This window comes from Eretmochelys imbricata, chromosome 2, assembly GCF_965152235.1.
Source record: "Eretmochelys imbricata isolate rEreImb1 chromosome 2, rEreImb1.hap1, whole genome shotgun sequence".
Lineage (NCBI taxonomy): Eukaryota > Metazoa > Chordata > Testudines > Cheloniidae > Eretmochelys > Eretmochelys imbricata.
The window spans coordinates 268,074,641-268,218,819 of NC_135573.1; the positions used below are offsets into that span (position 1 = coordinate 268,074,641).

Below are 144,179 nucleotides of genomic sequence, written 5' to 3' on the forward strand. Positions count from 1 at the left end.
AATTAGTGGGGGAAGCAAAAGTGGATGGGAATCTGGGAGGCAGTGACCATGAGTTGTTTGAGTTCAGGATCCTGACGCAGGGAAGAAAGGTAAGCAGCAGGATACGGACCCTGGACTTCTGGAAAGCAGACTTCAACTCCCTCAGGGAACGGATGGGTAGGATCCTCTGGGGGACTAACATGAAGGGGAAAGGTGTCCAGGAGAGCTGGCTGTATTTCAAGGAATCCCTGTTGAGGTTACAGGGACAAACCATCCCGATGTGTCGAAAGAATAGTAAATATGGCAGGCGACCAGCTTGGCTTAACGGTGAAATCCTAGCGGATCTTAAGCATAAAAAAGAAGCTTACAAGAAGTGGAAGGTTGGACATATGACCAGGGAAGAGTATAAAAATATTGCTCGGGCATGTAGGAATGAAATTAGGAGGGCCAAATCGCACCTGCAGCTGCAGCTAGTGAGAGATGTTAAGAGTAACAAGAAGGGTTTCTTCAGGTATGTTGGCAACAAGAAGAAAGCCAAGGAAAGTGTGGGCCCTTTAATGAATGAGGGAGGCAACCTAGTGACAGAGGATGTGGAAAAAGCTAATGTACTCAATGCTTGTTTTGCCTCTGTCTTCACGAACAAGGTCAGCTCCCAGACTGCTGCGCTGGGCATCACAACATGGGGAACAGATGGCCAGCCCTCTGTGGAGAAAGAGGTGGTTAGGGACTATTTAGAAAAGCTGGACGTGCACAAGTCCATGGGGCCGGATGAGTTGCATCTGAGAGTGCTAAAGGAACTGGCGGCTGTGATTGCAGAGCCATTGGCCATTATCTTTGAAAACTTGTGGCGAACGGGGAAAGTCCCGGATGACTGGAAAAAGGCTAATGTAGTGCCCATCTTTAAAAAAGGGAAGAAGGAGGATCCTGGGAACTACAGGCCAGTGAGCCTCACTTCAGTCCCCCGAAAAATCATGGAGCAGGTCCTCAAAGAATCAATCCTGAAGCACTTAGAGAAGAGGAAAGTGATCAGGAACAGTCGGCATGGATTCACCAAGGGAAGTTCATGCCTGACTAATCTAATCACCTTCTATGATGAGATTACTGGTTCTGTGGATGAAGGGAAAGCAGTGGATGTATTGTATCTTGACTTTAGCAAAGCTTTTCACACAGTCTCCCACAGTATTCTTGTCAGCAAGTTAAAGAAGTATGGGCTGGATGAATGCACTATAAGGTGGGTAGAAAGTTGGCTAGATTGTCAGGCTCAACGGGTAGTGATCAATGGCTCCATGTCTAGTTGGCAGCCGGTGTCAGGTGGAGTGCCCCAGGGGTCGGTCCTGGGGCCGGTTTTGTTCAATATCTTCACAAATGATCTGGAGGATGGTGTGGATTGCACTCTCAGCAAATTTGCAGATGATACTAAACTGGGAGGAGTGGTAGATACACTGGAGGGCAGGGATAGGATACAAAGGGACCTAGACAAATTGGAGGATTGGGCCAAAAGAAATCTGATGAGGTTCAATAAGGATAAGTGCAGGGTCCTGCACTTAGGAACCCAATGCACAGCTACAGACTAGGGACCGAATGGCTAGGCAGCAGTTCTGTGGAAAAGGACCTAGGGGTGACAATGGACGAGAAGCTGGATATGAGTCAGTAGTGTGCCCTTGTTGCCAAGAAGGCCAGTGGCATTTTGGGATGTATAAGTAGGGGCATAGCGAGCAGATCGAGGGATGTGATCGTCCCCCTCTATTCGACATTGGTGAGGCCTCATCTGGAGTACTGTGTCCAGTTTTGGGCCCCACACTACAAGAAGGATGTGGATAAATTGGAGAGAGTCCAGCGAAGGGCAACAAAAATGATTAGGGGTCTGGAACACATGACTTATGAGGAGAGGCTGAGGGAACTGGGATTGTTTAGTGTGCGGAAGAGAAGAATGAGGGGGGATTCGATAGCTGCTTTCAACTACCTGAGAGGTAGTTCCAGAGAGGATGGTTCTAGACTATTCTCAGTGGTGGAAGAGGACAGGACAAGGAGTAATGGTCTCAAGTTGCAGTGGGGGAGGTTTAGGTTGGATATTAGGAAAAACTTTTTCACTAGGAGGGTGGTGAAACTCTAGAATGCGTTGCTTAGGGAGGTGGTGGAATCTTCTTCCTTAGAAGTTTTTAAGGTCAGGCTTGACAAAGCCCTGGCTGGGATGATTTAATTGGGGATGGGTCCTGCTTTTGAGCAGGGGTTGGACTAGATGACCTCCTGAGGTCCCTTCCAACCCTGATATTCTATGATTCTATGATTCTAAGGAAACTCTTTCTGGTGTACACCAGGAAGACTGGCATCCTCAGAGACAGTTGGTAGTTCCAACTAAATACTGGGCCAAGCTCTTGAGCTTAGCCCACTATCACCCTAGTGGCCATGCTGGGGTGAACAGGACTAAAGACCATTTGGGGGGGTCATTCCACTGGGAGGGAATGGGCAAGGATGTTTCTACCTATGTCCGGTCTTGTGAAGTATGCCAAAGAGTGGGAAAACCCCAAGACCAGGTCAAAGCCCCTCTCCAGCCACTCCCCATCATTGAAGTTCCATTTCAGCGAGTAGCTGTGAATATTCTGGTCCTTTTCCGAAAAAGACACCCAGAGGAGAGCAGTACATACTGACTTTCATGGATTTTGCCACCCGATGGCTGGAAGCAGTAGCTCTAAGCAACACCAGGGCTCAAAGTGTGTGCCAGGCACTAGCAGACATTTTTGCCAGGGTAGGTTGGCCCTCTGACATCCTCACAGATGCAGGGACTATTTTTCTGGCAGGAACTATGGAAAACCTTTGGGAAGCTCATGGGGTAAATCACTTGGTTGCCATTCCTTACCACCATCACACAAATGGCATGCTGGAAAAGTTTAATGGGACTTTGGGGGCCATGATACATAAATTTGTAAATGAGCACTCCAATAATTAGGACCTAGTGTTGCAGCAGTTGCTCTTTGTCTACAGAGCGGTACCACATCCCAGTTTAGGGTTTTCCCCATTTGAACTTGTATATGGCCATGAGGTTAAGGGGCCATTACAGTTGGTGAAGCAGCAATGGGAGGGATTTACACCTTCTCCAGGAACTAACATTCTGGACTTTGTAACCAACCTACAAAACACCCTCCGAACCTCTTTAGCCCTTGCTAAAGAAAACTTACAGGACGCTCAAAAAGAACAAAAAGCCTGGTATGATAAACAAGCCAGAGAGCGCTCCTTCAAAGTAGGGGACCAGGTCATGGTCTTAAAGGTGCTCCAGGCCCATAAAATAGAAGCATCATGGGAAGGGCAATTCATGGTCCAGGAGCGCCTGGGAGCTGTTAATTATCTCATAGCATTCCCCACCTTCAACTGAAAGCCTAAGGTGTACCATATTAATTCTCTAAAGCCCTTTTATTCCAGAGAATTAAAGGTTTGTCAGTTTACAGCCCAGCGAGGAGACGACGCTGATTGGCTTGAAGATGTCTACTACGAAGGGAAAAGTGCTGGTGGTGTGGAAGAGGTGAACCTCTCCATGACCCTTGGGCGTATGCAGTGACAGCAGATCAAGGAGCTGTGCACTAGCTACATGCCGACGTTCTCAGCCACCCCAGGACTGACTGAACGGGCATATCACTCCATTGACACAGGTAATGCTCACCCAATTAAAGTCCAACCTTACCGGGTGTCTCCTCAAGCTAAAACGGCTATAGACCGGGAGATCCAGGATATGTTACAGATGGGTGTAATCCGCCCCTCTGGAAGTGCATGGGCATCTCCAGTGGTTCTAGTTCCCAAACCAGATGGGGAGATACGTTTTTGCATGGACTACCATAAGCTAAATGCTGTAACTCGCCCAGACAACTATTCAATGCCCCGCACAGATGAACTATTAGAGAAACTGGGACGGGTCCAGTTCATCTCTACCTTGGACTTAACCAAGGGGTACTGGCAGGTACCGCTAGATGAATCCGCCAAGGAAAGGTCAGCGTTCACCACACATGTCAGGCTGTATGAATTTAATGTACTTCCTTTCGGGCTGCGAAATGCACCCGCCACCTTCCAAAGACTTGTAGATGGTCTCCTAGCGGGATTAGGAGACTATGCAGTCGCCTACCTTGACGATGTGTCCATATTTTCAGATTCCTGGGCAGAACACCTGGAACATCTACAAAAAGTCTTTGAGCGCATAAGGGAGGCAGGACTAACTGTTAAGGCTAAGAAGTGTCAAATAGGCCTAAACAGAGTGACTTCCCTTGGACACCAGGTGGGTCAAGGAACTATCAGCCCCCTACAGGCCAAAGTGGATGCTATCCAAAAGTGACCTGTCCCAAAGTCAAAGAAACAGGTTCAATCCTTCTTAGACTTGGCCGGTTATTACAGATGATTTGTACTGCAATACAGCCAAATCGCCGCCCCACTGACAGACCTAACCAAAAGGAAACAGCCAAATGCCGTTCAGTGGACTGAAGAGTTTCAGAAGGCCTTTAACCAGCTTAAAGCGACACTCATGTCTGACCCTGCACTAAGGGCCCCAGACTTTGACAAACTGTTCCTAATAACCACAGATGCGTCTGAGCGTGGTGTGGGAGCAGTTTTAATGCAGAAAGGACCTGATCAAGAATTCCACCCTGTAGTGTTTCTCAGCAAGAAGCTGTCTGAGAGGGAAAGCAACTGGTCAGTCAGTGAAAAAGAATGTTACGCCATTGTCTACGCTCGGGAAAAGCTATGCCCATATGTTTGGGGAGGACGTTTCCACCTGCAAACCGACCATGCTGCACTATAGTGGCTTCATACGGCCACGGGAAATAACAAAAAACTTATTCGGTGGAGTTTAGCTCTCCAAGATTTTGATTTTGACATCCAACACATCTCAGGAGCTTCTTACAAAGTGGCTGACGCACTCTCCCATGAAAGTTTCCCAGAATCAACTGGTTAAAATCATCCTTGAGATGTGGAAAATATTGTTAGTCTTTATGTAATTGGTAGTATATTTAGAGGTGCATGTGTCTTATTAACTCTGTTTTTTCCTAGAGCTCCAGGAAGAAATCCCAGCCAGGGTTTCACCCTAGCTGAGATTTGGGGGGCGTGTCATAAATATAAAGGGAAGGGTAAACCCCTTTAAAATCCCTCCTGGCCAGAGGAAAAATCCTCTTACCTGTAAAGTGTTAAGAAGCTAAAGGTAACCTCGCTGGCATCTGACCAAAATGACCAATGAGGAGACAAGATACTTTCAAAAGCTGGGAGGAGGGAGAAAAACAAAGGGTCTGTGTCTGTCTGTATGCTGCTTTTGCCAGGGACAGAACAGGAATGGAGTCTTAGAACTTAGTAAGTAATCTAGCTAGGTCTGTGTTAGATTATGATTTCTTTAAATGGCTGAGAAAATAGCTGTGCTGAATAGAATGAATATTCCTGTCTGTGTGTCCTTTTTATAGCTTAAGGTTTTGTCCAGAGGGATTCTCTATGTTTTGAATCTGATTACCCTGTAAGGTATCTACCATCCTGATTTTACAGAGGTGATTCCTTTTTACTTCTATTAAAAGTCTTCTTGTAAGAAAACTGAATGCTTTTTCATTGTTCTCAGATCCAAGGGTTTGGGTCTGTGGTCACCTATGCAAATTGGTGAGGATTTTTACCAAACCTTCCCCAGGAAATCACTGCTATAGACCACCGGACCAGGGGGATGAGGTAGATGAGGCTTTCTTCCGGCAGCTCACGGAAGCTACTAGATCGCATGCCCTGATTCTCATGGGTGACTTTAATTTTCCTGATATCTGCTGGGAGAGCAATACTGCGGTGCATAGACAATCCAGGAAGTTTTTGGAAAGCGTAGGGGACAATTTCCTGGCGCAAGTGCTAGAGGAGCCAACTAGGGGGGGTGCTTTTCTTGACCTGCTGCTCACAAACTGGGTAGAATTAGTGGGGAAAGCAAAAGTGGACGGGAATCTGGGAGGCAGTGACCATGAGTTGTTTGAGTTCAGGATCCTGACGCAGGGAAGAAAGGTAAGCAGCAGGATACGGACCCTGGACTTCAGGAAAGCAGACTTCGACTCCCTCAGGGAACGGATGGCCAGGATCCCCTGGGGGACTAACTTGAAGGGGAAAGGAGTCCAGGAGAGCTGGCTGTATTTCAAGGAATCCCTGTTGAGGTTACAGGGACAAACCATCCCAATGAGTCGAAAGAATAGTAAATATGGCAGGCGAGCAGCTTGGCTTAACGGTGAAATCCTAGCGGATGTTAAACATAAAAAAGAAGCTTACAAGAAGTGGAAGGTTGGACATATGACCAGGGAAGAGTATAAAAATATTGCTCGGGCATGTAGGAATGAAATCAGGAGGGCCAAATCGCACCTGGAGCTGCAGCTAGCGAGAGATGTCAAGAGTAACAAGAAGGGTTTTTTCAGGTATGTTGGCAACAAAAAGAAAGCCAAGGAAAGTGTGGGCCCCTTACTGAATGAGGGAGGCAACCTAGTGACAGAGGATGTGGAAAAAGCTAATGTACTCAATGCTTTTTTTGCCTCTGTTTTCACTAACAAGGTCAGCTCCCAGACTGCTGCGCTGGGCATCACAAAATGGGGAAGAGATGGCCAGCCCTCTGTGGAGATAGAGGTGGTTAGGGACTATTTAGAAAAGCTGGACGTGCACAAGTCCATGGGGCCGGATGAGTTGCATCCGAGAGTGCTGAAGGAATTGGCGGCTGTGATTGCAGAGCCATTGGCCATTATCTTTGAAAACTCGTGGCGAACCAGGGAAGTCCCGGATGACTGGAAAAAGGCTAATGTAGTGCCAATCTTTAAAAAAGGGAAGAAGGAGGATCCTGGGAACTACAGGCCAGTCAGCCTCACTTCAGTCCCTGGAAAAATCATGGAGCAGGTCCTCAAAGAATCAATCCTGATGCACTTGCATGAGAGGAAAGTGATCAGGAACAGCCAGCATGGATTCACCAAGGGAAGGTCATGCCTGACTAATCTAATCGCCTTTTATGATGAGATTACTGGTTCTGTGGATGAAGGGAAATCAGTGGATGTATTGTTTCTTGACTTTAGCAAAGCTTTTGACACGGTCTCCCACAGTATTCTTGTCAGCAAGTTAAGGAAGTATGGGCTGGATGAATGCACTATAAGGTGGGTAGAAAGCTGGCTAGATTGTCAGGCTCAACGGGTAGTGATCAATGGCTCCATGTCTAGTTGGCAGCCGGTATCAAGTGGAGTGCCCCAAGGGTCGGTCCTGGGGCCGGTTTTGTTCAATATCTTCATAAATGATCTGGAGGATGGTGTGGATTGCACTCTCAGCAAATTTGCGGATGATACTAAACTGGGAGGAGTGGTAGATACGCTGGAGGGGAGGGATAGGATACAGAAGGACCTAGACAAATTGGAGGATTGGGCCAAAAGAAATCTGATGAGGTTCAATAAGGATAAGTGCAGGGTCCTGCACTTAGGACGGAAGAATCCAATGCACCGCTACAGACTAGGGACCGAATGGCTAGGCAGCAGTTCTGCGGAAAAGGACCTAGGGGTGACAATGGACGAGAAGCTGGATATGAGTCAGCAGTGTGCCCTTGTTGCCAAGAAGGCCAATGGCATTTTGGGATGTATAAGTAGGGGCATAGCGAGCAGATCGAGGGACGTGATCGTTCCCCTCTATTCGACATTGGTGAGGCCTCATCTGGAGTACTGTGTCCAGTTTTGGGCCCCACACTACAAGAAGGATGGGGAAAAATTGGAAAGAGTCCAGCAGAGGGCAATGAAAACGATTAGGGGACTGGAACACATGACTTATGAGGAGAGGCTGAGGGAACTGGCGTTGTTTAGTCTGCGGAAGAGAAGAATGAGGGGGGATTTGATAGCTGCTTTCAACTACCTGAAAGGGGGTTCCAAAGAGGATGGCTCTAGACTGTTCTCAATGGTAGCAGATGACAGAACGAGGAGTAATGGTCTCAAGTTGCAGTGGGGGAGGTTTAGATTGGATATTAGGAAAAACTTTTTCACTAAGAGGGTGGTGAAACACTGGAATGCGTTACCTAGGGAGGTGGTAGAATCTCCTTCCTTAGAGGTTTTTAAGGTCAGGCTTGACAAAGCCCTGGCTGGGATGATTTAACTGGGAATTGGTCCTGCTTTGAGCAGGGGGTTGGACTAGATGACCTTCAGGGGTCCCTTCCAACCCTGATATTCTGTGATTCTGTGATTCTGTGAAGTGGGGTGCAAGGGTTGGGATGATTTTGGGGGGAAAGACGTGTCCAAACTACGTTTTCTCAGGAACCCAGATAAAGTTTGGTGGTGGCAGTGGAAATCCAAGGGCAAAGGGTAAAATAATTTGTACCTTGGGGAAGTTTTAACCTAAGCTGGTAAAAGTAAGCTTAGGAGGTTTTCATGCAGGTCCCCACATTTGTACCCTGGAGTTCAGAGTGGGGAAGGAACCTTGACAGCTGCAGACACTGGAGGAAGAGTAATCGAGTGTTCTGTAAGTGAGACCGAAGCCCACAGGTGATATATTTACGTTAAGTTTGCTTAGCATGTTTGAAATGACTTTGTGTAACTGGCAAGTGAAGTGCCAGTTAGAGAGAGAGAGAGGATTTTCGGAGACCTCCTTTTGATGTTAGAGGGGCCATGTTCTTCTCTCGGTACACAGCGGCAGAGGTTGTGCTATGGGCAACCTGGTTGTGATTCTATAGGTAAGACTGTGTTACAGATTTCAGTTGGCATGAGCACATAAACACACCTGGTCATTCTGGGGTGCTCAGGGAAAAATGAAAACCAGCAGGTTACAGTGGAAGAAGAGGTTGAATTTGCAGTTGCTCAGAATGGAGTTAGGAGGTTATTGTTTTTATAAGAAGGACTTACACCTACTCATTTGACAAATTGAGCAAGGCAGTGTCTCGCCTTGGCGTCAGTTTTCTCTGATACTAAAATTACTTTCTAAAAATGGATGGGATTTGGTTTACCAGTTAATGAAAAAACATATGGTTGGGAATCACTTGTGTTTTATCTGTGTCACTTCTTCTGTTTTTGAGGGGGGAAAATAAGGTTTCCTGATAGCTGCAAATAAGCGCACCAAGCTGAACCCACTGCATTTAACATTACAGATCCACGGGTGAGAAGAAACCTCACAAAGAGCGAGGGCATGGGAGGATATGTTGGGAATGTGCATTATTTTTTGTTATCTGTGGGACACTGAAGTGAAAGCTTTATAGGAGTGTTGGAACGTGTAATTAACAGTGCTGTAGGCAATATGAAGGTGGCAAAGAATACAGGAGACTTTTCCCTCAGCTTCCTTTCTCCATGCTTTCTAGGTGTTGTGTGTGCCAAGTGCATTGTGATGCAGCTTTAACTGTCACTAACTGTAGTTTTTGCTTGTAACTCCATTTATAGTGGAGTAACTGAGAGCAGAATTTGGCTATAGCTACATGGTTAACGTTTACATCTGTTTTCAGTGGGAAGATGTATGAGGAGACGTGTGTTTTAATAATCGCATGGGATTTGTCAATATTCACAATAAAGCTGTGGATGGGCCATTCAAAGTTCACTCATCCCTGCCTTTCTGTGACTAATTAGCTCTGTCCTGAAATCGGAAGAAATTGCAAGTATTAAGGAGGTTTAGAGAGCTGAAGAATCCCACCTCAATATCACAGTGAAAATGTAACTTGCACATGCTGACATGAAAACAGCTCACTGAAGACTAGCCCACATAAGTGCCAGCCAAAATTGCTGCCCCTGAGGTCAGGGGCCCACCCGGCTGCTGCTGTGATGCTCCCCTGCAGGGCCCTGGCACCCCAGAAGAGGAGGGGAAGGGAAAAGAGTAGACAGAGCTATTGCTCTGCCCCTGCTCCCCCACCTCCATGGCCTGTTCAGATCCACAGGGAAGAATATGTCAGACCCCAGGAAGGTGTATAGCAGCTTCCACACAGTGGACTGAAGGGTTCCATGTGTCCTCTGGCCTGTGAATCTCTTCAATACCCCAGTCCTGGGCTGTGCCACAATCCAGCTCTCAATCCATTTATATTATAAGACAAAAGTCTCATCAAGTTGGGCACTAGCTCACCTGTTTAATTACAAGAGTTCATCGCTGATATTCTGGCCCTCCCTGCTCTCTTGTCTATTGTTGGCTTAAACCCACTTGTCACATCTTGCCTCAAAATTATTCTGTGAGCTCTTCAGGGCAGGGATTGTATTTTACTATAGACGTATCCACAGCACTTAGCACAATGGGTCCCCTAGTTGCTACTCTAACTAGCACACAAAAATACTAGGTTTCAGAGTAGCAGCCGTGTTAGTCTGTATCCGCAAAAAGAAAAGGAGGACTTGTGGCACCTTAGAGACTAACAAATTTATTTCAGCATAAGCTTTCGTGAGCTACAGCTCACTTCATCAGATGCATTCTGTGGAAAATACAGTGGGGAGATTTATATACACAGAGAACATGAAACAATGGGTGTTACCATACACACTGTAACGAGAGTGATCAGGTAAGGTGAGCTATTAGCAGCAGGAGAGCGGGCATGGGTGGGGGAACCTTTTGTAGTGATAATCAAGGTGGGCCATTTCCAGCAGCTGACAAGAACGTCTGAGGAACAGCGGAGGGTGGGGGAGAATAAACATGGGGAAATAGTTTTACTTTGTGTAATGACCCATCCACTCCCAGTCTTTATTCAAGCCGAAGTTAATTATATCCAGTTTGCAAATTAATTCCAATTCAGCAGTCTCTCGTTGGAGTCTGTTTTTGAAGTTTTTTTGTTGAAGAATTGCCACTTCATCCTAGCCACTATGGATGTAGAAGCCCTCTACACCAACATTCCACACAAAGATGGACTACATGCCATCAGGAACAGTATTCCTGATAATGTCACTGCAAACCTGGTGGCTGAACTTTGTGACTTCATCCTCACCCATAACTATTTCACATTTGGGGACAATGTATACCTTCAAATCAGCGGCACTGCCATGGGTACCCGCATAGCCCCACAGTATGCCAACATTTTTACGACTGACTTAGAACAAGTCAGCTAATGCCCCTACTCTACTTGCGCTACATTGATGACATCTTCATCATCTGGACCCATGGAAAAGAAGCCCTGGAGGAATTCCACCATGATTTCAACAATTTCCATCCCACCATCAACCTCAGCCTGGACCAGTCCACACAAGAGATCCATTTCCTGGACACTACGGTGCTAATAAGCAATGGTCATATAAACACCACCCTATACTGGAAACCTACTGACCGCTATTCCTACCTACATGCCTCCAGCTTTCATCCAGACCACACAACACGATCCATTGTCTACAGCCAAGCTCTACGATACAACCACATTTGCTCCAACTCCTCAGATAGAGACAAACACCTACAAGATCTCTATCAAGCATTCTTACAACTACAATACCCACCTGCTGAAGTGAAGAAACAGGTTGACAGAGCCAGAAGAGTACCCAGAAGTTGCCTACTACAGGACAGGCCCAACAAAGAAAATAACAGAACGCCACTAGCCGTCACCTTCAGCCCCCAACGAAAACCTCTCCAATGCATCATCAAGGATCTACAACCTATCCTGAAGGACGACCCATCACACTCACAGACCATGGGAGACAAGCCAGTCCTTGCTTACAGACAGCCCCCCAGCCTGAAGAAAATATTTACCAACAACCACACACCACACAACAGAACCACTAACCCAGGAACCTATCCTTGCAACAAAGCCCATTGCCAACTGTGTCCACATATCTATTCAGGGGACACCATCACAGGGCCTAATCACATCAGCCACACTATCAGAGGCTCGTTCACCTGCACATCTACCAATGTGATATATGCCATCGTGTGCCAGCAATGCCCCTCTGCCATGTACATTGGACAAACTGGTCAGTCACTATGTAAAAGAATAAATGGACACAAATCAGACATCAAGAATTATAACATTGAAAAACCATTCAGAGAACACTTCAATCTCTTTGGTCACTCGATTACAGACCTAAAGGTGGCAATTCTTCAACAAAAAAACTTCAAAAACAGACTTCAATGAGAGACTGCTGCATTGGAATTAATTTGCTAACTGGATACAATTAACTTAGGCTTGAATAAAGACTGGGAGTGGATGGGTCATTACACAAAGTAAAACTATTTCCCCATGTTATTCCTCCCCCCGCCCCCGCTGTTCCTCAGACGTTCTTGTTAACTGCTGGAAATGGCCCACCTTGGTTATCACTACTAAAGGTTTTCTCCCCTCCTCCCCCCTCCCCCGGCTCTCCTGCTGTTAATAGCTCACCTTACCTGATCACTCTTGTTACAGTGTGTATGGAAACACCCATTGTTTCATGTTCTCTGTGTATATAATCTCCTCACTGTATTTTCCACTGAATGCATCCGATGAAGTGAGCTGTAGCTCACAAAAGCTTATGCTCAAATAAATTGGTTAGTCTTTAAGGTGCCACAAGTCCTCCTATTTGAAAATACTTGTCATTCTCTACACAACCAGGAGAGGCTAGTGGGCGTTTTGGAGGAGTAATTTTCGATTCTGTGCTTAGTGGTCAAGGCCCTTGAGGCATTGTCTGTTTGGTCTCTTTGTTGTTTGTTTGTGTCTTGGGGAGGGCTGTGTAGCTAGATCCCTGAGCTGTTTGATCAGCCCTGCTGTTTTAAGTCTGTAGAGAAGTAAATAGGCTTTCATTTGAACAATATTCCTTAATCCCTTTAGCTGTACAGAGTTTTTAACAGGGGAAACTCCTTGACATTCTTTTAGATGATATTACAGATGCTATTACCTGTCCTCTGGGGGAGAAAAGCGACCCCAGCATACAGCCTTGGTGTTTGGGATGCTAAGGAATGAGGGATCATCACCCTACTCACTACCTAGAAGCTGAATAGGAAGAAGTGGCAGATTTGGGTCCCAACTTCAGACCTAGAAGTTCTGGGGTAACGCTAGCACGAGAGGGCACATGGAAGCCTCTTATGCCTGCCTGTGAACATGCCCATCCAGTACGATCTAAAGGAAGGAGATATGTGATGGAGTTGGAGTTGCCTGTGACTGTGAATGCTAATGTTCCATTTGTCCTGTCATTGTAAGGGGATTTGCTGTATGAATATGTAGGGTTAATTCAAGAAGAGGCTGTCCTGCAGAGTAGCTTGCAAAGGGAAGGGCCCAACCCTATGAACACAGGAGAACAGAGAGCCTCACTAAATGTTAAAAGACACACACTCTCTCAAGCAGCAAGGGAGACAATTAAGGGGAACAGACTGACCTCCAGGCCCAGAGGTTAGGGGTGATGGGAAGCTGGGCCTGACAGGACTCTAAGTAGGATACACATGTGTAGACCTTTTGTTGTTTTAAAATCCTTTCTCTCTCTAAAGCTTTGCTCCTATGACCTAAGCAATACTTTTGCTTATTGTATCACTCTATGCTTGGGTAATGTTGACAGACCCTAGTCATCAGCGGGCGGGATTGAACCGGGGACCTCTGGAGCTTAGTGCATGAGCCTCTACCATATGAGCTAAAAGCTAGCTGACTGGTCGTTAAGGTTCCAGAGCAGACTCATTTAACTTTCTCTGTAAGCGATCTCGGTGCCACTAGATGGGACAAAACACCACACCCAGGAGGTGAGTGGGTTACATACATCCCCTAGCTGAGGAACCTCCTGAGCTTCAGAGTCTTCCCAGTTGAAATCCTGGACAAGCCCCCACTTGTAATGCCGACAGATACCGGGTGGTCAGCGGGGGGGATTGAACAAGGGACATCTGGAGCTTAGTGCATAAGCCTCTACCGCAGGAGCTAGAAGCCAACTGGTGGATAGCTAAGGCTGCCGAGCAGACTCATTTTCTCTCTCTCTCTCTAAGTGGTCTCGGTGCCACTAGATGGGACAGAACCCCACCCCCAAGAGGTGTGTGAGTTACGCTTTGTCACAGACTCCCGAAGAGGATCAAGTGCAGGGGCCCAAACTCAGTCAGGCCTTCAGGGTCAGAATGATTTTGCAGCCCAGGGCTCAGCCTGCGAGTGGCAGAACAATGGGCTTCCACCCTGGGAATGATGAAGACACCAGGCCTGAGACCTGACGGGTGCTCTCAGAAAGACCAGGAAAGGGACGGAGGTGCAGCTGGCCCTGAACCCTGACAGTGAGGACCTCACTCAAGGTGTCCCCAGACCTTGCTTCTTTCAGCTGCCCTGGTGACCAGGAGACTTGGGATTGGAAGGAGAGGGAGAGGGACATGGACAGTAATTTGCTTCCTCATGCACTGGTCCAAGCATATGGATCCCCCAGCCAGCAAAAGCCACTCCTTAGGGTTGGACCAAACCATAGCAGCTATATCATCAGATCAACCTGCTGAACCCTGTGAAACAGCCTTGCAAGATGCTCATTTGCTGGGGCTGTGAACAGGGAACAAGATGTGACCCATATCTGTACATGATCTTGCTGCATACAGTCTGGGACCTTGCTCATCTCATGTCCTACACAGACAGCAAGCACAGGAGCTGCTGCCTCTGTCTGAGTGCAAGTGTCCCTCGTGTACAAGCCTGTACTCCCCCTTGTTTCCTAGGCTGTTGGGGACATCCATTGGTGCCTCCTACATGGGGACATGGGTGAGAAAGAGACTGGTGCATATCTGTCACCGCTGTGCCAGGTTGCAGCCCCTCTTCTGCTTCTTTCTGAGCTTCTGACTGAACTTTTCTCCTCACATTTTTATCGTTGGACACCTTTTCCTGGGCCTCGTCAAATCCTGGGACCTTCTTGTGCATCTCCTCTTGACACTGGCCAAGCTGAACACCTAAGTCCAGGAGGAGGAAGCTTAGTCAAGGGGCGTCTTTCTGCACTTGTGAGGCCAGTTTCCTGAGGCTCGCACATTCTCATATCTGGGCAGAATTCCTCTGGTTGGTGTTCATTGATTCCCTTGCACCAGTGTTCATTAGCTGGGGTTGTCTGGTCATGTGCCCCCACAAACCTGTTTTAAACATGTGTCAAGGTTCCTCCCCCACTCTGAACTCTAGGGTACAGATGTGGGGACCTGCATGAAAACCTCCTAAGCTTACTTTTACCAGCTTAGGTTAAAACTTCCCCAAGGTACAAATTAATTTTACCCTTTGCCCTTGGAATTTCCACTGCCACCACCAAACTTTAACTGGGTTTACTAGGAAACGTAGTTTGGACACATCTTTCCCCCCCAAAATCCTCCCAACCCTTGCACCCCACTTCCTGGGGAAGGTTTGGTAAAAATCCTCACCAATTTGCATAGGTGACCACAGACCCAAACCCTTGGATCTTAGAACAATGAAAAAACATTCAGTTTCCATACAAGAAGACTTTTAATAGAAGTAAAGGAATCACCTCTGTAAAATCAGGATGGTAGATACCTTACAGGGTAATCCGATTCAAAACATAGAGAATCCCTGTAGGCAAAACCTTAAGTTACAAAAAAGACACACAGACAGGGATAGTCATTCTATTCAACACAGCTCTTTTCTCAGCCATTTAAAGAAATCATAATCTAACATATACCTAGCTAGATTACTTACTAAAAGTTCTAAGACTCCATTCCTGTTCTGTCCCCGGCAAAAGCAGCATACAGACAGCACCAGACCCTTTGTTTTTCTCCCTCCTCCCAGCTTTTGAAAGTATCTTGTCTCCTCATTGGTCATTTTGGTCAGGTGCCAATGAGGTTACCTTTAGCTTCTTAACCATTTATAGGTGAGAGGATTTTTCCTCTGGCCAGGAGGGATATAAAAGGGGTTTACCCTTCCCTTTATATTTATGACAACATGTAAACCCACATCCACCCCTACCCTTTTTTTCCCCTTTGCCCCATTTAGCAGACCCCTGTGTCTTTGTGTCTCCTCCCCTCTATGGAGAGGAGGTGTGACAAGGTGTGCCCTGTGGGAGCCAGCTGAGGTCACCCAATTAGGTTGAACTGTAAAGAGAACAGGGTGGACAAACTCCAAAATCTGGTGGATATTCCAATATTTAGATTTACCAAGCCAGCACAAAACAGCTTCTATATTACCTCATTAGTTACTCAGAAATTCAAACCATGCAGTTTCCTTCAAGTGCCCAGCCTGAGGCCTCCATCCAGGTACCCATGTCAAAATATGATGATGATTACTGAAAATCTTATTTCATCATATAAAATAAAAGGTTCTTCTGATCCCAAAGGACCAGGCACGTGCCCAGGTCAAATTATAACATAGATCTTACCCAAAATGTAGGCTTATAGCCAATTCTTATTAACTGAACTAAAATTTATTAAAAAAGAAAAGAGAGTGTATTGGTTAAAAGATCAATATACGTACAGACATGAGTTCAATTCTTAAGATTCAGATACATAGCAGAGATGAAGAAATTTATTTAAGGTTTCAGAGTAGCAGCCATGTTAGTCTGTATTCGCAAAAAGAAAAGGAGGACTTGTGACACCTTAGAGACTAACCAATTTATTTGAGCATAAGCTTTCGTGAGCTACAGCTCACTTCATTGGATGCATAAAAGTGGAAAATGCAATAAGGATGTTTTTATACACACAGACCATGAAAAAATGGGTGTTTATCACTTCAGAAGGTTTTCTTCCTCCACCCCACTCTCCTGCTGGTAATAGCTTATCTAAAGTGATCACTCTCCTTACAATGTGTATGATAATCAAGGTGGGCCATTTCCAGCACAAATCCAGGGTTTAGCAAGAACGTCTGAGGAATGGGGGGGGGCGGGGTAGGAAAAAACAAGGGGAAATAGGTTACCTTGCATAATGACTTAGCCACTCCCAGTCTCTATTCAAGCCTAAGTTAATTGTATCCAATTTGCAAATGAATTCCAATTCAGCAGTCTCTTGCTGGACTCTGGTTTTGAAGTTTTTCTGTTGTAATATTGCAACTTTCATGTCTGTAATCGCGTGACCAGCAGGAGAGTGGGGTGGGGGGAGAGAAAAGAGAGCAGGAGAGTGGGGTGGGGGGAGAGAAAACCTGGATTTGTGCTGGAAATGGCCCACCTTGATTATCATACACATTGTAAGGAGAGTGATCACTTTAGATAAGATATTACCAGCAGGAGAGTGGGGTGGAGGGAGAAAACCTTTTGAAGTGATAAACACCCATAAAAACATCCTCACTGCATTTTCCACTTTTATGCATCCGATGAAGTGAGCTGTAGCTCACAAAAGCTTATGCTCAAATAAATTGGTTAGTCTCTAAGGTGTCACAAGTACTCCTTTTCTTTTTGCGAATACAGACTAACACGGCTGCTACTCTGAAACCTGTCATTATGCAAGTTTTCTTTAGCAAGGGCTAAAGAGGTTCGGAGGGTGTTTTGTAGGTTGGTTACAAAGTCCAGAATGTTAGTTCCTGGAGAAGGTGTAATCCCTCCCATTGCTGCTTCACCAACTGCAATGGCCCCTTAACCTCACGGCCATATACAAGTTCAAGTGGGAAAAACCCTAAACTGGGATGTGGTACAGCTCTGTAGGCAAAGAGCAACTGCTGCAGCACTAGGTCCCAATCATTGGAGTGCTCATTTACAAATTTATGTATCATGGCCTCCAACGTTCCATTAAACTTCTCCACCATGCCATTTGTTTGATGATGGTAAGGAGTGGCAACCAAGTGATTTACCCCATGAGCTTCCCAAAGGTTTTCCATAGTTCCTGCCAGGAAATTAGTCCCTGCATCTGTGAGGATGTCGGAGGGCCAACCTACCCTGGCAAAAATGTCTGCTAGTGCCTGGCACACACTTTTAGCCCTGGTGTTGCTTAGAGCTACTGCTTCCAGCCATCGAGTGGCAAAATCCATGAAAGTCAGTATGTACTGCTCTCCTCTGGGTGTCTTTTTTGGAAAAGGACCCAGAATATCCACAGCTACTCACTGAAATGGAACTTCAATGATGGGAGTGGCTGGAGAGGGGCTTTGACCTGGTCTTGGGGTTTTCCCACTCTTTGGCATACTTCACAAGACCGGACATAGGTAGAAACATCCTTGCCCATCCCAGTGGAATGACCCCCCCCAAATGGTCTTTGGTCCTGTTCACCCCAGCATGGCCACTAGGGTGATTGTGGGCTAAGCTCAAGAGCCTGGCCCGGTATTTAGTTGGAACTACCAACTTTCTCTGAGGATGCCAGTCTTCCTGGTGTCCACCAGAAAGAGTTTCCTTGTATGAAAGTCCTCTTTCTACAACCAACCTGGACGGGTCACTGGGGCAAGGTGGGTTGCTGGAGAATGGAGTGGTGGGATGATAAGGGGTCTGGATGGTTCTTTGGGAGGTAGGTGGGGCTTTGGGCGGCCCCTGGTAATAGGGTGTGGTCTGGGGTTGTCCCTTCTGGTCTCCGCTCCAACTGCAACCAGTTTTCTTCTTCTCTGCCACCTCCACCCATCTGGCTCCAATCTCTCTTGCCTCGATTACTGTTTTGGGCTTCCCATCTAGGATGTATCTTTCTATTTCCTCAGGAACACCCTCTAAGAATTGTTCCATTTGCATTAGGAAGGGCAAATTTACTGGAGATTCAACACTTGCTCCTGATATCCAGGCATCCCAATGTTTCATAATGTGGTAGGCATGTTGGGTAAATGACACGTCTGGTTTCCACCTTAGGGCTCTGAACCTCCGACGAGAATGCTCGGGTGTTATCCCCATTCTGACTCTTGCCTTGGATTTAAACGGTTCATACTTGTTCATGTGTTCTTTAGGCATTTCAGCCGCCACCTCAGCTAAGGGTCCACTGAGCTGCGGCCTCAGCTCTACCATGTATTGGTCGGTAGAGATGCTGTACCCAAGGCAGGCCCTTTCAAAGTTTTCTATGAAGGCCTCCGTATCATCGCCTGCCTTGTAGGTGGGGAACTTTCTGGGATGGGAAGTGGTACCTGGAGAAGGATTGCTAGGCTTTGTTGGTATATTCTGCTGAGCCTTTACCTTCTCCATCTCCAGTGCATGCTTCCTCTCTTTTTCCCTCTCCTCCTCCACATGCTTCCTCTCTTTTTCCTTCTCCTCCTTCTCCAGCCGCATGAGTTCTATCTGTCTTTCATGTTCCTTTTGTTTTTCCTGAGCCTGAAATCTGGCTAATTCCAGCTTTTGTTGAGCCGTGGAGTCTGTCATCTTAACCTCTCTGTTTTTAACTAACTTTACACCCGAGGTTTAGAAATAAACAAACAAATCTTGGCTGTAAAATTTTGCTGTGCTGGAATAGGATACCTATTCTCTGATAATGATTGTCAGCCTACAGAAAAAGACAATTCCCTTGTCTCTGCTCTGGCCCCAAATTAAATCAAAAAACCTCCAACTACTTGGAAACCTGCTTACCAGCAGCCTAAAGGAAAAAAAATTCCCTTTCAAACTGGTGCTCCTTGTAAAAAAAGTCAAAATCCTAAAAAAAAAAAAAAAAAAAAAAAACACCCTGCCACCTTTGTCTCCAGGCAAATGGGTAGAACACCCCCCCCCACACACACACGTTTACTTTTAGGAAAAAAAAACAAAACTCTGGGTTGGAAGACTGTGAATTTCCCTGCAGGAGTTAAGTACCCTGCCTCCAGGGAAAGAAAACCTGCAATTCACAAAGATAATCCCCTTTTGTCTCTGCTCTGGCCCCAAAGCAGGGAAAAATCTAGCTGCTTTCCAGCAGCTCCAAAGGAAAAAAAATTCCTTTTTTAAAATCTGTATTTCTAGTTCAAAAAATCTCAAATTGATCTCAAAATTATTTCAGCTTAATCCCACCACTCTGCCACCATGTCAAGATTCCCCCCTCACTCTGAGCTCTAGGGTACAGATGTGGGGACCTGCATGAAAACCTCCTAGGCTTACTTTTACCAGCTTAGGTTAAAACTTCCCCACGGTACAAAATATTCCACCCCTTGTCCTTGGATTGGCCGCTACCACCACCAAACTAATACTGGTTACTGGGGAAGAGCTGTTTGGACACGTCTTTCCCCCCCAAATCCTCCCAACCCTTGCACCCCACTTCCTGGGAAAGGTTTGGTAAAAATCCTCACCAATTTGCATAGGTGACCACAGACCAAAACCCTTGGATCTGAGAACAATGAAAAAGCATTCAGTTTTCTTACAAGAAGACTTTTAATAGAAATAGAAGTAAATAGAAGTAAAGGAATCATCCCTGTAAAATCAGGATGGTAGATACCTTACAGGGTAATTAGATTCAAAACATAGAGAATCCCTCTAGGCAAAACCTTAAGTTACAAAAAAGACACACAGACAGAAATAGTCATTCTATTCAGCACAATTCTTTTCTCAGCCATTTAAAGAAATCATAATCTAACACATACCTAGCTAGATTACTTACTAAAAGTTCTAAGACTCCATTCCTGTTCTATCCCCGCCAAAAGCAGCATATAGACAGACACACAGACCCTTTGTTTCTCTCCCTCCTCCCAGCTTTTGAATGTATCTTGTCTCCTCATTGGTCATTTTGGTCAGGTGCCAGCGAGGTTACCTTTAGCTTCTTAACCCTTTACAGGTGAGAGGATTTTTCCTCTGGACAGGAGGGATTTTAAAGGGGTTTACCCTTCCCTTTATATTTATGACACTGGGTGTAAACTGATTAAGGTGGTGAGATATAATTGGTTACATAATCATGTTATAATATGTTAGGATTGGTTCGTTAAATTTCAGGAAAATGATTGGTTAAGGTATAGCTAAGCAGAACTCAAGTTTTACTATATAGTCTGCAGTCAATCAGGAAGTAAGGGGGGAGGAAATGGGAACCGGGAATGGGGGTGGGGAAATTGGAATCATGTTTTGCTAAGGGATGGGAACAGGGACACAGGTGTAAGGCTCTGTGATGTCAGAGCTGGGAAGGGGGACACTAAGTAAGGAAACTGGAATCATGCTTGCTGGAAGTTCATCCCAATAAACATCGAATTGTTTGCACCTTTGGACTTCGGGTATTGTTGCTCTCTGTTCATGCGAGAAGGACCAGGGAAGTAAGTGGGTGAAGGAATAAACCCCCTAACATGTTCAGGTTTCCCCTCTGTAAAAGGGGATTAATGATGCTTCCCTCTTTGTGATCTGATGAAAAGAGGTAGCTATTATCATTATTACCTGGCCACCACAGCATCTCAGCTGCACACCCACATGATAATTACAGCTGCCTCAATAACCACTGCCCCCTACCAACAATATTTCTCTGTTAACAAAAACACCCCAGGACATTCACTGACAAAAACCTTCATTCGTACAGTGAAAATTGACCAATGGTTTGATGTGACCTTCTAGAACACCGAGTTTAGCATAACTCAAGCTTATGAAATCCAGGAAACACAGAGTTACATGCCCATGCAGGATACCTGCTCGTGCAACCTTAACTCTCCCCTCTATGAGTGAGGCCCCAATACACACGTAACACATATTTGCACGCTGCTTTTGCCCTGTACTGAACGGGAGCAACATACACCTGCCCGGCCCTCACACACTTAGCGTACTCCACAGAAAGAACATCACAGCTGCTGAATTTTAAAACCCTTTCACCCTTGTGCACACAATGTCATCTCACACTGTACCGTCACTTACCCTTCACTGAACAGACAGACCACAATCTTCTCCCAGCTCACTGTGGCTAACCCCCATGAGCTTGTATATCTTACAAACTAAAAGGAGACATGTATGGCTCTAGGGGCAGGGACTGCCTTCTTACTGCATGTTTGCAGAGCATCCAGCACAATAAAGCCCCAATGCTTGACTGGATCCCTTAGATGCTAATAAAATACAAATAAATATACATAAAACAGTGTATTAGCATTAATTTGATTGTATTTTGGTGTTTCCAAACTGTAGCTACATACAACAAATAACTTTTTTTCGGGGGCAGAGGGCATGTGAGGGTGTAGTAGAGGCAAAAGGGGGAGGATGGGCATATGGGAACAAATTAGGGATGAAAACAAGGGAAAGTGGTAGGGAAGGAGGATAGAGGCAATGGTCGGGTACAGCGATATTGCAGGGCAGGTGGCATTATTGGCAGTGGGGTGGGTTGTTCATGCATAGTGATTGAAGTAGGTTTCAGAGTCCAAAATGGGAAATCCAAAAGGTTCGTTATCACATGGCAGGTTGGGAAGGTTCTGTTCCCTGGCTCCCTGCTATTGGCTGATGATGGCTACAGTTGCTTCCAGGGGGATAAGACTTTTACACCTTGTCCTGGAGGCTGCCCCAATGGTACAGGCCCCTTCCTCCATAGATCAGTGGAAGGTGGGAGCTGCTGGGCCTCGGTCATTACTCTTACAGCCAGGGTCTCCTCAACATGTTGTGTAGTCTAGTAGTCATAGCCTCTCTCTTGGGTGTCTTTCGTTTTGCCATCTGCTCTCTCAGTTTTTCTTCAAACTTCCTGTACTTTTCTTCAGTTCCTCCACCCCATACGCTCCACCTCAGAATACAGCTCACTAGTGTAGCATATGCCTCCATTCTCCTCCACCATTTTCTCAGTTATTTCCATCAGCTCATTAACCTGCTCGTCCCTCTCTGCTCCAGTTGCCTTGTTGTTGAAAGCGCAGTATCGGTTCTTACACTCTTGAATCAGCTCCTTAAGATTTTTGTTATCTGAGTTTGTCACATAGTCCCTCAGTGAGTCACCCCCTAAATCTTCTTTCCGGGTGAACAGGACAATCGTGTTCCTCTTAGCTTCGACTCCAAAAATCTCCCATACTCGCTTCACTGCTTCCTTGTCTTCTTCAGTGTAATGGCCCAGCTGAGTCACCAGCACCAGAGCATGGGGGCCTGGGGCAGAGAACATGTTACAACGACTGATCTCTCGATAGGTTTCTGTGTCACTGGCCTCTGGAGAAAATACATCAGGCATATCGATAACCACAACTTCCTTCCCGTTCCAGCTCATGCTCCCTGTACTGCAAGCCTCGGTTACTGGCTTTGCCCCCAGTTTGGACTCAAACACTTTGCTGCCAAGGATGGTGTTTCCCGTTGCACTTTTCCCAGCTCCTTCCTTACCAACAAGGATGAATTTTAATTTGATGTGGCTGCTTTCTTGTGCACCTGTTGGGAAGAATTTTGACAGATTTACTATGTTATTGCATGTATAATAAAGTAAAGATGGTGGGTTTAAGATTTCTCTTAATTAAAACAAATATTTATATAAACTTACATTAAAACTACAGGCTGCCTGAGTTTCAAGATTTGGGTCTGGATTTGAAACCTCCCTGTGTTTGAATTCAGATCAGAATTCAGGTCCAGGTCACTGGAGCATCCCAGTGCTTTGATACAAATGGATTTTAAGTCACATGTGAAAGGTGCTGCTCTCACCACTATGGTGTCAGAGCTGAGCAGCCAGTTGGCATTTGACATCATCACAGAACTGTAACACAAAAAATATGACAGCCTCTTCGGAATACGAGAGCAGAAACAACGGAGGATGTGGTGTGTTAGCATTGACCTGCATGGACTGAGATTTCTGAGGACTTACAAAAGGAATCAAAGGTTTCAGAGTAGCAGCCGTGTTAGTCTGTATTCACAAAAAGAAAAGGAGTACTTGTGGCACCTTAATAAATTTGTTAGTTTCTAAGGTGCCACAAGTACTCCTTTTCTACAAGGAATCAAAGGGGATTTAGTGTATCATTATTTCCATTAATAGTTGTGTGGGGTCCCAGGTGTACATGGCCAGAAGAGGTAATCTATGGTAATCTAGTGTGAACTCCTGCATAATGCAAGGCAGAGAATTTCAGCCAGTTACCTTTGTATTGAGCCCAGTAACTTGTGTTTACCTAAAGCACGTTCCAGAAAGGCAACCAGTCTCGATCTGAAAATATCAAGAAACAAGGAACTCCCCACTTCCATTGGGAGCTTGTTCCAATGGTTAATTACACTCACTGTCGAAAGTGTGCCTAATTTCTCAACTGAATTTATCTGGCTTTAACTTTCAGCAGTTGGTTCGTGTTCTGCAAGATTAAAGTGTTCTTTGGCACACAGTAATTTCTCCAAATGAATGTATTTATACCCTTGATACTGATTTTGATAAACTAAACAGATTGAGTCTTTAAATCTCTCACTGTAGGGCATTTTCTCCAGCCCTCAAATCCCTTTTGTAGCTCTTTGCTGCACCCTCACCCACTGTATAACATCCCTTTTCTAATGTGAACGCTAGAACTGGATGCATTTTTGATGAGATTACAAGTTGAGTTGATAAAAGAAACTGTATGATGTTTATCCTTAGGCTTCTCTAAGGCGTTGGACTTGGTATTGCATGACATTCTCATGAAAATACTAGAATTATACAACATCACAGCACATGTTAAATGGATTAAAATCTCGTTAATTGACGGATCTCAAAAAGGAGTTTTCAATGGTGAATCATCATCAGATGGGAGTGTTTCTGAGGGGTTTTGTGAGGACTGGGGGTAGGCCCAACATTATTTGATACTTGTATTCAATATCTGGAAGTAAATATAAAAGCACTGAGATAAAAATTTTGGTTGACACAAAGATTGATGGAGTCATAAAGAATGATGAGTACTGCAGAGCGATCTATTGCACTAGGAAAGCTGGGCCTATTCAGACAAAATGCATTATAATACAGTCAAGTGCAACAAACAATCTAGCAATAAGCACTCTAGGAACAATCTAGGGAAGCAGTGACTCTGAAAAAGATTATGGGGTCACAGTGGGCAACCAACTGAACACGAACTCCCAGTCCGACGCTGTGGCAAAAAGGGCTAATGTGATCCTTGGATGTATAAACAGGCATAAGGAGGTGATTTTATCCATGTTTATGGCATTTCTCAGACTGATCCTGGAATAGTGCGTCCAGTTCTGGTATCACCTTTTTTAAAAAAAAAGCTGAAAAATGTAGAGGGTACAAAGCACTACCAAAATGATTCAAGGGGTGGAGAAAATGGCAGATGTTAATGACTTAAAAACCTCTAAGGATGGAGATTCCACCGCCTCCCCAGGTAACCCATTGCAGTGCTTCACCACCCTCCTGGTGAAATAGTGTTTCCTAATATCCAACCTAGACCTCCCCAACTGAAACTTGAGACCATTACTCCTCGTTCTGTCTGCCACCACTGAGAACAGCCGAGCTCCACCCTCTTTGGAACCCCCTTTCAGGTAGTTGAAGGCTGCTATCAAATCCCCCCTCACTCTTCTCTTCTACAGACTAAACAATCCCAGTTCCCTCAGCCTCTCCTCGTAAGCCATGTGCCCCAGCCCCCTAATCATTTTCATTGCCCTCCTACACTTTAATCTCTCTCTAGTTGTCCCCATCCTTTCTGTAGTTGGGGGGTCCCCAAAACTGGACCAAATACTCCAGATGTGGCCTCACCAGTGCCGAATAGAGGAGAATAATCACGTCCCTCGATCTGCTGGCAATGCTCCTACTAATACAGCCCAATACACCATTGGCCTTCTTGGCAACAAGGGCACACGGCTGACTCCTATCCAGCTTCTCATCCACTGTAATCCCCAGGTCCTTTTCTGCAGAACTGCTGCACAGCCAGTCGGTCCCCAGTTTGTAGCGGTGCATGGGATTCTTCCTTCCGAAGTGCAGGACTCTGCACTTGTCTTTGTTGAACCTCATCAGATTTCTTTTGTCCCAATCCTCCAATTTGTCTAGGTCATTCTGAACTCTATCCCTACTCTTCAGCATATCTACCTCTCCCTCCAGCTTAGTGTCATCTGTGAACTTGCTGAATGTTCCATCCATCCCCTCATCCAGATCATCAATTAAGATGTTGAAGAAAACCAGCCCTTGGGGCACTCCACTTGATACCAGCTGCCAACTTGACATCGAGCTGTTTATCACTACCTGCTGAGCACCACAATCTAGCCAGCTTTCTATCCACCTTGTGGTCGATTTATCGAATCCATACTTTTTTAACTTGCTGGCAAGAATATTGTGGGAGACCGTATCAAAAGCTTTCCTAAAGTCAAGGTATATCACATCCACCGCTTTCCCCATATCCACAGAGCCAATTATCTCACCATAGAAGGCAGTCAGGATGGCCAGGCATGAGTTGGCCTTGACGAATCCATGTTGACTGTTCCTGATCACCTTCCTCTCCTCCAAGTGCTTCAAAATGGATTCCTTGAGGACCTGCTCCATGATTTTTCTGGGGACTGAGGTGAGACTGACCGGTCTGTAGTTCCCTGGGTTCTCCTTCATCCCTTTTTAAAAGATGGGCATTATATTTGCCTTTTTCCAGTCATCGAGGACCTCCCCCAATTGCCACAATTTTTCAAAGATAATGGCCAATGGCTCTGCAATCCCATCAGCTAATTCCCTGAGCACCTTCAAATGCATTAGATCCGGACCCATGGACTTGTGCATGTCCAGTTTTTCGAAATAGCCCTTAACCTGTTCTTTCACCACTGAGAGCTGCTCACCTCCTTCCCATACTGTGCTGTCCAGTGCAGCAGTCTGGGGGCTGACCTTGTCTGTGAAGACCGAGGGAAAAAAAGCATTGAGTACTTCAGCTTTTTCCACATCTGTCACTAGATTGCCTCCCCCATTCAGTAAGGGTCCCACACTTTCCCTGACCTTCTTGTTGCTAACATATCTGTAGAAACCCTTCTTGTTACCCTTCACATCCGTTGCTAGCTGCAACTCCAGTTGTGTTTTGGCCTTCCTGATTACACCCCTGCATGCTTGAGCAATATTTTTATACTCCTCTCTAGTCATCTGTCCAAGTTTCCACTTCTTGTAGCTTCCTTTTTGAGTTTAAGCTCACAGAAGATTTCTCTGTTAAGCCAAGCTGGTTGCCTGCCATATTTGCTATTCTTTCTGCACATCAGGATGGTTTGTTCCTGCACCCTCAATAACGATTCTTTAAAATACAGGCAGCTCTCCTGGACTCCTTTCCCCCTCATATTAGTCTCCGAAGGGATCCTGCCCATCAGTTCCCTGAGGGAGTCAAAGTATGCTTTGTTGAAATCCAGGGTCCGTATTCTGCTGCTCTCCTTTCTTCCTTTTGTCAGGATTCTGAACTTGACCATCTTATGGTCACTGCTGCCCAGGCTGCCACCCACTTCTACTTCCCCTACGAATTCTTCCCTATTTGTGAACAGTAGGTCAAGAGGAGCACGGCCCCTAGCTGGTTCCTCCAGCACTTGCACCAGGAAGTTGGCCCTAACACTCTCCTAAAACTTTGTGGATTTTCTATGCACTGCTGTATTGTTTTCCCAGCAGATGTCAGAGTGATTCAAGTCCCCCATTAGAACCAGGGCCTGTGATCTGGAAACTTCTGTTAGTTGCCCAAAGAAAGCCTTGTCTACCTTCTCCTGCTGGTCTGGTGGTCTGTAGCAGATACCTTCCACTTCCAGTGGAAGACTTATGAAACTCACTGTGTTGAGCTTACCAATAGAAGATTGAGAGGTGACTTGAGTACAAGTGCCTTCAGGCAGAGAAAACACCAGGTACTAAAGGGCTCTGTAATGTACCAAAGAGAAGCATATAAAGTGCGAATGGCTGGAAGCTAAAGCCAGAGATACTGAAATTAGAAATAAGGCACACATTTATCAGTCAGGATAATTAACCATTGGAACAAGCTACCAAGGGAAGTGGTGGATTCACCATCCCAGCTCTTAAAATATTCAGATCAAGATTCAATGTCTTTCTGGAAGAGATGCTTTAGGCAAACACAAGTTATTGATCTCATTACTGAAGTAACTGGATGGAATTCTTTTGTCTCTGCTATACAGGAGCACAGACTAGATGATCTAATGGGTCCTTCTGGGCTTAAAATCTGGGTCTGTGAGGTCCTATTCCCATGCCTAAAACTACACCTGTATGTAAGTCATTGAAGCATCGGTGCCTAAGTCAGTAGTGAGTGCGGAACAGATTTCTGAGTATCACTTACCTTCAGCAGTTTCTTCATTTTCTCTCCCTTTCCTTTCTGGCTGAAAGATTTGTAAAAATAAGCAGTTATTTGCAAACATGTTATCAGAGCAAAGAAAAATCATGAATAAGGCTGCAAAAATTCTCCTTGCCATCTCTAAGATTCTTTTTAATGTATTTGTTCAGCAGTGATCAGCCTCTCACTCAAATTGTAATTTTCTGCAATAATTACATGCATCTTCTCTTGAATCATGGTCTTACTGTTCCTTAGAAATGGCTACCCATGAAAAGGTCTTCTGACATATCTGTCAGATCCCAAAACTTGAGACTGGATCAGGATCAGCAGAAACTGCAAAAAATAATGAACAACAAGGGAGATGATCCAGGAAAAGAACAGAGTAAATGGCTTAGAGAAGGTAGGCCAGGCACTTACAGTTATACTAATAATTAAAACATAATCCAACTATTAATAATTAATTAATCCTTAATAAATACCTCACTCTCATATAGCCTTTTTCATGAGTAGATTTCAAATCACGTTCTAAAGTGTCATAATTACAGTCCAGGGATTACAATCTGCTGAAGGGCTGAGTGCCTTTGGCAAGGTGCCAGACCCCTCAGTACTCAGCCCCTCTCAAGTCCAGATTCCCCTAAATACCGCAGAACTTTGTTTAGGTCCCATTTGCACAGGAGTAAGTATACTTAAATATGCAAACACAGAGCTAATCTCATTACCATCATTGCTTCCTTTTTCCCTTGTTTTACCTTTTCCTTGTAGTACTTCTGTATTTCTTTCAGCAGGTTTTCTTCCTGTTCTGCCTCTCTGGCTCTTTGAGCTTCTGACAGCGTTTCTAAAGCTCGATATACAGTCTCGCCTAGTCTTAGATGTATTTCCTTTATTTCCTCTGGCCTTGACTTTAAGCCTTCCTTTATATTTTTATATTTCTCCTTGAAGTGATGTATCATATCTTTTACCTTTTCTTCCTCTTGTTCTCTGTATTTTTTCTCAAGTGCCCTCTCCTGTTGTTCAATCTTCTCTTTGGCATATTTGTACATCTCATTGCTGTAAGATCGGCCTCCATTCCCCTGCACCATTTCCTCAATCACTTTCCTCAGTTCATTAATCTGCTCATCCCTTTCTGTGCCAGTTGCTTTATTGTTGAAAGCGCAGCATCGGTTCCCACAAACTTTAATCAACTTCCGAAGATCTTGGTTATCCAAGTCTCTTATATAATCATTCAGTGAGTCACCTTCTAAGTCTTCTTTCCGGCTGAATAAGACAACCGTGTACCTCATCGCTTCAGCCCCAAAAATCTCTCGTATTCGCCTGACTGCTGCCGTATCGTCTTCAGTGTAACAGCCCAGCTGTGTAACCAGCACCAGAGCATGGGGGCCTGGGCAGGAGAGCATGGTACAGCGAGCGATCTCACAGGCAGATGCTTCAACAGGGGCCTTTGTATCAAAAATATCAGGAGTATCGATAACCACAACCTCCCTCCCATCCCATGTTACCCTCCCTTTAGCACAAGTCTCAGTTACTGACTTTACGCTGAGCTTGGACTCAAACTTTCTCTTGCCAAGGATGGTGTTTCCTGTCGCACTTTTCCCAGCTCCACTTTTACCAACGAGGACAATTCTCAGTTCACGTCCTCCAGGGTCTTGACCATCAGCATGAGAATCTGTGGGAAACAAATGAGATTCAGAACATCATTGCACAGGTAATAAGGTAGCGACAGACAGACTGGAGCTGTGAGGATAACTGTTAATGGATACTTCAGCTCAACTCTCTTGCCTCTGTTTTCTGTCAGTGAATTGTGTGCAAACAGACTGATTTTCTTTCATTTTTATTCAGAATTATTCACTGAATATTTCCTCCAAATAATATTTTATCTGTAGTTTCCTCTTTTTGTACAAGTAGCTCATTGAAACAATTCAATATTCAAAATTTCACTTTCACAGAACACATGAGTAACATGGTATTGTTACCCCTTTTTAGCCTGAGCCATTAGCCAATATGTGAGGCCATGCGGGTCCTTTCTAGTTGGAGGAGAAACTGCTAAGATTGTGGAACTGGATCCCCCCACTTAAACATCTCCCCACATGACCTTACATCACAGAGTTTTTGTCAGAGGCTGCTCTCACATTTTCTCTAGCAAAGTTATGAACTCTTTCTATTCTGGGTTGTAGGAGTAGGGTTTCTACATAGTCCAGATGGTTCAAATCCCTCTGTTCCTCTTCAAGGACTCCATTCTAGAGGTTTGCTGCTCAAACATGAGGAGTTCTGGGGTACACTTCAAACTCTCATAGCCTGCTGTTCTATCAGCCATCACAAGGAATGGGACATGCTGGTCTCCATCCATTTGGTGTGTTGTTCAACAGTAGCCAGCTGAGCCCACAGCATCCTATTGAACCTTCCCCACCCACCTCCAAAAGACTGTGTGTGTGCTGGGGTGGGGTGAATTGGGAATCCTTAGACTCTCACAAACCTGCTGAAACACTTTGGAGTCACAGTTTCTCCTTTGATCCATGCAGCGGCAGATTAGTCAGTGGGCCCCTGGGCCCCATCCAATTAGGGGACCCCGGAAAACTGGGCACCCCACCCCCAGCAGACAAGTGCTGGGGCAGGTCAGGGGAAGTCTTCGCACCCTGCCCCTACTCCCTGGAAGCAGTGCCAGACGGAGTGGGGGAAGCCCATGTGCCCCAACCCCGCTCTGCTCCCTGGCAGGAGCGCTGGGCAGCCAGGGTGGGGCAGGGGAAGCCCCTGCTCCCCGACTCCGCTATGCTCCCTGGCAGAAGCTCCAGGCAGCAGGGGATGCCCCAACACCGGGACCCCGGCTGCAGCCATAAGACCGGAGGAGCTCTAGCTCCCTGTTTTTGCCTCAGGGCTGGGGAAGCTGTCACTCTCTGCTGCGGCCCCAGGGAGCAAACGGGGGGCTGCAGTGTGGGGGTGCAGAATGGGGCGGGGCCATGGGTAGAACAAGGGTGGGGCCGTCGGGGAAGGGAGAGAACGGTGTGAGGCCCTGGGCAGGGCCACAGGCGGAAGGGGCGGAATCAGGGTGGGACTGTGGGCAGAAGTTGTGGGGAGGGGGCCCCCCGCTTACTCTGGCCAAGGGCCCCACGGAACCTTAATCTGCCTCTAGTTTCCTGTGCAACTCACTTGGGACCCCAGATCTGGTGAAGAATTCATTCACTAGAACCCCTGCTACTGTCACAGCAGGTCTGGATTGCATATCGGATAAGGCTCAGGCCATTTCGTGAAGTATCCATCGCTACCAGTAAATACTGATTGCCGGCGTCTGTGTCAGGCAGAGGCCCCAGCACACGGACAGCAATGCACTCCCTTGGTGCTCGAGATACTGCTGCAAAGGGCCCTCCCTGTGTTAGGGGCGGCTGCTGTAAGACTTGCGGACTGATAGACCCACCCCATTTGTGAGCCTAATGATGAGAAATTGGGGTGGCCAACCTGAGCCTGAGGAGGAGCCAGAATTTACCAATGTACTTTGCCAAAGAGCCACAGTAACACGTCAGCAGCCCCCCCATCCGCTCCCCCCCCAGCGCCTCCCACACACCAGCAGCCCCTTGGATCAGCGCCTCCCCCTCCCTCCCGATCAGCTGTTTCATGGCGTGCGGGAGGCTCTGGGAGGGAAGCGGGGAGCAGCGAGGGCACGGCAGGCTCAAGGGAGCGGGTGGGAAGGGGTCGAGTGGGGGCAGGGCCTGTGGCAGAGACGGGGTCGAGCAGTGAGCACCCCCCGGCACACTGGAAAGTTGGTGCCTGTCGCTCCAGCCCCAGAGTCGGTGCCTGTACAAGGAGCCGCATCTTGACTTCTGAAGAGCAGCACGTGGCTCCGGAGCCCCAGGTTGGCCACCCCGCTATACAATGTTCTAAACAGATGTAACAAGAAATGATGATGGGGAAAAGGTACGAAAAAGGGAGACAGAAAGACACATTAGCCCAAACGAAAAGGTCTCCTGCTAGAGATTCATAGATTCCAAGGCCAGAAGGGGCCATTGTGATCATCTAATCTGATCCCCTTCTGACAGGTAGAGGGCTGGGTTTACCGGTGATGTCCCCTAGTGGTTAGGTCACTGGGCCTCCACTCCCCACAAACCTCATCCTCAACAACAACTCTTGCTGACATACCCTCTCGTTGGGTCACCAATTCAGGCCCCTTTCTGGAGTTACAGATTTCAAAGAAATATACAGAGTCCCAAGGCCCTACTTGTGGTGAGGATGTAAGTCCACCTCCTGACCCCCTTTAGGTGGCTCATCCTTGCCTCGGGACTCTGAATGTCTCTACTCTCTCCTTACTTCTGGGAGGGCATAAACCTCCCTTCCCTGCGACAAGGACCTGGGCCCTCTCTCTCCAACGGGCTCCAACCCAGGGCCCTATGAGAGGCAACAGTATCAAGCACCCTGGAGCACCTCAAGGGTGCCTCCTTGGGCCACTTCCTACCATTCACCTCCCCCAAAAGACTCAAAGTTCAACATAGAGAGGAGAAATCCAGCTGGGCTCAGCTGGTAGCCTCTTCCTGAGAGCGAAGGCTTCTGCAATTCCCTCATTCAGGAGCTCTCAGGATAGGTCTGTCCACTTCTGAGCTGTCTGGCTCCCTTTTAAGCTCCTCCTCCAGCAGGAGCAGGCTGTACAGGTGGCGGGGGCAGAGTCACGTGCACCCAGAACTTCTCCTTAACTCCTTCAGTTCCAGAGTGGAACTATATACCCCATCACACCACTGTATAACACAGGCCATGGAATCCTCCCAAAATGATTCCTATCACAGATCTTTTAGAAAAACATCCAGCCTTGATTTAAAAATTACCAGTGATGGAGAATCCACCGTAACCCTTGGTAAATTGTTCCAATGGTTAATTACGCTCACCATTAAAAACTTATGCCTTATTTCCAGTCTGAATATGTCAAGCTTCAACTTCCAGCCATTGGATTGTGTTAGACCTTTCTCTGCTAGACTGAAGACCCCATAATTCAATATTGGTTCCCCATGTAGGTATTTATCGACTCTAATCAAGTCACCCCTTAACCTTCTCTTTGTTAAGCTAAATAGACAGAGCTCCGTGAGCTTACCACTATAAAGGCATGTTCTGTAATCCTTTAATTATTCTCATGGCTCTTCTCTGAACCCTTTTCCATTTATCAACATATGGGCATCAGAACTGGACACAGTATTTTTAGCAGTGATTGCACCAGAGCCAAATCCACAGGTAAAATAACCTCTCTGCTCCTACTCAAGATTCCCCTGTTTATGTATCCTAGGTTCTAATTAGAAAATTTGGCTATAGTGTCACACTGAGAATCAATCATGTTCAACTGATTATCCACCAGGACCCACAAATCTTTTTTTTTCCAAGAGAACACTGTTTCCAAGGATAGAGTCCCCCACCCTGTAACTACAGCTTACCTTCTTTGTTCCTAGAGGTATACATTTGTATGACAGGGTGCTGGCTAGGAAACTCTGAGCCAGCCTTCTGTCACGCCAGCTCCAACCAGGAAACGGGAATTGGAGCTGCCTGAGTAAGCCCAGCCCTAAATGGCAAATAGAGAACAGCTGTCAGCCTCATTAGCCAGGGGCTACATAAAGGCTGGCAGGAAGGAAGCCAAGGGGGAGGAAAGGGAGTAGCCAAGGAGTTAGAGGCCATGTGCCTCATGGCTGCAGAAGTTAGCAGTCCCTGAGGCTATGAGCCTGATGCTGTTGGTAGCTACAAGTCGGTGGGAAGTTGTACTGTAAATAAATAGCACAGGTGATTTCACCACAGCAGAGGTCTCTGGCTGGTTTGTGGGTGCAGAAGTGGCAGAAGACAAAGGGGCCTGCCTGTGGCCTGTTACATGTGGGGCCTTGTCCAGGATCCTGAGCCAATGGATGTGGTTGGCAGCCTGGAGATGGAGGAGGCCCTGCAGTGGCTCATCAAATAGCAGGAGCAGATGCACAAGGCACTGCAAGGCTTCCAGCAGTCCCCCAGGCAGAGCCAGGCCTTGCTAACCTGGCAGGCAGAACAACTAAAAAGCCTACAGGACTTTATAAGAGAGCAGGCCAGCGTAAAGCAGCATCTCCCAATTAATGGTGAGTCCTGTGGTAGGGGATGGCATTTGGCTGCTGGGCTTGGGACTCTGTAAAATGGGACCTGCAGTTGATCTGGATGCCTACCTTGGTATGTTTGAGTGGGTAGCCATGGGCACTGGATGGGATAGGGCAACCTGGGCCCCATGGCTGGCTCCCTACCTAGCAGGAGAAGCTCAAGCAGCCTATGTGGCCTTGAGTGGGGAACAGACCTGGCATTATGAGACAGTGAGGGTGGCCATCCTAGACCGGATGGGCCTGTTGGCAGAGAAATACAGCCAAAAATTCCCATCAGCCCAATGGACAGGGGCTATGCAGCCTGGTGCATTCTCCCAGAGACTGAGGGACTGGGCCACCCACAGGCTAAGGCACAAGATGCAAACAGTGGGGGTGATAATAGATGCCCTAGTCCTAGAACAATTCCTACAGGGCCTCCCCAAGAAGCCTTCTGTGGGGTTTCCCCCCCCACACCAAAGATAGTACTTTGTCCCATCTTGAGAGTACAAATCTAACCTCTCCCCTCTGGGCCACTGTGGGTTACAAATGATGTTATAGCTATCTAGTCTTAGCCAAAGTTCTCTGGCCAATTCTACTCCCAGGTGGCTGATTTCCTTAGTGTTCTGTGACTCTTTGATTTTCTTCTTTAAATGATTTTTCAGCTCCATAAGTCCTTGCGGCAGCTCATCTCCCTTACCAAGCAGGACAGGGCCTTCCTGGTCTTCCAATTTTTGTGGGAAACTTTCTTATTCATGACAGTCAGGTTGCAGGTCACCTCATCAATTTGCCTTGGCAACCCAGAGGTAGTTGTATAAAGGGGATTCACGTTCTTCCCGGAACGCTTTGTAACTGCTTTCCCAACCAAGATTCTCTCCATCCTTTCTGGGAAGCTTCAAGATGTAGCTCTATTTTTCTGTGAAGTCTGGCACATTTGTTTTTGGTCTTGTTTTAATTTATTTTATTAGGCCTACAGCTCTCCAGCTTTAGGTCTTTCTTTAAGTTTTATTTTAATTTCTTTTGCAAAGCTCTTGTTTTAAGTTCTTTTGGACATCTGTAACTTTTGTCAGCACGTCTCTTATTTGTTCCATCTTGATTCAACAGGAATACCAGCTCACAATTTCTCTCCTTGAAAACTGGCTCCCACTCATGACATCAATGTTACTCCTTTTTAGCCCAAGGTATAGCCAATATTCAAGACCTTGTGGGTTGTTTCCAGTAGAAGGAGAAATTGATGATAGATTCAAGTCTTTGGTTGAAGCAATCCTCTTTATTTACAAAGAAGGCACACAAAGTCTGATTCCGTGAACACAGTAGGAATTAAACAGGAGGCAGTTTCTTTGCTCTCAATTCCAAGCCACTTTCTAGCCAGCATGCTATCAAAAAACAAAAGAACAACAACAAAACCAACAACTACTCTCTCAAGACCATGTTACATGATGCCTGACTAGTTGTCTTCTAATTTTCTGCTTGTTTTTTTGCCTCCCTCTGGCTGCTTGAGACCCACACACATGTAAACAGAGCTGCAACCAATCAAACCCCTGAACTTGCATTCAGTCTAGTCTCTGGGCCATGTTTTCCGCTCCCTTGGCTTCCAGAGCAAGACAGGCCTTGTGGGTGGAGAGGGCAAATGTTTTTAGTGTGTAGTCCCCCTTTCTGAAATTAAATGCTACCATGTTGGGCTGCTGTGGTGTTTTCCCCACTGTAGGGCGGTTAAATTTAATTATATTATGGTCACTATTACCAAGCGGTCCAGCTGTATTCACCTCTTGGACCATGTCTCAGGCACATGAGTAACTTGACATTTGTGGTCATTCTCTAGTTTGCCTGTCAGGTGCCTGAGACCCAGATCTTTGGAGTCCTTCTCTCTGGAGCCTCCAAAGTAATAGGGGTTACACATCGAATTCAGAGTTCCTCATTCTTTATCAGAAATGGAAGCATCCAGAATGGGAGGCAGCTGCTGATAATATTAGGAAGGTGTCAAAGGTTTTTCTTTGTGAGGTAGGAGGAAATTTCCTTACACTTTTCAAAAGTAAAATCATTTATGTCTGTCCTTGGGGAAGTTGGGTGTGCTGCAAAGTGGGACACAGAGGAGGCAACAGACAGTAGAAGTTGCAGCTGTAACAGGTCAGCGGGAAGGCTGGGCAGTAGGACATGGTTGGGGGGAGGTATGCAGCTGAGAGGTGGAGAAACAGAGGAGTCATGTGGAAGTTATTCTAATGGTGGGAAAGCAGAGGAGAGTCACAGTTGGACAGTGGCTACATCTATTTTGCTATTTATTCCTATGCTAGCTAGCTGTCTGTGCGGTATCTGTACTCTACTTACCGTTGTAAATATAGACATCCAATGAGGCAAGTGGGAGAAGAGAGAAAATGTTTGTCTTGACCCTCCACATAAAACCTAGGTCACTGCAAGGTTTTAGAAACTTAAAATTTGACCCCTGATCACTTTTACAGGAGTCTCTCCCTGACTTGCCAGCACTCAGCCACCCTTGGAAATATGGAATCATGGATATTACATCTGTGAAAAGACGGAAATCTATTTCCATAACAAAACAAAACTAGCCAAACCCAAACAGCAGACAAGAGGAGTAAGGCAGACCCACAGCCATGGTTAATTGTCCAGCTTGTTGGGTGCTTAGAACTCGTAGTCACAACATGATCTCCACCGAACTACACTTCATTCATTAATCTGATTAGACACAGGTCCGGTTTACACAACAAAGTTCAGTTGACATAAAGCAGTTTGTCGACCTAATTATGTCAGTGTCTACACCAGGGATTGGCAACCTTTGGCATGTGGCCTGTCAGGGAAACCCGCTGGCGGGCCGGGATGGTTTGTTTACCTGCAGCGTCCAGAGGTTTGGCCACTCGCAGCTCCTACTGCCCTCGGTTCGCCGTTCCAGGCCAATAGGGGCTGCGGGAAGCGGCAGCCAGCACATCCCTAGGCCCGCGCTCCCTCCCTGACTCCTGCACCCACCACACATAACCAGCCGCCCACCACATCCCATGCCCTGATTCCTGCAACCCCCCCATATTCCCATCTGCACCCCTTGCACCAAACGGAAACTGCTCCAGGTAAGAGCTCCACAACCAACTCCCTGCCCGAGCCCTGAGCCCCTTCCTGCACCCTAACTCCTGGTCAGACCCTGCATACCAACCCCCAGCCCGCTCCTGCACCCCCAGCCCTGGGCACCCTCCCACACCATAAGTCCCTAACTCCCTCCCAGACCCCACATCCCAAGCCTGAGCCTCTTCCCGCATCCTAACTCCTGACCAGATCCCGCACCCCAATGTTTTTTTACATTTTTTTTATAAAGCGCTCTTATCCAAAGCGCTTTACAATAGTTAGCTAACGGTACAAACAATATTTGGAAAGATCATTAAGTGGTCCGCCGAGACCGTCAAAAATTTTCAAGTGGTCTGTAGAAAAATAAGTTAGACTACAAAAAGAATCAAGGTACCTCACTTTATTTTCATTTACTTCCTATTACTTATAGGAGGAGGATGAAGAAAAAAAGAATGAAAAATGGTGGTTGGGGGGAGGTAAGAGAGAATGTTCTTTTTCTTCGTGGGATCCCAAGGGGGGGGCGCCCAAAAATGAAGCTGAGCACAGGGTCCCACTAACTCTAAATCTGTCACTGGACTGGTAAAACAAATAATAGCTGCCCAATTTGAACCCATTACTCTTCAGCCCAGAGTGCCCCACTTTCTCGAGGGTATATCATTTCGAGTGTATTCCCCTTTCGTAAACTAAGTTACATGTTTAAAAACATGATAAATCAACTCCAAATAAACAACACCGTATGGACCTGCACTACGGTGAATCTATGGAAATTAAGACTGTCAGAGCCAGCTTTTCCCCTTTCTCTTATAGAGAGATCAGGAGTGCCTTTTTTCCCTTCAGACCTCCTAGCTTTGGGACTTACATAAGGGATATGGGGAATGGGACTGGTGGAGGGGGCAACCTTAACACCAGATTTGTTTGTTTTGCAAAATTGCAGTCGGGCCATTTAACTCTCCCAGTTAGGAAGGGTGCATTGATCATCAAGCCACAATTGTAACTCAATATTAAATATGTTTGTCTGGTGACTATCACTTACAGCGGACGTGTAGCCTGGAGCTGAGACCATCATGCACATTTCCTGCCAAGATCAGTTCAAGAAACTTTCAGTTACCCCCGCAAACAATATTATAAATCAGTCTCTGCTGTACCTTTTAATCATTACTGGATTAAGTTTAGAAGTGTGAGCAACAAGGGTGATGTCGTGGTGGGAGTCTGCTATAGACCACCGGACCAGGGGGATGAGGTGGACGAGGCTTTCTTCAGGCAACTAACAGAAGTTACTAGATCACAGGCCCTGGTTCTCATGGGGGACTTCAATCACCCTGATATCTGCTGGGAGAGCAATACAGCGGTGCACAGACAATCCAGGAAGTTTTTGGAAAGTGTAGGGGTCAATTTCCTGGTGCAAGTGCTGGAGGAACCAACTAGGGGCAGAGCTCTTCTTGACCTGCTGCTCACAAACAGGGAAGAATTAGTAGGGGAAGCAAAAGTGGATGGGAACCTGGGAGGCAGCGACCATGAGATGGTCGAGTCAGGATCCTGACACAGGGAAGAAAGGAGAGCAGCAGAATACAGACCCTGGACTTCAGAAAAGCAGACTTTGACTCCCTCAGGGAACTGATGGGCAGGATCCCCTGGGAGAATAACATGGAGGGGAAAGGAGTCCAGGAGAGCTGGTTGTATTTTAAAGAATCCTTACTGAGGTTACAGGGACAAACCATCCCGATATGTAGTAAGAATAGTAAATACGGCAGGCGACCAGCTTGGCTTCACAGTGAAATCCTTGCTGATCTTAAACACAAAAAAGAAGCTTACAAGAAGTGGAAGACTGGACAAATGACCAGGGAAGAGTATAAAAATATTGCTCGGGCATGCAGGAGTGAAATCAGGAAGGCCAAATCACATTTGGAATTGCAGCTAGCAAGAGATGTTAAGAATAACAAGAAGGGTTTCTACAGGTATGTTAGCAACAAGAAGAAGGTAAGGGAAAGTGTGGGCCCCTTACTGAATAGAGGAGGCAAACTAGTGACAAAGGATGTGGAAAAAGCTAATGTACTCAGTGCTTTTTTCGCCTCTGTCTTCACGGACAAGGTCAGCTCCCAGACTACTGCACTGGGCAGCACAGCATGGGGAGGAGATGACAAATCCTCTGTGGAGAAAGAAGTGGTTCAGGACTATTTAGAAAAGCTGGACGAGCATAAGTCCATGGGGCCGGATGCACTGCATCCGAGAGTGCTAAAGGAGTTGGCGGATGTGATTGCAGAGCCGTTGGCCATTATCTTTGAAAACTCATGGCGACTGGGGGAGGTCCCGGATGACTGGAAGAAGGCTAATGTAGTGCCCATCTTTTAAAAAGGGAAGAAGGAGGATCCGGGGAATTACAGGGCAGTCAGCCTCACACCAGTCCCTGGAAAAATCATGGAGCAGGTCCTCAAGGAATCAATTGTGAAGCACTTAGAGGAGAGGAAAGTGATCAGGAATAGTCAGCATGGATTCACCAAGGGCAAGTCATGCCTGACTAACCTAATTGCCTTCTATGACGAGATAACTGGCTCTGTGGATGAGGGGAAAGCAGTGGACATGTTTTTCCTTGACTTTAGCAAAGCTTTTGACACGGTCGCCCACAGTATTCTTGTCAGCAAGTTAAAGAAGTATGGGCTGGATGAATGGACTATAAGGTGGATAGAAAGCTGGCTAGATTGTCGGGCTCAATGGGTAGTGATCAATGGCTCCATGTCTAGTTGGCAGCCAGTATCAAGTGGAGTGCCCCAAAGGTCGGTCCTCAGGCTGGTTTTGTTCAATATCTTCATTAATGATCTGGAGGATGGTGTGGATTGCACCCTCAGCAAGTTTGCAGATGACACTAAAGTGGGAGGAGAGGTAGATACGCTGGAGGGTAGGGATAGGATACAGAGGGACGTAGGCAAATGAGTGGATTGGGCAAAAGAAACCTGATGAGGTTCAATAAGGACAAGCGCAGAGTCCTGCACTTAGGACAGAAGAATCCCATGCACCGCTACAGACTAGCTGAGCAGCAGTTCTTCAGAAAAGGACCTAGGGGTTACAGTGGACAAGAAGCTGGATGTGAGTCAACAGAGTGCCGTTGTTGCCAAGAAGGCCAATGGCATTTTGGGCTGTATAGGTAGGGGCATTGCCAGCAGATCGAGGGACGTGATCGTTCCCCTCTATTCGACATTGGTGAGGCCTCACCTGGTGGACTGTGTCCAGTTTTGGGTCCCACAGTACAAGAAGGATGTGGAAAAATTGGAAAACATCCAGCGGAGGGCAACAAAAATGATTAGGGGACTGGAACACATGACTTATGAGGAGAGGCTGAGAGAACTGGGATTGTTCAGTCTGTGGAAGAGAAGAATGAGGGGGGATTTGATAGCTGCTTTCAACTACCTGAAAGGGGGTTCCAAAGAGGATGGATCTTGACTGTTCTCAGTGGTAGCAGATGACAGAATGAGGAGTAATGGTCTCAAGTTGCAGTGGGGGAGGTTTAGGTTGGATGTTAGGAAAAACTTTTTCACTAGGAGGGTGGTGAAACACTGGAATGCGTTACCTAGGGAGGTAGGGAGGAAGGTGCTCCTTCCTTTGAGGTTTTTAAGGTCAGGCTTGACAAAGTCCTGGCTGGGATGATTTAGTTGGGGATTGGTCCAGCTTTGAGAAGGGGGTTGGACTAGATGACCTCCTGAGGTCCCTTCCAAACCTGATATTCTATGATTCACACTTCTGTAAGGCATGTGGTTTATTCCCCCATCACATTCTGATAAAAAAGAATTAATACAATATCAACGTAGCTCACACAAAATAAAACAAAAATGGTTAACCAATATAGCCCTAAAAGTAATTGTAAATAGGGGATCATTCTTGTGTGGGAGTGTTTCTCATGGGGTCCCACAGGGATCTATTCTTGGCCCAGTGCTGTTCAATATTTTTATCAATGATATGGAAAATATATAAAATCATTGCTGGTAAAGTTTGTAGATGACACAAACATTGGTGGAGTGGTAAATAACAATGGGGCTAGATCAGTTATAGAGCATTATAACAATATACTTTTTAACACAGCCAAATGCAAGGTCATACAGGTAGGAAGAAAGAATGTGTAGGTCACACTTACAAGACAGGGGAGTGCACCCTGGAATGCAGTGACACAGAAAAGGATTTAGGGATTACAATGTACAACCTGTTTCACATGAGCTCCCAGAGCAATGCTGTAGCTAAGAGGGTTAACACAACTCTTGGATGTACAAGCAGCAAAATATCAAGTAGGAGTAGGGAGGTGATATCACCTGTATACAACATTAGTGAGACCATTACTAGAACACTGCGTCCAGCTCCTATGTCCACACTTCAAACATTATGTTGACAAATTGGAGAGGGTTTGGAGAAGAATGAGGTCTGGGAAACCTGCCTTATAGTGAATAACTTAAGAAGCTCAGTCTATTTCTTTGATCCAAGAGAAAGCTGATCACAGTCTATAAGTACCTATATCTAGCAGATTAAAGCATAAAAAGATTCACTCGTTGGAAGCTGAAGCCAAAGTCAAACTCGAAATAAGGCACGTATTTTTTAACAGCGAGAGTAATTAACTGTTGGAGCAACTTCATGTGGGAGGGCTTTCCCTTTACCCTCCCCCCTGGTTCTTGTCACACAGACAGAAAGCAAAGACCAGAAGTCCGAAGTGCAGTGCTATGCAATGTTTATAGGGGGTTGCCATAAATATAAAGGGAGGGGTAAACACCTTTAAAATCCCTCCTGGACAGAGGAAAACCCTTTCACCTGTAAAGGGTTAAGAAGCTAGGATAACCTCACTGGCACCTGACCACAATGACCAATGAGGAGACAAGATACTTTCAAAGCTGGAGAGGGGGAGACAAAGCTGGGTCTGTCTGTGTGATGCTTTTGCTGGAGACAGAACAGAAATAGAGTCTTAGAACTTAGTAAGTAATCTAGCTAGATATGCGTTAGATTCTGTTTGTTTAAATGGCTGAGAAAATAAGCTGTGCTGAATGGAATGGATATTCCTGTCTTTGTGTCTTTTTGTAACTTAAGGTTTTGCCTAGAGGGATTCTCTATGTTTTTAATCTAATTACCCTGTAAGGTATTCACCATCCTGATTTTACAGAGGTGATTCTTTTTACTTTTTCTTCTATTAAAATTCTTCTTTTAAGAAACTGAATGCTTTTTCATGGTTCTTAAGATCCAAGGGGTTGGATCTCCGGTCCCCTATGCAAATTGGTGAGGATTTTTATCAAACCTTCCCCAGGAAAGGGGGGGTAATGTTTGGGAGGATATTTTGGGGGGAAAGACGTTTCCAAACGGACTCCTTCCTAATAAAATAAAGCCAGTTAGACATTTGGTGGTGGCAGCAAAAGTCCAAGGGCAAAAGGTAAAATAGTTTGTACCTTGTGTTAGAGAGCTTATTCCTTCACTCTCCCACTTCCCTGGTCCTTCTCGCATGAACAGAGAGCAACAATACCCGAAGTCCAAAGGTGCAAACAATTCGATGTTTATTGGGGTGAACTTCCAGCAAGCTTAAATACAAGTTCCTTTTTCCTTATTTTCGAATCCCAACTTACTTCCTGTTTGCCCCTAATTTATATAGTAATATTCTTAGCTATACCTTAACCAATCATTCTACTGAAATTTAACTAACCAATCCTAACATATTGTAACATGATTAGCTAACCAATTATATCCCACCACAATAATTAGATTACACCCAGCAAAATTAATTATACAGCAGACAGAAACAATCATAGAATATCAATCACAGAACCAGACAGAGATTATACAGACAAACAATAGCAAAGTGGGAACTATAATGACAAAACAATACAGAAGTGAGGATTTCCCATCCCAGCTATGGATAAGTGAGTTCTTGCCAGACAGGATGCTATCAAAGTAAGTTTCCTTTTACATCTTCTAGGCACTTCCCTTTCTCTGGAGGTGATAGGCACTATCAGGACAGGATTGTATCCTAACAGCCCAATAGCACCTTATTTCAATGTGACTAGTTTGGGATGTGAGGAGGTGACCGGTCGCTTCCCAGCTTATGGCTGCCTCTGCTGCTTAGCCAAAGGTCTTAGCCTAAGAACAGGGCCTCAGACTGTCACAGTAAGAGAAGGACCTTACACTGGCAGACAGTGATTTTGATTCTTTCTTTTATACCTCTAACTAGCCAAGTGATAAGAATACGCCTAATTCTTAAAGTACAGGCCTTTGCAGACAGGGCTGAATATCTATATCCTAACACTCCCTGTAAAACTCCACAACATTTTTGTCCTTTACATTTCTCCTTAAACCCACCTATGCCATGGTGCCTACAAAACACATGACAATGGTGAGGCAGCTGATGTGCTGTAGTCAGGGATAACAGTCTCACAATTATCTTGTGCTCCTTCCATCTGTTTCTTGTATTCATTTGTAGTCTCTGTTTTAAATTTAGAGTGTAAGCTCTTTGTGTCAAGAAGTGTCTTTTGGTCATGTTCTCCACCTCGTTGGTGAAGTGGTTCCTGGAGGTGGGGACCATCTGCTGTGACTTCTTCTCACCACTTCAGACTCTTGTATACCCCTCATACCCATAGTACCATTGGCCAGAATCTGTGGGCTGGAGGAAGAACGAACGGTTCTCTACCATATATTTTTACATTTCAGTGGGTGCGTTGAATTTTAAATGTTCATAAATATAAAGGGAAAAATCAGTCATGAGGCAAACTTCTGCAAACACACTCAGTCCTGACCTCCACCCCCACTCTCCACACACACAGATCTTAAGCCCTTCAAACACAACTTGAAACCTTCCTTCCTGCTATCCCAGGCTTGGTGTGTGCTTGAATGGAGAATGATAGATTTGCCAAATTGTGTTGTGGTTTAATGATGTGGCTGAATAACCATTAATAAGGATAAAACAAGAAAGTGGATTCCACTGATTCATCTAATCTGAATCAGTGTCCCCACTGGTCAAAGGCTCGTGTTCTGACCCATCCTGGGCCTCACAGCTATAGTTATAGGAGTAGAAGTACTACTCAGGGTCTTACTCTGTCAAACTTGTTCCCAGGAGACCCAGATATGCAATCAGAACTGAGACTCATCCTTGTTGGTAAAAGTGGAGCTGGGAGAAGTGCGACAGGAAACTCCATCCTTGGCGAAGAAAAGTTTGTGTCCAAGCTCTGGGCAAAGTCAGTAACTTTGACTTGTGAAAAAGGGCAAAGGAGCTGGAATGGGAGGGAGCTTGTGGTTATTGACACACCTGCCATTTTTGACAGAAAGGTTTGTGATCCAATAACCTCAAGAGAGATTGGTCGCTGTATCGCACTCTCTGCCCCTGGCCCCCACGCTCTGCTGCTGGTGACCCAGCTGGGCCATTACACTGAGGAAGACAAGGACGCAGTGAAGCGAATACAGGAGATTTTTGGAGTTGAAGCCGTGAGGCACACAACTGTCCTGTTCACTTTTAAAGAAGATTTAGGGGTTGACTCACTGCGTGACTACATGAGATACTTAGATAAGAAAGATCTTAAGGGGCTGATTCAGATGCATGGGGACCGATATTGTGCTTTCAATAACAAAACAACTGGAGCAGAACAGGCTGAACAGGTTTCTGAGCTGACTGAAGTGATCCAGGGAATGGTTCAGGAGAATGGGGGCAGGTATATCAGTGAGATCTATTTAACTGAACAAAACAGGAGACGCCCGATGGAAATAAATAAAACAGCCACAGTGAAGGCTGTGAAAGCAGGTGGTACAAAATATAGTGACGTTATTTTGGGCTTCGGGGTTGCTGCAGTTTGTATAGTTATTGTATTTTTCCTGATTTATCTCCCTCATTAACAGCCATTAATAAAGTTTCATTGCAACCTAACTCAACTGCTTCCCAAACCCTGCCTCTCAGCTTCTCCGGCACCTCACTCTTATGCTAGTGCAGCACGTTCATACAAAATACAAGTAATAATGTTAATATTTCTTCCTTATTAACATTACGTATTATAATAATATTGAGTTCTTATATAGAGATTTTCATATGTAGATCTCAAAGTGCTTCACAAAGGAGACTGGTGTCATTCTCCCCATTTTACAGATGGGGAAACTAAGGCTCAGAGAGGTGACGTGATTTGCTCATAGTCACTCCGCAGGTGCGTGGCAGAACTGGGAATAGTCCAGTGGTCCAGCCATGAGGCCTCAATATTAGGTTGCTTTAAAGAGTCTCGATCAAACTTTGCCCTCACTTACCCTGCATTTGCAATAGTTTGAGTCCATTAATTTCAGTGAAGTAATCAGGATTATGGCCATGTAACTGCTCCCAGGTACTCTGGAGTTGCAGTGGGGTAGCTCTATTAATTTCAGTGGAATATTGTGAATTTACAGTTATGCAACAGACTACAATGTAGCCCTCTGACCAGAGGTGTCAAATAACTTCAGTTGTTATGTAAATTTACAGTAGTTCAAACTCTGTGAAATTGAACATTGTAAAGTTCCCACTAAAAATTAAATCTTGAACATTTAGAGGGCCAAATTTAGACCTGTGAGTAGATGGAAACTCCATTGGCTTCAGTTACACAAGGAATTAATGTGGCCCATTCAGTGTACCCTCATTTGATATTTTGAAAGGAAAGAGTGTAAAATCACTAGAGATATGTGTATGAAATATGGTAATATATGGAATTGTTACTTTAAAAAAATAAACTTCAGTTTCTTTCTCAGTTAGAACTGCTACCAAATACAATGGCAATTTCCCCTGAATAGAGAGATCAGCATTTGTCCAGTACCTTGTGTGAACAAATCATGAGAACATTAAAAACTTTTCTAAAGATGAATCCATGTAATAGAACATCTGGCAGTGCTGATTCAGGGAATGCAATTCATTTTTGTGGAGATTTCTGTTTCCAGGCTCTCTGACCACAGTGATTTTTCAGGACTGCGGGGTACATAAATATGCAAACAAAAGGTGTCACTCTGGTTTTGATGCACAGTTCTGCTTCTTTAAGTGTAAAGGGGTCGCCATAGCCTGTCTGCAAGGGCAATGCTGTGAGGCAATTCAAGATGGAGGATGTTCCAGAGACTGAAGCTGGGCTGTTACTCATTCACTAAAGATGAAAGATAACAGAATTTGAGAATAGAAAAGTGAAAACACAAATTGCTAACAAAATGTAGAAGCAGGGAGAAGTCTTCTGTGTTTCATGTACTGCATTTTGGGTAATAACATGAGAGGAATCTGTGACAGGTTAGACCCCTTTGGGATGCCACCTGACGTACCATGGTTTCACTGAGCCTCTCCTGCCCAGCCAGCCTGGATTCCCTCTCTCTGTTTTGCTGAATTAGGCTCTCCGGCCTCTTGCAGCACACACACAGGTAGGGCTACACCCAGCTGCAGACAGACTGTAATCAGCTCTGTGTGAAAGGGCACCAGCAGCACTCACGTGCACACCCCTAATAACACTGTCTTGCCCTGTATAGGAAGATCTGCACAGTGCAAACTCATAAAAATTCACCCTCTCCATCAGTGTGAAGAGAGATATGCACAGCCTCTCCCACCCCCCAATTATAAATTACACAAACTGGGTTTAATAATAAACAAAACAAATTAACTATAAAATGCAGATTTTAAGTGATTATAAGAGACTGCCAACAAAATAAAGCAGATTACCTTAGTAAATAAACAGAAACCACAAACTGATCTTAACACACTAGATAGGTAGGATACAAATTAGCAAATTCTCACCCTGAGTAATTTTTAAGATTTTTAAGGCATAAGTTGCCTTGGCTTTCCCAGGTTTTCATACACAGGCTAAAAATCTTATCCTGGGACCATCACTTCCCCCAGTTCAGTCTTTGTTACCCAGGTGTTTCCAGGTGTGTTGTTGCAGGGAGAATGAGGTCTCCTCATGTTGTCATTGTCCCCCTTTTATATCTTTCCTCCACTTGCTGGAAAGCTCTTTTGCTGTGATCTGGGTCAAACAGTTCCCATTGTGTGGAGCTCTCTCCGAGAGGTTTCTATTCCACACAGTTCCTGGGGTAATCCTTATGTTTTTGCACATTTCCTCAATAAGCCGTAACGTAGCACATTTGAAATATGGAGACATGGTCAATATCCCCAGTTTTAGATACAAAAATAATACATGCATGCAAATTGGATAAACACATTCAGTGGGTCATAACCTTTTCAATGATACCTTACATGAGCCATTTTGCATAAAGTATATCTTAGTTATGCCATATTCATATCATAACCAAATTTCTATGAAAAATATGGGGTGTAACCTGTGTCAGACTCCATGCATGAAAACTGAAACTGGCTCTTTAGCAAAGCAATTATTTACAGGGCTGCTCCTACTGATACTTAGCATTCTAGCCATGTACACACAGACTGACTTCCTGGTGCCACCTCCAAATCCTTCCCTCCTGCAACCTGTACAACTCCATGCATGTTCCCACATCTTTCCTTTTAAAAATGAATTGTTTTTATTATGTCTTTGTGCAAACATTTCATTACTGGAAGGGTCAGAGGTTAATACTACATAGCCAATCCTGGGCAGATGGCCTTTATCACCAGCCCATTGTGGGTGGTTAGGCATTATAGTCCTTCAAGTGTGCCACTCTTCAAACCAGTCTCCCACTTCTTCTTTGTGTTATTGCTGTTGATGGGGGACTTGATTTCACCCTGTTGCCTCCTCCACTCTGTTGGGTGGCACCCTGATAATGCTCTGTATTGTTCATATTCCTGTTACTTGTTACAGTCAAGCTGATGGAGGAGACTCATTCTAACTAAGCAATAATTGGATAAGAGGGAAGGTCCTCTCATGGATCGTAATTGGTTAAAAGACAGGAAACAAAGGGTAGGAATAAATGATCAGTTTTCACAAGGGAGAGAGGTAAATAGCAAGGACCCCCAGGGATCTGAATTGGGACCTATGCTGTTCAACGTATCCATAAATGATCTGGAAAAGGTAGTGAACCGTGAGGTGGCAAAGTTTGCAGATGATACAAAATTACTCAAAATAGGTAAGTCCCAAGCTGACTGCAAAGAATTACAAAGGGATCTCAGAGAACTGGGTGACTGGGCAACAAAATGGCAGTTGAAATTCAGTTTTGCTAAGTGCAAAGTAATGCACATTGGAAAACATGATGGGGTCTAAATTGGCTATTACCACTCAAGAAAGGGATCTTGGAGTCTTCATGGATAGTTCTCTGAAAACATCTGCTCTATGTGCAGCGGCAGTCAAAAAAACTAACTGAACGTTAGGAACCATTTGGAAAGGGATAGATAATCAAACAGAAAATATCATAATGCCACTGTCCCGGAGTCCCCGGGAGATGCTCTGGAACTGCTCCCTATGAAGCCAGTCAGGACTCTGGGGCAGTCTCCTTTCTGGGAGCAGCCTGTCTGCAGGACACACAGCTCACCCGGCTTCCCCCTTCCTGGGTCTGACCTCGGAGCATTCAGCCTCCTCTGCCCCTCCCTGCGCTTCCCACAGCGAGTCCGCCCAGGCGGGGTCTTGGGGAAGCCAGAGGGTCCTGCCCCCCAACTCCGCCGTCAGACGTGACTCTCAGCCAGCCAGTAAAACAGAAGGTTTATTAGACGACAGGAACACGGTCCAACACAGAGCTTGTAGGTTCAGAGAACAGGACCCCTCAGCTGGGTCCATTTTGGGAGGCAGTGAGCCAGACAACCACGTCTGCACTTCACTCCATGTCCCCAGCCAGCCCCAAACTGAAACTCCCTCCAGCCCCTCCTCCTCTGGGCTTTGTCCCTTTCCCGGGCCAGGAGGTCACCTGATTCCTTTGTTCTCCAACCCTTTAGCTCTCACCTTGCAGGGGGGAAGGGCCCAGGCCATCAGTTGCCAGGAAACAGGGTGTTGGCCATTCTCTGTGTCCAGACCCCTGCAGACACCTGCCCTCTAGGGCTCTGCAACGATCACACACCCTTATCCCACCACCTAGATACTTAAGATCTGCATAGGGGAAACTGAGGCACCCCCACAATATTCAGAAGAAACATTAAGAATAGTCCCACTTCGTCACAGCCACTATATAAATGCATGGTTTGCCCACCTGGAGAATACTGTATGCAGTCTGGTCACCCCATCTCAAAAAAGATACGTTAGAATTAGAAAAGGTACAGAGAAGGGCAACAAAATTGATAAAGGATATGGAACAGCTTCTTTATGAGGAGGGATTAAAAAGACTGGGGGATTGCTCATCTTAGAAAAGAGAAGTCTAAGTGGGGAGACATGATAGAGGTCTATACAATCATGACTGGTGTAGAGAAAGGGAATAGGGAAGTGTTTACCCCTTCACATAATACAAGCACCAGATGTCATCCAATTAAATTAATGGACAACAGGTCTGAAACAAACAAAAGGAAGTACTTCTTCACACAATGCACGATCAACCTGTGGAACTCATTGCCATAGGAGGTTGTGAAGGCCAAAACTATAACAGGATTCAAAAAAGAATTAGATAAGTTCAAGGAGGGTAGACCCATCAATGGCTATTAGACAAGATGGTCAAGGACACAACCCTATGCTCCGGCCACTGTCAGAAGAGATGATACTGGACTAGATAGATCATTGGTCTGACCCAATATGGTCATTCTCATGTTCTTATTTTCTCCTTGTTCTGACCTTAGCATTGTCTGTCCGGATGTGCCAGCTGTCTGCTGATACACCACAGTTGTCTCCATCATTGTCCTGAGTCTGGAGTTGCCTCACATGACCTGTGACCAACTTCAGCTTGGACTCTTGCATTTGCCTTTGCTTTGTGTGGCTGTTCAGTGGTTGGACCAAGACCTGCTCACCTGTCCATAGTGTCTGCAGGTCCTTGGTTGCTCTGTTGTCTTCTTAGCTTGGTATCCTCTTAACTGCTTCTGTCTCCTGTCTGTTGGTCCTCTGCTGTGACTCACTCTACGCCTCATGGTAAGCAGAGTCACAGTTCTACAGCTCATCAGTCCCTGTGCTGGGCTACTATCTAGTTCACTGGAGGATGTTCACTGGTGGATAAATTGGAGAGAGTCCAGCGAAGGGCAACAAAAATGATTAGGGGTCTGGAACACATGACTTATGAGGAGAGGCTGAGGGAGCTGGGATTGTTTAGCCTGCAGAAGAGAAGAATGAGGGGGGATTTGATAGCTGCTTTCAACTACCTGAAAGGGGGTTCCAAAGAGGATGGCTCTAGACTGTTCTCAATGGTAGCAGATGACAGAACGAGGAGTAATGGTCTCAAGTTGCAGTGGGGGAGGTTTAGATTAGATATTAGGAAAAACTTTTTCACTAAGAGGGTGGTGAAACACTGGAATGCGTTGCCTAGGGAGGTGGTGGAATCTCCTTCCTTGGAAGTTTTTAAGGTCAGGCTTGACAAAGCCCTGGCTGGGATGATTTAACTGGGAATTGGTCCTGCTTCGAGCAGGGGGTTGGACTAGATGACCTTCAGGGGTCCCTTCCAACCCTGATATTCTATGATTCTATGATTCTATGTATTGCGATGGTTCAGCATTGCCAAATAGGGATCCCTTCCTTTCCGTTTTGCCTTTGCCATCAGTCTCTTTGCTGTTGTTGGTGCTGATTCTGCCTTCTTGTTTTGTGTGAATCCAGGGGAAGATGTCTTAAGATCAAATTCCCATTTGTTGCTGAATTGTTTGAATTCTGTTGCAGTGTACTGTGGCCCATAGTCTGAGACAGCATGTCAGTTATGCCAGGCCTTAATAGATTCATGGATTCCAAGGCCAGAAGGGACCATTGTGATCATCTTGTCACACCTCTAGTATAACACAGGCCAGAGAACTCCCCCAAAATAATTCCTAGAGCAGAACTTTTAGGAAGACACCCAACCTTCGTTTTAAAATTGCCAGTGATGGAGAATCCACCACAGTCCTTGGTAAATTGTTCCAATGGTTAATCAGATGCTCTATTAAAAACGTTTGCCTGATTTCCAGACTGAATTTGCTGAGCTTTAGCTTCTAGCCTGGTGTTACCCCTGGGTGCACTAGATTGAAGCGCCCATCTTAATAAGTATGGCCTACGCATTTGTGAGCTTATATTTGGCATTGAAATGCGTATTGCTTGCTTGTGGATAGTTTACCATGTGATCCAGATCACTCTGTATACGTGACCTGTCCTCTTCATATTTTTGCCACACCCCCAATCTTTGTGTCATCTGACAATTTTATCATTAATGATTTTACTTTTTCTCCCAGGTCATTGATAAAAATGGCAGTATAGGGCCAAGAACTGATCCTTGTGGGAGAAACACCCAATTAGTGATGATTCCCTGTTTACAATTATAATTCCCTGTTCCGAGACCTTTCAGTTAACCAGTTTTTAATCCATTTCATGTGTGCCACATTGGTTTTGTATTGTTCTAGTTTCTTAATCAAATTGTCAAGTGGTACCTGACAGAGGTCTAAGTATATTACATCAACACTATTATCTTTACCAGCTAAACTTGTAATCTCATCAAAAAAGCTACCAAGTTAGTTTGACAGGACCTATTTTCAATAAACGCATGTTGATTGGCATTAATTATATTACCCTCCTTTAATTCTTTATTAATCAAGTTCCAAATCAGATGTTCATTTAATTTCCCAGGATCGATGTCAGACTGACAGGTCTATAATTTACCAAGTCATCCCATTTGCCCTTTTAAAATATTGGCACAATATGAGCTTTCTTCCAGTCTTCTGAAACTTCCCCAGTGTTCCAATACTTATTGAAAATCAACATTAGTAATTTAGTGAGCTCCTCAGGCAGCAATAAAACTCTTGGATGCAAGTTATCCTGACCTGCACATTTAAAAATGTCTAACATTAGTTGAAACAATGAGGAGTCCGGTGGCACCTTAAAGACTAACAGATTTATTTGGGCATAAGCTTTCGTGGGTAAAAAACCCACTTCTTCAGATGCATGGAGTGAAAATTACAGTTGCAGGCATTATTATACTGACACATGAAGAGAAGGGAGTTACCTCACAAGTGGAGAACCAGTGCTGACAGGGCCAATTCAATCAGGGGGGATGTGCTCCACTCCCAATAATTGATGAGGAGTTGTCAATACCAGGAGAGGGAAAGCTGCTTTTGTCGTGAGCCAGCCACTCCCAGTCCCTATTCAAGCCCAAATTAATGGTGTTAAATTTGCAAATGAATTTTAGTTCTGCAGTTTCTCTTTGAAGTCTGTTTTTGAAGTTTTTTTGTTCAAGTATGGCTACTTTTAGATCTGTTATTGTTTTTGTGGATACAGACTAACACGTTTACCCCTGATACTTGACATTAGTTGCTGCTGTTTAACATCCGTGTGGTATGACTTTATCATCTGGCTTTTTCCCAAATAGAGAACAAACATATTTACTGAAAACTTCTGCCTTTTCTGCTTTAGTATTCTACCACATGTGTACACCAATTTACAGTCTATATCCACCTAGTAATGGGACAGTACCATTGTTAAGGCTTTTTTTGGTTCCTATATAATTTAAAAACTCCTTATTGTCTTTAACTCAGCTGGCCATAGATTTCTTCTTCTAACCTTTTGTTTCTTTTTCAAATTTTCTGCAGTTCCTAGCCTCTGACTTACGTTCATTATTATCAGGTTCCGCTTTCTTTCTTTCTTTCTTTCTTTCTTTCTTTCTTTCTTTCTTTCTTTCTTTCTTTCTTTCTTTCTTTCTTTCTTTCTTTCATATAATTTTTATAGCTGCCTTCACTTCCCCTCTAAGTCAGATTGTCTGGGTTTTTTCCATCAGTGTGGCCTTCTTTACTGATTGTGAGTTTGTGGCTTTTGAGACATCTATTAAAATGTTCTTAAACAGTTTCCAATTATAATTCATATTCTTCTGTTTAAATTATTTCTCCCAGCTGATTTGGCTCATAACTCTTTCCACTTTTGTGAAACTGGCCCAAATTTGCTAGGGCTGCTGACAGTCTCTGGGCCTCTGCACCTTCAGAAAGGCTCCAAGACACATCACAGAGCAGAAAATGTACATAAGTCATAGAAACATAGAAGATTAGGGTTGGAAGAGACCTCAGGAGGTCATCTAGTTCAATCCCCTCCTCAAAGCAGGACCAACGCCAAATAAATTATCCCAGCCAGGGCTTTCTCAAGCTGGGCCTTAAAAACCTGTAGGGATGGAGATTCGACCATTTCCTTAGGTAACCCATTCCAGTGCTTCACCACCCTCCTAGTGAAATAATGTTTCCTAATATCCAACCTAGACCTCCCCTACTACTATGTGAGACCATTGCTCCTTGTTCTGTCATCTGCCACCTCTGAGAACAGCTGAGCTCCATCCTCTTTGGAACCCCCCTTCAAGTAGTTGAAGGCTGATATCAAAACCCTCCTCATTCTTCTCTTCTGCAGACTAAACAAGCCCAGTTTCCTTAGCCTCTCCTCATAAGTCATGCGCCCCAGCCCACTAATCATTTTCGTTGCCCTCCGCTGGACTCTCTGCAATTTGTCCAGGGACCAAAACTGGACAAAATACTTAGATGTGGTCTCACCAGTGCTGAAGAGAGGGGAATAATCACTTCCCTCGATCTGCTGGCAATGCTCCTACTAATGCAACCCAATATGCCGTTGGCCTTCTTGGCAACAAGGGCACATGGCTGACTCGTATCCATCTTCTCGTCCACTGTAATCCCCACGTCCTTTTCTGCAGACCTGCTGCTCAGCCAGTCGGTCCCCAGCCTGTAGCAGTACATGGGATTCTTCCTTCCTAAGTGCAGGACTCTGCACTTGTCCTTGTTGAACCTCATCAGATTTCTTTTGTCTCAATCCTCCAATTTGTCTAGGTCACTCTGGACCCTATTCCTACCCTTCAGCTTATCTACCTCTCCCCCCAGCTTAAAGTCATTTGCGAACTTGCTGAGGGAGCAATTCATCCCATCATCCAGATCATTAATGAAGATGTTGAACAAAACCGGCCCCAGCACCAATCCCTGGGGCACTCCGCCTGATACCGGCTGCCAACTAGACATCGAGCCATTGATCACTACCCATTGAGTACGACAATCTAGCCAGCTTTCTATCCACCTTATAGTCCATTCATCCAATCCATACTTCTTTAGCTTGCTGGCAAGAATACTGTGGGAGACCATATCAAAGGCTTTTCTAAAGTCAAGATATATCAGATTCACCGCTTTCCCCATATCCACTGAGCCAGTTATCTCATCATAGAAGGCAATCAGGTTGGTCAGGCATGACTTGCCCTTGGTGAATCCATGTTGACTCTTCTTGATCACCTTCCACTCCTCCAAGTGCTTCAAAATGGATTTCTTGAGAATCTGCTCAATGATTTTTCAAGGAAAAGTAAGGAAATATTCCCCAATGCACCATATTCTGTCCTAGATCCCCTCCCCGAAGGTCTTGCAAAAAACATTTGGCACCACATTCATCTCCACACCAGAGCAGAACCTGGTATAGGGGTGTGGTGTTGGGATGGTTTCATGGGTCAGACAGGAATCAGTTTGATCCCCAGCACTATTTAGAGCAGTCCACTTGACCTTGGCTGCCCAAGGCCCATGTTGGCCATTCAGCAGCTGGGGACCTGCTGAGTTGTAGGTGCACCCAACCCCTCCCTGCTCCCACTTCCAGAATGCCTCCTACACTGGAATTTTTGGTGGAAGAGTGCTGGCTCTGGTCTGCTGGGGAGAGCCTCCTATAATGGGTAATGAGCCTGGAAGGGGCTCTCATGAACTCGGCCCTGGAGCGCAAAGCCCAAAGATTCTCCTGTGCACAGTTTATTGGTGTTAATCCATTCTTTTCCAGGCACAGTAGATTGTTGTCATTTTTCACAGTACAGCCCATGATGACGAGTACACCCCACACCGGCTCTGAAATGCTACAAGGGCTAATCGGACATGCTGTGCCTGGATGAGGTGTAGGCTGGAAGGACAGCCCTAACTGATGATGAATCCCAGCCAGGTAGGAAAGGGCTGGGCTGCAGGAAGGTGCTGAACTTGAATAAAACCTGGAAGAAGAGAGCAAAAGCGGGGTGCAGGGGGAGAGAGTCTGCAGTCACTCTCGGGGTTGAGAGAAAGGAGTAGGAAGAAGTCCACAGAAACAGCAGCAAGGGGTAAGACTGTACAGATCTTGGCCACTTGTTATAGGGTGTCTGGGCTGGAATCCAGAGTAGAGGGTGGGCATGGGTTCCCATCCCAGCCATTGAGGGAATGGCATAGGCAGGGCAGTGGGCTTTGAAGACTACCTGAGGCAGTTTGTCCAGTGATACTCTCATACCCTGAAAGGGATAAACTAAAGTAACCTGGCTGGAGGACCAAGCCAGGAACAAGAAGTGCTGCAGGTCCTGGATGAGAGAGGCAATGGCACGGGAGATTGCGAAAACAGGCTGAGACTGTTGAGAGGCAGACAGAGACTTAATCCCCAGAGTAACCATGAGGAGGCACCACCTGTGGTGAGTGGAACCCGTCCCAGGCTCCCTAGATCCTTCCCCATACTGGCTGTGCCTGATGGACTCATTTAATCAGTTCTTGGTCGCTGGCTCTGGCTGCTCCTCCTTCCCCACGAGGCAGCTGATGACTGCATCTCGCGCCCAGTGAGGACACTGAGCAGTGACTAAGCCCCAGCTCCAGAAGCTTCCTATTAATCCCAAATATAATGAGAGCTAGTTAGTTAATCATAAAATCCCAAACCATGTGCTGTGTGACCACTTTTTCCTACAGGAACCAATGGAAGTCTCTCAATCTCATAAGGAAATTTCCTCAAATGACCTGCAAAACCAAAAACTTCCAACAATTTCTGCTTCAGACGCCAGAGTCAACATGACTTTGTACACCACCCTAACCTCCCACCGCCATCAGCTGTGGAGACAAAAGAATCCTGAGTCCCATTCCTTTACCAATGCACTCTGCAGCTTTCTACCCAAATTCTCTCAGAGACCCTCCCTTGCACGTAGTAGGGCTCCTCCTTCTCACAACTTCCTGATCAGCGAACCAGGGCTGCTCCAGAGAGTGAGAGACCCCCCCAAGCTGAACTGAGGTAGGAAGCCTGCAGCCTGTCAGGACACTTATCCCTCACAATGTGTGGGGGGGATTGAGGGGGGAGGGAGAAGTAATGTTTGGGGGGTGGCAGCTGAGAGGGGACGGGGTGACTGTTCTAAGGGAGATGGTAGATTTGGCAGTGGTGAGGCTGCTTTTCACTGAGGGTGGGAAGGTTTCAGCAGCAGAGGGCGCTCAGTGTCCTGTCCAGTGCAGGCCTCAGGACCATTTGTCAGTGATCAGGTTGAGACTCCTGTTATGTGTGACTCCGAACTAACATTCTCACAGAACCAGGTTGGAGAAACCAAAGAGACAGCTCCTGACCTGTCTAGAAACTAAGCACATGTTCATGGCCTGGGCAACAACTAAGGAGCCGTGCATGAGCTCACACTCCCAATTCAGAGAGAGCAAGGGAAAGAAATTCCAGCTCAGTGAAGGTGACATGCCCCCATTCACACCCACACCCCCCCTACAGATTCTGCACATGCTTCAGATAGAGAGACAGGAAGAGAGACAGGAAGCGAAATTAGTCTCTCGTGCGGGAAACAGAGACCTGCAGTTACTGCTGATTAAGACAGAGGAGCGGGAACTGCTTCAGCAGAGTGTGACCACAATTGCGCCCAGAAACATGTGTTTGCAAGTGCTACACAGCTACAAAAACAGGAAGGGAAAGAGGCACTAACACAGTGTGGGTAACCACCACGCCTCAGTTATCACACTGCAGATAGAGACAGGAAAGAAAGACGTGAACAGCAAGGTATCTAACTATATTTCATCGTAAACAAGATGACTTTTTCCTCTCAGCCTGCTCTTTTAGACGTCCCAGCATCTGACAGTATAGAAATGTATTTCAGATCACACATTTTACAATTAGCATTTTACAGTGTTATTCACACAGCTCTCTCCCATTTCATGGCAGTTACAATAATGGGAAGTCTGCAGTATAAAAGTGGGAGGGTGTATGGGGGGGAACAGTGGAAACGGCCAGATGGGAAGAGGCGTGAAGAACTGGTAAGCAGCTCTCTGATAATAGGTAGAAGAGAAGTGCTGGGTTTTGAGCTCCATTTTAAGATGGACTGGGAAAGCAGAGAAGTCCAGCTAGGTGGGCAGAGTATTCCAGACAGCTCGGTGTCAACAATAAAGAGTCAACCCCTGAGAGATGAGAAAAGGGAGCAGGCGGCTGGTAGGGGGCAGAATTGGCAGAGAGGAGGAAGCAAATAGGGATCTAGGAGGAGATCTCATAAGTAAGTGAAAAGGAGCAGGTGGGGCTGTAGGGGAGGCCCAGCCACTCCTCTGAATTCTGGCCCTTGGATTCTAATCCAGGGCTGCGGTCTCTCCTACACCCAAACATTCCCTGTTTCACACTCTCCCGTAGCTAATTCCTACCACTTCAACTTTCGTAGCTGTCAAAGGTTTCCAGAGAGTCCTGTTCGTGGATTTTAAGGCCAAAGGGACAATTTGATGATCTAGTCTGACTTCATGCACAATGCAGAACACCTGACGAAGCGGGTTCCAGCCCACGAAAGCTTATGCCCAAAAAAATTTGTTCGTCTTTAAGGTACCACAGGACTCCTCGCTGTTAATTCAGAACATAGAACTTCACCCAGTGATTTCTACATCAAACCAAATAATGTGCTGGAATTAGAGCATCCATTTTACAAAGACATCCAATCCTCATTTAAAGATGGAGAATCCACTTAGTTAGTTGTTCCAGTGGTTGATTATCCTCATTCTTAAAAATGTGTGCCTTATTTGTCTAGCTTTTACTTCCAGTCATAGGAGCTTGTCATACCTATAACTTGTTATTCTAGTCCTAGGAATTGTGATCAAGACATCTCTTAATCTACTCTTTGATAAGGTAATAGTTTGAGCTTCTTAAGCCTTTCATTGGGAGGCATGTTTTCCAGATATTGAATCACTCTCATGACTCTTCTGTGAACCTTTATGGTTCTTTCCAGCATCATTTCTGAAGTGGAAACACAGTATTCCAGTAGTGGTCTCAACAACGCCATGTGCCAAGATCATATAAACTCTATTCCTACTTGAGATTCCCCCGTTCGTGCATCCAAGGATCCCAATAGCTCATCTGGCCACATCTTTGCACTGGAAGCTCATGTTCAGTTGATTCTCTAACATGGACCCCCAGTCCTTTTCAGAGATGGTACTTCTTTCATATCATCCCCCATCCTGTAAATATGGCCTACGTTCTTTGTTCCTAGATGCATGGCCTTCCATTTGGCCACATAAAATGCATGCTGTTTGATTGTACCCAGTATATGAAGTGATACAGATTGCTCTGTAACACGGATCTGTCCTCATGTTATTTCACTTCACTGATCTCAGTTATATGCAAATTTTACCAACAGTTGTATTGTATTTTCTGCCAGATCACTGGAAAAACTCATAAGTAGTGTTGGGGCAAGAACCCATCACTCTGGGACACCACTAGCAACATACCCTGTTCTGAGGTCCAGAGGAAGGAGAGAGGTACTCCTGTTGAAAGTCTCTGGTTGAAGACAAAAGGGGGGTGGAAAGCAGGGGTGATGTAATTGTAGGGGGGTCTTCTATAGGCCACGCAATCAGAACAAGGAGGAGGTGGATGATGCATTTGTAGAACAGACGTATCCAAAGCATAGCTAGTGAACAGGAGGGGCAAACAGGAATTTTGCAAGGGAGTTCTCCAGGTGAAGGAGGAGCGATGAGGTGACCCTTGAGGTGAGTTTGTTGTCTGTTAGTTTGTTTGTGTGTGGTGTGCTTGCTTAGTGTGTGACTGCTGGATTAAAGTGTATAATATGGTCTGTCTGAGGGCTGTGAGCTGAGCCAAGCAGTCTGCCAGGGTAGGCTGAGAGTTTACTAATGAGACTCCAGCCTGCCATCCTTCAATCCCTACTCCCTTTAGGATCCCTTGGCAAGGGGGCAGAGCTAACTCAGGGAGAACAGAGGTTTAAAAAGCCAGCTCCTCAGCAAACAGGGGAGTTTTGCAAGGGAGTATGAGACACAGATACACCCAACAAACATACTCTAAATTTGGACCAATAACCGCCCAAAACATAAAGAACAAACGCAGCCCCCCGCCCCGCACCCCATGCCAGGGTAAATGTAATGCAGGCAGAGTCCAGCAGCAGAGCGGGGTCTATCGAACTTATTGCTCTGAATGCAGCAGGTAGAAGTTCCTGCCTTGTGGGCAGGTGGCCTATGTGTGCATTCAGTGAAAGCTGCTCCTGGCCCACTGAGACTGCATACGTGCTCTGGAGGCCAGAGTGGCTGAACTGGAGGAGCTAAGAGAGACAGAGGGGTATAGATGAGACTTTCAGAGACACAGTAGCGTGGTCCCATCCCTCATGCAACAGCCTTTGTGCAGCTGAGGGGCATGAAAGCCCCAGGGAAGGAGAACATGTAGCTAAAGTGGAGGGAAATGATCCCGATGGTTTGGTACTTGAAAGTACCAATAACATAGGGAAAGGTAGGAGAGGAGTCCTGGAGTCCAGATTTAGGCTGCTAGGTAAGGATTAAAGACCAGGACCTCCATGGTAACATTCTCTGAGATGCTCCCAGTTCCAGGTGGAGGGCCAGTTACACAGGCGGAATTGTAGGGTCTCAATGTATGGGGGACGAGATGATGATGATGTAGGGAGGAGGGGTTTAGGTTTATTAGGAACTGGGGAACCTTTTGGGAAAGGAAGAGCCTATACTGGAACAAGGGGCTCCACCCAAAACCCCCAAGCTGGATTTTGGAGATGTTTAAGAGCAGTTTAGACAAACTGTCAGGGATGATCTAGATACTACTTAGTCCTGCAATGAGTGCAGGGGGCTGGACTAGTTGACCTCGTGAGGTCCTTCCCAGTCCAACAATTCTATTAGATCTATTTTCTTGGCTCCCTGCAGTGCAGAGCTCAGGTCAGGTGAATGCCCCAAGCTCTGGGCTCTCCCTTTCACTAACCTCCCAGCTCAAATCCAGGCTGGCAAGAAAGGGAAGCTTGGCTGAACTGAACCAACCCCAGCTGACCTGGGCTGCAGTGTACAGAGCTCCCTGCCCAACAAGCAGAGGGTGCCCTCCTGATGATGGCTGTGTGCTGTTGTGGTTGTTTCTGCTTGTAAGCAGCAGTGATAGTTATGGAAAGCAACATGCAGAAAGCTGTAGTATTTAAGCAATAATAATTTTTGCAGTCTATCCGAAACATACGTCAAAACACAAAGCAGCCCATGCTCAGCGATTCCAAGAGGAGTGGCAGTCTCAGGGGCAGTTTAAGTTTGATTTCTGAAAACAGCTGGGCAGCTAACCTCAGGCCAAGCCAGGGGAAGGAGTAAAGAGGTGCTGAAACCAAGCTGGCTCCACCTTTGATCCTACTACGGAGCAGCGAGAAAGATCATCTGGACAAAAACAAGCCCCGGTTAACGTGCTGCTCTCTCCAAAGTGTGCCTGGCTTTCACAAAATATTGAATTAGCCTCCACAACCTTCCTATCTTCCCCTGCAGACTACAGTGATCTCTGCCCAAGAAGCCCTGGAATGTGATTCCTCCTGAGGACATGCTCAATTCAGATGTAATGACATTGACTTGGGGTGCAACAGAATGTAGCGAGGAGAGCATAGAATGGATTTTATTAATACTAGTGAGCTGCTTGTGAATGATTTTATGACTAAACATATTGGTGACTTCTTTCTCTGAATGTCATTGTAACCGGAAAAGTCGCTAGCTGTGTCGCTGGTCACTTTGACACTTCTTTCCTCGCTAGGGAAACCAAAAAGTCGCTAAATCTAGTGACCAAGTAGCTAAGTTGGCAAAACTCCCGTATGGATACCCACTCTAGACTCCAGGCTCATCAACCATTGCATCTCTTGACTAGATACCTATATCTCTGTCCCTCCTGACAGGTATTTCCAGGCAGCACAGTCCCCTGACTCTACTGTGACTTTCTTTGCCCAGCAAAGTCAGACTGCCTAAGCAGACCTGCTTTGCTTTTCTCCTCAGAAAACAGTGTAATTACCCACAGTTAAGTTACTACTCAGGTCGTTCTAAGCAAGAACATTTATTGTTAAGGTAAAATCATTACAGGTAAAACATGTTAAAACAATCAAAGAACTGACACATATGCTGATAAACTTACCAGAGATCACCCTAACTCCAACCAGGTCTCTGACCAGGGAGCAGTCCTTCAAACCCCACTCAGGGGCTTTTTGTTGTCCCAAGCTCCTAACAGTTTATACTCAGAACAAGCACACTCATGAATAATGGGGCCTCGGAGGCCAAAGTCCTTCCGAGCTTCCCTCAGGATTGGGGCCCTCCGTGGATCAAAGGTCTTGTCCATTTGCTGGATCAGGAAGAAGGCTCTGAGTCAGTTTAAACTCAGGTTATTGACTCATCTTTGACTTCTGGTCTCTAGAGAAGCCAGCTGGGACCAATCCATGTGAGTATTTCAAGGGGGTGGTGCCTCTTGGAAGGTGTTACAACCTGAGTGAATTTGCCTAATCACTTCCCACTGTTGTTAGTTCCTGGAGGGATTTCGGTTCCCCTCCCTCATGGAATTACACACAATCACTGTCCCACAGTGATCCATGAACATAACGTAGCAAGACTTCCCATAATTCAGTCAGGAAATTACCAAACCCTGTCACAAGAGGCAATACATTTTTGTTCACATTACTTTTGCCTGTCAGGGAGGGGGAGTGTGAGATTTTCTTGTTGAAACAAACAATGTGAACACAAATATTTGACAATTATTGTGAAGACAAAAGCCTGCTAGGGAGGAGAGAAAATAAACATGGGAGGAAGAAGGATCATAGAAATCCCCGAATGCTGCTTCCATTCAGAAGTCAAATTGGGGGAAAGGGATGTGGTGACTCTCCTCCAAGATTCTTCCACCAAATAACTTCGGCTAAGGTGAGTTACCAGAATGAGGCATTACTCCCAGCGTATTGTGCAAAATCTGATGGTGTGTATCACTGGGCTCCACTGAGCTCAACGAGCTTGGTACCTGCATGGCAGAGCTTGAGTATGCCCAAGGATTTTTCTGGGCTCATTGGGTTTGGCTCCTTGACTGGGGGAAAAAGTGATGACATCTCCCAAATGTCACCCCCTTGTCTCACCAAAATGAGACATCACTCACCGGAAATGGTGCACATTTGTGACTCTCCCTTTTCTTCTTACACAAGCAGTGAAAGTTGACTATGCTGACATTTAAATCGCCATGACTGGGCATCTGAGCTAACATGTCTCTGAGATGCATATGGCAGTTCACACCTTTTAAAGCTATTGGCCCAGGCTCTGCGGCAGAATCAGGCAGATGTTGCGGCATCGTCACATTTTAAGGTTTTATCTGCAACCATAATAGCTAGAGACCTACCGTTTAAAAAAAAATGAAAGCTGAGACACTGGAGAACAAGACAGTATATTCGGTGATGCTCTGGTCATAGAATCATAGAATCATAGAATATCAGGGTTGGAAGGGACCTCAGGAGGTCATCTAGTCCAACCCCCTGCTCAAAGCAGGACCAATCCCCAATTAAATCATCCTAGCCAGGGCTTTGTCAAGCCTGACCTTAAAAATTTCTAAGGAAGGAGATTCTACCACCTCCCTAGGTAACGCATTCCAGTGTTTCACCACCCTCCTAGTGAAAAGGTTTTTCCTAATATCCAACCTAAACCTCCCCCACTGCAACTTGAGACCATTACTCCTTGTCCTGTCCTCTTATACCACTGAGAATAGTCTAGAACCATCCTCTCTGGAACCACCTCTCAGGTAGTTGAAAGCAGCTATCAAATCCCCCCTCATTCTTCTCTTCTGCAGACTAAACAATCCCAGTTCCCTCAGCCTCTCCTCATAAGTCATGTGTTCCAGACCCCTCATCATTTTTGTTGCCCTTCGCTGGACTCTCTCCAATTTATCCACATCCTTCTTGTAGTGTGGGGCCCAAAACTGGACACAGTACTCCAGATGAGGCCTCACCAATGTCGAATAAAAGGGAATGATCACGTCCCTCGATCTGCTCGCTATGCCCCTACTTATACATCCCAAAATGCCATTGGCCTTCTTGGCAACAAGGGCACACTGCTGACTCATATCCAGCTTCTCATCCACTGTCACCCCTAGGTCCTTTTCCACAGAACTGCTGCCTAGCCATTCGGTCCCTAGTCTGTAGCTGTGCATTGGGTTCTTCCGTCCTAAGTGCAGGACCCTGCACTTATCCTTATCAGATTTCTTTTGGCCCAATCCTCCAATTTGTCTAGGTCCCTCTGTATCCTATCCCTGGTGTGGGTTTCTGAGCCCTGCTTCCATTGAAATCACAACAAAAACTCATTGACTTCACTGGAGGAGAAGCAGGACCATAGGAGGAAATGAATAAAAAAATGATGTTTTTTATTTACCTCATTTAAAAAGCTGTTTTAATTTCAGTAACTTACCAGCCCATTTCCTTTGTTTTTTGGTAATTTTTTCTTCATTTTCATATAAATTTAGGAGTGTAAAAAGTGTCCTCAAAGTTATAAAGGTGCCTAACTCTCATTGATACCAATGGGTGTTAGGTACCTAAATACCTTTGGAGATCTGAGCCTGAATCTTTACTGAGAATTTCCATTAAGTAATTAGGAAAATCCTTGGGCCTGAATTCATAAATCCATAGATCTTAGGCCAGGAGGGATGGTGATGATCAATTAGTTTGCCTTCCTGAATGGCCCAGGCCATAGAGCCTCACCCAGTAATTTCTGCATCAAACCCATAACTTCTGTTTAAGCCATAATGTATCTTTTAGAAAGATGCACCATATCCCGGGGTAAATTGTTCCAATGGTTAATAACCCTCAAGACTAAAACTTCGTGCTTTATTTCTAGTCTTGCCGCCATTGGATCTTAGATCTTTTTTCTTCTAGATCAGTGGTTCTCAAACTTTTTTTTCACGGACTACTTGAAAATTACTGAGGGTCTCAGTGGACCACTTAATGATCTTTCCAAATGTTGTTTGGACCATTAGCTAACTATTGTAAAGCGCTTTGGATAAAAGCGCTATATATAAAAACCCTTAATAATAATTAACTATCCCTCTCGCATGCACACTATCTGCACACATAGCTCAGCTTTAACATGCTAAACAAATCTAGGTGTCAATTAGAAATAGTCATGCTTTCATTGCAAATATTCATACAATATTTTCTTGCTCTGCTCTGTAGAGCCCCTCACGGATACAAAATAGGGTTACCAGATAGCAACTGTGAAAAAACGGGACAGGGGGTGGGGGGCGTAATAGCCGCCTATATAAGAAAAAGTCCCCAAAACTGGGACTGTCCCTTTAAAAACAGGATGGATGGTCACCTAGACAGTCGTTCCCCATTTGGGAGTTGTGCGTTCGATTTTTCCTTCCTAAGTGAAGTACTTTGCACTTGTCTTTATTTTTATTGAATTTCATCTTGTTGAATTCAGACCGATTCTCCAATTTATCAAGGTCATTTTGAATTTTAAACCTGTCCTCTAACGTGCTTGCAACCTTTCCCAACTTGGTGTCATCTGCAAATGTTATAAGCATACTCTCTAATCCAGTATCATTATTTGTCACTCCACCAACTTTTGTATCATCTGAAAATTTTACCAGCAATATTTCTAAATCCAATAAAAAGATACTGTATAGCACTGGGCCAAGAACAGATCCCTGTAGAATTCCACTAGAAATACGACCAAGGATGATGATTCCTTATGTGCAGTTACATTTTGTGATCTGTTAACCAGTTTTTAATTCACTTAATGTTGGCAACAATGATTTTGCATAGTGTTAATGTTTTTTTCAGCAGACTTTCATGAAAGACTACGTCAAATCAATTGACTGACCGTCATTATTAGCCAATCAGTGCAGGGATTTGTTTAATACTATTAATGAGAAATAACCATAGAATGATTATGGAAATAACTTACCCGTAACCAATCACAGAGTCAGGTATTCCATAATTAGGAAAAAATGTGGGTACACTTCGGTGACAGTACAACATCCCTGTTCTCTGACTGCCTGAGATATTTCCATTTCTGCATAGTACGAAATAAATATTTATGGATGATTTTATTCATGCTCATTCAGTTGTCCCATGCTACTCTGACTGCAAAGTTAACAGAAGAACTAGACATGACACTTCAAAGACTGTACAGTCACAATGGGGTGAAACTTCATTAATAACAAGTCAGATTAAACCACAGGGGGAAATGTAAAGAAACATAATTCATTCACCACCAGGATGGAAAATAATTGCCAAATGTGTCCCGGTCTGGCAAATATGAATATACCCAAAGCCACAGATCCCAAATCACACTCACTATTCTATAACTATTCTCAGCTTCTTCTCTGATTTGTTTTTGTTTTTCCTCATAACATTTCTGTATTTCTTCCAACTCTTTCAGCAGCTTTTGCTCCATGGCTTCCATTTCTTTTTGTTCCATGTGCTTCAGCTGCAGGAAAGCATCTTCTTTATCCTTCTCCTGCTTTTCAAGTTTTTCCTTTAATTCTTCTTCTCTCAGGTTTGACTCTTCCTTTATCTTCTTACAGTTCTCTGTAAAGCACTGTATTATTTCTTCTTTCTTTCTTTCCATCTCTTCCCTGTACATTTTCTGTAACTCGTCCATTTTGAATTGGAGCTTCTTCTCAACATATTGGTAAGTCTCATTTGTATATCGGCCTCCATTCTCCTGTACCATTCTCTCCATCAATCCCATCAGTTCTTTAACCTGAGCATCCTGTTCCGCTCCTGTGGCTTTGTTGTTGAAAGCGCAGTATCGGTTCCCACACTCATCAATCAGCCTTTGAAGATCTCTGTTATCTGAATGTGTTACATAGTCACTCAATGAGCCATCCCCTAAATCTTCCTTTCGGGTGAATAAGATAATGACATGCTTCATTACCTCAACTCCAAAAATCTCTTGCATTCGCTGCACGGCATCCTCATCTTCCTCAGTGTAACGGCCCAGCTGGATCACCAGCACCAGGGCGTGGGGGCCTGGAGAGGAGAGCACAACACAGCGACAGATCTCCTGGGAGGTTTCTTCGTCAGGTACCTTTGTGTCCAAAATGGCAGAAGTATCGATAACCACCACCTCCCTCCCATTCCAGCTCCTGGTCCCTTTAACACATTTCTCAGTTACTGACTTTGCACTGAGTTTGGAGTCCAACACCTTCTGGCCCAGGATGGTGTTCCCTGTTGCACTTTTCCCAGCTCCAGTTATACCAACAAGGATGATTTTCCATTCAGGTTTTCCGGGGTATTGGTCACCATTGCCTTGGGCTGTTGGAACAAATATGACAGAATTGACACATCACTGCAACATTCACAGAGAAGAGATTATTTAGGAGTTCTCTTTCTGGAATAAAAAATGTTTTAACTCTTAAAGAGCTGTTTAAAAAGCACTACTCTTACTGACATGTCATAGCATAATAGTTGAAATATTCTATCATTTTTATTCTATCTTATTTTAAATCAGTAAGATCAGCTGCTGTATATTACTAGTTGAACAATCTTATCTTCTTTTTGGATCAAAGTGTCTCCTGTTTATGTTACAATGGAACAGTCTGGCTCTGTGTGCATGACTATTACTGACGTCATGAAATAAGGTAAAAACAATAAAGATATAAAAATGAAAACACTCCACAAACTAAGATAAAATTCAGAATAATTTTTTTTCAGTTTGGAATGAAAACAAATTTTGCAACATCCTGCAACATAGAAATTCAGAGTTTTGAGTAGCTCCAGCAGAGAGCTTATGCAAAGTCAAGGCAGGCCCAGAATCCAGCTCTCAAACTAGTTTAGCGAACCCCAGTTTTATCCTGTGCAACAATTTCCTTTTCAAACAGATTACAGCAGACTGGGACATTCTACCCCAACCACTATAATCTCCACTCCTCCCCCATGGCCACAGGTAGAATTCAGGATTCCTTATAACCAATAGTCTATTGCTGATGAGTAAATAGTTGTGTAACACACTCGGAAAGTGTGTATCCAGTTCTCACTCCCGTAATGCAAGTAATAAGGGTCTAAAATATAAATGAGAAGATCAAAGGATTCAAACCTGTTGCTGATCTTTGAGGGGGTTGGTATGGTTTTATATATACCTCTAGAAATAAAGAATGTCAGCCATACCTACAGGATGGGGGACACTAACCTGGGAAGCAGAGACTCTGAAAAATATTTGAGGATCATGGTGAATAATCAGCTGAACATGAGCTCCCAGTGTGACACTATGGCCCAAAGAGCTAATGTAATCCTGGGATGAATTTGGCACTGTTGAGACCGTGGCTGGAATATGATGCGCAGTTCTGGGGCCCACAATTCAAGAAGGCTGTTGAAAAATTGGAAAGGGTCAGAGAAGAGCCAGGAGATTGATTAAAGGATTAGAAAACCTGCTTTACTGTGATTGAGCTCTTTGAGTCTATCTATTTAGTTTAACAAAGAGAAGGTTAAGGAATGACTTGATTATATTCTATAAGTATCTACATGGGTAAGAAATATTGAATAATAAGGTCTTCAGTCTAGCAGAGAAAGGTCTAATATGCTCCAATGGCTGGAAGTTGAAGCTAGACAATTCAAACTGGAAATAAGATGTACATTTTAAACAATGAGAATAATTAACCACTGGAACAATTTACCAAGGGGTCATGGGGAATTCGCCGTCACTGACAATGTTTAAATCAAGGTTGCATTCTTTTCTCTAGGAATTATTTAGGAGCAGTTCTCTGGCCTGTGTTACACGCAAGGTCAGACTAGATTTAATTCTGTTTGAACCAGAGCAGATCATTTTAAAAAAAAATCCACTCGATTTAAAAATTGCCTGTGCTGGAGAATCCACCACAACCCTTGGTAAGTTTTCCAGTGGTTAATTACTCCCACTGTTAAAAAAGTATGCCTTATTTCCAGTCTGACTTTGCCTAGCTTCAACTTCCAGTCATTGGATCGTGTTATACCCTTCTCTGCTAGATTGAAGGGCTCATTATAAATATTTGTTACCCATGTACATACTCACAGACTGTGATACAGTCACCCCTTAACCTTCTCTTGTTAAGGTAAATAGTTGAGCACCTAACGTTTATCTCTAAGGCATATTTTCCAATCCATTCATTATTCTGAACCTCTACCATTTATCAACACCCTTCTTGAATTGTGGATACCAGAACTGGATACAGTATTCCAGCAAAGGTCATACCAGTGCCAGACACAGAGGTCCTATAACCTCCCTATGATTACTTGAGATTCCTCTGTTTATATATCCACAAATTGCAGTAGCCTTTTTGGCCACTGCATCACATTGGGAACCCATGTTCAACTGATTTAATATGATATTACCAGTACCACCCAGTAACTAATGTAGAAACTAAAAATGCAAAGCAGAGTGTGTATGTAAAGAAGCAATGCATGTTTTAGAGCTAAAGCTCTTTTGCCAAGAAGGTGAGTGGTCCTGAAAAGAGCCTTTGGGTTACAGTTGTTAACATTCTTTCAACAGACCTTTACTTAGAACTGGTGTACTTGGTAACAGGCTTTGTACCCCCGAGACAAAGTCGTGTCTGGCCAACTCCCCTTGAAGCAGCGGGCACACATTGCTTTGGATCTTCCAGGAAGTAATGGTTGAGCACTTGTTGTAATGCACCAAGTGAGATGTTTCTCTAGCAATGTGGTCGAAGATGTAATTTACAAAGGAATTCATAATATCCATGGCCTTAGAGGAGATGCCAGTGTCCACGTGAACTTACTTCAACTTGATTTTGGGGAAGTTCTATGGTCTGTGTTATACAGGACATCAGACTAGATAAGCACAATGGTTCTTCTGGCTTTCAAAACTATGACTCTATGAACACTTTATGCACATGGATGCATTTCTTGTCCCCCTTCTTCTGGCTCATGGTCATGACTTTCTTTACAGCCCTTTTTCAGAGCAGGGGTAGATTTTGCTGGCTCAGGCAAGACTTTGCTGGCTCAGGCATTTTGACAGCTCCGTCTTCTCTCCAGTTCAATAACAACTTAGTTAAATGGCTGCTCCTCTCTTTATTTATAGGTTTCTTATGCAAATGAGCTGCATATACTTTAAAGTTTTCTATTGGAACTTAGATGATGTATATGGGAAAATGTTATATTCTGCAACTTGCAGAAGAGAGATTCTCATCTCCACTGATTGTTCAGACAATGACATTTTTCAGCCAATCATGAATCACTACCCCTCCTGGAAAAGGGATAAAAGGAAAAGAAACATTGAGTTGCATCACCACACTTATTCTGTGACTGTCTGTGAAAGGTAATTGTTGCAGGGTTCCAGATTTCTTGAAACATATAGATAGACTTTGATGTAGTGCTGGGGAGGAGCTAGTGGTTGTGGTACATGTAGGTACCAATGACAGGGAAGAATAGGAGAGAGGTCCTGGAGGCCATATTTAGGCTGCTAGGTAAGAGATTGAAGGCCAGAACCTCCATGGTAGCATTCTCTGAAATGCTTCCAGTCCCAGACACAGGGCCACTTAGACAGGCAGAGCTGCAGGGTCTCAATGCATGGATGAAACGATGGTGTAGGGAAGAGGGGTTTAGATTTATTAGGATTTGAGGAAACTTTTGGGAAAGGGGGAGTCTATACAGGAGGGATGGGCTCCACCAAACCAAAATGGAACCAGGTTTCTGGCCCTTAACATTAAAAAGGTCATAGAGGAGTTTTCAAACTAAGGGCTGGGGAAAGCTGACAGGTGTGGAGGAGCATGTGGCTCTAACAGAGACCTCCCTTAAGGGAGGATCTACTAATTGAAATTCTCTATGTCCTAGTAAGGAGGAGAGGATGGAAAATAAAATACAGGTAGGATCTGATGAGGAACAGTGAAATGAAAAAAAGTGCCATTCAATTACATCATGTAATGGGAGACAGCTAAAAAGTGACAAGTTTTTGAAGTGCTTATATACCAATGTTAGAAGTCTAAATAATAAGATGGTTGAACAACAGTGCCTCATATTAAAGAGAATATTGATATAATAGGGTGTAACGATGCTGGTTCTGGCAGGACCCAACCGAGAGTGCCAATTCAGGACAAACTGCTTAAAGCAGGGCAGTTACAGCCCAAGGCTAGGGTTTCTGTGCATACCAAGGCAAACCAAACCAGCCAAACAGAGAAGAACAGTTTTACTCCACTGGCTAACCACAAATCACGCAAGCAACTCCCTTAGACACCCCAGTTTCCCAGTATCACCACCAGTGCCACTCGTTATGGGGACAAATGTTATGAAAACCAATACCCCAGTAAAAGAAAAAAGGTTCTCCCGATCCCAAAGGACCAAGCGTCAGACCCAGATCAATATACAAATCAGATCTTACCCACAAATCACGCTGTTGCCAACCCCTTAGAATCTAAAATCTAAAGGCTTATTCATAAAAGGGAAAAGATAGAGATGAGAGCTAGAATTGGTGAAATGGAATCCATGGCATACAGTCATGGCAAAGTTCTTGGTTCAGGCTTGCAGCAGTGATAGAATAAACTGCAGGTTCAAATCAAATCTCTGGAGAACATCACCAGCTGGGATGGGTCATTCAGTCCTTGGTTCAAAGCTTCAGTGTAGCCAAGTCCCTCCAGAGATAAGGAGCAGGACTGAAGACCAGATGGAGGAGCTGCAGCAGCTTTTTATAGTCTCTTGCCGTGTGGCCTCTGCTTCCTTTGTTCCAAAGACAAGCTGTCCATCCCATGGCCTGGAAAAACCTCAGAGTTCTGTCCCTAGGCAGGTCCCTGCATACCTTGCTGAGTCACAAGGCGTGTCTGCCTTCTCTCAATGGGTCACGTGTATCACTGATGGTCCTTAATGGGCCATCCAGCAGGCTAGGCAGAGCTGACACCAACTTGTCTGGGGTGTCACCCAGAAGCATAGCACAAGTTTGAAATACAGACAGTAGAGCACCAATAATTATAACTTCAAATACAAAAATAATACATGCATATAGATAGCATAATCATAACCAGCAAACCATAACCTTGTCTTAGACACCTTATTTGACCCCCTATATACAAGATTTGGTGCCACTACAGGACCTTCGTTGCAACAATGTTCTATATGGTCCCAGTTCAAGTCAATAACATCACATAGGCATCACAGAAACTTGGTGGAATGAGGATAATCTATAGGACACAGTTGTGATGTTATTGACATGAACTGTGACCGTACAGATCATTGTTGCAACCAAGGTCTTATAAAAGAAAAGGAGGACTTGTGGCACCTTAGAGACTAACAAATTTATTTGAGCATAAGCTTTCGTGAGCTACAGCTCACTTCGTCAGATGCATTCAGTGGAAAATACAGTGGGGAGATTTATATACACAGAGAACATGAAACGATGGGTGTTACCATACACACTGTAAGGAGAGTGATCACTTAAGATGAGCTATTACCAGCAGGAGAGCAAGGGAGGTGGGGGGAGAAAACCTTTTGTAGTGATAATCAAGGTGGGCCATTTCCAGCAGTTGACAAGAACGTCTGAGGAACAGTGGGGGGTGGGGGTGGGGGAAATAAACATGGGGAAATAGTTTTACTTTGTGTAATGACCCATCCACTCCCAGTCTCTATTCAAGCCTAAGGTAATTGTATCCAGTTTGCAAATTAATTCCAATTCAGCAGTCTCTCGTTGGAGTCTGGTTTTGAAGTTTTTTTGTTGAAGAATTGCCACTTTTAGATCTGTAATCAAGTGACCAGAGAGATTGAAGTGTTCTCCGACTGGTTTTTGAATGTTATAATTCTTGACGTCTGATTTGTGTCCATTTATTCTTTTATGTAGAGACTGTCCAGTCTGACCAATGTACATGGCAGAGGGGCATTGCTGGCACATGATGGCATAGATCACATTGGTAGATGTGCAGGTGAATGAGCCTCTGATAGTGTGGCTGATGTGATTAGGCCCTTTGACGGTGTCCCCTGAATAGATATGTGGACACAGTTGGCAACGGGCTTTGTTGCAAGGATAGGTTCCTGGGTTAGTGGTTTTGTTGTGTGGTGTGTGGTTGCTGGTGAGTATTTGCTTCAGGTTGGGGGGCTGTCTGTAAGCAAGGACTGGCCTGTCTCCCAAGATCTGTGAGAGTGATGGGTCATCCTTCAGGATAGGTTGTAGATCCTTGATGATGCATTGGAGAGGTTTTCGTTGGGGGCTGAAGGTGATGGCTAGTGGCGTTCTGTTATTTTCTTTGTTGGGCCTGTCCTGTAGTAGGTGACTTCTGGGTACTCTTCTGGCTCTGTCAATCTGTTTCTTCACTTCAGCAGGTGGGTAGTGTAGTTGTAAGAACGCTTGATAGAGATCTTGCAGGTGTTTGTCTCTGTCTGAGGGGCTGGAGCAAATGTGGTTGTATCGTAGAGCTTGGCTGTAGACAATGGATCGTGTTGTGTGGTCTGGATGAAAGCTGGAGGCATGTAGGTAGGAATAGCAGTCAGTAGGTTTCCGGTATAGGATGGTGTTTATATGACCATCGCTTATTAGCACCGTAGTGTCCAGGAAGTGGATCTCTTGTGTGGACTGGTCCAGGCTGAGGTTGATGGTGGGATGGAAATTGTTGAAATCATGGTGGAATTCCTCAAGGGCTTCTTTTCCATGGGTCCAGATGATGAAGATATCATCAATATAGCGCAAGTAGAGTAGGGGCATTAGGGGACGAGAGCTGAGGAAGCGTTGTTCTAAGTCAGCCATAAAAATGTTGGCATACTGTGGGGCCATGTGGGTACCCACAGCAGTGCCGCTGATTTGGTATACATTGGTAGATATACATTGTCCCCAAATGTGAAATAGTTATGGGTGAGGACAAAGTTACAAAGTTCAGCCACCAGGTTAGCCGTGACATTATCGGGGATAGTGTTCCTGATGGCTTGTAGTCCATCTTTGTGTGGAATGTTGGTGTAGAGGGCTTCTACGTCCATAGTGGCCAAGATGGTGTTTTCAGGAAGATCACCGATGGATTGTAGTTTCCTCAGGAAGTTAGTGGTGTCTCGCAGATAGCTGGGAGTGCTGGTAGCATAGGGCCTGAGGAGGGAGTCTACATAGCCAGACAATCCTGCTGTCAGGGTGCCAGTGCCTCAGATGATGGGGCATCCAGGATTTCCAGGTTTATGGATCTTGGGTAGCAGACAGAATACCCCAGGTCGGGGTTCCAGGGGTGTGTCTGTGCGGATTTGTTCTTGTGCTTTTTCAGGGAGTTGCACTCCTAGTGTAGACCTATAGTTGCACCAAATCTTGTGCACAGGAGGTCAAGTAAGGGACTATGAAAAGGTTGTAATTTGCTGGTTATAATTATGCTGTCTGTATGCGTGTATCATTTTTGTATTTGAAGTTATGAATATTGGCTATGTACTTGTACCTCAATGTGTTTGATTCTAAGTAGCATTAGTGAAGCATTTGACCAGCTTATTGTGAAGGGACTCTTCAGATTAAGTGCCCAATCAAGAAACACTTAACTGACAATGGACCTTGGGAGACTCCAGTCCACACATTAGGAGCCTTCCTGGGAACGTTCAAGGTAGCATGTGAGCAATGGCTGCTCTACCTGTAAAGAACTGAGTTAAGCATGGACATGTGACTTGCTCATGTGACTCCAAACTCCATCTTGCTGCTGTGATTTTCCACAGTAAGAACAAAGAGGTGTACTTCCACATGGCAGAGGATATAAAAGGCCCTGGAATCCCCTCCATTTTGTCTTCATTCTTGCTTCTTACCTCTGGAGGAACTTTGTTACAAACTGAAGCTCTGAAAAATGGACTAAATGACTCATCCAAAGCTGTGGATGTTCTCCAGAGACTTGATTTGAGCCTGCAGTTTATTCCATCACTGCTACAAGCCTGAACCAAGAACTTTGCCATTACTGTATGTAATTGATTCCTTGAACCAATTTTAGCTCTCATCTATATTTCTTTCTTTATATGAACAAACCCTTAGATTTTAGATTCAAAAGGACTGGCAACAGCATGATTTGTGGGTAAGATCTGCCTTGTCTGGGGCTTGGTCCTTTGGGATTGGGAGAACCCTTTTTCTTTTACTGGGGTATTAGTTTTCATAACCATACATCCCCATAAGGAGTGGTGCTGGTGGTGATACTGGGAAATTGGAGTGTCTGAGGGAATTGCTTATATGACTTCTGTTTAGCCAGTGAGGTAAAACTGAAGTCCTCTCTGTTTGGCTGGTTTGGTGTGCCTTAGTAGTAAAGGAACCCCAGCCTTGGGCTGTGACTGCCCTGCTCTAAGCAATTTGTCCTGAATTGATACTCTCAATAGTGTCCCACCAGAGGCTGCTTTGTTACAACAGTAATATGAGGGTACAAAATATATCAGAAGGAAAGAACAGGTCATGCTGATGGGGGAGTGGCACTATATGTGAAAGAAAGCACAGAAGAGAAGAATGAGGGGGGATTTGATAGCTGCTTTCAACTACCTGAAAGGGGGTTCCAAAGAGGATGGCTATAGACTGTTCTCAGTGGTAGCTGATGACAGAACAAGGAGTAATGGTCTCAAGTTGCAGTGCGGGAGGTTTAGGTTGGATATTAGGAAAAACCTTTTCACTAGGAGGGTGGTGAAGCACTGGAATGGGTTACCTAGAGAGGTGGTGGAATCTCCTTCCTTAGAGGTTTTTAAGGTCAGGCTTGACAAAGCCCTGGCTGGGATGATTTAGCTGGGCTGTGGGCGTAATGGAACACCTCCTTGTTGACCTGCTTGTTGGTAATGATTTTTTCTGTGTAGCTCAGGTTAAGGTATTTAGTTGGGGATTGGTCCTGCTTTGAGGAGGGGATTGGACTAGATGACCTCCTGAGGTCCCTTCCAACCCTGATATTCTATGATTCTATGGGATAATTAGAAAGGCCAAAAAATAATCTGAAGTACCGCTAGCCAAAACTGAAAAAGTGACAGCAAATTTTCTTTAAGTAAATCAGAAGCAAGAAGCCTGCTAGACAACCAGTGGGGCCACTGGACAATCGAGATGCTGAAGGATCACTCAAGGACAATAAGGTCATTGTGGAGAAACTAAATGAATTTTTTGCATCAGTCTTAATGGCTGAGGATGTGAGGGAAATTCCCAAACCTGAGCCATTCTTTTTAGGTAACAAATCTGAGGAGCTGTCCCAGATTGAGGTGTCATTAAAGGAGGTTTTGGAACAAACTGATAAACTAAACGGTAATAAGTCACTAGGACCAGATGGTATTCATCCAAGAGTTCTGAAGGAACTCAAATGTGAAATTGCTGGACTACTAACTGTCATTTAAATCATCTTCTCAACCAAATAACTGGAGGATAGCTAATGTGATTCCAATTTTTAAAAAAGGGCTCCAGAGGTGACCCAAGCAATCACAGGCCTGTAAGCCTGATTTCAGTACTCAGCAAACGGGTGGTAACTAATAAAGAACAAAATTGTCAGACACATAGATGAACATAATTTGCTGGGGAATAGTCAACGTGGTTTTTGTAAAGGGAAATCATGCCTCACCAATCTACTAGAATTCTTTGAGGAGGTTCAAGAAGCGTGTGGACAAGGGGGATTCAGTGGATATAGTATACTTAGATTTTCAGAAAGCCTTTGACAAGGTCCCTCACCAAAGGCTCTTAAGCAAAATAATCTGCCACAGGTTAAGAGGGAAGGTCCTCATGGATTCGTAACTAGTTAAAAGATAGGAAACAAAGGGTAGGAATAAATGGTCTATTTTCAGAATGGAGAGAGGTATATAATGGTGTCCCTCAGTGGTCTATACTGGGTCCAGTCCTATTCAACATATTCATAAATGATCTGGAAAAGGCGTTAAACAGTGAGGTGGAAAAATTTGCAGATGATACAAAAGTATTCAAGAAGTTAAGTCCCAGGAAGACTGCGAAGAGCTACAAAAGGATCTCTCGAAACTGGGTGACTGGGGAACAAAATGGCAGAGGAAATTCAGTGTTGATAAATGCAAAGTAATGCACATTGGAGAACATAATCCCAACTATACATATACAATGAGGGGGTCTAAATTAGCTGTTACCACTCAAGAAAGAGATCTTGGAGGCATTGTGGAGAGTTCCCTGAAAACATCCACTCAATGTGCAGCAGCAGTCAAAAAAGCAAACAGAATGTTGGGAATCATTAAGAAAGGGATAGATAAGGAGACAGTACTTTCGGCGGCATGTAGGACAGGTGTAGCTGCATGTCGCAGTGAGAAGTAGGCTGTGTTCACACTGGGGTGTGGAGCTGCACGTGTCCATGAAAGGCTTTGGTGGGGTGAGCAGTGGAAAATGGCCTCAGCAGCTCTGCACTGCCAGAGCCTTTCACTGGGACGAGGAAAGGCTCTGGTGGCATGGAGGCAGCAGGGAAAGCCTCAGCCTGCCCCTGCCGCCTCGCCCCTGCCAGAGCTTTTCCTGGCTGCCTCCCAGCTGCTGGCATCTTTCCCTGTAGCAAGAAAAGGCTCTGGCAGCAGGGAGGCAATGGGATGCTACCCGGCTAAAAACAGCAGTGTAGATGGAGGCATGGCTTGGGCGAATAGAGAGCCAGACAGGGTGTGAACTCAAGTACATACCCACACCTTTCAGGTATATGTGTACTCTACCTGCCTAAGCCATCCCTCAGTGAGTACACCACGATTTATACCCATGTTGAGGAGGGGAAGAAGGGAGAGGGCTACTCAGGTATGGACTCTACATGTGGCTGAAATAATGTGCAGTGTAGATACACTCCAAGTCTGGTTCCTTTCAGGCTGGATTTCAGTTCCCAGGGGGCCATGGTCATCGGCTGCTCTTGGAGGGTTATTTTGCTGAGCAAGGTGGGGCTACAGACCTGGTCTATATGGCTATGCTGCTGGAGTATCTGACCACTGAGATTCTCCAGCTGGCTGGTGATGCTGCTCAGGACAACAAGAGAAACCAGAATATAGAACGATAGAACCACAGCGTTAGAAGGGACTGCAAGGGTCATGCAGTCTAATCCCCTGCCAAGATGCAGGATTTGTTGTCTAAACCATGTGGTGTGGGAAGGAAGGAAAGTATTTTGACTGTGGGCGTAATGGAACACCTCCTTGTTGGTAATGATTTTTTCTGTGTAGCTCAGGTTAAGGTATTTGCCCACAGCAAGTATTTGCTGGGACCCCCAAGGGAAAGGGTAAGGTCTCAGGAATTGCTTGGGGAATGGGAGAAAGCCTCCTTGATTCCTCTGCGGCAGCGGGAAGCCACATGCTTCCAGGTGTGGAGGTGGTTGAGACCTGCTCCTGCATTGCAGATGAGGGATGGGAGTATAGGGCCTGCCAAGGAGAGAATTGTCCAGGTTGTTAGCTGCCAGCAGGTTGCAGATGAACCAGAGACAGCCCCCGCTCTAGGGAGCATAGAGAAATGTGTCTTAGAGGGGAGCCCAGAGAAGGGAGAGGGAACCTCAGAAACCACTGGGGTGGGTGAGGATTCCTGTGACTTTGTAACACAGGGAAGCAGGGTGCTTTCAAATACGGGAGGGGTGAGACTAGCTCCTTTCCTGCAGAAGGCAGCATGCCTTCAGGATCAGGGGCAGGGGAGGTGTTGTCAGTGATTAAGGAAACTGTCCCAGTTGTTAGCTGTCAGGATTTTGCAGTTGAATAAGGACGGACCCCTTCTCAAGGAAGACAGAGAAATATGTCTTAGTCGGGGGCCCAGAGGAGGAAACTGGGGAGGGAATAGTGGGGGTACAGGAATGTCTCCTCACTGGTCACTCGGGAGAGGATTCCCAGGACCAAATGGATGAGACAGCATCTGAACACCCAGGCAGTCAGCCTGTGACCCAGGTATTCAGAGGGAAGTGTGTAACCGACCTCCTGGAGACACAGCCGACTTCTTAGGGACAGAGAAAGAGGTGACAGAGGGAACCCCAATCCAGGTCCCTGTTTTTCAGGATGCTGTTTCGGATAAATTTTTGGAAAGTAACTGTCTCTTTAAACCAAGATGCAGCTACAATGCCTGTGATAGCAGATGAGTTGAGACCAGAAAATTGCCAGGTGATGGTTTGTGAGAATGCAAATGACCCAACTGACAGAGACGGGGGTGTTTTCCCCCAGGCTGGTGAGACACAGGGAGCAGTTATGGAAAAGCTGCAGGGACAGGTGCACCTGATCAAAGGGTAAACACACCTCGCCCAGGGAACAGAGATCACAGTCCTCTAGGAAAAGGAGGCAGGGAAGGAATCAGGGCTGGGAGGGGGAAACTCAGGGTAACCCCAAAAAGGGAGCTGGATTTTTTCCATATGTACTGCCCTCGGATTGGGAGACAGCTCCCCAGAGGGCCCGCCAATGTGCAGGATCCCCCTGGACCCTTATCTCACCAAACCTTGAGGTACCAAACTCCCAGAAACATGATTAAATTAAGAGCCCACACTGAAGGGAGCACGGGAGGGAAAGAAAACCCAGTGACTGATGACATGGGAGAGAGTCAAAAAACAGGAGTTCTCACAACAAATTGTTTGGTGGCCTCACAAGGCGGCCATCAACTCGTGCTGGTGGCCACACTGACACGTTTTCCTAAAATATTTAATTAACTTTAGGAATAAATAAATATGCACAGATCCACATCCAAATCATTGTAAGTTAAGTAGGGTTTCTTTTTGCAGACTCGGTAATAAAAATAACGCTTTGAAAAGTGATATTTGTATATTTGTTAGTATCACTTTTCACAGGACACTTAATAGCTCCATGGGAGGCTGTGAAAAGCAATAAGTGACATCCACAAACATACACCTATCACTTTTCACAGCAAGCCCCAGGACGAGTTAGGCCCTGGGTGGGGAGGTCAGAGGTGGAGGCAGCAGGTGCCAGGGACAATGGTGGGATGGATATGGGGCCAGGGAAGGCAGCCAGGGGGCTTGGGAGGTGAATGCGGGGCCAGGAAGGCAGGAGGGTCCAGAGACGATGGGGTGGGGATTGAATGTGGGGCCGGGGGAGGCAGCAGGAGTCAGGGATGATGGGGGTGGGTGGTGAGCCCGCTGCAGTGTGGCTAGAGCTGGAGTTGGCACCCTCTGCCACATGGCCAGGGGTCAGTGCCTGTGACCAGAGCCCAGAGCAGGAGTTACGTGGCTGGAGCTGGGGGTTAGAGCCTGCTGCCAGGTGTCGGTGCCCATGGCCAGAGCCAGGGGTAGGAGCCTCATGGCCAGAGCTGGGAGTCAGAGCCTACTGCTGTGTGGCCAGAGCGGTAGGTCGATGCCTGGGGCCAGTGCCCAGCACCACGTGGCCAGAACCTGGAGCTGAGTGCCGAAGCCCGGGGCTGCGTGGCTGAAGCCAGGGGCCAGTGCTCGGCACTCGCTGCTATGTGGCCAGGGCCAGGGGTTGGCATCCAGGGCCAGCTCCCGCCATCACGTGGCCAGAGCCCAGGATCAGAACCGGATGCATCTGATGAAGTGAGCTGTAGCTCACGAAAGCTCATGCTCAAATAAATTTGTTAGTCTCTAAGGTGCCACAAGTACTCCTTTTCTTTTTGCGAATACAGACTAACACGGCTGCTACTCTGAAACCTGTGTTTCCTCACTGGTTACTCAGAAATTCAAACAACACAGTTCCCTTAAAGCACCCAGACTCAGGCCGCCATCTAGGTACACATGTCAACATATGATGATGATTACTGAAAAATCTTATTTTATCATATAAAAGAAAAGGTTCTTCTGATCCCAATGGATCTGCCACATTCCCAGGTCAACATATAACTTAGACCTTACCCAAAATACACACTTATACCCAATTATTAACTAAAATTTATTAAAAAAGAAAAGGGAGAGAATATTGGTTAAAAGATCAATATACATACAGATATGAACTCAATTCTTGAGGTTCAGATACGTAGAGTTGTTGAGCTTTGTAGATTCAGATAATTCTTTTCAGATCAGTCCAGAGCTATAAAGTCAATGTCCATTATGGGGCACCAGGAATCCTTGGATCTCATTCTTTGTAGCTTGCAGCTTTCCCATAAGCATTCAAGCAGATATGAGATAAAAAAGGATCGTATCCTAGGGTCTTTATAAATTTCGAGCAATCTCTTGGCCTGAGAGAACAATTCGGGTTAACCCTTTTGTCTCTCAAACATCATGGCAATTAGCATTGGGTAATTTATCCATTGAAAAGTTCATATACAGTTTACCACAACCTTCAAAGAGACATGTAGACAATAATACTACCTATTTCAATCAAGTGTCATCACAGATGTTAATATTCCTTTTGGATCTTGAATCAAAGCTAGAGTAACAGACAAGAATTGTTTGTTTACATCACAAGACCTGAGCAAACACCTACCCTTCTATGGCTCTAACAATCCTGGTTTGCATTTCAAAATTCTATTCTAACCTAATGCAATAACCCAACTACCATTTACCTATCTTCCTAACAAGTCTCTAAAGGTCGACCATGGCTCAGCTGGCCTGCAGATTTTCCTTAACCCTTTTCTGGCCATGTGTCATATTTCATAAGATGTTATATTATAGACAGATAACATCACATATGGTTTTCACTAAAATATGCTGTTGGTTTGGGAAGTGCCCAGACACTAGCTGCCCAGAGACAGTGACAAGGGAAGAGGTAACCAATGCCCGGGTGGGTGCTGAAAAGACATCACCGGCTATTGTCCAGCAGAGGAGTTACAATTCAATGACTCATTCACAGGAGACACACAGGAGTATTGATTCACCTTGTGACTGAGCAATGCCCACCAGACATGCCTGGACTTGTGTTCTCCAAGCACATGGGACTAAGGGTATAAATCAGAATGCAGGGTCCCCATGCTTGGTTTTTCTCCCTTCCCACCTATGGTGCAAGCAACAAGGATGATCAGAAGACTGAAGACTCCAATGGAGGAGACTGGCCCAGGTTTCAAGAGTGAAATCTGTGTACTATGAACTGAAATGTCCAGTGGGGTGAGAAAAACTGCTTAATCTAGATGTTGCCCTGTGTAATAGGGTTGAGAGATTAGACTGCATGCTTATATTTTATTTTATTTTGGTAACTAACTCTGACTTTTTGCCTACCACTTATAATCATGTAAAATCTATCTTTTGTAGTCAATAAATTTGTTTAACTATTTATCTTTATCAGTGAGTTTGGCTGAAGAGTTTGGTAAGGGTGTTTGCTCAGGTTTACAAAGGCTGGTGTATATCCACTTTCCATCGATGAAGTGGTGAACCAATTAATAAATTTGCACTACTCATCTTGATCAGTGCAAAATGGTATATTCCTGAGGTACAGAGCTGGGAGCGGGGGGAGATTCGGCTGGTGCCTTTCTCTGTGTGATTTATGAGTGGCTCTGGGAGCATTCATGCCATCTAGCTGGATGTGGGGCTCCACATGCGGTTGTGCTGAGTGATCACAGCGCCTGGAGGGGTTTGCTGCTTGTCATTAGCAAAGCATTGTGAGAGACAGCCCAGGTTGGAGAGTTAAGGGGGCACAGCAGTTCCACAGTCCCGGGCTGCACCCCAGGGATCCCGTCACACCCATTGCCTCTCATCCTGCCATCTGTGGCAAGAGAGAACAACTTTTCTCCATCTTTTTTTATGGCATCTCTTCAAGTATTTGAAGACCACTATCATGGCCTACCTTAATCTCTCTTTTCCAAACTAAACATACCCAGTTCCCTCAGCCTTTGCTCAAATGGTTTCCAGCTCACCATCCATAATGACGAGGAGCTCAAATAACTGCTGGGGAAAGCCGCAGTTTCTCACAGTGGTGTCTTTCCCAGCATACAAGCCTTGCTTCTGCCTAAGAAAACCAAGAGCCACGAAGCCAAGAGCAAGTAAAACTGACCCAAAAGTTATGAGAGCTCCAAATCTGTGCTAAAAAGAACATTTAAAAATAAAATAACTCAAAGGCTGTTTTCAGAGCCACCCACAACATCAGAAAAGAGCTAAATGCTGTTTTGATTCTCCTTACTGATTTAACAAAGTGAGTATTTCTGATAGTTTTCTCCCCCCTATGTTGTAGCAGTTTTTTTGGGTGGAGTTATTTTGATTTTTTTAGTTAGGTTTTCTACATGTTCTCCTGGATGAATGAACAGACCTTGCCAATAGATAGTGGGTGATATCTAAATGGAGTTTCAAATTTTAGTTAACAACCACGAGCAAGAACCTGGTTTTGTAGTTTCAACGTGTGTGATTTATCTATACAATAATACACATGATGATTGAGGTGTATGTTTGTGATGGGTGTTTGGCAGGCAGAGTGTGGGGAGGTTGGTAGCATTTCTTAAAAGAATTTTAAAACCTATGTAAATGTTTCGCTGAGGGGTGCATCATCATTAGGAAAAAGGTGTGTTCTTAACTAACTCCAGGTAAAACTGCCAGGGAAGACAAGGTAGTTTGTATTTTTCCCATGAGTTAGCAGGTAGGGTTATAGCCTATGGGGAGCATAGGATAAACCTTCTAATTTATCTTTATATTCTAATCTATCAACTACCTGCTACAAGGAAAATTTAACTTACAAAACCAGCATTGTCTCTTTAACCCTTCTGAAGTGATGACAGTGACATTGTTAAGTTTATAATGGCAATTTTACTACAGCTATGATAACACAACTAAATAGGTTGTAACCAAAATATTGTCAATGATGTACAAAGCTGTGATTTTTTTACCATGAATTTTCCCAAACAAACACAGACAAACACAGGCAAAGATGAGACAGGAGAAGAGGGAAAGGCAAAGAAAGAAGAAAATTGATCTAGAAAAAGGGGTAAATAGTGAGGTGACAAAATTTGCAGATGATACAAAACTACTCAAGATACTATGACCAGGGAGAGGGGGACTCTAACCCAGGGAAGGTGGAAAATAGCTGTTGGTATGTGAATGAAGTTTCTGAATGTCTGTCTAATATCTCAGAAGTGAATCAGGAATTAGATCAAGCACAGAGAGAACTCATGATCTGGAAAATGTTTCTCAAAAGTGGATTAAAGTTGGTGATCAAGTTAAAGCCCTAGCTGAGGAAGGAGAAGGTAGATTTTTAATGGATAATGGATTGTTGGCTAGTACAGGCTGTAAAAATGAACCCCAAAAAGGTGATTTGCTGGAAGCAGCTCAGTGCAGTGTGAAGAACAGCAGTTTATCTGTTGGGAGTGGCAATTTGCCTGGTAAGGAAGCTGTCCCACTATCCCAGTATTTGTCTGTAACTAGCCTTGGGTGCTGGGACAAGGGAAAGGAAGGCAAGGAAAGTTTGGATGAGCCTAGGCAGCCTTGTGAGCAGATGGCTTTGTCGAATCAGCAGTTTGGGAAGGCAAGGTTAGCGGAACATGAGTGTCCCTACACCTTACCTGCTACCTGTGTGGAGAATTGTGACAGTGAAGGAAATATTCCTGTATCTGTTAGGGGTAATGTCTTGCCCATGGAGGGAGCTACTCCAATCTCCAAGCTGTTTGTCTGTTGAAGGAGAGTGTCTCTCCAGTTCCTTGTCTGTAAAGCAGACAGGAGAAGCCTGTCAGCCTATGATGGTTGAGAATTTGTCTGTTGTCCCAGGGATGGTTCTGGATACAACTAAGGCCCAGGACAGGGATCATCTTGAGTTTGTGTCTGCTAGGGAGAATGACACTGTAACAAGGTTGCATCCAGTTAGTGTCATGGAAGAATCCCAGAGACGAGACAATTCTGGCACTTTTATTTTGCCTGTTGCTGGTGTGTTGATGGGTAAGGGTGTGACAATTCTGTCTGATCATACTGATATCCTAGCCAGGGCACAAGGACAGCATAAAGGTGATTTGACTCAGTTACCCACTGACAGTGAGGAAACTTGTAACAAGAAAGAAATGATTCCTGAACTTGTGTGTGTTGAGCCTAACAACTGGCATGTTGGCAGTGGCTCTGAGGAAAATGGCAAAGGAAAAGAGAACGCTTCTGACCTTTTGACTATGAAATCTAGCAGTTTGCCTGAAAGGGGTGTGACGGATGAGGTCACAGAAACTCCCTCAAGACTGTCACTAGATGTGCTGGGATACCACTGAGAACAAACCCCCCTGCCAGAAAAGGCTTCCCTCCACTCCCGTCTTGCTGAGCTAGACACGCCAGTCGGCTCCAGCACAGACCAAGAGGTTGGACCACATCCGATGAAGTTTACAGAAACTAAGATTCACTTAGCCCAGGGGCTTCTCAGTTAACAGGGCCTTTCCAAGCACCCATTATTCAGTCTTTCTGGGAGCCTAAACCCTGAATAAATCTGTATTACTCTGTATAAAGCTTATACAGGGTAAACTCATAAATTGTCCACCCTCTATAACACTGATAAAGAGATATGCACAGCTGTTTGCTCCCCCAGGTTTAATGGCTTTCTCTGGGTTTATTAATAAACAAAAGTGATTTTATTAAGTATAAAAAGTAGGATGTAAATGGTTCCAAGTAAAAACAGATAGAACAAAGTAAGTTACCAAGCAAAATAAAACAAAACATGCAAGTCTAAGCCTAATACATTAAGAAACTACTTACAGATGAAATCTCACCCTCAGAGATGTTCCAATAAGCTTCTTTCACAGACTGGACTCCTTCCTAGTCTGGGCCCAATCCTTTTCAGACCAACGTTGTAGTTTATGGCCTGGGACTACCAATCACTCACATCCCCGTAGTTACAGTCCTTTGTTCCAGTTTCTTTCAGGCATCCCTTTGGGGTGGAGAGGCCATCTCTTGAGCCAGCTGAAAACCAAATGGAGAGGCTTCCAGGGCCTTTCAGATTCTCTCTCTTGTGGGAGGAAACTCCTTTGTTCTTCTGTGCAGAGTCACAGCAACAAGATGGAGTTTGTAGCCACCTGGGCAAGTCACATGTCCATGAATGATTCAGCTTTTTGCAGGCCGATGCCATTATTTTCATGTTAGTTTGAACGTTCCCAGGAAAGCTGTGGATTGGCATCTCCCAAAGTCCATTGTCAATTAAGTACTTCCAATTACGTGAATAACCCCTTCACACTATGTTGGCCAAATCTGCCTTATGTGTTTCCTACAGCAAACACTTTAAATACAAGCATTAAGCCAACGCTCATAACTTCAGATATAAAAAATGATACATGCATACAAATAGTATGAGTATATTCAATAGATCATAACCTTTGCAAAGATATGTTACATATCATATCTAGCATCAAACATATTCCAGTTATGTCATATTTACACTCATAAGCATATTTCTATAAAGCATTATGGAGTGCAAAGTCACAAGGGGATTGTGTAGGAATTCGCCTGATGGGCCAGAGGGAATTGTGGGTGTAGGTGAAACTCAGGAGTTGGTAGTGGCTCAGCAGAGCAATGCTTCTGTGGAGCAGAGTAAAGGTGAATTGTTGCTTAGAAAGATTCCTGAAGAGAAAAATCATCAGGGTAGGCTTTGCAAGCAGTTTCCTGCAACGGAAGGGTGTGGAACTTGTGATTTGATTAAAGTAAATCAGGATGAATTTCTGTCTGTAGAAGGTAATGGTTTATTGGTGGAGAGATTTGTTTCAGTTCCTAACAGCCAGAAATTTTCTGTTGAGAATGGATCCACTAACTTTCCTTTGGAAAGGTCCAGTGTGGATAGCTTTGAAAGGGTCTCAGACGGAGTGAAAGCTGTTAAGTTAAACAGCTCTATAACCAAGTGGCTGTGCTTGACCAGTTTCTTGGGAGGACACATGTATGCCCAACATGCTGCAGAGGAAGGCGAAAAACACCCAGGTTCACAGCCAGTCTGTCTGGGGGGAAATTCTGTCCCACCCCCACATATGGTGACCAGTTAGATCCTGAGCATCTGAACAAGAACCAGCTAGCCAAGCACTAGAGACAGAGAATCAAAGAATATCAGGGTTGGAAGGGACCTCAGGAGGTCATCTAGTCCAACCCCCTGCTCAAAGCAGGACCTAATCCACAACTAAATCATCCCAGCCAGGGCTTTGTCAAGCCTGACCTTAAAAACCTCAAAGGAAGGAGATTCCACCACCTCCCTAGGTAACGCATTCCAGTGCTTCACCACCCTCCTAGTGAAATAGTGTTTCCTAATATCCAACCTAAACCTCCCCCACTGCAACTTGAGACCATTACTCCATGTTCTATCATCTGATACCACTGAGAACAGTCTAGAGCCATCCTCTTTGGAACACCCTTTCAGGTAGTTGAAAGCAGCTATCAAATCCCCCATCATTCTTCTCTTCCGCAGACTACATAATCCCAATTTCCTCAGCCTCTCCTCATAAGTCATGTGCTCCAGCCCCCTAATCATTTTTGTTGCCCTCCGCTGCTCTCTTTCCAATTTTTCCACATCCTTCTTGTAGTGTGGGGCCCAAAACTGGACACAGTACTCCAGATGGGGCCTCACCAATGTCGAATAGAGGGGAATTATTACGTCCCTCGATCTGCTAGCAATGATCCTACTTATACAGCCCAAAATGCCGTTAGCCTTCTTGGCAACAAGGGCACACTGCTGACTCATATCCAGCTTCTCGTCCACTGTAACCCCTAGGTCCTTTTCTGCAGAACTCCTGCCTAGCCATTTGGTCCCTAGTCTGTAGCAGTGCATGCGATTCTTCTGTCCCAATTGTCCTTGTTGAACCTCATCAAATTTCTTTTGCCCAATCTTCTCATTTGCCTAGGTCCCTCTGTATCCTATCCCTACCCTCCAGCATATCTACCTCTCCGCCCAGTTTAGTGTCATCTGCAAACTTGCTGATGGTGCAATCCACACCATCCTCCAGATCATTAATGAAGATATTGAACAAAACTGACCCCAGGACCGACCCTTGGGGCACTCCACTTGATACTGGTTGCCAACTAGACATGGAGCCATTGATCACTACCCGTTGAGCCCAACAATCTAGTCAGCTTTCTATCCACCTTATAGTCCATTCATCCAGCCTATACTTCTTTAACTTGCTGGCAAGAACACTGTGGTAGACTGTATCAAAAGCTTTTCTAAAGTCAAGGAATAACATGTCCACTGCTTTCCTCTCATCCACAGAGCCAGAATGCTCGATACCACCTCAGAGCCCTGGCGCACCCTTTCTAATGTCACATCTCCAGCCATGGCCATCCCTGATGCTTCTAAAGAAGGAGATTTTAAAAAATCGCAGAATACATTGTGGGGAGTCCCTTCCTGACCACAGCTAGTAGCTTGTTGAAGCCGAAACCATGAGGAACCATTAGAAATATAAGACATAAACTAGCTGTGAGCCCCAGGACTACTGAGCCCTGCCCCCATCAGAATCAATCCCATCATACAATCCCACTCATATATTTGTCCCAATCTCTCTTAAAACTTATTCAGTTGTTTACCCCATGTAGCAAGGAGGCATGGTCTCCCTCAGGATGCAGAGGGAACTCCACAAGCCGCCTGGTGGGTAGAGCCAGGAGGACCACGCCCGGCACGCTGGAAATAGAGGGGCAGGACAGGAAGTATGAAATGCCGGCCCAGCAGCTCAGTTGGAAGGGAGCTGCCAAGTGCGACATACGTGTCTTCCCTGGTGCTGGAGCGGGATGCCAAACAGAACCGCAGCTGCCCAGAGGGCCTGCACGATCTTCCAGAGAGCCCTGTCGCTCCTGATGCTGAGGAGCTGCTACCGCTGTCCTTGGTGGTATATCCCGGGGAGACTGAGGATGACCCTGGATGAGGTTTGCCCAGGGGGAGAGTAGGAAGCAGCCCAGGGAAACCAGGCAACAGTTGGGTTGAGAGCTGGCCTGGTACAAGGTCAGCGTATTATGGGCAGATCCCTGCTGACCCAGTGGCAGATCACTCTGCTGTTAGGGCCTTGGTCTGGGATGTGATGGAATTGGGAGGGCCCACATCCCCCCTGCCACCCCACCCCTGAGGTGGCAGTACTCCCCCTCTTTAGGCCAAGAGGCCTGCATTCCTCGGACACCCCTGCCGCAGTCCCATACATTGTGCTTGGCGCTCACCCCTGCTGGAGCCCCACAGACTATGCTTGGCGCTCACCCTGCTTGACTGCAGGCCAGAGCCCTGACTGCTGCCCCACCCTGCTTAAAGGCTGGGTGAGTGAACTGCTACAGCTCTTCCTGGTTGCCAGGCTATTTATGGCCCTGCCCCACTTGAAGGCTGAGGCCCGGTTGCAAGGTGCTAATTCCCCCTTTTCCCTTTGTTTGGAGAATACTCTAACAAGCCAAACTGAGAGCAGGTGTGACCTCCCTCAGAGGGAGGGAGGCCACGCCAACTTATACTCCACAACTCCCATTGGGAGGCTGTTCAAGAACCTCACTCCTCTGATGGTTAGAAACAGTCTTCTAATTTCCAACCTGAATAAACTCATGGCCATATAAATAAAAGGAAACCAAGGAAAGAAGAAGTGGGAATGCTAAACCCTGAGGATGGGATGGAGACTAAAGATACTCTGGGCATGGCCCAACTCCCAAACGAATGCTTTGCCTCAGTTTTAAATAAGGGTAACGAGGAACCTAAGGGTAGTGGCAGAGTGGCTAATGGAAATGAGGATAGGGAAGTAGAAATTACCACATCTGAAGTGGGAGTCAAATTTATACAGCTAAACAATACTAAATCAGGGGGCCCAGATCATCTCCATCCAAGAATATTAAAGGAACTGGCACATGAAATTGCAAGCCCAATAGCAAGGATTTTTAATGAATCTGTAAACTCAGGGGGTCGTACCCTAAGATTGGAGAATTGCTAGTATAGGACCTATTTTTGAGAAAGGGGGAAAAGGTGATCAGGGAAACTATAGGTCTTTTAGTTTGACCTCAGTGGTACACAAGGTCTTGGAACAAATTTTGAAAGAGAACGTAGTTAAGGACATAGAAGGAAATGGTAGTTGGGATAAAATACAACATGGTTTACAAATGGCAGATCTTGCCTAACCAACCTGATCTCTCTCTTTGAGAAGATAACTGATTTTTTTTAGATAAAGGAAATGCAGTAGAGCTCATATGCCTGGATTTCAGTAATGCATTGGGTACAGTTCCACATGGGAAATCATTAGTTAAACTGGAGAAGTTGGGGATTAATATGAGAATTGAAAGGTGGATAAATAACTAGTGGGATGCTGTATGATTGAAATATGACCATTTATATAATTAATATTGCCCCATTAGACAATTGCAACAAAACTTGTACAAAAAATATCATGTAAGATGTCAGTGGAAAAATTATGATTCCATAAAGATGATTATCCTGTTTAAATCCATGTATCATCAATGGATCTGAAGTTATGAATATCTGTGTCTCAATATCTGTATTTGTTCCTGGAGGAACACCCAACAGGTAATATCTACATCAAAGCCAGACAGCTTTGTGTTGTTGGCCCATCAAAGGCAACTCTCACAGTCGGCCATAGAAGAAACTCATTCTGCCCAGATGGCTCTTCCTGCAGACAACTTAGCCTCCAAGTGGCCAATAGGATCCCCGGGGAGTCAGCAATCCATGTAAGGACAGGCGACTTGCTCATGTGACCCTGGACTCCATCTTGTGCCAGTAATTTTACACAAACTGTGCTGTGTGCTTTGTTTTGGGACAGTAAAATTCCAAGCACATGGCAAAGGGTATAAAAGACCCTTCAATCATCTCCATGTTGTCTCTTTCCTGCTCTGATTCTCTGGACTGTGGATTTACAACTAAAAGGAGCACACTGAGCTTTGGAAGCTACCAGAGACTTTACAAGCCAGCAGTTTATTCCATCACTGCTTCAAACCTGATGCAAGAAATTTGCAACGATTTATGTATATTATCTATTAACCATTTTAACTCTCTTCTCTTCTTTATAAATAAATGTTTAGATTTTAGTTACTAAAGGATTGGCAACAGCATGATTATTGGGTAAAATCTGAGTTACATATTGATTTGGCTGTGCGGCTGAACTCTTGAGATCAGAAAGAGCCTTTGTTTGATGAAACTGGTTTTCAGTAACCACTCATCATAATGTCTCGTGTCTGGGTGATGAAATAAGGGCTGGAATGCCTAAGGAGACTGCATTTTTGACTTCTTGTTAACCAGTGTGGTGAGATAGAAGTTTACTTTTCTTGCTGGCTTGGTGTAATCGAATAAGGCAGACTACTTCTCAGCAGTTTATCCTGAATCTGTTATCCTCATCTGTGACCAGGCATGGTGACAACTGGTTAAAGGGGAGACTACAAGGGGCCATGCTGAAAGGTGAACTGTCAAGATGGAGGGAGGTTATTAGTCATGTTCCACAGGGATCAGTCTTGGGACCGATCTTATTTAATATATTAGTGACCTTGGCACAAAAAGTGGGAGTGTGCTAATAAAATTTGTGGATGACAAAAATTTGGGAGGTATTGCCAATACAGATGAGCAGAATATCCTACAATAAGCTCTGAATGACTTTGAAAACTGGAGTAATAGAAATGGGATGAAATTTAATCACGCAACGTGACAGGTCATGCACTTTATGGACTAACAACAAGAATGTTTGCTATAAGCTGGGGACTTATCAGTTGGAAGTGACAGAGGAGGAGAAAGATCTGGGTGTATTGGTTGATCACAGGATGACTATAAGCCACCAGTGCGATGTGGTCATGAAAAAGGCTAATGAAGTGCTAGGATGCACCAGGTATTTCCAGTAGAGATAGTGTTAGTACCATTATACAAGGCACTAGTGAGACCTCATCTGGAATACTCTGTGCCATTCTGGTCTCCCATGTTTAAGCAAGACGCATTCAAACTGGAACTGATACAGAGAAAGGCTACTAGGATGATCAGAGGAATGGAAAATCTGCCTTATGAGAGGAGACTAAAAGAGCTTGGCTCATTTATCCTAACAAAAGGACGGCCCAGGAAGATATGATTGCTCTCTATAAATACATCAGAAGGTGAGGAATTATTTTAGTTAGTTAGTTAAGCAGAGTGATGGGGCACTAGATGGGGAGGGCTCTGAGTTACTCCAGAGAATTCTTTCCCAGGTCTTGCAAAAATGCTCAGGGACTAACTGACCACCATATTTGCTGTTGGGAAGAAATTTTCCCCCAGTTCAGATTGGCAGAGACCCCGGAGGGTTTTCACCTTCCTCTGAAGCATAGGATAGTTGCAGATTTAAACTAATGTAAATGGTGGATTCTCTGTAACTTGGAGTCTTTAAATCGTGATTTGAGGACTTCAGTAACTAAACCAGAGGTTATGGGTCTATTAGAGGAATGTGGGGGGGGGGGCGCCGAGGTTCTGTGGTTTGTGATGTGCAAGAGGTCAGAGTAGATGATCATGATGGTCTCCTCTGGGCTTAAAGTCTTTGAGTTTATCCCCATTTGTTCTTGTCTCAACATTGTCCTTTAGCTTAAATAGCTCGTAACCCACCCTGATGTTTACCCCTCTAATGTATTTATAGAGAGTAGACAGATCTCCTCTCTGATCAGCCTAGTAGCTGTTCCCTACACATCAATTCATTCTTCATCCAGCTTGAATTCATCCTTCTTCAACATGGGTGACCAGAATTGAACACAGTATTCTGATGACGTTTTACCAATGCCCTGTACAGTGGCATTGATACTTCTCTATCTCCATAGGAAATACCTCACCTGATACATCCTAGGATCACATTTGCCTTTTTTTTGCAACTGCATCACACTGGTGGCTTGTAGTCCTCCTGTGACTGACCCACAGTCCCAGGTCTCTCTCCTCTTCTGTCGCTTCCAACTGATGATCCCCCAGGATGTAGCAGAAATACTTACTATTAGACCCAAAGTGCATGACCTTGCACTTTGTATTATTGAATTCCATCCCATTTCTGTCACTCCAGTCTTCCAGATCTTCCTATATAATGTTCTGATCCTCCTCTGTATTGATGATGTCTCCCAATTTTGTATCGGCAGCAACTTTCATTAGCACACTCCTGTGCCAAGGTTATTAATAAAAATATTTAATATGATTCGTGACAAGACTGACCCTTGAGAAACTCCACTAGTAACCTCCCTCTAGCCCAATAATTCACCTTTCAGCACAACCCATCATCTCCTCCCCTTTAGCCACTTCCTTCTCCTCTGGACATTTCTTGTACTGATTCCCATCTTCTCTAATTCCACTAATCATTTCTCAAGTGGTACTGTATCAAATGCTTTACTGAAGTCCAAGTATTTTAGATCTACTGCATTTCCCTTATCTAAAAAATCAGTTATTTTCTTAAAGAAGGAAATCAAGTTAATCTGGCAAGATCTATCTTTGGTAAAGCCATGTCACATTACATCCCCTTGACCCTTTACCTCATGAATTTAATTATTCTTTCCTTCACAATTTGTTCTAAAGCCTTGCATACTACTGAGGTCAGACTCAGAGGTCTGTAATTGTCTGGATCACTTTTTTTCCCTTTTGTTAAATACAGATATGCCATTAGCTCTTCTTCAGTCATATGGTACTACCCTCAAATAGACAGATTTATTAAAAATCCTTAGCACTGGAATAGCAATCTCATATGCAAGTATTTTTTGGGATGGAAATTATCCGTTTCCCCCAGTTTGAGCTCATTAAGCTCTTTATGTTTTTTCTTCCATCTCTGATGTGTTAATTTCCATTTCTACAGACTCATTTCCATCAGCAGTCCTGCCTTCATGTTCATGTTCCATATTATCATCCTTATTGTAAACTGAAGCAAAGTATTTAGTTTGAGGGCCACAGCTAGATTATCTTTAATCTCCTTCCCATCCACATGGTGTAGCAGCCCCACCTCATCCTTCCTTAGTCTCTTTTTATTTATATAACTAAAAAACCTCTTATTTATTTTAATTACCTTGGCATGAGCTAATTCAGCTTGACTTGTAGTAATTCTGACTCCTCCTTCAACTCTGTTATCTCTCTAGTGATGCCGCACAACTTTGCCATTCGCATTGACTCCCGTGCCCATAACCCTAGCCACTGATTCATAACTTTTGAATCCCTCCTAAACCCCTCACCCTCTTCCACACACTTTCTTCCCTCTTTGCACAGCTTTCTGCCAGTTAGTTCAAAGAAAAAACTGACAAAAATCCAAGGAAGCCCCTCTCCCTCCCCCTTCTTCCATCACCTCCCATCACAGTCTCCTCCTTTTCCTCTGTCACAGATACTAAGACTCTCCTCCACCTGCCCCAGTGACCCCCACACTCTCCAGCCTTTTGACCTTCCTCATCCCCCATTCTCGTCATTGCCCTCACCCTTCTCAATCTCTTGCTCTCATCAGCCTCCTTCTCATAACACGTGTGTGTGTCATCATCACCATCATCATAAAATAATTGCAGTGTTGACCCCATCCCCCCTTCAAATTACCATCCCACCTCTTTTACCCCTTCAGTCTAGCTCCTGCTCCCTATACTGCACTGAAATGGCTCTTACCAAAGTCTCTAATGATCTTTTCTTGACCAGATTTCCTTCTTTATCTATGGGTAGCCTTTGACACTGTCACCCACAATCTTCTTTTTCAAATCAGATCATCCCTGGGTTTTCCTGATGCCATCCTCTGTTGGTTCTCCTCCTACCTCTTGGATCACTCCTTCAGCGTCTCATTGGGTGGGTCTTCTTCTTCTCTCTCTTTCAGTAGAGGTCCCTTAGGGCTCTGTCCTTGGCACCCTCCTCTTCTCTCTCTCCCCACTACATCTCTGAGCAATCTCGTCTGCAAATATGTCTTTGAAACCCATTCATACTGACGATGCACAAATCCACCTGTCTACTCTGGACCTGTCTCCCTCCAACCAAACTAATATCTGTCGCCTATAGGTATAAGTTTTTGCTAGGTAAGGCATAGGTTTAAGTCAAGTCAATAATGCCAGGATCCTACAGGCCTCAAGGTCTGTAAGACAATAGCTTAGCTAAACTAATCAAGGCCTAAAAAGCCTTAGCTTAAGCAGTTAACTAGGAGTAACCCTAAATCATAAGCTAACACAAGACAGAGGGCTGTAATGCCTAAACTGCTGACAGGTAACCACAAGGTGATAGTTTATACCAGCTTGAGATATTTTAAGTTAGGGACATCAGCACATGTCTGACCACAGGAACGCCGTGGTAACTAATGGAAGTGTATGCCAAGGAGCTTGAGGTAAAAGGACTAGTAACCTCTGGGAGAAGGGCACCCCAACATTAGTAGGATGAGGAAATGCAGATAAGGAAAAGGGGGAAAGCTCCTGCTGAATATGCATCAGGCATAGTAGCTTCAGCATAACACATTATAAAAGCTGTATCTCAGCTGCTGTGCCTTGGGAGATGCCAGGAGGACGACCACTGGTGATGTGATGAGGATGATGACTAACATTTTAGGTGTGAGTATATGGATGCTCAGATGCTCATGCTGTATTATCTACTTTGCTGGGATGGAGCATTTGTAACTTTGCTAACTGTATTAATAAAACTATTACAAATAAACACAGGTCTTTCCTAAGTGTGACTGTTGCAACCCTGCACATTGTGGTTGCCAAATTAATAGCAATTCTAATAACTATGGGTCTAATTTTGAGACTAGAATCTACAAAACCCTACAGTGTTAAGTGGGCATTCTTACGTAATCAATAGAATTAATATACAATCAATAGATCAGGCAGCATATCTCAACACGTCTTTCTGACATCTCCTTGTGGATGTCCAGCCATCAGCTGAAATATGTTATGGCCAACAGTAAGCTCCTGATCTTTCCCCAAAAACTCCTGTTACTCAAACCCATACACTTGGCTTCATCTTTGACTTCCCCTTCTCTTCTGACCCTCACTTACCACCTATATATACATTTTGCCATTTCTTGCTGCACTATGTCTCCTGAATGTGACCTTTTCTCTCTGGCTACACCACCAAAACTTCTGCCCATGCCTTGATCATTTTGCATCTTGACTATTGTAATCCCCTCTCTGGCTGACATTCCTGCAGCCTGTCCCTGCAGGTGAGAGTTAAGGTGAACTGGCAGAGTTGTATGGGAATCCTATCAATGGAAAAGTATGCTGTGCATTGGCAGAGCCATGGAGAAGGAGGGAAGAACTGGAATAATGGGGAGATTGCGCATCAGGACTGAGGTACATTGGCAGAGCAACAAAGCTGGCACAATTTTTTTTTTTGCCATACACTGTACCTGGCTCTACTCCACACTATCATCAGTCTCTTACTTTTCCAACCATTAATAACTCCAGAGTCATCCAAAATAAAAACAATTTTCAAACAGACAAACAAACAAACAAACAACCTGCCATTTGGTCAGAAACACAGAACATTTGGTAGTCCTGGAAACCTGGATTTCCCTCTCCTATTTGAAGAGCTCACATCCCCACTCAGGACAGCCTATTCCCATCCAGGTGGGGAGGCGTTCATCTGTTCCGGGGAGCCACTGTAGCTGTTCAGGTGGATAAAGGTATATCTGACCTGTAAGTTGAAACCTATCATTTTTGGGACTTTCGTTTTCCACTACAGGGAAAGCTGAGTAGAGCATAAAGGCAGCAATGGGGGCACAACAAGGATTTTAATGTCACTTTCTTACCATGGGAAAGTTCATCTCTTGCCAGATTTCCTTCTTCCATATCTGGGTGAGCCATCTGTAAAAAAAAACACAGACCCAAACGAAAAGCCTATTTACTTGTTTACAGATTTCAAACACCAGAGCTGATCAAACAGCCCAGGACTCTAGCCATGCAGCCCTCCCCAAGACACAGACAAACAACAAAGAGACCAAACAGACAATGCCTCACGTGCCTTGACCACTAAGTATAGAATCCAAAGTTACTCCTCCAAAACACCCAGTAGCCTCTCCTGGTTGCCCTCCTTGTAATGTATGTTGTGTAGAGAGTGACCTCAGCTCACACAAACTAGTATTTTTGTGTGCTTGTTAAAGAAGTGACTAGTGGCCCCAGCCAAGACTGCTGGCTCCATTGGGCTAAGTGCTGTGGATAAGTTTATAGTAAAATACAATCCATGCCCTGAAGAGCTCACAGAATAATTTTGAGACAAGACGTGACGAGAGAGCAGGGAGGACCAGAGTATCAGCGATGAGCTCTTGTAATTAAACAGGTGAGCTAGAGCCCAACTTGATGAGTCTTTTGTCTTATAACATAAATGGATTGAGAGTTGGATTGTGGCACAGCCCAGGACTGGGGTACTGAAGAGATTCACAGGCCAGAGGGCAAATGGAACCCTTCAGTCCACTGTGTGGAAGCTGCTATACACCTTCCTGGGGTCTGACATATTCATAGAATCATAGAATCATAGAATATCAGGGTTGGAAGGGACCCGTGAAGGTCATCTAGTCCAACCCCCTGCTCGAAGCAGGACCAATTCCCAGTTAAATGATCCCAGCCAGGGCTTGGTCAAGCATGACCTTAAAAACCTCTAAGGAAGGAGATTCTACCACCTCCCTAGGTAACGCATTCCAGTGTTTCACCACCCTCTTAGTGAAAAAGTTTTTCCTAATATCCAATCTAAACCTCCCCCACTGCAACTTGAGACCATTACTCCTCGTTCTGTCATCTGCTACCATTGAGAACAGTCTAGAGCCATCCTCTTTGGAACCCCCTTTCAGGTAGTTGAAAGCAGCTATCAAATTCCCCCTCATTCTTCTCTTCTGCAGGCTAAACAATCCCAGCTCCCTCAGCCTCTCCTCATAAGTCATGTGTTCTAGACCCCTAATCATTTTTGTTGCCCTTCGCTGGACTCTCTCCAATTTATCCACATCCTTCTTGTAGTGTGGGGCCCAAAACTGGACACAGTACTCCAGATGAGGCCTCACCAATGTCGAATAGAGGGGAACGATCACGTCCCTCGATCTGCTCGCTATGCCCCTACTTATACATCCCAAAATGCCATTGGCCTTCTTGGCAACAAGGGCACACTGCTGACTCATATCCAGCTTCTCGTCCACTGTCACCCCTAGGTCCTTTTCCGCAGAACTGCTGCCTAGCCATTCGGTCCCTAGTCTGTAGCGGTGCATTGGATTCTTCCATCCTAAGTGCAGGACCCTGCACTTATCCTTATTGAACCTCATCAGATTTCTTTTGGCCCAATCCTCCAATTTGTCTAGGTCCTTCTGTATCCTATCCCTCCCCTCCAGCGTATCTATCACTCCTCCCAGTTTAGTATCGTCCGCAAATTTGCTGAGAGTGCAATCCACACCATCCTCCAGATCATTTATGAAGATATTGAACAAAACTGGCCCCAGGACCGACCCTTGGGGCACTCCACTTGATACCGGCTGCCAACTAGACATGGAGCCATTGATCACTACCCGTTGAGCCCGACAATCTAGCCAGCTTTCTACCCACCTTATAGTGCATTCATCCAGCCCATACTTCCTTAACTTGCTGACAAGAATACTGTGGGAGACCGTGTCAAAAGCTTTGCTAAAGTCAAGAAACAATACATCCACTGCTTTCCCTTCATCCACAGAACCAGTAATCTCATCATAAAAGGCGATTAGATTAGTCAGGCATGACCTTCCCTTGGTGAATCCATGCTGGCTGTTCCTGATCACTTTCCTCTCATGCAAGTGCATCAGGATTGATTCTTTGAGGACCTGCTCCATGATTTTTCCAGGGACTGAGGTGAGGCTGACTGGCCTGTAGTTCCCAGGATCCTCCTTCTTCCCCTTTTTAAAGATTGGCACTACATTAGCCTTTTTCCAGTCATCCGGGACTTCCCCGGTTCGCCACGAGTTTTCAAAGATAATGGCCAATGGCTCTGCAATCACAGCCGCCAATTCCTTCAGCACTCTCGGATGCAACTCGTCCGGCCCCATGGACTTGTGCATGTTCAGCTTTTCTAAATAGTCCCTAACCGCCTCTATCTCCACAGAGGGCTGGCCATCTCTTCCCCATTTTGTGATGCCCAGCGCAGCAGTCTGGGAGCTGACCTTGTTAGTGAAAACAGAGGCAAAAAAAGCATTGAGTACATTAGCTTTTTCCACATCCTCTGTCACTAGGTTGCCTCCCTCATTCAGTAAGGGGCCCACACTTTCCTTGGCTTTCTTCTTGTTGCCAACATATTCTCCCCTGTGGAGCTGAACAGGCCATGGAGGTGGGGGAGCAGGGGCAGAGCAATAGCTCTGTCTACTCTTTTCCCTTCCCCTCCTCTTCTGGGGTGCCAGGGCCCTGCAGGGGAGCATCACAGCAGCAGCCGGGTGGGCCCCTGACCTCAGGGGCAGCAATTTTGGCTGGCACTTATGTGGGCTAGTCTTCAGTGAGCTGTTTTCATGTCAGCATGTGCAAGTTACATTTTCACTGTGATATTGAGGTGGGATTCTTCAGCTCTCTAAACCTCCTTAATACTTGCAATTTCTTCCGATTTCAGGACAGAGCTAATTAGTCACAGAAAGGCAGGGATGAGTGAACTTTGAATGGCCCATCCACAGCTTTATTGTGAATATTGACAAATCCCATGCGATTATTAAAACACACGTCTCCTCATACATCTTCCCACTGAAAACAGATGTAAACGTTAACCATGTAGCTATAGCCAAATTCTGCTCTCAGTTACTCCACTATAAATGGAGTTACAAGCAAAAACTACAGTTAGTGACAGTTAAAGCTGCATCACAATGCACTTGGCACACACAACACCTAGAAAGCATGGAGAAAGGAAGCTGAGGGAAAAGTCTCCTGTATTCTTTGCCACCTTCATATTGCCTACAGCACTGTTAATTACACGTTCCAACACTCCTATAAAGCTTTCACTTCAGTGTCCCACAGATAACAAAAAATAATGCACATTCCCAACATATCCTCCCATGCCCTCGCTCTTTGTGAGGTTTCTTCTCACCCGTGGATCTGTAATGTTAAATGCAGTGGGTTCAGCTTGGTGCGCTTATTTGCAGCTATCAGGAAACCTTATTTTCCCCCCTCAAAAACAGAAGAAGTGACACAGATAAAACACAAGTGATTCCCAACCATATGTTTTTTCATTAACTGGTAAACCAAATCCCATCCATTTTTAGAAAGTAATTTTAGTATCAGAGAAAACTAGCGCCAAGGCGAGACACTGCCTTGCTCAATTTGTCAAATGAGTAGGTGTAAGTCCTTCTTATAAAAACAATAACCTCCTAACTCCATTCTGAGCAACTGCAAATTCAACCTCCTCTTCCACTGTAACCTGCCGGTTTTCATTTTTCCCTGAGCACCCCAGAATGACCAGGTGTGTTTACGTGCTCGTGCCAACTGAAATCTGCAACACAGTCTTACCTATAGAATCACAACCAGGTTGCCCACAGCACAACCTCTGCCGCTGTGTACCGAGAGAAGAACATGGCCCCTCTAACATCAAAAGGAGGTCTCCGAAAATCCTCTCTCTCTCTCTAACTGGCGCTTCACCTGCCAGTTACACGAACTCATTTCAAACATGCTAAGCAAACTTAACGTAAATAGATCACCTGTGCGCTTCGGTCTCACTCACAGACCCCTCGATTACTCTTCCTCCGGTGTCCGCAGCTCTCTCCAGCTTCTACGCTGGCCCGCCAGGAAGCTGGTGTTTGAGCGGAACAGCCTCGGCAGCTCTCACGGGTTCTTGCCTCAGTGAAGTTTGGATTCCCACCTGTGTCCCAGACAGCATTCAGCCGTGAAGGGAGGGATGCAAAGAACTCCTTCAAACTCTGGCTGCGCATGGGCAGGGTGCAAGGGATGAGAAGAATCCTTTCGACCCGCAAGGCAACCCCAGAGCCTTTCCCAGGAGCTGCCTTTGCGCGGAGCAGCAACCCAGACTGAAGCTGAGGTCCCCAGTGTTTGAGATGTGAAGGACAGCCTAGGGCAAGCTCTCCCCCCGGAGCTCCAGCTTTACCATGGCAAACGATGCACCTCACAAGTCCAACCTTCTTCTCATGGTGAATTAGTGGTGAACAGGAAGTGACTTTTACTAATGTCGTCGTTATTTACACTCTGAGTGCACTACAATAGCAATAATGACTAACAATAATAATCGTGTCAGCAAATACTTGCCTATGGATTGCTTTCAAACTGATGGTTCAAATCCTCCCTCTGTGCTGTGCAAGTACACAGCTAAGTCACAGGGGGCCAGATATTTAAAAGTATTTAGGAACCAAAAGATGCGGGTCGGCACCTCTTACGTTTTTCGAAAGTGAGTAGATGCCTAACTGCCATGTAAGTGAAAGGCAGTTAGGCACCTAGGTGCTTTTGAAATCCCAGTAGCCACCAAACTGCATCTTTAGGTGCCTAAATACATTTAAAAGTCTGGCCCATGGTATCATTTTGTTCCCTGGTTGGATGACCCAGTCTTATAAACAGAAGTCTCTCTTATAGTGAATTTTCCATGAACCAATTCCAGTGTCTATGTATTCGTTTATTTATTTATTTGTGTTACCACAGCATCTAGGAGCCTCAGTCATAGACCACGACCCCTGTGCATGAGACACTGTAAATACAGAACAAAAAGACAGTCCCCAAAGAGCTGACAATCTAAGTATAAGACAAGAGACAGTAGACGGATACCCACAGACTGATGGGGAAGTGCAAGGAAACAGCAAGACAATATTGGTTAGCATGACAGACAGTGGTCTCTGCACACCAGCAGCCTACCTGTTGTGAAGTTTTTTGTAGACGTCACAATAAAGGGGAGTTTTATGGAGGCATTATGGAGGGAGAACCGGAAGTCCTGGCAAAGTCAAGGAATTATTATGTGATTGGAATAACAGAGACTTGGTGGGATAACTCACATGGCTGGAGTACTGTCATGGATGGATATAAACGGTTCAGGAAGGACAGGCAGGGCAGAAAAGGTGGGGGAGTTGCACTGTATGTAAGGGAGCAGTATGACTGCTCAGAGCTCCGGTACGAAACTGCAGAAAAACCTGAGAGTCTCTGGATTAAGTTCAGAAGTGTGAGCAACAAGGGTGATGTCATGGTGGGAGTCTGCTATAGACCGCCGGACCAGGGGGATGAGGTGGACGAGGCTTTCTTCCGGCAACTCAAGGAAGTTACTAGATCGCAGACCCTGGTTCTCATGGGAGACTTCTATCACCCTGATATCAGCTGGGAGAGCAATACAGCGGTGCACAGACAATCCAGGAAGTTTTTGGAAAGTGTAGGGGACAATTTCCTGGTGCAAGTGCTGCAGGAACCAACTAGGGGCAGAGCTCTTCTTGACCTGCTGCTTACAAACTGGGAAGAATTAGTAGGGGAAGCAAAAGTGGATGGGAACCTGGGAAGCAGTGACCATGAGATGGTCGAGTTCAGGATCCTGACACAGGGAAGAAAGGAAAGCAGCAGAATACGGACCCTGGACTTCAGAAAAGCAGACTTTGACTTCCTCAGGGAACTGATGGGCAGGATCCCCTGGGAGAATAACATGAGGGGGAAAGGAGTCCAGGAGAGCTGGCTGTATTTTAAAGAATCCCTATTGAGGTTACAGGGACAAACCATCCAGATGTGTAGTAGGAATAGTAAATATGGCAGGCGACCAGCTTGGCTTCACAGTGAAATCCTTGCAGATCTTAAACACAAAAAAGCAGCTTACAAGAAGTGGAAGATTGGACAAATGACCAGGAAAGAGTATAAAAATATTGCTCGGGCATGCAGGAGTGAAATCAGGAAGGCCAAATCACACCTGGAGTTGCAGCTACCAAGGGATGTTAAGAGTAACAAGAAGGGTTTCTTCAGGTATGTTAGCAACAAGAAGAAAGTCAAGGAAAGTGTGGGCCCCTTACTGAATGAGGGAGGCAACCTAGTGACAGAGGATGTGGAAAAAGCTAATGTACTCAATGCTTTTTTTGCCTCTGTCTTCATGAACAAGGTCAGCTCCCAGACTACTGCCCTGGGCAGCACAGCATGGGGAGGAGGTGACCAGCCCTCTGTGAAGGAAGAAGTGGTTCGGGACTATTTGGAAAAGCTGGACGAGCACAAGTCCATGGGGCCAGATGCACTGCATCCGAGAGTGCTAAAGGAGTTGGCGGATGTGGTTGCAGAGCCATTGGCCATTATCTTTGAAAACTCATGGAGATTGGGGGAAGTCCCGGATGACTGGAAAAAGGCTAATGTAGTGCCCATCTTTAAAAAGGGGAAGAAGGAGGATCCTGGGAACTACAGGCCAGTCAGCCTCGCCTCAGTCCCTGGAAATATCATGGAGCAGGTCCTCAAAGAATCAATCCTGATGCACTTAGAGGAGAGGAAAGTGATCAGGAACAGTCAGCATGGATTCACCAAGGGCAAGTCATGCCTGACTAATCTAATTGCCTTCTACAACGAGATAACTGGCTCTGTGGATGAGGGGAAGGCAGTGGACATGTTGTTCCTTGAATTTAGCAAAGCTTTTCACATGGTCGCCCACACAATTCTTGCCAGCAAGTTAAAGAAGTATGGGCTGGATGAATGGACGATAAGGTGGATAGAAAGTTGGCTAGATTGTCGGGCTCAACGGGTAGTGATCAATGGCTCCATGTCTAGCTGGCAGCCAGTTTCAAGTGGAGTGCCCCAAGGGTCTGTCCTGGGGCTGGTTTTGTTCAATATCTTCATAAATGATCTGGAGGATGGTGTGGATTGTACCCTCAGCAAGTTTGCAGATGACACTAAACTGGGAGGAGAGGTAGATACGCTGGAGGGTAGGGATAGGATACAGAGGACCCTAGACAAATTAGAGGATTGGGCCAAGAGAAATCTGATGAGGTTCAACAAGGACAAGTGCAAAGTCCTGCACTTAGGACGGAAGAATCCCATGCACCGCTACAGACTAGGGACTGAATGTCTCAGCAGCAGTTCTGCAGAAAAGGACCTAGGGGTTACAGTGGACGAGAAGCTGGATATGAGTCAACAGTGTGCCCTTGTTGCCAAGAAGGCCAATGGCATTTTGGGATGTATAAGTAGGGGCATTGCCAGCAGATCGAGGGACGTGATTGTTCCCCTCTATTCAACATTGGTGAGGCCTCATCTGGAGTACTGTGTCCAGTTTTGGGCCCCACACTACAAGAAGGATGGGGAAAAATTGGAAAGAGTCCAGCAGAGGGCAATGAAAATGATTAGGGGACTGGAACACATGACTTATGAGGAGAGGCTGAGGGAACTGGCATTGTTTAGTCTGCGGAAGAGAAGAATGAGGGGGGATTTGATAGCTGCTTTCAACTACCTGAAAGGGGGTTCCAAAGAGGATGGATCTAGACTGTTCTCAGTAGTAGCTGATGGCAGAACAAGGAGCAATGGTCTCAAGTTGCAGTAGGGGAGATTTAGGTTGGATATTAAGAAAAACTTTTTCACTAGGAGGGTGGTGAAGCACTGGAATGCGTTACCGAGGGAGGTGGTAGAATCTCCTTCCTTAGAAGTTTTTAAGGTCATGCTTACAAAGCCCTGGCTGGGATGATTTAGTTGGGGATGGGTCCTGCTTTGAGAAGGGGGTTGGACTAGATGACCTCCTGAGGTCCCTTCCAACCCTGATATTCTATGATTCTATGATTCTATGATTTGAAAGAGGATAATGAGATAGCTTTGCAGATGTTTATAGGAGGCGCCTCCCAAATATCAGGGGAAGAAGGGAGAAAGCATGAAAGAGCTTGTTTGAAAATTTAAGAAGTGGGCTATAGAGGCTGGCAACATAGGCCAATAGGAGGCAAGCATTGACAGCTCTAGAGCAAATGAAAGATGATAGGCTGGATGGGGATTGACCAGAAAGGACCTTGAAAATGAAGACAAGCAGCTTATACTTGATGCAATAGAGAAGAGGGAGCCAGCGAAAGGATGCAAAGAGAGGGGTGATATGGTGAAAGTGATGGGCTAGGAAAACAATTGTCGCAGCAGCATTCTGAATAGATATGAGCAGGGCAAGACTGCATTTGTCAAGGCCGGAGAAAAGGATGTTGCAGTAATTGAGATGCAAGGTGAGGAGAACCTGGATGAGAATTTTTGCTCTGTGGCTGGACAGGTATCTTAGGGAAGTTACGCAGAAGGAATTGGCAAGATTTGGACATAACCTGGATGTGAGAACTGAGAGAGAGGTCTGAGTCAAAGATGACAATCAACTTACTTGATTACAATCTGTAAGTACCTACATGGGGAACAAGAATTTTATGATAGGCTCCTCAATCTAGCAGAGAAAGGCATAGCATGATCCAATGGCTGGAAGTTGAAGCTAAACAAATTTAGACAGGAAAAAAGCATAACCTTTTAGCAATGAGGGTAATTAATCATAGGAGCAATTTACCAGCGTCAATGGGGATTCTCCACCACTGGCAATTTTTAAATCAAGAGTGGATTTTTTTTCTAAAAGATCTGCTGTAGTTGAAACAGGAATGGATTCAGGGAAGTTCTCTGGACTGTGTTAGGCAGGAGGGCATACTGCTGAGCAAGACTCCGCACCTCTGCCTCCCAGCCCTCATTAAGGCTCTTTCCCTTTCTTTCATAGATATTGTACAAAACACAGCACGCAGCTTTAATCGAAGCCGATAGTGCACTGTGGCCTCCAACTTTATCCTGAGACATTACCTGCCTCTCAAACGGCCAGGTGCACACCCCATGGCCATCCTGCAGCTGCTCAGGCAAGTTAAACAGCTTCTGTCTTGTATCCAAGGGCCTGGCAAAGGGCTCCATCAGTCAGGGAAGCAGAGGCTAAACTGGATCTCCTAGGACCATACCATTGATGTCCGTAGTGATCCTGGGGGCACATTCTCCACTGCTCATTAAGGGAAACAGACATGAAGTCTGAAAGATCATAGCTTCGTGGACCTTTCCCGACCACCCTGCATTGATGTTTGGGAACCTGCCACAGTGATCCACCAGTGATCATCCAAAGTGATCCACCAGCCTGAGGTATACCCCAGAGAAATAACCCTGACTGTTTATAAACTCTGATAATTGGTGCAGGGCAGCAAATAATAGGCACATGGATCCCATCAGTTGCCCCAGTACAATTCAGGAACCCCATGTGTGCAATAACTTCCTGAACATTATCAATCTTTAGGACCTGGAGCATCAGTATGCTTTGCATAGCAGCACACACCGGCTGCATGACAACAACCCCAACTGTTGATCTGCCCATGCCAAACTGGTAGCTACAGACCAGTAACAGTCACAGGTGGCCAGCTTCCAGATGGCAATTCTGACCCATTTCTCAATGGGTATGGTAGCTCACATGTTGGAAACTTGTCTTTGTCATCCTAAACTTCTAGCACCGCCGAGGGTCATCCCAAGGCTGCAGAATGAACCTTTCCCTCCAATCAGGAGTGGTTTCTCAAGCCCAGAAATGGCACTGTATGAAGCAGCTCAAGGAAAAGTTTTATGCAGGAGCAATTGCTGGATATCCTCCTCCTTATTCCCCTGCTGCTATTCACTCATTAGCATATTTCCATAAAACACATGGAGTGCAAGTCAGTTATGTATTAGGGGTTTATTAATAAATACTAATAATGCTAATTAATTAAATATAGCTGCCTTCACCTTCCCTCTAAGCCTGCTGGTTTTTGAGGCACAGTGGCCTTCTTTCTCAATTCGGGGATTGTGGCATTCTGGGCAGCTAGTAAAGTGTTCTTAAACAATTCCCAATTATCATTCATAGTTTTCTGATTAAATTCTTCCTCCCAGCAGATTTAACTCATCATTTTTTAAATCTTTTTGAAATTGTCCCTTTTAAAGCATCAAGTATGTTTATCCCTGGACTTCATTCTGTTTGCACATTATAAATGTGATCAAGTACTGATCACTTGCACCTAAGTTAGCATTAATTTTTAGAAAAAAGAAAAGGAGTACTTGTGGCACCTTAGAGACTAACCAGTTTATTTGAGCATGAGCTTTCGTGAGCTACAGCTCACTTCATCAGATACATACCGTGGAAACTGCAGCAGACTTTATATATACACAGAGAATATGAAACAATACCTCCTCCCACCCCACTGTCCTGCTGGTAATAGCTTATCTAAAGTAATCGTCAGGTTAGGCCATTTCCAGCACAAATCCAGGTTTTCTCACCCTCCACCCCCCCACACAAATTCACTCTCCTGCTGGTGATAGCCCATCCAAAGTGACAACTCTTTACACAATGTGCATGATAATGAAGTTAGGCCATTTCCTGCACAAATCCAGGTTCTCTCACTCCCTCACCCCCCTCCAAAAACCCACCCCCATACACACACAGACTCACTCTCCTGCTGGTAATAGCTCGTCCAAACTGACCACTCTCCAAGTTTAAATCCAAGTTAAACCAGAACATCTGGGGGGGGGGGGGAGGAAAAAACAAGAGGAAATAGGCTACCTTGCATAATGACTTAGCCACTCCCAGTCTCTATTTAAGCCTAAATTAATAGTATCCAATTTGCAAATGAGTTCCAATTCAGCAGTTTCTCGCTGGAGTCTGGATTTGAAGTTTTTTTGTTTTAAGATAGCGACCTTCATGTCTGTGATTGCGTGACCAGAGAGATTGAAGTGTTCTCCGACTGGTTTATGAATGTTATAATTCTTGACATCTGATTTGTGTCCATTTATTCTTTTACGTAGAGACTGTCCAGTTTGACCAATGTACATGGCAGAGGGGCATTGCTGGCACATGATGGCATAAATCACATTGGTGGATGTGCAGGTGAACGAGCCTCTGATAGTGTGGCTGATGTTATTAGGCCCTGTGATGGTGTCCCCTGAATAGATATGTGGGCACAATTGGCAACGGGCTTTGTTGCAAGGATAAGTTCCTGGGTTAGTGGTTCTGTTGTGTGGTATGTGGTTGTTGGTGAGTATTTGCTTCAGGTTGCGGGGCTGTCTGTAGGCAAGGACTGGCCTGTCTCCCAAGATTTGTGAGAGTGTTGGGTCATCCTTTAGGATAGGTTGTAGATCCTTAATAATGCGTTGGAGGGGTTTTAGTTGGGGGCTGAAGGTGACGGCTAGTGGCGTTCTGTTATTTTCTTTGTTAGGCCTGTCCTGTAGTAGGTAACTTCTGGGAACTCTTCTGGCTCTATCAATCTGTTTCTTTACTTCCGCAGGTGGGTATTGTAGTTGTAAGAAAGCTTGACAGAGATCTTGTAGGTGTTTGTCTCTGTCTGAGGGGTTGGAGCAAATGCGGTTGTATCGCAGAGCTTGGCTGTAGACGATGGATCGTGTGGTGTGGTCAGGGTGAAAGCTGGAGGCATGCAGGTAGGAATAGCGGTCAGTAGGTTTCCGGTATAGGGTGGTGTTTATGTGACCATTGTTTATTAGCACTGTAGTGTCCAGGAAGTGGATCTCTTGTGTGGACTGGACCAGGCTGAGGTTGATGGTGGGATGGAAATTGTTGAAATCATGGTGGAATTCCTCAAGGGCTTCTTTTCCATGGGTCCAGATGATGAAGATGTCATCAATATAGCGCAAGTAGAGTAGGGGCTTTAGGGGACGAGAGCTGAGGAAGCGTTGTTCTAAATCAGCCATAAAAATGTTGGCATACTGTGGGGCCATGCGGGTACCCATAGCAGTGCCGCTGATCTGAAGGTATACATTGTCCCCAAATGTGAAATAGTTATGGGTAAGGACAAAGTCACAAAGTTCAGCCACCAGGTTAGCCGTGACATTATCGGGGATAGTGTTCCTGACGGCTTGTAGTCCATCTTTGTGTGGAATGTTGGTGTAGAGGGCTTCTACATCCATAGTGGCCAGGATGGTGCTATCAGGAAGATCACCGATGGATTGAAGTTTCCTCAGGAAGTCAGTGGTGTCTCGAAGGTAGCTGGGAGTGCTGGTAGCGTAGGGCCTGAGGAGGGAGTCTACATAGCCAGACAATCCTGCTGTCAGGGTGCCAATGCCTGAAATGATGGGGCGCCCAGGAGTTCCAGGTTTATGGATCTTGGGTAGTAGATAGAATATCCCAGGTCGGGGTTCCAGGGGTGTGTCTGTGCGGATTTGATCTTGTGCTTTTTCAGGAAGTTTCTTGAGCATATGCTGTAGTTGCTTTTGGTAACTCTCAGTGGGATCATAACCATTACCAGCAGGACAGTGGGGTGGGAGGAGGTATTGTTTCATATTCTCTGTGTATATATAAAGTCTGCTGCAGTTTCCACGGTATGTATCTGATGAAGTGAGCTGTAGCTCACGAAAGCTCATGCTCAAATAAACTGGTTAGTCTCTAAGGTGCCACAAGTACTCCTTTTCTTTTTGCGAATACAGACTAACACGGCTGTTACTCTGAAACCTGTCATTAATTTTTAGTTCTGTGATCAGTTCCTCTTTCTCTGTCAAGATGAGGTTGAATGCAATATTCCCCAGTGTTGGATAAAACACTTATTATAATTCATATGTTTTCTCTATAGGGAAATCAGACACATTTTTAGTACATCCCAGTTCTTCACCAGATTCTTTTGTTTGTCTGTTGTGTCCCCATCCCCTACTCTTCATCTGTTTGTGTCATAAGAACATAACTGTAAGCCATTTTGGGCAGGGATAGCATTTTTTCTGTGTTTGAACACTGCTCAGAATGATGGGGTCCCAAATGGAGCTTTCACATGTTACAAAAATAATAATCCATAGAGAGATGTGATTGTGACATTGCACCCCATAATACTCTATAGAAATATGCTTATGTGTGTAAATATGACATAACTGGAATATGTTTTATGCCAGATATGTCATATAACATATCTCTGCAAAGGTTATGGTCTATTGGATATATTCATCCATTTTACAGGCATGTACCATTTTTTGTATTTGAAGCTATGAATGTTGGCTATGTACTTGTTTGATTTTAAGTAGCCTCAGTGAAGCAGTTGGTCAGCTTCTTGAGAAAAGACTATTCTCAATAAGTGCCCAGTCAAGAAACACTTAAGCTAACAATGAACTTTGAGAGACGCCAATCCACATCTGAGCTTTCCTGGGAATGTAGCTCAGCCTGTAAAGCTCTGAGTCATGCATGGACATGTGACTTGCCCACATGACTCCAAAACTCCATCTTGCAGCTGGATTCTTGAAGGGTTAAAATCCATTGCTGATGTAATAACCTGGTATATGGATTTGTGTACAGGCCCATAGTCCAGAGTTTGGTCAAGAGGTCAGAGGCCTAGCAATAGCTAAGAAAAAGCAGAATAACCAAAGATAACCTTGCTTTTGCTAAGATATGCCTGGTCAGCAAAAAGCCAGATGTTGGGGGAAATAATTGTGTCTTATTCAAAGTTTCAAATAGAACAAAGAAGCCCTGTTTCTGTTGCATTCGTTTCTTCTGTAGGGAGATGTTCTTCCCACACATCCAACCTTGAGTTTATGAAAGGTTCAAGCATGCCTCCTCTCACCTCCCTTTCCCAGGGACCAATGCCTGCCTTAAAACACAAATGAACAACTTGAAAGACAATCTCTATTGCCATATACTTTCACTGTTTCTTTGCTTTTACCCCTAGATATGTATCTGTTGGACAATCAAAGGAGCTACTTCATTCCTATGGACCCCAAATCAGAATTCAGCAAATATATTTTATACTAATACATTTATTAAAGTACTAATTAAATGTTAATTTGTCAACTTGAGACCATGGGCGGAGACATTATGTAATCTTTGACCATTGGCTACTGTGCTATCATGTCTTGCAGCTAAACCTATCCGGGGGTATGGGACTGCCTACCCTGTCACTTTGCCCGCCCATGGAAAATCCATATATTTCACTGCAATCAATTGATTGACAGTGTCTCTGAGCCTAATAAGCGAGGTGACACTCTGTCAGTGCTGTACGTAATAAACTCCTGTGCTTGACCTCTACACAGTGTGGATTTATGTCCTTCAATTCTGCATAAGAGAGGGGAAGGGGTTTCCACCCACAAGAGAGAGTCTATTTAAGCCCATGGAAACCCTTCCATTTTGTCTTCAGATGGCTCAAGAGTAGCCTCTCCACCCCCAACGGATACCTGAAAGAAACTGGAACAAAGGAGAGTAACTACAGGGGTGTGAGTGATTGCTGGACCCAGACTAGAAGGAGACTAACCTGTAAAAGAAGCTTACTGGAACTTCCCTGAAGGTGAGATTTCATCTGTAATCACTTTCTTACTGTACTAGGCTTAGACTTGTGTGTTTTTATTTTATTTTGCTTGGTAATTCACTTTGTTCTGTCTGTTATTACTTAGAACCACTTAAATCCCACTTTTTGTATTTAATACAATCACTTCTTACTTATTAATTAACCCAGAGCACGTATTAATACGTGGCGGGGGGGAGGGGGAGGAAACAAATAGCTGTGCGTATCTCTCTATCAGTGTTATAGAGGGTGAACAATTTATGAGTTTACCCTGTATAAGCTTTATATGGGGTAAAACGGATTTATTTGGGGTTTGGACGCAATTGGGAGTTGGGTACCTGAGTGCTGGAGACAGGAGCACTGCTTAAGCTGTTTTCAGTTAAGCCTGCAGCTTTTGGGGAAAGTAGTTCAGACCTGGGTCTGTCTGTAGCAGGCTAGCGTGTTTGGCTCAAACCAGGCAGGGCACTGAAGTCCCAAGCTGGCAGGGAAAACAGGCTCAGAGGTAGTCTTGGCACATCAGGAGGCAGTCCCAAAGGGGTTTCTGTGACCCAACACGTCAGTCATTATTATTCATCAGCTGCAGCGGCACAGGAGCCAGCAAACAGAGCTGTAAACAGGAGAGTCTGAGGGGGAGTTTGTAAGGGGAGTTTGCATTGTGGTGCTTGTTTGGGGTTTGTTTTTGTTGTGGGTGGTGGTGTTTGGGTGTGGTTTGTGTTTCCCAGATTAACAGGATTTAGGTGGGAAGGCTATGACAGATACAGAGGCAGCCATGGGAATGACCCATGTAGTGGAAGACACAATGAAGATGACTGGATGTGGAAGCTGCAATATGTCCATGATCCTGGAGGGGGGACCTGGCAAGAGTTTTGTCTGCATGAAATGCCGTCTGATAGAGCTGATGGAGGAGAAGATCCGAGGTTTGGAGATGCAGGTGGAAAGTCTGGTTGAGTTTAGGAAGGGGTTTGAGCAGATTATGGAGCAAAGACATGAGGTATCTGAAGGGAAAAGCTCAGACTTGCAGATGGGAGCAGGACTGGGGAATTCTGAGGGGAGACTGGGTGAGGAAAGTGGTCAGTGGAAGCATGTGACTAAAAGAACCAGGCAGAGGAAAAGATGGGCTCGTGAAGGAGAAATAGAGCTCAAGAACAGGTTTGCAGAGTTGGAAAATGAAGAAGGGGCTCAGCAGGTGGTCATTGAAGATGGAGGGGCAAGGAAGAAGAGAAGAGCGGCTAGTCCTATAGGAAAAGGGGAAGAGTCAATGGAGACTACACCAAATATGAGCCCCAGGAGGATACAGAATGGGTTGAAGAGAATTACAAGGGAGAATAGGAATGGAAAGAACTTGCAGCCACCGTCACCAGGAAAAGGCAGGTCTACGTGATTGGAGACTCTTTGCTTAGAAGAATAGACAGGCCTGTAACCAGAACTGATCCAGAGAATAGAAGGGTGTGCTGTCATCCAGGTGCTAAGATATGGGATGTAGACCTGAGGTTGAAAAGGATCCTAAAGGGAGCAGGAAAGAATCCCCTAATTATCCTTCATGTGGGAACAAATGATATAGCTAGATTCTCGCTGGAAAGTATTAAGGGAGACTATGATAGGCATACAGTTTCCACGGTATGCATCTGATGAAGTGAGCTGTAGCTCACGAAAGCTCATGCTCAAATAAATTGGTTAGTCTCTAAGGTGCCACAAGTACTCCTTTTCTTTTTGCGAATACAGACTAACACGGCTGTTACTCTGAAACCTATGATAGGCTGGGGAAGACGCTTAAGGAAATCGAGGCCCAGGTGATCTGCAGTGGGATTCTGCCTGTTCCTAGAGAAGGGCAACAAAGGTGTGACAAGATTATGACTATCAACAGATGGCTTAGGCAGTGGTGCTATAAGGAGGGCTTGTCCATCCTCCCCGTGGAAGGAAAAGGCCAGGGCAGGGACCGTCGAATCGTGGAAGTCAATGAATGGCTACACAGGTGGTGTCGGAGAGAAGGCTTTGGATTCTTTGACCATGGGATGGTGTTCCATGAAGGAGGAGTGCTGGGCAGAGACGGGTATGAAAGTGCAGAAAAACCTGAGTGTCTCTGGATTAGGTTTAGAAGCGTGAGCAACAAGAGTGATGTAGTGGTGGGAGTCTGCTATAGACCACCGGACAGGGGGATGAGGTGGATGAGGTTTTCTACCGGCAACTTGCAGGAGCTACTAGATCGCATGCCTTGGTTCTCATGGGAGACTTTAATCTTCCTGATATCTGCTGGGAGAGCACTACAATCCAGGAAGTTTTTGGATAATGTAGGGGACAATTTCCTGGTGCAAGTGCTAGAGGAGCCAACTAGGGGGGGAGCTTTTCTTGACCTGCTGCTCACAAACCGGGAAGAATTAGCGGGGGAAGCAAAAGTGGATGGGAATCTGGGAGGCAGTGACCATGAGTTGGTTGAGTTCAGGATCCTGACACAGGGAAGAAAGGTAAGCAGCAGAATACGGACCCTGGACTTCAGGAAAGCAGACTTCGACTCCCTCAGGGAACTGATGGGTAGGATCCCCTGGGAGAATAACATGAAGGGGAAAGGAGTCCAGGAAAGCTGGCTGTATTTCAAGGAATCCCTATTGAGGTTACAGGGACAAACCATCCCGATGTGTCAAAAGAATAGTAAATATGGCAGGCAACCAGCTTGGCTTAACGGTGAAATCCTTGCGGATCTTAAACATAAAAAGAAGCTTACAAGAAGTGGAAGATCGGACAACTGACCAGGGAAGAATATAATAATATTACTCGGGCATGTAGGAATGAAATCAGGAAGGCCAAATCACACCTGGAGCTGCAGCTAGCAAGAGATGTTAAGAGTAACAAGAAGGGTTTCTTCAGGTATGTTGGCAACAAGAAGAAAGCCAAGGAAAGTGTGGGCCCCTTACTGAATGAGGGAGGCAACCTAGTGACAGAGGATGTGGAAAAAGCTAATGTACTCAATGCTCTTTTTGCCTCTGTCTTCATGAACAATGTCAGCTCCCAGACTGCTGCGCTGGGCATCACAGCATGGGGAGTAGGTGGCCAGCCCTCTGTGGAGAAAGAGGTGGTTAGGGACTATTTAGAAAAGCTGGACGTGAACAAGTCCATGGGGCCGGATGCGTTGCATCCGAGAGTGCTAAAGGAATTTGCGGCTGTGATTGCAGAGCCATTGGCCATTATCTTTGAAAACTCGTGGCGAATGGGGGAAGTCCCGGATGACTGGAAAAAGGCTAATATAGTGCCAATCTTTAAAAAAGGGAAGAAGGAGGATCCTGGGAACTACAGACCAGTCAGCCTCACCTCAGACCCCGGAAAAATCATGGAGCAGGTCCTCAAGGAATCAATCCTGAAGCACTTACATGAGGGGAAAGTGATCAGGAACAGTCAGCATGGATTCACCAAGGGAAGGTCAAGGCCCCCAAATTCCTAGTTTAAAGCTCTCTTAATCAGTTGTGCCAGCCTCCATCCTAGAAGTCTATTTCCTTCCCTACTCAGATGAAGTCCATCCCGAGAGAACTGTCCTCTGTCCATGAATGCATCCCAGTGGCCATACATAGAATCACAGAATCATACTTCTTTAACTTGCTGACAAGAATACTGTGGGAGACCGTGTCAAAAGCTTTGCTAAAGTCAAGAAATAATACATTCACTGCTTTCCCTTCATCCACAGAACCAGTAATCTCATCATAGATGGCGATTAGATTAGTCAGGCATGACCTTCCCTTGGTGAATCCATGCTGACTGTTCCTGATCACTTTCTTCTCGTGTAAGTGCTTCAGGATTGATTCCTTGAGGACCTGCTCCATGATTTTTCCGGGGACTGAGGTGAGGCTGACTGGCCTGTAGTATACAGCTGTGGGTAGGAGAATGTATATAAGGAGGAAGGGCAGTGTGGATACCAGTCTAATAGCTTATACTGGCTGTAGAATGACCGTGCCTAATAGAGTACAGAATGTGAGCGAGGCCAAACAGCAAAAATTAAGATGTTTGTACACCAATGCGAGGAGCCTAGGTAACTAAATGGAGGAACTAGAGCTACTGGTGCAGGAAGTGAAACCAGATATTATAGGGATAACAGAAACATGGTGGAATAGTAGTCATGACTGGACTACGGGTATTGAAGGGTATGTGCTGTTTAGGAAAGACCGAAATGAAGGTAAAGGTGGTGGATTAGCATTGTATATCAATGATGAGGTAGAATGTAAAGAAATAAGAAGTGATGGGATGGATAAGACAGAGTCCATCTGGGCAAAAATTACATTGGGGAAGAAAACTATTAGAGCCTCCCCTGGGATAGTGCTTGGGGTGTGCTATAGACTGCCGGGATCTAATTTGGATATGGATAGAGCCCTTTTTTAATGTTTTTAATAAAGTAAATACTAATGGAAACTGTGTGATCATGGGAGACTTTAACTTCCCAGATATAGACTGGAGGACGAGTGCTAGTAATAATAATCGGGCTCAGATTTTCCTAGATGCGATAGCTGATGGATTCCTTCATCAAGTAGTTGCTGAACCGACTAGAGGGGATGCCATTTTAGATTTGGTTTTGGTGAGTAGTGAGGACCTCATAGAAGAAATGGTTGTAGGGGATAATCTTGGTTCAAGTGATCATGAGCTAATTCAGTTCAAACTGAACGGAAGGATTAACAAAAATAAATCTGCAACTAGGGTTTTTGATTTCAAGAGGGCTGACTTTCAAAAATTAAGGAAATTAGTTAGGGAAGTGGATTGGACTGGAGAACTTAGGGATCTAAAGGTAGAGGAGGCCTGTGATTACTTTAAACCAAAGCTGCAGAAGCTATCGGAAGCCTGCATCCCAAGAAAGGGGAAAAAATTCATAGGCAGGAGTTCAGAGTAACAGCCATGTTAGTCTGTATTCACAAAAAGAAAAGGAGTACTTGTGGCACCTTAGAGACTAACCAATTTATTTGAGCATAAGTTTTCGTGAGCTACAGCTCACTTCATCGGATGCATACTGTGGAAAGTGTAGAAGATCTTTTTATACACACAAAGCATGAAAAAATGGGTGTTTACCACTACAAAAGGTTTTCTCTCCCCCCACCCCACTCTCCTGCTGGTAATAGCTTATCTAAAGTGATCACTCTCCTTACAATGTGTATGATAATCAAGTTGGGCCATTTCCAGCACAAATCCAGGTTTTCTCTCCCCCCTCCCGCCCCAAACCCCCTCTCCTGTTAGTAATAGCTTATCTAAAGTGATCACTCTCCTTACAATGTGTATGATAATCAAGGTGGACCATTTCCAGCACAAATCCAGGGTTTAACAAGAATGTGGGGGGGGGTAGGAAAAAACAAGGGGAAATAGGTTACCTTGCATAATGACTTAGCCACTCCCAGTCTCTATTCAAGCCTAAGTTAATTGTATCCAATTTGCAAATGAATTCCAATTCAACAGTCTCTCGCTGGAGTCTGGTTTTGAAGTTTTTTTTGTTGTAATATCGCAACTTTCATGTCTGTAATCGCACAACCAGAAAGATTGAAGTGTTCTCCGACTGGTTTATGAATGTTATAATTCTTGACATCTGATTTGTGTCCATTTATTCTTTTACGTAGAGAAAAAGGAGTTGTAAACCAAGTTGGATGAGCAAGCATCACAGAGAGGTGATTAAGAAAAAGCAGAAAGCATACAGGGACTGGAAGATGGGAGGAATCAGCAAGGAAAGCTACCTTATTGAGGTCAGAACATGTAGGGATAAAGTGAGACAGGCTAAAAGTCAAGTAGAGTTGGACCTTGCAAAGGGAATTAAAACGAATAGTAAAAGGTTCTATAGCCATATAAATAAGAAGAAAACAAAGGAAGAAGAAGTGGGACCGCTAAACACTGAGGATGAAGTGGAGGTCAAGGATAATCTAGGCATGGCCCAACATCTAAACAAATACTTTGCCTCAGTCTTTAATAAGGCTAAAGAGTATCTTAGGGATAATGATAGCATGACAAATGGGAATGAGGATATGGAAGTAGATATTACCATATTTGAGGTAGAAGCGAAACTCAAACAGCTTAATGGGACTAAATCGGGGGGCCCAGATAATCTTCACCCAAGAATATTAAAGGAATTGGCACCCGAAATTGCAAGCCCATTAGCAAGAATTTTTAATGAATCTGTAAACTCAGGAGTTGTACCGTATGATTGGAGAATTGCTAACATAGTTCCTATTTTTAAGAAAGGGAAAAAAAGTGATCCGGGTAACTACAGGCCTGTTAGTTTGACATCTGTAGCATGCAAGGTCTTGGAAAAAAAATTGAAGGAGAAAGTAGTTAAGGACATTGAGGTCAATGGTAAATGGGACAAAATACAACATGGTTTTACAAAAGGTAGATCGTGCCAAACCAACCTGATCTCCTTCTTTGAGAAAGTAACAGATATTTTTAGACAAAGGAAATGCAGTGGATCTAATTTACCTCGATTTCAGTAAGGCATTTGATACGGTGCCACATGGGGAATTATTAGTTAAATTGGAAAAGATGGGGATCAATATGAAAATTGAAAGGTGTATAAGGAATTAAAGGGGAGACTACAACGGGTCCTACTGAAAGGTGAACTGTCAGGCTGGAGGGAGGTTACCAGTGGAGTTCCTCAAGGATCAGTTTTGGGACCAATCTTATTTAATCTTTTTATTACTGACCTTGGCACAAAAAGTGGGAGTGTGCTAATAAAGTTTGCGGATGATACAAAGCTGGGAGGTATTGCCAATTTAGAGAAGGACAGGGATATCATACAGGAGGATCTGGATGACCTTGTAAACTGGAGTAATAGTAATAGGATGAAATTTAATAGTGAGAAGTGTAAGGTTATGCATTTAGGGATTAATAACAAGAATTTTAGTTATAAGCTGGGGACGCATCAATTAGAAGTAACAGAGGAGGAGAAGGACCTTGGAGTATTGGTTGATCATAGGATGACTATGATGCTCACCTGGAATACTGTGTGCAGTTCTGGTCTCCCATGTTTAAGAAGGATGAATTCAAACTGGAACAGGTACAGAGAAGGGCTACTAGGATGATCCGAGGAATGGAAAACTTGTTTTATGAAAGGAGACTTGGCTTGTTTAGCCTAAGTAAAAGAAGGTTGAGGGGAGATATGATTGCTCTCTATAAATACATCAGAGGGATAAAAACTGGAGAAGGAGAGGAATTATTTAAGTTCAGTACCAATGTGGACACAAGAACAAATGGATATAAACTGGCCACCAGGAAGTTTAGTCTTGAAATTAGACGAAGGTTTCTAACCATCAGAGGAGTGAAGTTTTGGAATAGCCTTCCAAGGGAAGCAGCGGGGGCAAAAGATTTATCTGGCTTTAAGATTAAACTCGATAAGTTTATGAAGGAGATGTATGATGGGATATCATGATTTTGATAGTTAATTGATCTTTAAATATTCATGGTAAATAGGCCTAATGGCCTGTGATGGGATGTTAGATGGGGTGGGATCTGAGTTACCCAGGAAAGAATTTTCTGTAGTATCTGGCTAGTGAATCTTGCCCATATGCTCAGGGTTTAGCTGATCGCCATATTTGGGGTCGGGAAGGAATTTTCCTCCAGGGCAGATTGGAAGAGGCCCTGGAGGTTTTTTGCCCTCCTCTGTAGCATGGGGCACGGGTCACTTGCTGGAGGATTCTCTGCTCCTTGAAGTCCTTTTTCTCTCGGAGGGTGGTGAAACACTGGAATGCCGTTACCGAGGGAGGTGGTGGAATCTCCTTCCTTAGAAGTTTTTAAGGTCAGGCTTGACAAAGCCCTGGCTGGGATGATTTAGTTGGGGATTGGTCCTGCTTTGAGCAGGGGGTTGGACTAGATGACCTCCTGAGGTCCCTTCCAACCCTGATATTCTATGAGTCTATGATTTGGTAAATATGTCCATTCTAAGGGACAAAATATAGGATTGTACCCTGGAAGATATATGTGCATGAGAAACAATACAAAATGCACAACTGGATTCATCAGGAGTTCTGACCTGCATTCCTGCTCTGGTCCCGGCAAAAGCATCACACAGACAGAGCAAACACTTTGTTCCCCCCCTCCAGATTTGAAAGAATCTTGTCCTCTCATTGGCCATTTTGGTCAGGTGCCAGCGAGGTTACCTTAGCTTCTTAACCCTTTACAGGTAAAACGGTTTTGCCTCTGGCCAAGAGGGATTTTATGGCACTGTATACAGAAAGGTGGTGACCCTTCCCTTTATATTTATGACACAGGCTGAATGTTCTCATACGTTGCTACTGTTCTACACAAACCACTTCCTGTAAAATTCAGACTTGTTTATTTCGCAAATGGTATTTCCTGTTCAGTGGCAGTAGCTCATCCCACTGCATTTACTTAGAACGAAATTTGGATCACTGAGTAGTTTGTTTTCATTTTCACAACAATTTCATTAACTACTAATATGAAGCAACTGTCAAAAAGAGGAAACCAGAAGACTTCAGACATTTTTGTATAATACCACCGGCTGGAAGGACTGTGCAGAAGATGGAAATATCTGCTTAATCTGAAGAAATATCACAGGTTTGATCTCCAAGTTGACCAGATGATGAAGAAGGGGTGTGTGTGTGTGTGTGTGTCTATAAGAGTGAGAGAGAGGGATAGGGAGAGAAAATAGGGGTGGGCAAGAGAGTTATTTTAAACTGGCTACAAAGCTTGACAAATGAAAACACTTCTAAGGTAGCAGGAGGAAATACAGGGAACAAGCCTGTGTCTTTCTGTTCGATATTTAGGTGCCTAAAGCCTGCCTGAGATCTGTTTCCAAAGGGGATAAGGGAGCACATGGGGGTGGAGGGGAATAAAGTTTTGACAGAGAATGCTTGACATTTACAGATGGTATACACTTATTCCCAAATGCTGCAACAACCCAAGATAGCCGGGTGTAATTTTGGACAGCCTGGAGACTACTGTGTCCATGAGAGTCCAGCCCTCCCCCAGCCCTGCCCTTGTCCCAAGTTAGTGGAGGCACAAAGTTATTATAAAGCCACCTTCCTCCTTACTCAATCCCACGGCTGAGCTCAGCTCAGGTGCAGAGATGCTCAGTCCCCTCAAACCTGTCTTCTGATACTTATAATGATTTCTCACTGTCTATCCTCCACCTGCTTTGACTAAATGTATGGCTTTGTCTCATCTGCCTTCAGTTAATGTCTCAAAGACAAAAAGGCATCCTCCCCAGAACTTTATTTTGTCTTATGCGCTCCTCAACTCAATATTTCCCTTTTATTTCATTACCTAAAATCAGCCAAGGGAGGGGACACCGGGGTAACAGTGTAGGAATCCATGTTTACCTGGGCTTGCTATGTGCACAATTTGCAGGTTTAGAGTCAAACCAGAGTTTTTTAAAGATGGTATTGTACTGAGTCTCTGTAGGCCATCTGCCTAGCTACTTTTTAATTTACTATAGCCATCCTAGCACAACGAGCTCACCAACACTATAGATTCAGGCTTAGTCTGGCACAAAACAAAAGCAAGCAACCAGTCCAAAAAATGAAAATATGAATATATGATGTGTAATGTAAAATGAAATCCTGAGTGGTCTGTCCTTCCTCCACTCAGTGCATACAAATGAGTCCACAGTATGGGGTTCCCATGACAAAGCCAGAGTGTGATCCTCAAACCAGGTGAAAAAGGCAGGGAAATGCCTGTCTTGCCTGCAGGGCCCAATTCAGTAGGACTATGGAACAGTCTGAGGTGGGTGTCTCTCAGTCTCTCACATTGAAGCCATTCCACTTTTTATTCAATGTGTGTTGGGCCAGAATGATTATATAGAGCACAGCACTCACTTGAGACATGGGGAAACCCTGTTCAAATCCCTACTCATCAGACAAAGGGGGAATTGAACTGATGTCTTCTATCCCCTGGGTGACTTCCCTAACCACTGGGCTGAAGGTTATAAGGGAACTGTTGTCTTCCAACCATCAACCATTCTGTAGGGAGTTAGGCTGGCAACGAAGCTGCCTGACTCTACAAGAGGGGTTCCTGGCTGTGGGTTGCAAGTAGAACAAGGTGCCTTCGTGCAGTTCTGGCTTTAGGCACCAAATTCCTTGAGGGGGCAGGACTTAGGACCACACCCTTCTCAGCAGTATCTCCTATTGGCTCCTTGCCTAGCATCCTGGCTTTTACCTATATCTCCCCATGCATTGTACAGGGAGCCTAGGTGCCTAACCCACGGTTTGTGGATTCCAGTGATTTTCAAGACACCTAAAAGTCCCTTTATGGATTCTGGCCTTAGACCCCGATACTGCAATTGAATCCACTAGCACCATTTCACTTTGGAAAAGCCACAATTACAGTCAATGGATCTCCATGCAGGCACAGCATCCATGCTAGTGTAATGTCGACAAACCCCGGTCGTCGACGGGCAGGATAGAACCGGGGACCTCTGAAGCTTAGTGTATGAGACTCTACCGCATGAGCTAAAAGCCAGTTGGCTGGTAGCTAAGCCTGTAGAGCAGACTCATTTGCTTTCTCTCTCTAAGGGTCTCTGTGCCACTAGAGGGGATAGACCACCACACCCAGGAGGTGTGTGGGTTACACTAGCACAGGGGTCGGCAACCTTTGTCAACCAGCCCATCAGGGTAAAGCCGCTGGCGGGCCTGGCCGGTTTGTTTATCTGGAGCATCTGCAAGTATGGAGCCCCGCAGCTCCCATTGGCCGCAGTTCGCCTTTCCTGGCCAATGGGAGCTGCAGGAAGTGGCGTGGGCCGAGGGACGTGCTAGCCACTACTTCCCACAGCTCCCATTGGTCGGGAACAGTGAACCGTGGCCAGTGAGAGCTGCGGGGCTCCGTGCCTGCGGACACTCTAGATAAACAAACCAGCCCAGCCGGCCAGCGGCTCTACCTGACGATAAAGGGTGACAAAGGTTGCCGACCTCTGCACTAACAGCTCCAATTCTAGGATCGAGATCTTAGCTTCTAAGCTCTTGTTGTAGGGACATGAAGGAAGAGTTTCAAAGGCACAAATATCAGTTAGGGACCTAGCGTCCATGGACATTAAATGCAACTTATGCCTCTGAAAATCTCCCCCCTTGTCTTCTCTTCATCTGTAATGCCATGCATATTCATGGCACTGTATAAATAAAATAATTAAGAAATAAACCACCCTTCAGTTTGCACAAGAACAAAGAGACACACATGAGATGGGATTTGGTCTTGGCTTTCATGAGTATTAACCAGTTCCATTGATTTTTCAGGAAAAAAGCTGTTTAAGATCCCTGTTTTAAAGGAGAAATGTCAGCCTATCAATCACTTGGAACAACCATGCCGGTATGTACTAGTGAAGGACAAATCCACAGAGGTTCTAAGGTTTGGTTACTATGTGTCAGAACCAACTTGATAGAGAAACCAGACTTGTAAGCTCATGAGAACAGGCCCTTTTGAGATTGTGAGCAACACTGTGAGCTAGCAGCAAGTGATCAAAAAGTAGATCATAAAGAAATATAGGTGGGAAGCTTAGGATGGCAAAATCAGATGCACACTCAGAATCTATCTTTGACTCTGGGTCTTCCTCTGCTTTCTTGAATCCCGGCTTGAACAATTGCTAGAAAAACACACACTGCCTCCTAACTAGGTCAGATCATGGTCCATCTTGCCCAGTAGCCTGTCTATGACAATCGCTCGTGCCAGAACTTCAGGAGGAGTGTCCAGGACAGGGCAGTATCTTCCACTCCTGGCTTCTGGTAATTAGAGGTTTAGGATCACCCCGAGCATGGGCTTGTGTCATCTGGCCTTTTTGGCCAATAGCCATTGATAGACCTATTCTCCATAAACGTATCCAGTTCTTTTTTGAACCCAGTTATACTTTTGGACATCATAACTTCCCACAGAAATGAGTTCCACAGGTTAGTTAGGCATTATGTGAAAAAGTACATCCTCTGATTAAACTTCCTGCCTATTAATTTCATCAGGTGAAAGCGTTCTTCTAAAGCTGGATGAATAAACGGGGTAGGGAGGAACAGGGATTTTTCAATAAATTTTTATACTGACTTTTTTTCAAAATTTCAAAAAAAAATTGATCAGCTCTGTCGTTGGTAAAAGAACAAAAGAAGTTAATGAAAATATTTTCAAAATTTTCCCTGTTTTCTTTTTAAAACCAGTTCTAGTTCTATGAAGCTTTGCATATGCTGAAATAACAATTTGGAAACAGTTTGAAAATTGTGACAGGTTTCAGAGTGGTAGCCATGTGAGTCTGTATCAGCAAAAAGAACGAGGAGTACTTGTGGCACCTTAGAGACTAACAAATGTATTTGGGCATAAGCTTTCGTGGGCTAAAACCCACTTCATCAGATGACTGGAGTGGAAAATACAGTAGGGAGATAGAGATTAGAGATAGATATATATAGATATAGATATATATAGCCAGAAGAGTACCCAGAAGTAACCTACTACAGTTCAGGCCCAACAAAGAAAGTAACAGAACGCCACTAGCCGTCACCTTCAGCCCCCAACTAAAACCTCTCCAGCACATCATCAAGGATCTACAACCTATCGTGAAGGATGATCTCTCATGCTCAAAGACCTTGGGAGACAGGCCAGTCCTCGCTTACAGATAGCCCCCCAACCTGAAGCAAATACTCACTAGCAACCACACAACAAAAACACTAACCTAGGAACCTATCCTTGCAACAAACCCTGTTGCCAACTCTGTCCACATATCTATTCAAGGGACACCATCATAGGACTTAATCACATCAGCCATACCATCAGGGGCTCATTCACATGCACATCTACCAATGTGATATATGCCATCATGTGCCAGCAATGCCCCTCTGCCATGTACATTGGCCAAACTGGACAGTCTCTACAAAAAAGAATAAATGGATACAAATCAGACATCAAGAATTGTAACGTTCAAAAACCAGTCAGAGAACACTTCAACCTCCCTGGACACTCAATTACAGACCTAAAAGTGACAGGTTTCAGAGTAGCAGCCGTGTTAGTCTGTATTCGCAAAAAGAAAAGGAGGACTTGTGGCCCCTTAGAGACTAACCAATTTATTTGAGCATAAGCTTTCGTGAGCTACATCTGATGAAGTGAGCGTAAGCTACATCATGAGTTGAATCCGATGAAGTGAGCTGTAACTCATGAAAGCTTATGCTCAGATAAATTGGTTAGTCTCCAGACCTAAAAGTGGCAATTCTTCAACAACAAAACTTCAAAAACAGACTCCAACAAGAAACTACAGAACTGGAATTAATTTGCAAACTGGACACCATCAAATTAAGCCTGAATAAAGACTGGGAGTGGATGGGTCATTACACAAACTAAAAACTGTTTCCCCATGCTAATTTTTCCCCCTACTGTTACTCACACCTTCTTGTCAACTGTTTGAAATGGGCCACCCTGATTACCACTACAAAAGTCTTTTTTTCTCCTGCTGATAATAGCCCACCTTAACTGATTTGTCTCATTAAGAGTTGATATGGCAACCCCCATCTCTTCATGTTCTCTGTGTGTGTGTGTATATATATATATCTTCCTACTGTATTTTCCACTCCATGCATCTGATGAAGTGGGTTTTAGCCCACAAAAGCTTATGCCCAAATAAATTTGTTAGTCTCTAAGGTGCCACAAGTACTCCTCATTCTTTTTGAAAATTGTGAAACTCTAACTGTGTGATCCCACATAGTCACAATAAGATACCTCAGTTTACTGCAGTGATTCATGTTATGCCAGTGGAGTTTTCTAATGTAGAAGAAAAGGTCAAATACCCTGTCTAACTCAGTCACTTTAAATTCCACAACACAGTCTGTCACTCTTAGTGCACATTGGTTCTTATGACATCCTCATCATGGTCGTATCTGTGTGTCTTTAGTACCACTGACATGGTGTTGGCAGCCTAGCTGATGGTGAATCACTGTCTCCCCCAGTGCTCTCATGTAAATAGTGAAGAGAAGCGCGGATAGTCTGGATCTCGGTGAGTCTCAGGTGAGGGCCTTCAGAGAAGAGGAACAGTTACCACAGTTACCAGAGTTATCATCGCTCTGAGTTTTGCTTGAATTTAGTAATAGGAACAGCTATAGTGTTAGGCCATCTACTCCTGCTATGTCACATCAGTGGGTTAGCAGTGGCTTCTGGTCCACTGTGTCTAAAACTGCAGAAAGGTCCAGCAACATGGGCATGGAAAGCTTACCTGTGTCCATGGTCATCTTTTTAGTGCCACTAGAGCTGTTTCTGTGCTGTGCCCTAGTCTGAACCCTGATTGTGAGACATCCAGGATGTTGTCTGATGTCACATGTTGCTGGCACTTTGTGGTTACTACTTTCTCCTTGATTTTGGCCAGAAATGGAAGGTTGAAGACAGGATAATGGTTGGAGGGCATTAGGGACTACTGATGGATTCTTGAGGATTGGGTGAAGTATTGTGCTTTTCATGGATTTTGGCAGGTTTGTTTTCTGAAGAAGGCATTGACTATTTCCACGGGTAGTGAACATAGTTTTTGCTTTCCCTGGCGTTCATCAACCAAGAGGGGTAGGGATCCATTTCGCAGGTTGCGGCTCTAATATTTTTCAGGTCATTTTGATCTTCAGCATGTGTCAAGGGATCGAATTCAGTCCAGGGTAGCTAGAGGAATAGTATGATCTGGTCAGGAATGGAGATTTCTTTCCCATTTAGTTCCATGCACATTTGGTTGATCTTATCAGCAAAGTTCACTGATGCAGTGATTAATAGAGTCATAGGACTGGAAGGTACCTCGAAAGGTCATCTAGTCCAGTCCCCTGCATGCACGGCAAGACTAAGCATTATCTAGACAGGTGTTTGCCTAACCTGTTCTTAAAAATCTCCAATGATGGAGACTCCACAACCTCCCTAGGCAATTTATTCCAGTGCTTAACCACCCTGACAGTTAGGAAGTTTTTCCTAATGTCCAACCTAAACTTCACTTGCTGCAATTTAAGCCCATTGCTTCTTGTCCTGTCCTCAGAGGTTAAGAAAAACAATTTTTCTCCCTCCTCCTTGTAACAACCTTTTACATACTTGAAAACTGTTATCATGACCTCTCTCAGTCTTCTTTTCCAGACTAAACAAACCCAATTCTTTCAATCTTCCCCCATAGATAATGTTTTCTAGACATTTAATCATTTTTGTTGCTCTTCTCTAGACTCTCTCCAATTTGCCAACATCTTCCTGAAATGTGGCGCCCAGAACTAGACACAATACTCCAGTTGAAGCCTAATCAGTGTGGAGTAGAACAGAAGAATTACTTCTCATGTCTTGCTTACAACACTCCTGCTAATACATCCCAGAATTTAGAAAATGTCAGAATGAAACATTTCAACTTTTTCTGAATTTTTTTCCAGCCAAAATATTTTGGCAAATTCAACCCAAATTTGCAAAATGTTTTGGTTGACCCAATTCAGGATTTTTCAATGAAAAAAATTGCATCAAAATTTTTTGCCCAGCTCTGGTTGTGCCATCTTCTCCCAAAATTGGCTCTAACTGAATCATAGCCACTTCATTTATGAACTGACACCTGTTTTGTACAAGTCAGTGCTGCAAAGGCAGTATCAGTACTGAAGTACAAGCTGCATTCTCTCTGCCTTGTGCGTCAACAGCCAAACTGTTGACTAAGTTCTGATTCCAGAATTTCTATTGCTGATGAAAATGGAGGTATGTACAAGGCTGCAATAACAGAACTGATTTTCAAAGGCTAAACCTAACTCTCGACTTCAGGAGGACGACCCATGTGCTTAAAGTTAGGCAGATGTGATGAAAACACTAATGGAGGTTAAACATGAAATATCAAGGTATCATGTTCAGAAACTCACTTTTCCGACCATAATAGACTTACATAGCAGTGATTATTGTTATTACTATTTATTATGTGTATTACTGAGTTTTTCTAAATGAGTATTTTTCTATGTTCTGAGTTCCTTGGTTAAAGTATGTTTGTAAATAACATGTTTTATTACAAATATTTCAGGGTGAGATGGATGGGAGCAAGCAAAAAGGAGAGAATGTAACCTTCTATGGTAAGACAGTTACACAAAAGGCCCTATTCTGGTCTCAGCTCAAGTTTTTCAGTAAAAGAGAGCCCCACAAGCTCTAGGGGATTGAGGCATATTCTGAATATACCTTTAGTTGCCCAAAATTATTTTAGTGGCTCTAGCATGGGTGCAGTTACTGGGGGAATGGCAGTGACATTACCCCTGTAACTTTGTCTTCTGCTGGGGACAACCCTCACAAAGAAAATCCCTTTCCCAGTAGCTGTAAATTTGTCCATATCTCAGTCTGCTACAGCAGCTGCAAATTGTAAATCAAGAACATACCACTTTTGATCAAGAAAGAGATGAGAGTAGAAGCAAGGCAGAGCTTCGTTCCAATCCAATGACACTGAGAGTCTGTGTACCAGGCACACCCCATTCCCCAGCTCCCCCAGTCATTTGCAGGCAGATCCGGACAACTTTTTTCAAATTTTAACCCAAAAAATGGAAACAAATGTGTATGAAATGTGTTATCCTGCTTGACCAGCTATATAGAGCTAGGGAAGAACAGGAGGTAATTTATAGGCAAGTCAACCTGATTCACTGTATGCAACACAGCAGAAGTGGGTTTTTAAGAGGGATTTTGATGTGGACAGAGTAAGGATTTTGCAGGTGAGATTAGCAAGATCATAGCATGCGATGGGGGCTACAATGAAGAAAGCACACAGGTGATTGTGCAAGAATCTGAAAAACAGATTAGGAGCATTAATAGAGTGGAGGAGATGGGGCAAAGCGAGGATATGTAATGAGGTGCAGAGTCCTATAGTAATTTGAAGGTAGAGACAAGAAGCTAAATGTGATGGTCAAATGTTCAGAGATTTGAACATCTGAAGGAGGAAGTGGTCTGACCAGAACACAAGGGTTTGTTTTTATAGGCCTCGTATTTACATCTGACGTTAGGATCCAGTACAAAGAGCATCAGCTCTGTGTGTGGGTCCAGGGGTTATCTGTGTAAAACCAGAGACAGTGGTGCTCCGATTCAACAGTGATAAGTGAGGTATAAGAACCTATTCTGTCAGACAGGGAGCCAACGGCAGACTAGAAAGAGAGAAGTTGCATGATCGAACCAACAAGCAAGGAAGACACATTTAGTGGTAATATTTTTAATGGACTGAAGGGTCTGATGTGTATGTTTGGGAAGCCAGAGAGGAGGAGTTGCAGTAATCAAGGCAGAATACACTGAGGTTCTGAAAGGGAACTTAGGTGTAGGGCTGGAGAGAAAAGGACAGAACTTGAAGGTGTTGAGGAAGAAGAACCAGTTGGATTTGGATCTGGCCTAGATGTGTGAGACAGAGGAGAGAGAGGAGTAAAAAAGCACCCCCAGACTGCTGGCCTGAGGGACGGTGAGAATGGTGGTGATCCAAAGAGTGATAGGGAAAGGAGGAAGCAGAGAAGGTACGGAAGAGAGGATACGGAGTTTAGGTCATGTTCAGTTTAAAGTGACAAGACATCCCAGAGGACAGAGACAAGCTGGGATGAGGGACTGGATGGATGTTGTTTACTCTGGGACTCTCAGCCTCAGAATTAGGTGTAACTCCTACTCATTTACTTTTATCTGTGCAATGATGTTCTGACTGTCAAACCTGTCCCCATCAACTGCAGATGACGGCAGGAGATCGGAACTCAGAATCATCCTTGTTGGCAAAACTGGAGCTGGGAAAAGTGCAACAGGAAACTCCATCCTTGGGAAAAGAAAGTTTGAGTCCAAACTCGGGGCAAAGTCAGTAACTTTGACTTGTGAAAAGGGGCAAAGGAGCTGGAATGGGAGGGAGCTTGTGGTTATTGACACACCTGCCATTTTTGACCAAAAGGCTTGTGAGCCAGTAACATCTAGAGAGATTGTTCGCTGTATCGCGCTCTCTGCCCCTGGCCCCCACGCTCTGCTGCTGGTGACCCAGCTGGGCCGTTACACTGAGGAAGACAAGTACGCAGTGAAGCGAGTACAGGAGATTTTTGGAGTTGAATCCATGAGGCACATGATTGTCCTGTTCACCCGGAAAGAAGATTTAGCGGTCGGCTCACTGCATGACTACGTGAGATACTCAGATAACAAAGATCTGAAGGGGCTGATTCAGAAGTGTGGGGATCGATACTGTGCTTTCAATAACAGAGCAACTGGAGCAGAACAGGCTGAACAGGTTTCTGAGCTGATTGAAATGATCCAGAGAACGGTTCAGGAGAATGGGGGCAGGTATTACGTCAGTGAGCTGTATTTGGAACCTAATTTAACGGAAGAAAAAGTGAGATATCTTACTGGAATAAATAAAAGAACCAGGGTGACCACTCTTTTTACCAAGTATGGGAAAGTTATTTTGGCCTTTGGGGTTGCTGCAGTAGTTCTTACTATTGTACTTCTCCTGATCTACCTCGTCACTGACAGTCATTCATAAAGTCTCATTGCAACCTAACCCTGCTGCGTCCCAAACCCTGCATCTCAGCTTCTCAGGCACCCTCACCCTTATGCCAGTGCAGCACATTCAGACAATATGAATAAAGCTATCCACATTTGTTCTTTATTAATGATATATATTAGAATAATTTAAATATGCTGAGCCAGTTTCTACACTCAGATAAACTGTTGTAAATCCAGAGTTACTCCATTAACTTAAGAGCAACCATATGGATTTACAGTCCTGTATCAGCTCTCAGCCTGCATTTGTAATGGAGTGTTTCCATGAGCTTCACTGGAATACTCTGCATTGACAGCCAGGTCACTGAGGGAAGAATTAGGCCCTTTGGCTAGAGCTGAGAGATCTATTCAGCTTTCACATAAACTTATAGTAGCTCAAACTGCAACATCAAACAGGGCAGTCATTTTACTAAAAATAAAATCTCAGACACTTACAGGGCAAAGTTCAGACTAGGTGTAAATTGGTGAAACTCGACTGACCTTACTGGAGTTACACCAAGGATTAGCCTGGCCCCATTGCCGAAGCTTCTTTTGATATTTTGAGAAGCAAACTTTAAAACCCACCAAAGATGTGACATGGTGATATGCAGCATTGTTTTTTCTTTTCTTTAAGATATCCTGTCAAAGCTCCTAAATGCTTAAATCCCATTTGAAAATGAGACTTATGCTCTTAAACCAGTTAGGCATTGCAATGCTGAGAGCAACAAAGCCTAAATGCCTTTAAGAGTCTAGCCCTATGTCTACAAGGAAAATTAACCTTACAGAATCAGCCTTGGTTTTTCACACTGTTAAAAGTTACAATGCTAAGATTAAATTACTTTAGTTTACTTACAAAGCTGTGATTGTTAAATTAATTTCTCCAAGCAAACCCAGGCTGTGAGTCTGAGTCCCTCAATCCCAACTGCCAAAGGGTCATTGTCCTATAACAGCAACTCCTACTTGGCCTGTCCGCCACATGGCTGTCAGAGTATTTATCTGTAATGAAGGTCATGTGAGAGTCAAATGAAAGCTTATAGCATACTGGTATAGGCACTGCATGATGTATGTACAGGAAATAATTAAATTGTGTGTATGTATTAAAATATGTTCAAATCACAGGGTTTGATAAACAGGGTTGACAAACAAGTCTTTCCCCAGCAAAGGAATGTTGATGTACCTGTCTGCCTAGGTCTCTGATGTAAGTCAAGTATTGTGAAGCCAAATGCAATGGCAGGTACATTTGCATCTGAGGTAAACAGGAAGATTAGGTTAGCCGGAGGATGAAGAAAGCACCATGATGTCAGCACACCAGAGAACAAGCGGAGAGGGGGGTGGGTACACTGGAAAAAGAATCCATTTCCAAGGTTTACTGGATAATAAGAAGGAGGAAGAAAAACTCCTTGGTTATCCTTCACTGAGGAAGCAAACAAGACAGTGCTCTTTGCATTCATGAAAGTTGGATCTTGGCCATGTGAGCCAGTGACTTTAGGTGAGAAACTGCTTTACATAAGATTAACTTGCTGAAGTTAAGTCCTAGTCTTGTAGAAGCGGCTTATCTTTTTGTTTTATTTGTAATCAATTATTTCCATTATCTTTACTCACTATCACTTAAATCTCTAGCTTTGTTAATAAACGTCTTATTATTTATCACAAGTACCTCTCTGTGTTGTAATATGAAGCCATGTGTGAATCCTCAGTTGAATCAAACAGGCTGATGTGTACAATGTCTCTTGGGAGCCAGCAAACTGGGTAATTTCGGGGAGTGTCCAGTGGGCACAACAGGGGAATGCTCTTAAAGGGGATTCAGGAACTGGGCTGTACTAAGTGTTACCCACAAGGCCAAGTAAAGGCTAAGGCAGAGGGATAACAACATGACTCATAGCTCTGGGCACCCTGAGAAAGCATCACAGTGCCGCAGTGATGGCAGAATTTACACACAGTTGGTGAGCGTCACCCTCCAAGCACTGGTCAATTAGATACTACAAGATTCACAGATGAGAAAGTTGGAAAGAGACAAAAAAGATTCCAGTTTTGACATTTTCTGTTTGTTTATCTTGGGTGATAGAAACGGAAGAAAAGAAACTACAGAAATGATCAAGGCCGAGGCAGGCAACCGTGAAACCTCCATGAAGTTAGAGTTGGCCAGACTAGAATTAGAGAAAGCCGACAAGGAGTGTGAGCACCAGAAATGGGAAGCTGAACAGAGAGCCAAAGAGGGGGAGGCAGAAAAGCAATAGCAAATGGAAGCACACCAGAAAGCTCTGGAACTGGAAGACAGGAAGCGTAGGGTGAGGGAACACCAACACAAAAAGCTGTTGACACAGACGCAAAACCCTCAACCTGTAATCAGTCCTTTCCAGAAGCCACCCCGGTGGGACAAAGGGTGCTCTAGTGTAACCCCCACTTGCCTCCCTGGGTTACTCGGGAGCAGGCAACACTGCCCTGTGTCACTGGGCGCCTGATGTTCCTGACAGCAAATTAGATGCTGGGTATCCTAGTGGTGACGTTGGGTAGGTGGGAATCCTCTATCCACCCCTCTGCTGCAGTCCCTTTACTCCTAAAGGAATTTAAAATTGGCGGTGCCTCCATCTGGCTGGTTCCTATACACACTCAATGGTGTGCCTTGGGAACCTACAGGAATAAACCCATTCTAATAATAATAATTATAATTAATAATAATCCGTGGCATGAGTGTAACTCAGAAATACCAATTATCAATATAAAGCCCATCCACTTAGATTAGAGTTAACATACCTTTACTTCCTTTACTTAACAACTTATGTAAAGAAACAGGGTATAACCGACTAAGATTAAATGTCACTATTAATTTAAATCCACAGGGGGCAGTTAAATACAATCAATTAACAAATACAGCATACAGTGGGGTGGATAAAAATCAATGATTTTAAAATTAAAAAAAAAATGGATTTTTTTTTAAATTTAAATCAGATTTCTTGATAGGTTTTTTCCTCAAAGAGCATTTTATCTAAAGATAGTTTTTAATTAAGATACATTATAGCTCAAAGATATCTCATCATGGAATAGGAATGTCCTCCAGGGACATCTCCATAAAGCTCTCCTGGATGTACTCCCAAAGCCTTATCAAAAGGTTTCTGGGGAGGGCAGCCTTATTCCGTCCACCATGGTAGGACACTTTACCACTCCAGGCCAGTAGCACGTCCTCGGGAATCATTGTAGAACAAAGCATTGCAGTGTATGTTTGCTGGCATTCAAACAACATCCTTTCTTTATCTCTCTGTGTTATCCTCAGGAGAGTGGATACTATCTTTAGATAAAATGCTCTTTGAGGAAAAAACCTATCAAGAAATCTGATTTAAATTTAAAAAAAAATCCATTTTTTTTTTAAATTTTAAAATCATTGATTTTTATCCACCCCACTGTATGCTGTATTTGTTAATTGATTGTATTTAACTGCCCCCTGTGGATTTAAATTAATAGTGACATTTAATCTTAGTTGGTTATACCCTGTTTCTTTACATAAGTTGTTAAGTAAAGGAAGTAAAGGTATGTTAACTCTAATCTAAGTGGATGGGCTGTATATTGTATTAGGGGGGAGGGATAGCTCAGTGGTTTGAGCATTGGCCTGCTAAACCCAGGGTTGTGAGTTCAATCCTTGAGGGGGCCATTTAGGGATCTGGGGCAAAAATTGGGGATTGGTCCTGCTTTGAGCAGGGGGTTGGACTAGATGACCTCCTGAGGTCCCTTCCAACCCTGATATTCTATGATTCTATGAGTGATATCATTCATGGTCACTTCATTGAAATAGGGTGCTTTTCTTAACGGGACATTCAGAGGTGCCCGTTCCTGCTGGGCTGTTTGCTTGTGGCTGAACAGAAATGTTCCCCGCTGTTAGCCACGGGAGGGGAGAGGGGGGAGGGGGTAGCCACGCGATGGGGGGAGGCAAAATGCGACCTTGTAACCAAAGCACATGTGCTATGTATGTAATGTTAACAGCAAGGTTTACCTTGAAAGAGTGTAGCCAATGTTTTATAAAATGTCTTTTTAAATACCACTGTCCCTTTTTTTTCCTCCACCAGCTACACGTGTTTCAATGATCACAGGATCTTCTCCTTCCCAGAGAATAGTGAAGATTAGAAAGAAAAAAAAAGCACTCGTGATGAAATGTTCTCTGAGCTCATGCTGTCCTCCCACACTGACAGAGCACAGACGAATGCGTGGAGGCAGACAACATCAGAGTGCAGGAAAGCACAAAATGACCGGGAGGAGAGATGGCAGACTGAAGCGAATAAGTGGCAGGCTGAAGAAAGGGCTGAAGCTCAAATGTGGCAGCATGATGAGAGGAGGCAGGATTCAATGCTGAGGCTGCTGGAGGATCAAACCTATATGCTCCAGCATATGGTTGAGCTGCAGGAAAGGCAGCAGGAGCACAGACCGCCACTACAGCCCCTGTGTAACCAACCACCCTCCTCCCCAAGTTCCATAGCCTCCACACCCAGACGCCCAAGAATGCAGTGGGGGGGCCTCCGGCCACCCAGCCACTCCACCACAGAGGATTGCCCAAAAAACAGAAGGCTGGCATTCAATAAATTTTAAAGTTGTAAACTTTCAAAGTGCTGTGTGGCATTTTCCTTCCCTCCTCCACCCCTCCTGGGCTACCTTGGTAGTCATCCTCCTATTTGTGTGATGAATGAATAAAGAATGCATGAATGTGAAGCAACAATGACTTTACTGCTTCTGGAAGCAGTGATCAAAGGGAGGTGGGGACGGTGGTTAGCTTACAGGGAAGTAGAGTGAACCAAGGGGCAGGGGGTTTCATCAAGGAGAAACAAACAGAACTTTTTTCAGAGTAACAGCCATGTTAGTCTGTATTCGCAAAAAGAAAAGGAGTACTTGTAGTCTCTAAGGTGCCACAAGTACTCCTTTTCTTTAAACAGAACTTTCACACCATAGCCTGGGCAGTCATGAAACTGGTTTTCAAAGCTTCTGATGCATACCGCGCCCTCCTGTGATCTTCTAACAGCCCTGGTGTCTGGCTGCATGTAACCAGCAGCCAGGCGATTTGCCTCAACCTCCCACCCCGCCATAAACGTCTCCCCCTTACTCTCACAGATATTGTGGCGCGCACAGCAAGCAGTAATAACAGTGGGAATATTGGTTTAGCTGAGCTCTAACCGAGTCAGTAAACTGCGCCAGCGGGCTTTTAAATGTTCAAATGCACATTGTTCCACCATTCTGCACTTGCTCAGCCTGTAGTTGAACAGCTCCTGACTACTGTCCAGGCTGCCTGTGTACAGCTTCATGAGCCATGGCATTAAGGGGTAGGCTGGATCCCCAAGGATAACTATAGGCATTTCAACATCCCCAACAGTTACTTTCTGGTCTGGGAATAAAGTCCCTTCCTGCAGCTTTTGAAGCAGACCAGAGTTCCTGAGGATGCAAGCGTCCTGTACCTTTCCCAGCCATCCCACGTTGATGTTGGTGAAATATCCCTTGTGATCCACCAGTGTTTGCAGCACTATTGAAAAGTACCCCTTGCGGTTTATGTACTCGCTGGCTTGGTGCTCCGGTGCCAAGATAGGGATATGGGTTCCGTCTATGGCCCCACCACAGTTAGGGAATCCCATTGCAGCAAAGCCATCCACTATGACCTGCACATTTCCCAGGGTCACTACCCTGATATCAGCAGATCTTTGATTGAATGGGCTACTTGCATCACAGCAGCCCCCACAGTAGATTTGCCCACTCCAAATTGATTCCCGACTGACCGGTGGCTGTCTGGCATTGCAAGCTTCTACAGGTCTATCCTCACTCGCTTCTCACCTGTGAGGGCTGCTCTCATCTTGGTATTCATGAGCTTCAGGGCAGGGGAAAGCAAGTCACAAAGTTCCATTAAAGTGCCCTTATGCACACAAAAGTTTCGCAGCCACTGGGAATCGTCCCAGACCTGCAACACTATGCGGTCCCACCAGTCTGTGCTTGTTTCCCAAGCCCAGAATCGGCATTCCACTGCATGAACCTGCCCCATTAGCACCACGATGGCAGGACCCATGCTTTCAGAGAAATCTGTGTCCATGTCCTGATCACTCATGTGACCGCGCTGACATCACCTCCTTGCCCGGTATCGCTCTGCCAGGTTCTGGTGCTGCATATACCGCTGGATAATGCGTGTGGTGTTTAATGTGCTCCTAATTGCCAAAGTGAGCTAAGAGGCCTCCATGCTTGCCTTGGTATGGCGTCCGCACAGAAAAAAGGTGCAGAACGATTGTCTGCCGTTGCTCTGACGGAGGGAGGGGTGACTGACGACATGACTTACAGGGAATTAAAATCAACAAAGGGGGTGGCTTTACATCAATGAGTATTTCAGGCAGGACTTCATAGAGGGTTCCAATAAGAAATGGTGCACCTAAGTAATTGTTCTTATTGGAACAAGCAGGTTGGTCTGGCCTCTGATTGATACATGGCTAGATTTACCTCTCTGTACCTTCTCTGTGAGTGACTGCAGTGTGACCTAGAGAAATGAGTCCCCTAGAGAGGGGAGGGGGGGAAGCAAATGAGTACAAAACAAATCTGGTCTATTTCTTGTTTTGATCCACTCCATCTATCTTTTACATCTTTGGCTGGCAGCAGATGGTGCAGAAGGACTGCATGCCATCCACATCTCATGGCTGCTTGGCAGAAGATGGTACAATAGGACTGCTAGCCATCCTCATCTCTTGCCTGCCCGGCAGAAGATGATGCAAGAGGACTGCTAGCAATCCGTATCACCTGCCTGCTCACCATAAGATGGTTCAATGGGACTGACTGCAGGACTAAAGAGAATGACCTGGTCAAGTCATTTCTAATGTAGTCCTTGCATCCATGTCTGCCCAGGCGCTCCTGGCTGATGTGGCCAGGAGCACCTCGGACATGACGATGACGGCTACCAGTCCTATTGTACCGTTTGCTGCCACAAGGCAAGGGGTTGCTGCTGCTGTGTAGCAATGCAGTACCATGTCTGCCAGCACCCAGGAGACATACGGTGACGGTTACCTGAGCGGGCTCCATGCTTGCCGTGGTATGGCATCTGCACAGGTAACTCAAGAAAAAAGGTGCGAAACGATTGTCTGCTGCTGCTTTCACGGAGGGAGGGAGGGAAGGGGGGCCTGACGATATGTACCTAGAACCACCCGTGACAATGTTTTAGCCCCATCAGGCAGAATTCCAATGGGCGGCGGAGACTGTGGGATAGCTACCCACAGTGCAACGCTCCGGCAGTCGACGCTGGCCTCGGTCCTGTGGAAGCGCTCCGCCGAGTTAATGCACTTAATGCACTTAGAGCATTTTCTGTGGGGACACACACACTCGAATATATAAAAACAATTTCTAAAAACCCGACTTCTATAAATTTGACCTAATTTCGTAGTGTAGACATACTCGTACAATGCACATTCGGACTCCAACTGTTTTTAAAATTGCTGTGTCTCTTCAGCATCCAGGGTAGGGTTTGTGGTGTTAATTTAGGGTCATTTGGACAAAAGGTTCCTGAGATACAGTACCTGGAATAAAAGCCATGCTGGTCAATTTTTACCATTCTTGTAATTTTTTTAATGCATATCTGTGGCTCTAGCTTTAGCACTGGTCTGCCCCAGAATGATATTACCCACTGGGGCTGGACTCAGCTAGTATCTGGCAACCAATTCCATGGCAGGAAAGTAATATCTTAAAAGGTATTAGACGTTCTTTTTGGATTTCTAAATTAGCATGTGTCAGGGACATGTGCCAGAAAAAGTGATTTCTCCATGCACAGCCGGGCTGCTGCGTCTCAAGCCTGAGGTGCTGTGTCTAACAACTAGGTAGGGCAGGTCAATTCCTGCCATCCTCACTGGTTGGCTCAGGGAAACAAGGTGTCATCTTTGAACGTGAGCTCCACCCACGGACTATGAATTCAAATCCTGCCTCAGTAGGTTTCAGGTATGTCTGGAGTTCCCATTGTACTTCTGGCTGCAGCTTCTTTGGAACTTTTTTCCAGAGCAGAAGATTTTTTTTTAACATTTCATTAGTCAAAGTCCTCCATAGTGCACATACCATATATAGGGAGATTGTTTTGAACACTGATATACCACAACAGGGGCAGGGATATTCTTTGTGGTGGAAATGTTAGTTGTTCCCAAGATATGCCCTCCTCCAAAATAATGATAATAATAATAAATTAGTAAGTTGTTTTTAAAGGTTCCAGATTTGTTTTTTTTTTCTCTTCAGAGCTAGGGAAATATAGTGAGTCTGACTTTCATAACATTTATATCACTGGCCCACTACTGAGCTCAGCTACTCAACAGCATCAAGAAGCAGTTTAGAAATATTTTGAAAGTTAGCGTACAGAACATGAGCACATACACTGCTGGGTGAGTTACCTTCTTAGGAATAGATCGACCAGTGTCTTCACTTGGTGGTTCAGAGGATAAGGTCCTACCAGTTGTGTTCAAGGACCATCCGTTCAAAATGATTTGTTATGCGATTACCATGCTAGGCACAACAGCACTCAGCCTATCTTTGACTCAGTGTCTGGGGCTACAATGGGGAACCTTCTGGAAATGTGAGTGACTTGTCAGTTCAAGTCCCCACAATTGTACCTCCATCAGATCTACCCAACTGCTTGGATCCCACCCTGAGATGACTCAGTGGGCAGTTCTGTGTCCAGCATGAAGCCCAGCATAGGGGCATTAGGAGGAATTTGTTGCCAGACTGAAAATGACTCCAGGAGAATGAGCTCAAGAGTCCTGGTCAGGGCACGTTCTGTTCCAGGTGTGGGTTGCTGGACCCCTACTGGGCAGCACTAGATATGATGCACAAGATCTGTGGTCCAAAGGTGAACCTCTGGAAACCAGGAAATGCAGAGTTAAAGTATTGTCCCCCAGACCACACTGCAAATAACCTTAGTTCTCCCTGCTTTGAGTGATGCCTGTCAGAGATGAAAGGACTGTGTAGTTCTGCTGGGCTCTAAGACTATGGAAAGGGGTGTTAGGGATGAAACACTTGGATATCCCTGTGACGGTGCACCCCATCAGGCTCTATGGAAATATGCTTATGAATGTATACATATGACATAACTGGAATATGTTTTATGCTACATATGCCATGTAACATATCTCTGTAAAGGTTATGATCTACTGAATCTATTCCTCCTATTTATATGCATGTATAATTTTTGTGTCCAAAGTTATGAATATTGGCTGTGTACTTGCTTGATTTCTAAGTAGCCTTAGTGAAGCATTTGGTCAGCTTCTTGAGAAAGGAATGTGCAAATTAAGTGCCCAGTCAAGAAACACTTAATGAACAATGGATCTTGGAAGACTCCAATCCACATAAGAAGCCTTCCTGGAGACATTCAAGATAGCATCTGGGCAACAGCTGCTGCTTATAAAAATTAAGTCATGCATGAACATGTGACTTGCCCACGTGACTCCAAATCTCCATTTTGTAGCTGGATTCTACACAGGGGGAGGGAGAGAGGGAGGGGTGTCCACCCACAAGAGAAAGTCTATTTAAACCCCTGGGAGACCCCTCCATTTGGTCTTCAGCTGGCTCAGGAGATAGCCTCTCCATCCCCAAGGATACCTGAAAGAAACTGAACAAAGGATAGTAACTACAGGGGGTGTGAGTGATTGCTGGACCCAGACTAGAAGGAGACTAGTCTGTAAAAGGAAGCCTTCTGGAACAGCTCTGAGGATGAGGTTTTATCTGAATTCAGTTTTCTTACTGTATTAGACATAGACTTGTGTGTTCTATTTTATTTTGCTTGGTAATTCACTTTGTTCTGTCTGCTATTACTTGGAACCACTTAAATCCTACTTTCTGTATTTAATAAAATCACTTTTTTCTTATTAATTAACCCAGAGTATGTATTAATACCGGGGGGTGGGGGGGAAGGAACAGCTGCACATATCTCTCTATCAGTGTTATAGAGGGTGAACAGTTTATGAGTTTACCCTGTATAAGCTTTATATAAGGTAAAACGGATTTATTTGGTTTGGACGCCGTTGGGAGATGGGCATCTGAGTGTTAAAGACAGGAACACTTCCGAAGCTGCTTCCAGTTAAACCTACAGCTGTTAGGGGACATGGCTCAGACCTGGGTCTGGGTTTGCAGCAGGCTAGCGGATCTGGCTCATATCAGGTAGGGCACTGAAGTCCCAAGCTGCTAGGGCAGGAAAGCAGGGCAGAAGGAGTCTTGGCACATCAGTTGGCAAACCCAAGGGGGTTTCTGTGATCCATCCCGTCAAAATCCCCCTATCTTCTTGACATACGTCGTGGAATATCAGCCTCTAGGGGTGACAGCATTAGTTTTTCTGACATCCCTGAAATTGTGCATACACTTTTAAAGCTCTCATGCATTCTCTGATTTTAGAGCTTGGAGGCACTAGTGTGATCATCTGTCTCACCTCCTGCATATCACAGCTCAGGAGAAAAGGGATCCCTGCTTCTTCTAGCTGCATCTGCACCTCTCTGCAGCTGATGGTGTGAGCTCTGGCAACCTGCTGCCACTAATTCCTTAGTTAACATAGCTCCACCTAGCGAGGGGCAGTGAGAGTGCAGGAGAAGGAGTGACAGAATAGATTGTGATGGGTATAGGACTGGTCAAAAATGCCCTGTCACAACTGTTATTCAGCTGCTATTTGGTTTTCAACTAAACAAAATTGTCATGAAAACTGTCTTGTTTCCTCTAAAAGTTTTGGTTTTTCATCAAAAAACTGAACACCTCAAAATTGAAAATTTTGAAAACTGAAATATTTCAGTTCAGAAATGGTGCTGTGGTCTCATGGGAGTTGTAGTTCAGTTTCCTCATGTCCCCATTCTCCTCCACAGGCCATGCTCCCCAGCTGGACTACATCGTCCAGGATACACTATGGCCAAGGATTCTACCAAAAAGGGAAGCCACAATGCATCATAGGAGATGCAGTCCAACCAAGGAGCCCAGACTGTTGAGGAGAATGTGAGCATAAGTCATCCAAACTACAACTCCCATGAGGCACCACAGCTGCATTGCCAAACTGAACTATTCTGGGTTTTGGTCAATTTTTTTAAATTAAAAAAATCAACATTTTCCATGTTAGGAAAACATTTTTGGACCAACACTAGATGGATACAACAGAACAAACAGTGGCACATTTTATTAGGGATGAGACAGGACAGGTTCAGTATGGTCCCACTGGCTATTGCCAACTCCAGGGGGACAGAGTTAAGAGTATGTGGAGATGGTGGGATGTAGGTGACATCATGGGTGGTGGGTATCATAGGCGTGGGGAGACTGTGCCTCTCCGAAGAGCCTGGCATGGTCCTGCCCATGCTCTGCCTCCAGGCTCCCTCCTGCCTGCTTCTAGTTTCCTTCCCACTCTTCCGTGGCCCAGAGGCTGGGGTGGGCAGGCTGGGGCCAGTGCTTGTAAGGCCCGTGGCTGGGGATGCTGGGGCCATAACGTGTCACCTGCCCAACGCTCTGGGGTTGGGAGCACTGGGGCCAAGCCGCTCGCCCAGTGCTCCGAGGCTGGAGGCCGTGGGGGGGGTGCTCTGGGCTCGGGGAGATGGGGGCGCGGAAAGGGATGGGGAGGGACAGGGCCTCAGGCAGAGGAGAAGGAACCAGGGACTAACCTTCCCCAACAGTTTGTTCACCCACCACCCATGGGTGACACTAGTATTTCCTGATTTTCAAGGTTGACTTTTCTTCACCGTTCACTTTCTAGAAGGGCATGCTGGGAAAGGGCTGGGGAACCTGAACTCTGCTTTAATGAAGTCTGTTGCAGTGAATAGCAGAGTTACAGATGCAAGATTCAATTCAGTCAATTGAGGGACGTAAGAGTTGATTGATCACTCCAGTGTACACAAAGCCTAAATTCACTTTGCCTGTAATGTTTAATAATTGTCTTTATACTTCTCTCCCCCTTAATCCACTGCTTTGCAAGTGGTATCATCTGCATCCTTCACCATCCCCATTCTCTGCTCTTTCATTCCCTGAGGCTCTCTCCTCCCACCACCATAATTCTCCCTCATCACTCTCTCTTCACTCCCTTATCCCTCCTCTCCTTGCCCAGCTTGGCAGGAGACACTGGGAGCTGGGGAGGAGGCTGCCAGCAAGTGGAGAGATAGTGAGGGGGCTGCTGCTAGCAGGAGGGAGAAGAATCTCCCTCTGCACCCTACTGCCTTGGCCACTCTCCTATACCCTCAGCCTCAGCTAATCCCTGCAGGGGCCATCACTAGCTGCATATAATAGAGCAAGAGGCAGCTATCTTCTTAACAGACTCTTCACTGGGTGGGGGGAGTGAAAGTGGGGGAATGTCCCTCTTGTCTAACCCCCTCGCCCTGCCCCTGGAGTTGCACCTCTGGTAACTCTTATTGGTGCTGCTGCTCCTGGCCTGTGTTATTCCTCACATGAGCGTTTGGGGCTTTGGCTGCAGGGTGCATTTGTCTGTGGTGTTTCTCCTCTTTGCAAGCAGCCAATCAAGCTACAGGCAGTTTCTGTAAAAAAGTTTCCCAGGGTTGCTTGTTTGGCACAGTTTGCTGATCAGTGTGCTCGGCCTGCAGGCACCTAACTGCACTGCGCTCACCCTCTGCCTTCCTATCTGCACCTCCGAACTTTACCTCTGCCCTCAGTGTGTCCAGTCTATTGACAAAGAGACAACCCCAGGGGATTGTGTCCGTTCTCATCTGACACCAGCAGCCTGGGAGGAGAGTGCCGAAACAAACCAACAGCATAGAGGAGGTAGTGTGTGTGTGTGTGAGTGTGTGTGTGTGTGTGTGTGTGAGAGAGAGAGTGATGAGTTTTAATGTCCTGTTTTAAGCTAACATTGCCTAATATTTAGATTTGTAAATTTCCGACAAATATACTTCCTTGCAGTCTGTGGAATTTACTGAAACCAGGGGAAAATAAAATAGTCTTGAAAAGAATTACACTTTTAGTGTTTCATCGTTTAACTGAAGCTAATTTATCTAAATGAAATGTGAATGACCAGGTCTGACTGTAAAGCCTGGTGGTTTTCAAGCTGAAAAATCTAATGTGAAGAAGTAACAAAGGCTTTCATCTCTAGTATCATTTTTTTCATACTCACTGATAATTTTATAATACAGACGCTAAAAGTTGATCAGTGACTCTCAAAGCGCAGCAGAGGATGCTTGGTTTGCCTGGGCACATATTTGGAGGACTGATGCCCAGAACCACACAAGAGGCACACAGTCGCATGGGGGTGGTGGGAGGAAGGTGAGGCTGGTGTGGTCGAGGTGAGTGACAGGGGGCGACAGGCTGGGGTGCCCACATCCCTGGGGCACCCTGCCAGGGTCTGGACATGCAGGCTGGGAGGAGACGACCCTGGCACTTCCCTGAGCTGCAGCCTGGGTGTTGGGAACCCAGGGGGAGGAAAGATCTTGCTATGGGGGCAACCCGGTCTGATGCCGAAGTAGCAGAGGGGGGTGTGTGTGTGACACACTGGTGTACAGTCATGGGGGGTGGGAGGGCAGGACTGCCGTGTCAGCCATCTTGGCTTAACCTCCCACAACTAACAACTCCTTCCCAGCTGTTGTCCCCACGCCTGCAGGCATCTCTCCCATTCGACAGGCTGCAGGGACTGCACAGGGTCGTCTCCTCGCTAACAGGTCCCCTGTGATGGATGGATTCCCGGCCAGCTGTCTCTTCCTCTGCTCTCGCTGCTCCCCTGCTGGGCCGAGCTGGCCCAGAACAGCTGGGAAGTGACCGTGCCCAGCTGTCCCAGGGCCCTGCTGGCAAGGGGGACGATAGGAAGGAGAGCAGGGCAGAAGGAAGGGGCAGACACTGGGGTCAGGAGGAGGGGGTGAGCATGGGGGCAGGTGGGGGAGTGACAGAGAATGGGGAACAGGATGAGCAGCAGGGGCAGATGCGTAGAGGGGAACATGGGAGCAGAATAAGGGGCAGTGGCTGAAACAGGACAGGGGCAGCATGGATTAAGCTGATCCAAACAAAACACCACCTCCCCCCCCCAGACTGTTTCAGGACCTTCTGCTGCCCTTCTTCAAACAGCTCGCTCAGATTCACTCCCCTCCTTCTCCTTCAGCAGCAACCCCTGCCCCTCAGATACCTGTCCCCCCCGGCTCCCTGAACCCCTCCCATAACTGTGGCTCCCTTGAGCTGCCCCTAGCTTTCTCAACCCCCTTGTACCTGCTACTGAGGGGTGGGGGGATAGACTAGTTCCACCTTCCGCCCCCCATCTTCATCAGAGTCTGAACCTTGGACTTCAGTAGTGAGTTCTAGCATTTGAGCTATAGGGCTAACTACATTAGCTGGCAGCAGAAGACTGTTATCTTGTGTGAACCAGCCACTAGAGGATGATGCATAACACTATGTTATAGGTAGGGACAAATATCGCAGGATCTCTCTGGGGAGCAGCATGGTTAAGTGGATGGGATTTGGGTCTGCCACATCAGAGATCTGGTTCCTGTCTCCACCCTGGAACCCCGACCTGGGATATTCTATCTACTACCCAAGATCCATAAACCTGGAACTCCTGGGCGCCCCATCATTTCAGGCATTGGCACCCTGACAGCAGGATTATCTGGCTATGTAGACTCCCTCCTCAGGCCCTACGCTACCAGCACTCCCAGCTACCTTCGAGACACCACTGACTTCCTGAGGAAACTTCAATCCATCGGTGATCTTCCTGATAACACCATCCTGGCCACTATGGATGTAGAAGCCCTCTACACCAACATTCCACACAAAGATGGACTACAAGCCGTCAGGAACACTATCCCCGATAATGTCACGGCTAACCTGGTGGCTGAACTTTGTGACTTTGTCCTTACCCATAACTATTTCACATTTGGGGACAATGTATACCTTCAGATCAGCGGCACTGCTATGGGTACCCGCATGGCCCCACAGTATGCCAACATTTTTATGGCTGATTTAGAACAACGCTTCCTCAGCTCTCGTCCCCTAAAGCCCCTACTCTACTTGCGCTATATTGATGACATCTTCATCGTCTGGACCCAGGGAAAAGTAGCCCTTGAGGAATTCCACCATGATTTCAACAATTTCCATCCCACCATCAACCTCAGCCTGGTCCAGTCCACACAAGAGATCCACTTCCTGGACGCTACAGTGCTAATCAGCGGTGGTCACATAAACACCACCCTATACCGGAAACCTACTGACCGCTATTCCTACCTGCATGCCTCCAGCTTTCACCCTGACCACACCACACGATCCATCGTCTACAGCCAAGCTCTGCGATACAACCGCATTTGCTCCAACCCCTCAGACAGAGACAAACACCTACAAGATCTCTGTCAAGCTTTCTTACAACTACAATACCCACCTGCGGAAGTAAAGAAACAGATTGATAGAGCCAGAAGAGTTCCCAGAAGTTACCTACTACAGGACAGGCCTAACAAAGAAAATAACAGAACGCCACTAGCCGTCACCTTCAGCCCCCAACTAAAACCCCTCCAACGCATTATTAAGGATCTACAACCTATCCTAAAGGATGACCCAACACTCTCACAAATCTTGGGAGACAGGCCAGTCCTTGCCTACAGACAGCCCCGCAACCTGAAGCAAATACTCACCAACAACCACATACCACACAACAGAACCACTAACCCAGGAACTTATCCTTGCAACAAAGCCCGTTGCCAATTGTGCCCACATATCTATTCAGGGGACACCATCACAGGGCCTAATAACATCAGCCACACTATCAGAGGCTCGTTCACCTGCACATCCACCAATGTGATTTATGCCATCATGTGCCAGCAATGCCCCTCTGCCATGTACATTGGTCAAACTGGACAGTCTCTACGTAAAAGAATAAATGGACACAAATCAGATGTCAAGAATTATAACATTCATAAACCAGTCGGAGAACACTTCAATCTCTCTGGTCACGCAATCACAGACATGAAGGTCGCTATCTTAAAACAAAAAAACTTCAAATCCAGACTCCAGCGAGAAACTGCTGAATTGGAATTCATTTGCAAATTGGATACTATTAATTTAGGCTTAAATAGAGACTGGGAGTGGCTAAGTCATTATGCAAGGTAGCCTATTTCCTCTTGTTTTTTCCTACCCCTCCCCCCCCAGATGTTCTGGTTTAACTTGGATTTAAACTTGGAGAGTGGTCAGTTTGGACGAGCTATTACCAGCAGGAGAGTGAGTCTGTGTGTGTATGGGGGTGGGTTGTTGGAGGGGGGTGAGGGAGTGAGAGAACCTGGATTTGTGCAGGAAATGGCCTAACTTCATTATCATGCACATTGTGTAAAGAGTTGTCACTTTGGATGGGCTATCACCAGCAGGAGAGTGAATTTGTGTGGGGGGGTGGAGGGTGAGAAAACCTGGATTTGTG

At 45.1% G+C, this 144,179-nt stretch overlaps 3 protein-coding genes and 1 pseudogene across 8 annotated transcripts in view; 3 read left to right on the forward strand and 1 right to left on the reverse strand.

Moving 5' to 3' along the window:
- Nucleotides 1–20,102: 20,102 nt before the first annotated feature.
- On the reverse strand, nt 20,103–99,322 carry LOC144260055 (GTPase IMAP family member 8-like). 2 transcript variants are annotated; one of them, XM_077808572.1, is made up of 5 exons: nt 98,975–99,322; nt 95,102–95,156; nt 28,468–29,381; nt 27,725–27,764; nt 20,103–22,910 (listed from the first exon to the last, which is right to left on the reverse strand). In XM_077808572.1, exons 2-5 carry the CDS (start codon nt 95,154–95,156, stop codon nt 22,261–22,263), a joined length of 1,659 nt encoding a protein of 552 aa, XP_077664698.1. In that variant the 5' UTR covers nt 98,975–99,322; the 3' UTR covers nt 20,103–22,260. The 2 variants fall into 2 exon arrangements, with proteins under 2 accessions (XP_077664698.1, XP_077664697.1); XM_077808571.1 differs by having other exon boundaries at nt 28,438–29,381.
- On the forward strand, nt 43,915–44,676 carry LOC144261111 (GTPase IMAP family member 2 pseudogene; annotated as a pseudogene).
- Nucleotides 99,323–117,808: 18,486 nt separating the features above from the next.
- On the forward strand, nt 117,809–129,505 carry LOC144260070 (GTPase IMAP family member 2-like). 3 transcript variants are annotated; one of them, XM_077808612.1, is made up of 4 exons: nt 117,809–118,045; nt 120,679–120,751; nt 125,409–125,457; nt 127,072–129,505. In XM_077808612.1, exons 2-4 carry the CDS (start codon nt 120,716–120,718, stop codon nt 127,857–127,859), a joined length of 873 nt encoding a protein of 290 aa, XP_077664738.1. In that variant the 5' UTR covers nt 117,809–118,045; nt 120,679–120,715; the 3' UTR covers nt 127,860–129,505. The 3 variants fall into 3 exon arrangements, with proteins under 3 accessions (XP_077664738.1, XP_077664737.1, XP_077664739.1); XM_077808611.1 differs by having other exon boundaries at nt 117,809–118,009; XM_077808613.1 differs by lacking the exon at nt 117,809–118,045 and adding an exon at nt 118,801–119,176.
- Nucleotides 129,506–140,371: 10,866 nt separating this feature from the next.
- Nucleotides 140,372–144,179, forward strand: part of LOC144260065 (GTPase IMAP family member 7-like) — a 14,165-nt gene continuing 10,357 nt past the window's right edge. For 2 of the 3 annotated variants that reach the window (XM_077808595.1, XM_077808597.1), the window contains exon 1: nt 140,372–140,569. The gene's annotated coding sequence lies outside the window, so the exon portion shown is untranslated. Of the gene's footprint in view, nt 140,570–140,988; nt 141,085–144,179 lie in introns of those variants that run through there. The other variant, XM_077808596.1, reaches the window with a different exon arrangement.

What these genes read in the sequence shown, in the direction of transcription:
- LOC144260055 (XM_077808571.1), bottom strand. Translation starts at nt 95,156, where the DNA reads ATGGCTCACCCAGATATGGAAGAAGGAAATCTGGCAAGAGATGAACTT. An exon ending in AAGAGATGAACTTTCCCATG is followed by an intron (nt 29,382 to 95,101) that starts GTAAGAAAGTGA and finishes TGTTTCCCACAG; the next exon opens with ATTCTCATGCTGATGGTCAA. An exon ending in AAATGAAGAAACTGCTGAAG is followed by an intron (nt 22,911 to 27,724) that starts GTAAGTGATACT and finishes TCTTCCCAACAG; the next exon opens with GTGCACAAGAAAGCAGCCAC.
- LOC144260070 (XM_077808612.1), top strand. Translation starts at nt 120,716, where the DNA reads ATGTCAGCCTATCAATCACTTGGAACAACCATGCCG. An exon ending in CACTTGGAACAACCATGCCG is followed by an intron (nt 120,752 to 125,408) that starts GTATGTACTAGT and finishes CAAATATTTCAG; the next exon opens with GGTGAGATGGATGGGAGCAA. An exon ending in AGAGAATGTAACCTTCTATG is followed by an intron (nt 125,458 to 127,071) that starts GTAAGACAGTTA and finishes CATCAACTGCAG; the next exon opens with ATGACGGCAGGAGATCGGAA.